The 138,270-nt window shown below is 50.0% G+C and overlaps 6 protein-coding genes across 27 annotated transcripts; 3 read left to right on the top strand and 3 right to left on the bottom strand.

Moving 5' to 3' along the window:
• Positions 1–1,841: 1,841 nt before the first annotated feature.
• DHRS2 (dehydrogenase/reductase 2) lies at positions 1,842–18,583 on the bottom strand. Of its 8 annotated transcripts, none has more exons than XM_070626709.1 (13): positions 18,057–18,583; positions 17,624–17,722; positions 12,887–13,072; positions 12,427–12,551; positions 10,603–10,659; positions 8,320–8,498; positions 7,969–8,146; positions 7,393–7,494; positions 4,413–4,483; positions 3,314–3,365; positions 2,889–3,023; positions 2,578–2,633; positions 1,842–2,329 (listed from the first exon to the last, which is right to left on the bottom strand). In XM_070626709.1, exons 4-13 carry the CDS (start codon positions 12,472–12,474, stop codon positions 2,218–2,220), a joined length of 990 nt encoding a protein of 329 aa, XP_070482810.1. In that variant the 5' UTR covers positions 12,475–12,551; positions 12,887–13,072; positions 17,624–17,722; positions 18,057–18,583; the 3' UTR covers positions 1,842–2,217. The 8 variants fall into 8 exon arrangements, with proteins under 8 accessions (XP_070482810.1, XP_070482808.1, XP_070482817.1 ...); XM_070626707.1 differs by having other exon boundaries at positions 12,427–12,543; XM_070626716.1 differs by lacking the exon at positions 18,057–18,583 and adding an exon at positions 16,329–16,354 and having other exon boundaries at positions 17,624–17,708.
• A 13,494-nt stretch (positions 18,584–32,077) lies between these two features.
• JPH4 (junctophilin 4) lies at positions 32,078–41,061 on the top strand. Its single transcript, XM_070587128.1, has 6 exons — positions 32,078–33,086; positions 33,596–34,145; positions 34,893–35,664; positions 38,768–38,886; positions 39,232–39,764; positions 40,660–41,061. Exons 2-6 carry the CDS (start codon positions 33,767–33,769, stop codon positions 40,741–40,743), a joined length of 1,887 nt encoding a protein of 628 aa, XP_070443229.1. The 5' UTR covers positions 32,078–33,086; positions 33,596–33,766; the 3' UTR covers positions 40,744–41,061.
• A 1,496-nt stretch (positions 41,062–42,557) lies between these two features.
• Positions 42,558–50,345, top strand: AP1G2 (adaptor related protein complex 1 subunit gamma 2). 3 transcript variants are annotated; one of them, XM_070587110.1, is made up of 22 exons: positions 42,558–42,668; positions 43,087–43,291; positions 43,718–43,842; positions 43,983–44,124; positions 44,249–44,345; positions 44,513–44,589; positions 44,708–44,803; positions 45,207–45,287; positions 45,564–45,662; positions 45,835–45,890; positions 46,056–46,169; positions 46,334–46,474; positions 46,557–46,611; positions 46,692–46,814; positions 47,493–47,582; positions 47,671–47,798; positions 48,052–48,156; positions 48,487–48,610; positions 48,694–48,829; positions 49,527–49,690; positions 49,886–49,984; positions 50,071–50,345. In XM_070587110.1, the coding sequence occupies exons 2-22, from the start codon at positions 43,088–43,090 to the stop codon at positions 50,170–50,172; spliced, it is 2,358 nt and encodes a 785-aa protein (XP_070443211.1). In that variant the 5' UTR covers positions 42,558–42,668; position 43,087; the 3' UTR covers positions 50,173–50,345. The 3 variants fall into 3 exon arrangements, with proteins under 3 accessions (XP_070443211.1, XP_070443221.1, XP_070443202.1); XM_070587101.1 differs by lacking the exon at positions 42,558–42,668 and adding an exon at positions 42,860–42,947; XM_070587120.1 differs by lacking the exon at positions 45,835–45,890 and having other exon boundaries at positions 42,574–42,668.
• THTPA (thiamine triphosphatase) lies at positions 50,330–53,636 on the bottom strand. Its single transcript, XM_008538199.2, has 3 exons — positions 53,256–53,636; positions 52,302–52,853; positions 50,330–51,180 (listed from the first exon to the last, which is right to left on the bottom strand). The coding sequence occupies exons 2-3, from the start codon at positions 52,846–52,848 to the stop codon at positions 51,035–51,037; spliced, it is 693 nt and encodes a 230-aa protein (XP_008536421.1). The 5' UTR covers positions 52,849–52,853; positions 53,256–53,636; the 3' UTR covers positions 50,330–51,034.
• Positions 53,637–56,099: 2,463 nt separating this feature from the next.
• ZFHX2 (zinc finger homeobox 2) lies at positions 56,100–84,495 on the top strand. Of its 4 annotated transcripts, none has more exons than XM_070587086.1 (10): positions 56,100–56,236; positions 71,250–73,339; positions 73,637–74,064; positions 74,614–74,854; positions 76,073–76,147; positions 76,572–76,630; positions 78,331–78,531; positions 78,986–79,112; positions 79,307–82,771; positions 83,035–84,495. In XM_070587086.1, exons 2-10 carry the CDS (start codon positions 71,299–71,301, stop codon positions 84,012–84,014), a joined length of 7,617 nt encoding a protein of 2,538 aa, XP_070443187.1. In that variant the 5' UTR covers positions 56,100–56,236; positions 71,250–71,298; the 3' UTR covers positions 84,015–84,495. The 4 variants fall into 4 exon arrangements, with proteins under 4 accessions (XP_070443187.1, XP_070443183.1, XP_070443172.1 ...); XM_070587082.1 differs by having other exon boundaries at positions 73,547–74,064; positions 79,310–82,771; XM_070587071.1 differs by having other exon boundaries at positions 73,547–74,064.
• NGDN (neuroguidin) lies at positions 63,184–126,396 on the bottom strand. Of its 10 annotated transcripts, none has more exons than XR_011530444.1 (20): positions 126,328–126,392; positions 125,903–125,962; positions 125,215–125,286; positions 122,104–122,241; positions 121,772–121,856; positions 121,636–121,688; positions 121,291–121,414; positions 121,034–121,202; positions 120,115–120,271; positions 119,914–119,971; positions 97,879–97,983; positions 96,087–96,212; positions 93,456–93,528; positions 91,892–92,070; positions 90,356–90,448; positions 82,757–82,892; positions 69,900–70,003; positions 69,378–69,436; positions 66,106–66,181; positions 64,410–64,529 (listed from the first exon to the last, which is right to left on the bottom strand). XR_011530444.1 is itself a non-coding variant. In XM_008538205.2 (11 exons), the coding sequence occupies exons 1-11, from the start codon at positions 126,337–126,339 to the stop codon at positions 119,443–119,445; spliced, it is 948 nt and encodes a 315-aa protein (XP_008536427.1). In that variant the 5' UTR covers positions 126,340–126,396; the 3' UTR covers positions 119,296–119,442. The 10 variants fall into 10 exon arrangements, 2 of the variants coding, with proteins under 2 accessions (XP_008536427.1, XP_008536428.1); XR_011530435.1 differs by lacking the exon at positions 64,410–64,529 and adding an exon at positions 65,253–65,480; XR_011530431.1 differs by lacking the exon at positions 64,410–64,529 and adding an exon at positions 65,253–65,480 and having other exon boundaries at positions 66,106–69,436.
• Positions 126,397–138,270: the final 11,874 nt, after the last annotated feature.

Genomic DNA, 138,270 nt, shown 5'->3' with positions numbered 1-138,270 from the left:
CAAATTAACTGAATGCAAGGAGAGGGTCATTGGAACCTCCAAACTTTATTCAGAAGCACAGGTGACAATCTAGATTTGCAATTGGTGTCTGAAGTGTGGTTGGAGGCAGCCTTGTAGAACTGGGCCCTTAACCTTTGGGATCTAACCCTGTCTCCAGTTAGGTAGTGTCAGAAGTGAGTTGAATTGTAGGACACCCAGCTGGTGTTGGAGAACTGCGTGGTGTGGGGAAAGATACACATATCGAAACTGGGTGCCAAATTTTACCCACCTTACTCTTTGTCTTTTTCCTTCTGCACCTATGTACCTACTAGCACACTATATATTTTATTTTTTAAATGTGCTTGTTGTTTATTGTATATCTCCCCCACTAGAATGTAAGCTCTGAATGGCAGTAGTCTTAGTTTTATTCACGGTTACACCCTGAGTTTCTAGAACAGTACCTGACATAGAGTGGTAGTCAATAAATTTATTGAGTGAATGAACACATTCTGCCTCATATATCGATGAGTGTTTTACCCCTGTTTTCCCACCACAATGAAGAAAGTTGAGGGAAGTTGGGTCTTATTTATATTTGTGTCCTCCATGGTGTCCAGCCCAGCGCATGGTTTGTAATAGGGAGCAATAAATGCTTTTGTAATGAGTTATTCTCAAGACAAGGACCTATCCCCAGGAGGTCCAGAGAGGGAGAACTGGTGAGGGGCTTCAGTGAGGTGAAGACCAGTGGTCAAGTCAGACGCCTTGTCTTAGGTCCTCCCTCAGGACCAATTCAGGGCAAGATTTATGGATGGCGACAGAAGAGAGGTGTCCTCAGGGCCACTCTTTCTCCTCGACATTGCTGAGTCTTGCACATGTGCACACAGAAGGATAGTGTCCCTGAATATGACTCAGGACAATAGAAGGGGCTTTTGCCAAGAGGAGCCAACCTCCAGGGGGACCTCAGTACCAACTACTCTCTTCTGTCTAAATTAGAAGCTCTCAACAGGGGGGCCGGCCTGGCAGTGTAGTGGTTAAGTTTGCGCACTCCCCTTTGGTGGCCTAGGTTCTTGGGTTTTGATCCTGGGCGCAGACCTACACCACTCATCAAGCCATGCTGTGGCAGCAACCCACATACAAAAAATAGAGGAAGGGGCCAGCCCTGTGGCCGAGTGGTTAAGTTCGCATGCTCCCCTTCAGTGGCCTGGCTTCATAGGTTCAGATCCTGCGTGCAGACCTAGCACCACTCATCAAGCCATGCTGATGCAGGGTCCCACATAGCAGAACTAGAAGGACTTACAACTAGAATATACAACTAGGTACTGAGGGGCTTTGGGGAGAGGAAGAAAAAAAAAGACTGGCAACATATGTTAGCTTAGGGCCAATCTTTAAAAAAAAAAGAAAAGAAAGAAAACGAAAGAGGAAGATGGGCACAGACATTAGCTCAGGGCCACTCTTCCTCAAGCAAAAAGAGGAAGATTGGCAACAGGTGTTAGCTCAGGGCTAATCTTCTTTACCAAAATAAAACGGAGTTCTCAACCTGGAATTGCCCTCAAAATTTGGTGTGACTTTTTTCTTCTGGTTCTCAAAGGCCTGTGTGGTCTAGAAAACATTAAGAACCACTAGCCCAGAGAACCTGAGGGAGAAGCCCAGAATCCTTCCTCATCCTCCTCCACTCCCTCCAGCCTTGCTCACCTTCCACCTGCCCCAGCTCAGAGAATGCAGCAGACCCTGCCGTGAGCACTCACTCCCCACCACTGTGGATGTGGGTCTGTGACAGACACAGGGAAGCCACAGAGGGCAGGAGAGGGGAGAGGCTGTCCTTAGCCATGTTGCCCTGGCTCCACCCTTACCAGGAGTTTCCAGACTTGAGGATAAATCTGCGTTTATTTCAGGAGAAAAATGTTTGAAGAACAAATGACAGAGAGAAGGAGCCAGGATCGTTCAGGGGCTCGAGTCTCTACTCTTTTCCCTTACAATTCCTCCAAAGCACCAGCCCCATGAACCTCTTCAGCCCCACAGCCCCACACCGAGAACCCACATGTTGGCTGGATCACAGCAGCCAAATCAACAACAGTCAGGCACACAAGAATACTGGGGGTTCTTCCTCAAGCCTGGCATGAGCAAGCCCCCAAATTGCTAGTCCAGCTTTAGACTCTGTCCCCAGGCCTAATGATCTCCTAGCCCACCCACCCACCCTCAGGCTCCTAAGCCCAGACCCGCAGCTTCACGGCCCCCCAAGGGTCAGAGCCGAGGGGAGAAGCCAGCCACCACGATGCTCTCGCCAGTGATATAACTTGCGTCTGGAGAGCACAGGAAGGACACGAGTCCTGCACAGTCCTCAGGCTGCCCAATCCTGGAGGGGAGAAGGACAGAACACAGCATCAGTGATCTCAGACTCTGGCTCTGCTGCTCCAGTGGTACTGGGCTCCACGGAGGGACAGAGTGTACTCAGGAGGGCTACTTGCACCCTCTAAGGCTTTGTGGAGCCCCGTCTTCAGCACAGGGAAGGGCCAGTAGACAAGGAAGGGGCTGCTCTTGAGGAGGACACAGCTGCCCCTCCCCAACCACACCCAGACCATGGAAACTCCAAACTCTACTTGCCTCTTCACCCAGTGGTACTCCTTGAGTTTCTTCCAGATAGCCTCGTTCTCATATAACTGGGCAAAGGAAAGAGATGAAGGAGTCAGTGCTGCTAAACAAGATGGGAGGGCCCCAGGGGTCACCTGGTGGAGCGCCCACGGCAGGTTAACCCTCCTCAGGGTTGATGGACTGGTCACGGCTGAGTTCAAAGGACAGTGAGGACCTCAACTGTAAAGATGCTGATCTGAGACTAGTCACCTGTTTATCCCTTAGTCATTGGGGAGGTTCCACTGAGCCAGGCTAGGAAACAAGGGACACACTCCAGTCCTCACCAGTTTGCTAAAGTCAGTCTTGATTATTCCTGGAACCAGGCAGTTCACCTGGATGTTCTTGGGGGCCAGCTCCAGCGAGAGCGTCTTGGTAAGGCCCAGCAGGGCCGTCTTACTGACGTTGTAGACACCCAGCTCCTGGGAGGGGAATCAAGACAGTGATTAGGATGTGGATGAGTGGAGGAAAGTGTCAGGTGGATTTCTTACCTGCAGAGGATTACACCTGGCCTAAGCCCAGAGCTCAGATCACTCTCCCCAGCCTGGTCTAAGGACAGAAGCTGGATCTGAGAGACTCAGCAGTCACATGGGCAGGAGCTCAGACCAGGGCAGCAAGAGTAAGGAGGGGGTCTTCCCTGGGCACAGTCCCTGTGGGGCCCTGGGAAACCACTCACCCTATCCCAACCAGGAGCACACGAGCAAGTACTCACCACAAGTGGCATATAAGCGGCAAGGGAGGAGACCAGGATGACAGCACCCCTCCTAAGAGGAACCAGACAGACACAAGAAGAGAGAGAAAACCAATAACTTACCCATGACTGAGGTGTTATAATTATTAAAAAGATATAAAATTTTTATTATTATAGTCACTGAATAGTACAATCCTCACAACAGTGATACAGGTCCTAATATTAGTCCCATTTGACAGCTGAGGAAACTGAGGCCCAAAGAGGTTAGTAACATAGACAATAAGTGGCAGAGCTGGAGTTCCAACCCTATCTCTTGGACCCAATGTCCATACTCAGAACCATTATACTCTTCCGCCTCTTCCTGGGGAAGAGATGGGCAGAAAGCCAGGGGCTTGGGAAAGGGGGCAGAGTGAGCTTGGTGAAGAGGCGCCCAGGGCTGATGGTGAATGCCTAGCAGAGGGAGGCCTCTGAGAAGCAGATGGGGCAGGTAGAGATGAGAAAGGAGTCAGGAACTTTTCCTCCTGTCCAAGACAGTCTCCAGCCAGATCTTAAAGCGTGTGTCTGCAAGGAGGAGCCTCAGGAGCAGCTGAGTCCCATAGGAGGTGGTGGCCCAAGTCCCTGACATGAGAGCCCTGGGGACATGTGTGGAGTGCAGTCAGATATGCAGGATCTGGAACAGAGGTAGGGTCCCTGGAGACCGAAAAGCAGGGAAAGAAGAGAGGCCTGGGATGGAGAAATGGGGCAAACCCTGTGACAGGTCATAGACTGGTAAAAAGGCATTGGCGAGCTGTGAGAGAACCAGAGTAGATTTGGGCGAGAACAGCCAGCCCACAAGGTTAAGGAGCTAAAGCACAGCCTCTTCCCAAAGCTGGTGATGTCAGGGCCAAAGAGAGCGTGCCAGAGCCCCTGGCACATCACCCTCGTCCTGAAACCGCTAGAATTAGCAGCTGTAGCTGCACAAAGGATGCGGTAGGAGAGAGGGAGGGGGATGTGGAGATCTCAGGGGGACCTCTTCTGTCCTCCCCCTCTCCCTGCTGTGGCCCTGGGTTCTCCAGACTCCACTCTTGTGCCTCAGTCTCCCTGGAGTCCTCCCGTCCCGCCCCCCACCCTGTAGTCGTACCCCCTCTTCTCCATGTGGGGCAGCAGCTGGCTCAGCAGCAGGACAGGGGACTTCAGATTCACATCCACGATCTGAAATTAAAGCAGGGGCGTGGTGGAGGGCGGAGAAGGACACGGGCGGTCAGACTCTAGAGCAGGATAATTTGCACAGCAAACCCAGATTTGTGCAGATCTGAGAGATTAATCCCCCTTCTGATCAGGACAAGAAGTGTTCCCAGCTTGCTAATGGTTTAATAGACAGGCAGGCTAAGTGACAGGCCTGTGAGCAGAGCCCTGAAAGTGTGACTTGTTCAGGCCTGGGATGAAAGAAGGAAACGGTCAGGCCTTTGAAAGAAATGGTACTACATTCTGGTTGTGCAGATAGAAGCTACACGCAGGGACCACTGGAAGAATATTGAAGGCAGAACAGACGGAGGGAAAGCAGATGCTGGGAGCAAGGGAGATTTCTGGAAGAGTCATCTTCATCTCTCCGTGTTTTTATTTGACTATGCTCTTGGTTTGTCCCAACAGAATTTAAGGCATACTCACAATGCAGTAGCATAAAACAAGCCAAATAGGTATTTTGTGTGAAGAAAGGGAGAATACAGAAAATAAGTGTAGAAAAATCAGAAAAAGCAAGAGCGAGGTTGGTGCCCACAGTTCACAGCACGTGGTAAGAACTGAGCATTATTCTGTTGTTCGTTCACAAAAAGGCATGCCGAGAGGGCCTACATGCACGCAGTTTATTGCAGACATGGCTCTGAGTTTCCCTGCAGCCAACACAGAAAGAGAGACACCAGAAAATTGCCATTCTGGGAGTCAGGCGCCCACACTGACCCTGCCTGCAACTGAAACCGGAGTGTGGCCTTAGGGTCCCTGACTCTCTAACCGGGACCTCTGTCCGGCAGATCTGGGGACAGGGGAGAAGTAAGAGAGGAATTTGCAAGAAAAGATGCAGAGAGTGAGCTGGGGGGTAGGACAGAGTGCCAGCTGGGACTAAAGTGACACAGGGATCCCTCCTGTGAGGCGCTGTCTTCAGTGAGGTCAGCCGTGTGCTGTGTCTTTAAGGAATGAGGCTACATATCTGTCACTGGCCAAGCCTGTCCACTGTTTTTCCCACTGCTTCATCCCACACCCACTCATCTCCTTGGATGTGGGCAGGGAAATGCTTCAACTGAGTGCTGGGAGGCCCATTTGATGACAGGTGACCAGTGTTGAGGATGACCCCCAGGACTGCAAGAAGTGGCTCCGATGCCTGAAGGGGTGACATCATGAGGTCCCCAATAAGAAGGAATTGAGGGTTAGACTAAGGGCTTTCTGGTCACTCTCTGCACAAAACAGAGCCCCACCAGCGCACTGGATGTCGGCCCTAAGCTCCATGTGTGACAGGCCAGGCCATGGTTGAGACGAGGCCCCTCCTAGACTCAGGAGCCAAACGTGTGCCAAGGAAAAGGTAAGAGTCCCTCCCTTGCTGAAGCAAACCGCCCTATCAGAAAAGAAGGAAGAGTAGCTCTGTGTGCCATGAAGTCCTGAGGACAGACCGGTGGGTCTGAGGAGGTGCTGCTGGAGAGTCCTTGGAGAAGCGATGGAGGAGAGGTGGTTGGGGTGGTAGAGGACAGATTTCCCAACCAGCTGGAGAGAAGGGGCATCTGCCTGAGGGAGGTGCTCAAACTGGCCCAAGAGGAAGATGAGCGAGCAGCAGCTCCTCTTACAGGACACCTACTGAAAATTACATCCAGGTAAAAGCAGAGTAACTGGTAAATTCTAAACTTGTTTTGTGACCATTTCACCTCCAAGGTGGTGGCAGGTGTGATCAGGGGCAATTTATGTCCTGTGGTGCAGAATTGCTTGGGGGTTAGCAAGCAAGTCCTTGGAGAAGAGGAGAGCAGCAGAGAAAGTAAGGGGGGCCATGGGCAAGCGGCCCAGGTGCGGGAGGGAAGATTTCAAACAGTTCTGATGAAAAGAGTCATGATCCCGTGAACTGAGACACTAAAAGGGAAAATGACTCAGGAGGGTGAGGAGACTGTCAGCGGTGAAACCCTAGCTACCTAGTCACAGATGCTCCTTCGGAGGCATTAAGGAGGCTGAAGAGCCTGTGGAGGCTGCTGGCAGTGGCTGCAAGGAGCTCCAATTTCAGGTCACCTCTGAGGATGGAGGGAAGGGCACCCGGCCAAGAGCAGATACACAGAGAGGCCGGCCTGAGAATGCTGACGGCAGAGCGGCAGAGCGCAGAGAGCTGGGGAGGGCAGGAGGAGACGCCCTGGCTCAGCACTTGGGGCCAAGGGGGATGCTAACCATGGCAGGAAGAATGTGACTCCGTCCCAGTCCATCTTGTCTGCCAGAGGGACCAGGGAACAGAACACAGGAGCAAATAAGAGTCGAAGGAGAATAACAAAGCCTGAGACGGACCCGAAGGCATTTTGTAAGGTGTCTCCTGGACCCTTGTGGACCAGGATCGTTAAGTGGACTGTAGTGGGTTGGAAGTGGGTCCAAGCCCATGGAAAGCTGATGGATGGGTCCATCCTCTCTCTGACAGGTACAGAGAGGAGCCCTAGTCCAGGAAAGGTGGAGAATCTCAGCAGCAGGTACAGGTCACCCAAGAGGAGCACAGCCACCAGTATATGTCCCCACAAAGGATGTAAAGAATATAACCCGTTGACAGAGAGCAGAGACCTTACTGTTCTTGACTCTTACCAAGAGCAGAGACTTCCTCCCACAGCTCTCTCCCCAGAGCCTGGAAGAGTGCCTGGCACACGGAAAGCCCTCAGTAAATATTTGCTGAATGAATAAATGCAAAAGAGACGGGCAGGAAAAAGAAAGCAGAAAGAGTATAGGAACCAGCTTTAAAAACACACAAACCAGGAAGCAGCTTCACAGCACATTCCAGGGACGAGCGGCCAGTGCCTGTTTTCACAGTAATGTCAGGAGGGGAGAGGAAAGTCTCGGGGTGGGGGTGGGAAGCACTTCGGACCTCTCAGCCTGGTCTGAGAACGGCCTCTTACCTTGTCCCACACCTGCTCACTGGTCCCCAGAGTGCTCCCCACCAGGGGGTTGACCCCTGCCACGCACACCAGGAAGTCAATGCCCCCACAATGCTGCAGGGCCTGGGAGGAAGGGTGACACGAAGAGTGGGGGTGAGTGTGGAGATGACTTGAGGAGGCCTCAGGGTGCTGAGGCGTTGAGGCAAAGCTCGCTAACTATGTACTATCTCAACCAGGAGTGGTCACAAGGCTTCTTGGTGATAGTAAGTGCCCTGGATAGGCCCAGGGGTGGGCTCTCCGGTGCTGAGGACCTCAGGGGAGGACGGTCTTCTCCAGGAAGCCCTCTGGGGGCTTGGGATGGGGAAATCCCTTTAGACCCCTCCTCAATCATAGAGGTACCAGGGTGTGGGGTGTAGGTGGAGGGGAGGGTCCTCTCATGAACAGGCCACTTTCCAGTGTGAACAGCAAGCTCTGCTCAGTTAGGCTGTGAGCAATCATGGTCTCAGGACATGCTTTAGGGCCTCTGAGACTCCATCCTGGTCCCTGACTCTCTAAGGGCCGAGCAGGGAGGGAAAGCATCTTTGTGTGGCCCCTCACCGTGGCCACCAGCCGCTCCCGGTCCTCGGCCTTCCCCACGTGGCACACGGTGCCCATCACACTCAGCCCCTCCTCCTGTAGTGCTGCCACTGCCTGGTCCACGTTCTGCTGCTTCCGGCTGCTGACCACCACGTGGGCCCCGTCCTGGGCCAGACGCCGGGCGATGGCGAAGCCAATCCTGTGGGCAGAGATGGAGGGAACAAGACAGCCTTAGCCCCTCGCCATCATTCTCCTCCTACTCAGCCCTGGAAATCAACAAGTCTGTGTCCTACTCTATAACCCAGAGGTCCTTCTGTGGAAGTGAGTTTCCCTGTGAGGGGACAAGACCCATAGGGCAATCAGGACACTTACCCATTAGTGGACCCCGTAACCACGGCTACCCGATTGGCCAGGATGCCCTTTTGGTCTATACCCCTGCTGATCTTCTGCACAGAGAGCCCAGCAGGGTGACGAAGCTGGCCCCGTTGGACCCAGGCCGCTGCTTGAAGCCTGGTGGCCATGGCCTGGTCTGCTTCTTGCTGAACTTGGCCCTGGAGAAAGAATCAACTTCAGTTATCACTGGCCATCAGTGAGTGTGATGGTCGTCTACTCCCAGCTCCTCTAGACAGACAAAGCCAGCCGCAGAGAGGAGGAGAGAGTCGGGCCAGTCAGGGTGAATTTCAAACGGGTGAGCCCTCAGGTCAGGAAAACTCTCCATGAAAATTCTCTATGAAACAGACGAATTAGAATGTGAGACCCAACATTCACGAGACAGGATGATTTTCTCATTCATTCTATAAGCAAGCACTGGGAACTTGCAATGTGTCAGGCACTGGACAGCAGACTCCAGGTCATCCTGGTGAATGATGCCCCCTGACCTCACTCATGGAGCTTGTCCGTGGAGTGAGGAGGCCAGACACCAAGCAAAGAATTACACCAGTTATTAATTTTAATGAACTGCTTCTAGTTGAAAAAGTAGAAATCAACAGAAACTTTCATTCACTGCTGGGGGAAGTTTAAGCATGACCACTTGGGAAAGCCATGTGGCCCTATCCTGGGAATTTGAACATACAGGCCTCTGACTGCAGTTTCATACCCGCAAGAGGGCAGTCACGTGTGCAAACAAGAGCCTGTGCACAAGCATTCACAACATAATTCTTTGTAACAACCTCAAATTGGAAATGAGCTCAAATGTCCATTAATGGTAGAATGGATAAACAAATCGTGTTGCACTTATAGAATGGAATACTATGCAGTCGTGAAAATTAATGAACTGAAACTACACGGAACATAAATGAATCTTAAAAAGACATCATTGAGGAAAAGAAGCCAGGCACAAAAAAATATGTTATTATGTGATTCCACGTATACAAGTTTCAAAAACAGGCAAAATAACTCTATGTTGTTTAAGAACACAAACAGGTGATAAAACCACACAGAAAAGCAAAGCAGTGGTTATCACAAAAGCCAGGAGATAAGCCTGGGGTAAGAGCAGGGTGATGATTGGGGAGGGGGAAACCAAGGGGCTCTGGGCTGCTGGTGCTGTTCTATTTTATGGCTGAGTGATGGCTACATGGTGTCCACTAAGATGTGTATGTCTTGTGTGTGTGTGTGTGTGCGTGTATACTTTTTAGGTATGTGTTATATTTTACAATAAAAATGTTTTAAAAGTAAAGTTTACCTGCTCATGGTAAATTTTAACATTCAAGCAGTTCAAAACTAGTCCAAAAACTAAATCTCCCAGTTTAACTTAATTAACTAAATTCTCCCACTGGGGGTGGCCTCTAGTTTGCCTCTCTCAGAGGCAAATTCCAGTGTCTCGAATACTTCCTCTGAGATGTTCTGCATAAGGAGCTTTGTTTTAAACAAGCTTTCCATGTATAAACACTCAGTTCACAAAGGCTTTCCTGGGAGTCCCCTGCCAGGTACAGAGGAAGCAGAGGGTCCGTGGGCTCCTTGAGGGCGGCCCCACTTGCTCCCTCCCTGGGGTCCCAGAGCCCCACGGGGCTTGAGACAAGGGGTGCACAGCTCCGTCTGCTTAGTTGGGGAGAATCATCACCAGGGAAGCTGCAGATAAATAGGACCGGGAAGGTGGAGGAGGGTCTGACAGGGAAGCAGCAAGAGAGGTGTTCTAGCCAAGGGGGACAGATTGAGAGGAGAAGGGGACAGGGGTGAACGTCCAGGCTCTTTGGCAGACAGCAGGAGTGCCGAGAACGGAGGGCTCATGACGGAGAAAGCAGACTGTGGTGTACGGCCATGCCACCCTGAATGAGTGCCATCTCTTCCGATCTTGGAAGCAAAGCGGGGTCAGGCCTGGTTGGTACTAGACAGGAGAAAGCAGACTGTGGCTCCGGGAGCCTGCATACTGTCTCCACCAGGTTGTGCTGAAGTAGAGCTATCTGAAGGGAGGCTGTGAGGAGCCTGGACAAGCCTCAGGAAGGGAGGGGGTAGTATGTGCCACTGTAGATACGTGCAGGTGTGAAGGTGAGGTGAGGACCGGCATGGGACACTCAGATGTGAAGACATATCCCCATGAACTGAAAATACATAGAGATGCTTGTCTAGGGGGCCGTCTTTCACTCAAACCCCAAATTTCCCAGCTCCACATCAATGTGAACCCAGAGGCTCCTGCCTCTCCCAGTGCTAGACACCTACTTGCTTGCTCGGGAGGGAGCCCTGCTGGTCCTTGAATCTGGGAATCTGATCAGCTTCCTGCAGAGGGAGGTGGGGAAGGAATGGTTGGAGCAAGCGGTTATCGCGGACAGTCAGGGACTTGCGTGTACTTTTCATGCAGGACAGTGCCAGGGAGCTGAAGAGAGGAGGCTCTGGTAGCTCTGGGCCGAGGGGCAAACAGACATGCCCTTTCAGGACATTCTAGTGTAGGCTGACTGTCCGCAGACCCTTATCAATTCCATACCTGCTCTGGCCACTCTATCACTGAGGGACTCCTGGTTACTAAGCAACCTCTGCCAGTACCTACTGCACTCCCCTCGTTCCTTAGCAACCCTTGCATAACCCAGTTCCCTTGAGTTAGGGGTCGGTATCTCTAAATGATAAGTGAACGGGTGCTGCTCAGGAATTGTGGAGAAATTTCAGACTAAATATCAGTCTGTATCCGTGTCATAATGAAGGTGACTATATGCTCTGCTTTGGCAGGGACCGCCTTGGTTTCCAATGTTTGTCCCTTCTGATACCATATTTTCAAAATGACCCCTTGCAGGTCCTAGACCTCCTCGCTTTTTTATCCTAGCTGCTTTCACTCTGCTGGCTAGCTCACATGCGCCGTCTCCTTTCTGCAAGGTCATGTCTACAGCCTTTCAATTTGAGGGGATTGGGGGTTTCAGCTTCAGATTGTTCTACCTTTCCTAAATGGGACACCAGATTCTAAACACTGTTTTGACCCCTGGGGGACTACCCCCCCGACTCCCTTATCCCCCCACCCCGGGGCTGCCAGCACAGATTAACCCCATCAAGTGTGAGGGGAATCCGTCTCCTTGGCTGGGAGGGCAGCAGGAAAAAGAGGACTTGCATTTTGTCAGGAGAGGGCACCCTCTGCTGGAAGACTGGAGTTGTAGCATCTCAGAGAAGCTGTTCCTATCTCAGCAAGTCTGTGGCTGTCCCCACTCTGGCCTAGAGTAGTTCTTACCAAGCCCTGCGGGTCTAAACTAGCCTTGAGGTGGTCTGCAGGAACGCTGCCCACCTTGTAAGGAAAAGCAGCTCTGGTCTGTTGCAGGTGAAATGTGAAGAGCCCGGTCAGCCCCCATCTCTCTCCCCTGGGTCCCCTTCCCATTCAAGGTCCCTCTTTCCTGGGGCCTGAGACTGGGTGGCTTCCAAGGGCCCAGGCTCTCACTCTCTCCCTTAATTCTCACTTTACTCCAAAGCAGTAGACCCCAGCAGGTCCTGGGAGCTTAGAGTAGCCTCTGAGCCTGGCACTGCCCAGTCCGGGACCCTTCCCATGCTGATCAATTCAGACACCCAAATATGGAAGAGAGGAAGCCAAATGGACATAACCTCAACCTAATCCCATCCTGGAGGTGAATGCCCTTATCGTAGGGTCCAAGGAGAGAAGAGAAGGGAAAAGGAAAGAAAACAAAGATTCAGGCAGAGATTGAGAGATGTGGAAGAGTTAGAAACACTGAAGATCAGGAAAGAGAGACTAGGGAGATGTCAACAGAAGCTGCGTGATCTTGGGCAAGCCAGTTCCCCTCTCTGACTCCGTCTGGACCTTGGTAGCATGAGAAACTGAGTTGGGTGGTCCTAAGGGCTCTGATAGCCCCAAGAGCTTTGTCATGAGAATCAGAGAAGAAATAAAGATTGAGCTGAAGACAGAGCCAGAGAGACAGAAGCATCAGCACAAAAAGTCAAGAGGAGTGAAAAGGTGGGCAGTTCTGGTGTCATGAACCCCAAACTGCACAGCCTCGCCTTGGGCGACACCATCTGTCCCTGCCCTGGGCTGAGGTGGGGCCAGCTCAGCCTTACCTGGCTGTGCTCCTCTCTTTCCTGAGTGCGGGTCAGGAGCTCTTCCATGGGCGGTCTGAAGCCGGGTGTGAGGATGTGAACGGGCAGCAGGCTGCTTTCAGGCACAGCTGATCCTATCTGAAACACTCAAGGATTCCTGGCATTTAAAGTCTTAGAATTGAAAAAGGAGGTGGTGAGAAAAGGCCTCCCCACAGCTGGGGAGGAGGCTTGGGGAGGGTGGGAGCATTGGGGACAGGGCAGGACTTGTTGTCAGAGTAATATGTGGCAGAATGCTGCACGTACCACTTACCAGGCACCCAGACCTGTCAGGCCAGCTGTCCGCGGACCCTCACACAACAGAAACAGACAGACCCATGGGTCCAATCAGGCTCCAGACCCCACATTGCGGAAGTGGGGTGGGCGGGACAGGCAGCCTACAGGCTCAGCTGGCGGGGGAGCAAAGCTGCAGAGACATTCTTACCAGCACCAAAAAGAGACCACAGGCTTCCGTTGCCAAAGCCAGTGAATGAGCCTCTCCCTGCTGGATCAGGCCCCTCTAGAGCTTCAGGTGTGCTTCTGTGTCCAGATGTCCATCCATCACCCAGGCTATCACCTGGGCCCAAAAGTTTGATGAGCACCTACTCCATTCCAGGCACTGTGTTGAGTACTGCAAACAGCGAAATAATGAAGGCACAGTCCTTACCTCGATAAGGTCACAGTCTAATGGAGAGATCAAATAAATCTCGTGCAGAATGCTACCCCTCAAAGTGGTAGGAGGCTTGAGGCTCGGGTAACATCCAAGGAGAGCACAGGAAAAGCCACGTAGAGATGCCCATGGGATATTTCAGAGGAGGTACCTTGGCAGTTGGATAAATCATTCTGGCATGCAGGAGAGCAAGTTAGAGACCAGAAAAATGTTTTGCAAACTATTGGTCTTAGCTAGAAGAAACCTCATAAAACAGATGAGACACCACAAGAAAGTCAATAAAGTGAAGAGAGGAGGACCAAAACTGGACCCGTGGTAGCCAGCCTCTAAGAGGGTCCCGTGATCCCTGTGGGCTGAGTAGTCCCCTCCCTCATCATACCAGGGTTCACAGAAGTAATGGCACGTCACTTCTGAGATTAAGATATACAAAACTGAGTGCTCCGTCTTGGGCCCTGGCTGTCTCTCTCTCTCTAGGATCACCCCAGCTGCCAGGTTGTGAGCATCCCTATGGCGAGACCCATGTGGCGAGGAACTGAGGCCTGCCCACAACCATATGAGTGAGCATGGAAGCAAAAATCTCGGCCTCAGTTAAGTCTGGAGACGGCTGCAGCCCCAGCTGACGGCTTAACCCCGACCTCACGAGGCATCTCGAACCAGAACCCTCCAGCTACACTGCTCGCATGCCTGACTCTCAGAAAGTGTGAGATCATAAATTTTCAAGTTGCTAAGTGTTAGGGTAACTTGTTATGCAACAAAAAATAATTAATACAGCAACCTTGGAGAAAACTAGCTCATTGATGAGATAGAGCAGAAAATCCTAAAATATAAGATTTTTAAAAATAACGTAGCCACAATTGAAAGAGTATTGTATTGATACATGAACAAATAAATCAAAGGAACAGAAAGGAAGGTTCAGAAATAGATACAAACACATCTGAAAATTTAATGTATGATAAAGGTGGCATTTCGAATGAGTGAGAAAAAAGATAGATTCATCAATAAATGATGTTGAGACAACTGGGTAGATCTCTGGGGGAAAAGAAACTAAATTAGATCTATGCCTTTCACCAAAATAAATTTCAGATGGATCAAAGATTTACATGAAAAAAATGAAACCATAAAAACTACAATAATTCTTTTTACTTCTGCACGGAAAAAAAAACCTGCCTAAGCAAAGTCAAAAGAAAAGTACAATTTATATAAAGTTCTAGAATAGACAAAGCTAATATATACATAGTGATAGAAGTCAGATCAATGGTTGTCTGAGTATAGGGGCACGAGGGAATTTTCTAGGGTAAGGGAAATGTTCTATATCTCTATTGGGGTAGTAGATACACAGATATGTACATTTGTCAAAATTCCAAGGACTGTACACTGAAATTGTGTGCATTGTACTCTCTCTACTGTGTACTTCAATAGAGTTCATTTTACAAAGGAAAAAAAAAAGGGCAAAGTGAGGCGAACACCAGTAGGTCTGATGTTTTGAAAAAAGCAAGATTTCTCCATGCAGATGGATAGCCCCAGATCCTGACCCACACCCAACCGCTTTCTTCTCCAGTAGTGATCCTTTCCCAGCCTCTCCTAGGCGTGGATGATTCAAAGCTGATTTCCTACAGAATGAGAGACTATCTTCACAGAATTGAGATCTCCATGAAGCGCAGCATCACTTTGTTTTGGTCTCTATGCCAGGTTGAAGCATCCTCCACTCTTTGTTTCTGGGATGGTGCTATAGACTGAACGTTTGTTTTTCCCCAAAAAAATTCATCTGTTGAAACCTAATCCCCAAGTTGATGGTGTTTGGAGGTGGGGCCTCTGGGAGGTGCTTAGGTCATGAGAGTCTCTTCATGAGTGAGATTAATACCCTTACAAAAGAGAGACCCCTAGCCCCTTCTACCATCTGAGGATGGAGAGAGAAGGAGCTGTCTGTGAACCAGAAGATGGACCCTCACCAGATACCAAATTTACTGACACCTTGATCTTGGACTTCCCAGCCTCCAGAAAGTTGAGAAATGAATGTTTTTTGTTTAAGCTACCCAGTCGATGGTACTTTTGCTATAGCAGCCCTAGCTGGGTAAGACAGACGGGTTAGTCAGTTGGGTTAGTAGTTGGTTGATTAGTTGTTTGGAAGGTTGGTTGGTTCACAAATTGGGGAGATGAAAAAAGCAAGAAAGATTTCTCTATGAGCAAAATCTGAAAGAGGTTTTGTACCTTTGAGGAAAGGTTTGTACATTTGAGGAAGATATTGACCATGGTGAAATTTCCTAGGACAAAAGTGGGGAAAAGAAGAAATGGGGAAAGTGGCATATGTACACTCCCCTGAAGGGGAAGAAAAGATGGTGGAGAAGAAAGTTCTGGCAATGACCTGTTATCACCTCAAGGAAACCGCCTTCATGCCATGGCCTTTGGTAGCCATGGGGTAATGTTGAAAGACAGGGACCTGGCTAGAGCCCAGAAGCACAGGAAATTTTATCAGCCTCTCGGTTGCCACAGGAGAGTTATGCAAGCCTAGCTCCAAAGCCTTCCCCTTGTGGAAGGCCTATAGATGTTTAAAAACAAAAGCAAACTCTCCCAGGGTAAGGTTTTACAACCTCCCTCCAATTCATTCCCTGCTCATCCTCTTCATCAAAACATCTCACAACCTCAACAAGCCTCAGAGGCATTTATCAAGAGAAGGGTCAGCTTGCCAGCATGACTTTGTCCCCAGTACCCTCGTTTCAGAGCTTCTTAGCTCACCCTCTGTGAGCTGTAGCTCACAAAGGTGTCACACAGCGCCCTCCAGTACCATCAGCAAGCTGCCCATGGATCTGGGTTCTGTTCCACATCTTGCCTCCTTAGGGTCCTCCTCCTATCCCCTTTATGGGGTTGACAGACTTAGCAAATCAAAAAAACAGGAAGCCCAGTTAACTTTGAATTTCAGAGAATCATCAATCAATTTTTCAGTACAAGTATGTCCCAAATATTGCATGGGACATACTTAGGTTAAAAAACTTATTCCTGGTTTATGTGAAATTCAAACTTACCTGGGCATCCTGTATTTTATCTAGCAAGCAGATCCCTTTACCCTAGTGATAATGATTCTCCAGAGAACAGTGACAACTGTCAGCTTATTAACTGATCTGAAAAAAAATCAAAATTCTGCAAATTTTACACATCACTCAGGTGAAAGACGAAGACAAACTATTATTTATAAAATATATTTAAATAACACCAGTAATACCTGGACATATGCTCTCCTTGTAACCACTAAAAAGAAAAAAAAAAGATAAAGCAAAAGTTCTCCACTATGAAGCCACTAAATTCCTGTATCCTTCCCAAAAGCAACCAGTTAACAATGTTCTTCTAGACTTTTTCCATGCATTTGCATAAATATATGTAAATAGAGAATACTTAGGTTTGCTTTGTGTGCTTGTGTGTATCCTATTGTAAACACTGTTCCATTGTTCTGTAACTTGTTACATGACAATACAAATAGATCTACTTCATTGTTTTTAAATGCTGCATAATATTCCACAGAATAAAGGTCACCCTAGCTTAGCAGGTTGCAGTGTGGTCTGAGAACACTTGGGGGACCCTTTCAGGGGCTCTATGAGGTCAACATTATTTTCATAATAATAGTAAGACATTATTTGCCTTTTGCATCCTCACTGGTTCACAAATGTACTTTGGAACATTTGGAACACAGTGTACTGTGGAGCTTTCCAGAGGCTCCACAGCAGGAGACGATGTCATTGTTCTGACAGCTGATGAAGCGCATAATTGTATTTCACCTCTAAAGCGTGTGTAAATCCGCCCCTTCTCTCCCTCTCCATTGTCCTCTCCCATCTACACTGTCGCTGTAGTGGCCCCCTGGCTGACCTCCATTCCACTCCCAAACCCCCCTCAACCATTCTCCCACCACCCTGTAGCTGGAATTAACTTTTTAAATGCAAATCTCCTCTGCTTAAAACTCTCCAATGGCTTTCCATTGCCCTTAGAATCAAAGCTTGAATTCTTTCCCCGTCTTGCAAAGCCCTGTGGGATCTGGCCCCCAAGTCCCTCTCAGACTGCCTCATCCGTTCTCCCCTTGACCCACATGCTCCAGCCCTCTGGCTTCTTTGCTCCAGGCTGCCCTCACAGCGTTTGCGTTTGCTGTTCCCTGAAAGCTCTTCCCACAAATATTTCACGGCTACTCAATGTCCCCTCCTCCTAGAGTCTTTCCCTGACCACTTGGTACAAGATAGACCCTCAGGAGCATGCTCTCCCACCATCCTCTTTCATTTTCTTCGTAGCACTAATTTCTGCCTAATATTTCCCTCTTGTTTCTTTGGTTATTACCTCCCCTGTTAGAATGTAAGCTCCATAAGCTAATAATAATAAGTAACACTTATGCAGCTCTTATTCTGTGCCAGGCACTGTCCTAAGCACTTTTACACATGTAAACTCATTTAATCCTCACCATGATCAAAAAAGTTGCACCAGGAGCATCATGTTTCAAAGGATAAAGCTCAGAAACAGTGAGGCAGAGTAACTTACCTAGTGTCACACAGCTTGCAAGCAGTGAAGCTGGGATGCAAGCTTCAGATGCAGGCATCTGACTGTGGAGAGTGTGCTCTTCCTCCTCCTGCTTTATACCTGGCAGAGAGGGGACACTTATAAATATTTATAGAATAAACAAATAGATGTTGCATAACTGGCTTAGAGATAGCCTGCCTCTGAGTCAGGCTGGTCAGACTGCAAACCCATGCTCTCCAGACTATGGGCATTGGAGGATTGTGAGGTTCAAACAAGAAATTTATTGAAACTTGCCCTCTTCTCTATAGATGCTCACAGTCTGGTGGGAAATGCATCTGTAAATAATAACTATAACACAAGATAGGAAAATTTAAGTGCCACAAGTGAGGGGGACACAAAGTGCCATGGGGGAGCCAGCCCTGACAGCCTAGTAGTTAAAATTCGGGGTTCTCACCACTTCAGCAGCTCGGGGTCAGTTCCCGGGCATGGGACCACAGCACTTGGCTGTCAGTGGCCATGCTGTGGCAGTGGCTCACGTAGAAGAACTAGAAGGACTTACGACTAGAATGTACAACTATGTACCACAGCTTCAGGGAGGGGAAAAAAAGAGAGAGGAGGAGGATTGGAAACAGGTGTTAGCTCGGGGTGAATCCTTTCCAGAAAACAAAACAAAACAAAACAAAAGTGCCGTGGGAGTTCTGGTCAGGGACTGATAACTTTTAACTGGGAGGTCAAGGAAGGATTGATGGAGAAAGTGGCATTTGTACAGGGTTTTGAAGAATGTGGACAGGCAGAGATGAGAAGGAGAGCGTAACTGAGACGATCAGTTGTCCCCTAACACCTGTTCCCTCTTCTCCCTCAGAACTCGTAACCCACAACTTTAGCTGTGCAAGTGACCACCCAGAATAAAGGTTACTTTTCCCAGCCTCCTTCGCAAACAGGCATGCCCATATGACCAAATTCTGGATAAAAGGATATAGCAGAAGTGGGATATGCAACTCCCAGAAAGTATTCTTAAATGCAAGGAGCAGCAACCCTCCCCCCGCCCACCACCACCGCTTCTGTTCTCCCTCCTGTTAGCTGGAATGTAAACTTAATGACTGGAGTTGGCACAGCTATCTCTGACCTCAAGAGGAAGCCACATGTTGAGAATGCTGGACTACGATGCTGAAGCAGTCTGGGTCCTTGACGATCATGAAGACACCGTATGAGGCCCACTGCAATTGTGTGTAAGCCGCTGTTACGTTAGTGTCTTAGCTTGGGGTTGCTAGAAGCAGATCCCGAGACAGGCCATCATTTGCAAGAGATTTATTATACAAACGCTCCCAGGAGAAACCAGTAAGGTAACGTGGAAGGCAACACAGAGCAGGGGAAGTGGACACGGATGTGCTCTCAGCAAAGGCCCAGCCGCAGCCTGATCCCGAAGGGGAGCTCTGAGTGCAAATTACACCTCAGCGTTGGTCCTAATTTGAGACAAAGGGACCAGGCTTTCATTCTTCCTCCCCAGTTCGGCTAAAGGTTGCCCCAGACCCTCAGCTTGTGCAGAAGCTGCAGGAAGTGATAAACAGTCAAAGGGGATCCCTGCACTGGGTTTTCCATCACTCGTAGCAGAACCTATGCTTACAAGTAACAGAGCCATTCCTGGCAGAGGGAAGAGCATAAAGTGCACAGAACCTGGGAGAACAGGGTGTATATGAAAGTACAGAAAAGGAAGCAATGGAAACAGAGAAAATGGAAAACAAATTGTGGTTATGTGGACTCTGGAAAGCTTTAAAGGTCTAGCCAACCCATAAAAGGAGAAGCTGGGAGGACCTTTGAACATAGTGGGTCAGAAGGTTGTCTGTTAACTATGTGTGGGACGAGTTGGATTGAGACATGTGTGGGGTACCACCCACTCTAAGGCCAAATCTATAGTCTAGGCAAGAGGTAAAGATGGCTCAATCCAGAGGGTGGTTCTGGAAGAGAACAAAGGAAACAGTAACAAAGTCTTGCAAAGAAGGACTCAGTCTTTCTGGTTGCTTTGATGTAGGAGGCAGGAGATTGGATCCAAACATGGAGTCAGGGCTTGGTTCTAGCCTATTCTATGGGAGAAGGGTGGTGTCAGCAACAGAAATGGGGAACAGAGGAGAAGGAAGGAGTTTGAAAGGAAATATGAATTCCACCTATTGGATACCATGGTTTTGAGAAGAAGGTAAGGCTTCTAATTGGAGTTGCCCAGCTGGCAGCTAGAAATGTCAGTCTGAGAAGTCCACGCATGGGATTTGGGTATTGTCTGTGGAGATGTGACTATTGAAGCCATGGGTGTGGATGGGGTTGCTAAGGGAGAAAATACACAGACAGGAGAGGAAGAGGCCAAGGTAAAATGCTTGGAAATTGTGCTGGTATTCACCTGTTGTCTCTCAGCACTATAGCCACCCTATTCTGGGATGCTGGTCTGCAAATGACCTTTCCAAGACTCTTGCCTGCCAGCTTCCTATTAAATTCTGCCAGTGAGAGCCTGAATAAAGTTGGGTGAAAGAAGGAACTGCCTTCCTGTTTCCAGCTCCTGTCAGGGTCACTTCAGGAGGACTCTAGTCCAGAGATCGGCAAATTCTTTCTGTAAAGGGAGGGATATTAAATAGTCTAGGCTGTGCGGGCTCTCTGGTCTCTCTTACAGCCACTCCACTCTGCCATGGCAGCGTGAAAGCAGCCACAGACAATACACAGGTGAACAAGTGTGACCGTGTTCCAGTAAAACTTTACTTATGGACACTAAAGTTTGGATTTTTTTTAAATATTTTTTATGTGTCATGACAGATTTTTTCTTTTTTCTTTTTTTCAACCATTTAAAAATGTAACACAACATCCTTAGCCCATAGGCCACAGAGAAACAGGTGGCAGCCGATTTGGCTGATGGGCTGTAGTGGGCCCCGCGTTGACCTCCCGATTCTTCAGTCGCCCAGCAGCTGCTGAACCGCACCTCCTGGAGATACCAGCATTGGCCGTGCCGTTCCCACCCCCAGAGGCCCACACACCAGTCACGGTGTGTCCGTCCCCATTTGGAGGTCTGAACAAGAGCCATGGGGGGCTACTCCTCTGAGCTTAGAGGTTCTGGTGACACCACCTGTTCACTCTGTTCCTCCAGCCCTGGGGTAGAAGTGCTTCCTGTAGTTACTATATCTGGTCACTGCGACGCCTCCATTTGGTCTTCCCACCCTCCTACACAGGGGTACCCTCTTCCCTATACACATCCCTCTGTTTGAAATGCCTTGCATAGAATTGTTTTCCTGGCTGGACCCACACTGACACAGAAATCCTTCCATTTTAGGGATGAGAAGAGGAAAAGGAAGCCAAAAAGGAGGAGTCAGAGAGGTAGAAGGCAAACCAGGAGCATCTTGAAACCGAAGGAAAAAGAAGTTCAGGAAGAAGTGAGCAGCTGCCATGGCTGCTGAGAGAGAAGGAAGCTGGAGAAGCTGAGAAAGGAGGAAGACGGAGAAAAGGCCGATGATTAGAGGACTAGGAAGAGCCATGATACCTTCTGCTACCGAAACCAAAGTGGGTTCCCTCCTGGCGAGTTAAATCAGACTCTACACCAGAAGTAGTTGTCTCACAAAGTAAAGTATGTTTGTGGCAAATAGGAGACCATGAGGAATCATTTCCAGAGTCATGGTGTCCCCGAACAAAGGGAAGCAGGGACATTTCTTTCAGATGGGGAGTGAATATTCAAAAGGGAGAGGTGGGTATCGCTTGAGCTGGCTCAGCTGGAAAACATGCTTCCACAGACACTGCAGGTTTCAGTAACAAGGCCTAAGCTCCTCCTGGAGAGATCTTAGCATTAAAAATAAGGCCAAGGTCATGGGCAGAGCTCTCCAGTGGGGCTTGGTCAGGTTCAGGGTGGTTAATGGTTGCATCTCCTTAACATAACAAAAGGAAAAAGAACCATTTGGAAAAACAGTTAAAATATCCAAACCCACCCTTGAGTTCCTTGGAACCAGTCAATGACACCAGCCTTGAGGATTCCCAAGGGATCTGTGGCTCTGCATCCAGTCTCTTGCTCCAGAAGCCCAGGCAGAGTCCTGGGGTCTGGACACAACAGCCAAAGGCTCTGAGAGACCACAGTGGCTGGCGACAAGGCTCTCGGCCCAGAAACTGTGGCAGAGCCGCTTGGTAGCACCACAACCCCCAACTACCTGGAGCTGGAAGAAGGGACGAGGGGAAGCCAGGTCCAAAAGCTACTGGTGGCACACACTCTGCCGGGTACTGTCCCAGGCGGTGCAATTTAAACCTCTTCACAACCTGGGGCCGGCCCCGTGGCCGAGTGGTTAAATTCGCGCTCTCCACTGCAGGCGGCCCAGTGTTTTGTTGGTTCGAATCCTGGGCGCGGACATGGCACTGCTCATCAGACCACGCTGAGGCAGCGTCCCACATGCCGCAACTGGAAGGACCCACAACAAAGAATATACAACTGTGTACTGGAGGGCTTTGGGGAGAAAAAGGAAAAAAATAAAATCTTTAAAAAAAAGTTAAAAATAAATAAATAAATAAATCTCTTCACAACCTGTGATTTATGACTGCACCTGATTCAACAAAAAGGAAAACTGAGTCTCAGAGAGGTTATGCAACTTTTCCAAAGACCCACAAACTACAGACTCCAGAACCTGCTCAGACACCCATGCTAAAGGGCAGAGCCCCCTGCAGCCTCTTCAAGGGCCCTGGTGGCCTGTGCAGAGCCTGTGGTCATGGTCAAGCCTAACACTGAAGTTGTGTCTGTGGTGAGGAGGGGATGGGTTACTAGAAAGTTGAATGTCAAGTGACTTACCTCTGCCTTCAGGGTCCCAGAACACCATCAGATAACGGCATTAATTAGCATGAATGCTTTCCAAGGTGGGATGGCCCGCACTTTCCCTTTTCCTTTTCCCACAACTGCCAGAGGCCCGCCCCAGCCTCTAGTGCTTCCAGGCCTCCTTGTTCCCCTCCCACCACCATCTCCTCTCCTTCCTGCACCTGCACCGGATTCCCATGCCTGAGCCTAGCATAAGGAAGAGTCCCCAGCTCCCACCACAGTTCTGCAGCCCCCACGCCCCATCCCTGCTCTCCCTGCCTGCCTCCTCCTCTCCAGGGTGGTGATTTGCTGGAGCAGCTTGAGTTTTGAATTTCAGAACAAGTCCAGAAATCCAGGCTCTGGTGGCCTAATGGGACCTGGGAAGGAGCTAGCAGCCCACGGGGTCAGGTGACAGCCTTCGCTTCTGATTGCTCCTTGTCAGGCTTTTTGAGCACTGGAAAGGGGCTCCTGTCCTCTAGAGCCTACACGTGGGGGTGGGGGCAGCACAACCACAGATCAGACAGCGTAAGAAATTCCAGAGCTGCTGTAGGAAGTGATTCCTCTGTTCTGCTTGGGAACAGGAATGGGACGATTCCTGTGTTCTGAATGGGACAAAGAGGGGGCTATTCAAGGGTAAGCTCATGGAGACAAAAGCCCAGAAATCAAATCTGAACCAGGGGCAAGGACCAGAGGGACTGGCGTGTCATCAGTCATGGCGAAAACTGTCAGAGTCTTTCCAGAGTTGTTCAGGGGTCTTCTGGGTAGCATTTGCAGCCCATCCCATTGCTACGAACCCTTAGACCATCCTTCTTGTCCACAGCCTGAGGTCACCACTGTCACTGGTGTCTGAAGGCCAGAAATAGAAATGAGTCACTTGGGCTTCTAATGTGCTCAATCTAATGCTCGATTTATTAAAGATGAAACAGAGGCTTTCTGCAGTGGAAGCCTTACTGATACCGGCTCAACACAAGGCTGACGTAAGGGAAGCTGTATTGTAGAAAAGACACCATATTGTCACTTTGAATGACCTCTGCTTAACTAACCCAGCTGGATAAGCACCCGCCAGGAGATCTACCTGCTCTGTAGATTTTACGATGTCTGCTTGTGCGTGTACCTCCCAGCTACCATAAGACGATAACTTCATTCTTTTGAGTTTCTTAGGAATGTGATGACCCCTGAACAGAGAGTCTATGCTGATAGTCATCATCAATGAAAACTGAAAGATCGGGTGTGGCGACTCCCAGTCTGTAACCCTCTGGTGTTACATTCCTAACCCCCTCCCCTATAGCCCACTGGCCTATATAACTGCTTCAAGATTCTGTGCCCACCTTAAGATGGTTCTTTTGGGCATTGGTCAGCCATCTTCCCTCTGGCTAACAAGCTGTAATAAAACATCCTTTCTCTGCCACCAGCTTGCCTCTTGACGATTGGCTTTTGTCTCGCTGTGAGCAGACGATGCCCTTTCTACAGTAACATTACTGGGCACTGGAGCTGCTGGATGTGGTGTCTGGGTCCCAGCATTCACATTCTGCCTGCATGGTGCTCTCTGCTATACAACAAGGTCACACCGCCCCCTCACTCCCGCCCCAAGACTTTGCTCTGGCAGGGCAGGGGTGCTGGGATTAAAAGTTAATTTATTCTCCTTTTCCTGTAGCTTATCCACAAAGGGACACAAGGGTGACTGGAGGTGAAGGGCAGCCCATCTCCAAGGATGGGATTATGACCTTAGCCATACACCCCAGGGGATGAACGTCCAGTCACTCTGACATATTCAGGGTAGCTTGTGCCCTAGCACAAACAGGGTGTTGACCCAAGTAGGAAGGGACACCTGTCCCCAGATCCAATAAGCAGGTGGTCAGCACAAGAGAGGTCTGGGGGTCCCCATCAGGGACCCCATGGCAGGTCCTCGATCACTTTGTGGTCTGGAGCATGAAGCCAAGATCAGACCTGGAGGCATGAAGGAGCCCCAGAGCAACGGGATCACAGTGAGGCCAGGGGCCACATGGCCTGGAAGCCATACCAATGAGACTGTCACTCTTCCCTCTGCTGGGGAGGACAAAGACGGCCCCCAGAGTCAAGGGCAGAGGGGAGGATGGGGTGGAGGTGTTAGGCAGAGCTCCTGACAGGGTGACACGGCCACAAGGAAAAAGAGATGGGAGGCTGGAACAAGTCTTCCCAGACGGGGAGAAAGCCATGGGCGTGATTTGGGTGAGTGAAAAGAGACTGGTTGCCCTCCTCACCCAGTTCATCTCTCTTAAGGGCAGAGTTTGGGGAAATCTCCATGGAAAAGTCTGTAATGAGGCAGTACAAGCAGTGATTAAAAAATACAGGCTTTAGGGGGCCAGCTCCGCAGCCAAGTGGCTAAGATCACGGGCTCTGCTTCAGTGGCCCAGGGTTTCGCCGGTTGGGATCCAGGGCACTGACGTGGCACTGCTCATCAGGCCATGCTGAGGTGGCGTCCCACATAGCACAGCCAGAAGGATTTGCAGCTATAATATGCAAATACGTAGTGGGCGGCTTTGGGGAGAAGAAAAAAAAAACACAGGCTTTAGAGACCCAAGGAATTGCTCTAAAGACAGGATTCTAAACTTGATAGCTGTGTGGCCTCGGACAGTGGTTCTAAAGTGAGGTCCTTGGTCCAGCAGCATCAGCCTTACCTGAGAACTTATTAGAAATGGAAATTCTGGGGGCTGGCCCAGTGGCACAGCAGTTAAGTTCTCACGTTCAGCTTCTCGGTGGCCCGGGGTTCGCGGGTTCGGATCCTGGGTGTGGACATGGCACCGCTTGGCAAAAGCCATGCTGTGGTAGGCGTCCCATATATAAAGTAGAGGAAGATGGGCATGGATGTTAGCTCAGGGCCAGTCTTCCTCAGCAAAAAGAGGAGTATTGGTAATAGTTAGCTCAGGGCTAATCTTCCTCAAAAGAAAAAAGAAAAGAAATGCAGGGGGCTGGCTCCGTGGCCGAGTGGTTAAGTTCGCGCACTCCGCTGCGGCGGCCCAGGGTTTGGATCCTGGGCGCGGACATGGCACCAGTCATCAGGCCACGCTGAGGCAGCATCCCACATCCCACAACTAGAAGGACCTGCAAGTAAGATATACAACTATGTACGGGGGGTTTGGGAAGATAGAGCAGAAAAAAAAAAAAAAAGAAGATTGGCAACAGTTGTTAGCTCAGGTGCCAATCTTTAGAAAAAAAAAAAGAAGTGCAAATTCTTGGGCCCCTCCCCACACTTCTGATTCACACTCTGGGGATGAGGTCCCACACACTATGTGTGATCAAGCTCTCCAGGTGATTCTGCTGCATGCTTAAAGTTTGACAACCACTAACCTAGGACATAGTGACCAACCTTACTAATGCCCTGTGTTCTCATCTGTGAAATGGGGATAATAGTGGCAGTCTTGGCGGGTTATGGCGAGGATGAAATGAGACAGAACTTAGCACAGAGAATGGTACACAGAAAGCCTTCAGTGAAAGTCAGTCATTAGTGCTGTTATCGCCCACCTAAGCTGCAAAACAAAAAGAATCCAGGGCCTCGTGCTGCTCTCTTCCGAGGCTGCCTCATTGTCAAGCACCCCAGGGCTGACAGGAGGACACCTGGTGCACCTCAGTGAGGCAGCTCAGGAGCCACTCGCTGTGGGAAGCTGTCAGGAGTCATAGTTCCCTTTGTATCTCCCACACCACGGGACGGGGGACATGCTGGCTGCTCAGTCCTTGCTGGGGGTGAGATCCACCCGGTCTTCTCCGGGTCTCACATGACGATCGGCCTGCACCACCACCGCCTATTCCAGGGCTGTTGGACAGCTGTCAATCAAATAACAGATTGGACAGGTAAATGTGCTTGTGCAAACAGACTTGGTTGGGAAGTGTGGGGCTGGGGGCTAACCTCATGGTGTGAACGCCCTTGTTCTCCCGCCTAACACTGTGCAAGGACATGTCCTGGTCTCTGTGGTTACCAACAGCAGCCTTGCCCAGGGGGACCTGGAGGGTAGACAGCAGGAACTGAGTCCGTGGTGGCCATGTCTGGAAGGAGGGATCTCACAGGGCAAGGGAGGGAAGGGGTGGGGACCTGCCAGCTCCATGGGGCAGAATGAGAAGCGTCTTTACCTGGAAGGGAATTTCACAGATATGGAAATCTCCCTGCATTTATCCTTGGCACACAGCATGTTGAACAGTCGTTCTCATTTTTCTTTGAAGATGTCACTTTCAAAATATTTTTTCAATTTTTCTGTTTGCATCAGAGAGAAAGAGCCAATTAGATGTTTATCTGTCTTTAACATGTGCTAATTTCCCATTTAATAAGGAGGTTCCGTGAGAAGTTGCAAGTTACAGCCGCACGAGGTGAAATTCCACCCTGGAAAATAAGATGGGTGAACTATTGAGTCCAGAGGCAGCATCAAAAACGAAGAAGCCTAGGGACTGGCCCGGTGGCACAGCGGTTAAGTTCACACGTTCCTCTTTGGCGGCCTGGGGTTCACCGGTTCAGATCCCGGGTGCGGACGTGGCACTGCTTGGCAAGCCATGCTGTGGTAGGTGTCACACATATAAAGTAGAGGAAGATGGGCACGGATGTTAGGTCAGGGCCAGGCTTCATCAGCAAAAAAGAGGAGGACTGGCAGTAGTTACCTCAGGGCCAGTCTTCCTCAAAAGAATAAAAATAAAAATAAATAAAAAATAAAAAAAAGAAACTAAGAAGCCTAAAGCCGAGTGTCCTGTATTCACATACGTGTGATAATTGTAGTTGAATCACTAAGTCTCTGGCTGCCTCCTTCTCTTCATGCAGCTGCCAAACAGGGATGTGGGTACCTATCGCAATTGGCTGTATCTTCAGGTTATCTTTACGTACAAATATAAACCATTGTTAGGAGAGAAACCAGAGGACTAGTAGAGGATTCAGGAATGCTCAGGCTTTTTCCTTCAAATCTGTTGTGCTGGATGCCTCTAGCCTTGACTCTCAGCCTCTGCAAGCCCCCAGCTCCTCTTTCTGCCCTAGGGCCAATCTACACTGCTCTGAGAATCCGGAAATCCTAACCCCACCGCCCAGCCACACGTGCACAGGGGCTACGACTTAGAGCAAACTGTGGTGAAATAAGACTGAGCAGTGCCTGACTAGAAAGTAGACTGGCTGGTGTCTCTCCCTCTTGGGCATCTTACTGCTCCCACCACCCATGGCTCAGAGGTACAGGCACCAAGACCTCCGGCCGGGGATCAGAGTGCCTTCCCCGTCCCCTCTGCTCCCCGAGCCAGTCATTTAAACCACACATATGTGCACCCAAATCTAGTAGCACCCCATTGTCTGTGCAGGTGGTAGAGTACTGCCCACTTCCCCTTCTCCACCCGTCCCACCCAGGGAAGATCCAGGCTCCTTCTCTGAGCATCTTTGGAGGATGCTGAAGGCCCAATCCCTTAGCCTAGCCACCAAGATCGCCCTGTTTCCAACACCAAGCTGCTCCCTTCGCAGCCACCATAGGAAGTAGATGGGCTTAGGAGGGAGGGGGAGGTACCAGAAGATACTGGACTTTGGGAGCGTGGATCCTCCTTTCAGAATCTCACAAAATTTACTGTCTTCTCCCCAGAGGGAAAAATGGATATCCATGCCCCATTTGCCCATTTTCAGAGGATTCACAGTCCCTAAGGCCCGTCCTTGAGTCCCACAGTCCATGGACCTCAGGTTAAAAATCCTGCTACATAGTGAGTCCTGTCCCACGAAGAGGGTAGAGAACCGAGTTCTCCAACACCCGTTCCCTTTTAAGCAAGCCAAACCTGGAAGCAGTGAGAGGCGGGGGTGGTCAGGCAGGGCAGGACAGCAGGACAGAACATTCTGGAATCATGATCTGAGGAGCAAAGGGGAGATGCGTGTCCAGCCGGCAGTGGCCAGACAGAGGAAATGCAGTCTGGCTGCGGCCATTCTTACCCTCACTCCCACCGTTAGGCTCTCTGGCCCCATCCTGCCCCCTGGTGGCTGCCCATGGATGAAGCAGGAGATCTTTCCAAGTTGCTCTCTGCTCTGGCGGCTGTGGGAAGCTAGCTGCTCCCAGCACAGCTGGAAGATGAACTCCCCACCCCACAGGCCCCAAATGGAGTCCCCAGGAGGTATCAGCACATTTCCTAGGGGTTCTTCAGGAGATTCTGCTCCAACGTAGTCACCAGTGCCTTCTCAGTACAAGCCCAGCAATCAGTCAAACAAATGTATATGAAGAAAGCACTTTTCACCTGCCAAGCTGGCAAAAGGGGTGTGTGTGTGTGTGTGTGTGTGTGTGTGTGTGTGTGTGTGCGTGTTACAACTAAAGGTCAATGCAGGTCAGGATGCAATAAGACCAACACTCTCAAGTGCAATTGATGAGTGTATAAGTTTGTACAACCTTTCTGGAAGTGATTCTAGCAAAATAAATCCAAAATCTTACAAAGTGTCTCTGTCCTCTGATCCAGTAATTCTACTGTTAAGAATCCATAGGGGCTGGCCCAGTGGCGTAATGGTTAGGTTCATGCCCTCTGCTTCGGTAGCCCAGGATTCATGGGTTCAGATCCCTGGCATGGACCTACACACCGCTCATCAAGCCATGTTGTGGTGGCATCCCACAGGCATGGTGGAGGAAGACTGGCACAGATATTAGGTCAGTGACAATCTTCTTCTAGCAAAAAGAGAAGGATTGGCAACAGAGGTTAGCTTGGGGCCAATCTTCCTTACCGAAAAAAAAAGAATCCAACTTCAAGAAATCAATAGACTGAAATAACATGATACCTGGAATTTGAAATAAATGGCAGAGGAGAAAACAAAATTAGTCCAAAGTGATCATTGGTGAAGCTGGCTGATGGGTACATGGGCGTTCTTTATTTTATTTTTTGTCTACTTTGGTACATGTTTGAAATTTTCTATGATAAAACATTTTTAAAAGAAAGCATCAGAGATTCAAAGATCTGTATAAAAGATGTTAATTTTTAATAGCAAAAACTGTGCAAACGGCATAAAAGTGCTTTGCGAGAATCGTTAAACAAATTATGCTGCGTCCAAACAGTGGAATATTATGCAGCCATTAAAAATTCAAGAATGTTTTAATGAAATGGAAAAATGCTTACAATATGAGGCAAAGCAAGTAAGGAGGATACAAAATTGTATATGCAGCATTTAACTAATTATGTTAAATAGAAAGTACATAGAAGAGAAGACTATAGGAAAATACACCAAAGTATTCATTATGCAGTGAGAGTATAGGTGATTTTTATTCTTAATATTGTGCTTTATTTTCCTAATTCTACAATGAGCATGTTTTACTTTTATAAATAGGCTCCAAAAATTACATTTATTAAAGTATGCCAACTTGGGAGTCTGATATACATTCAACTCCAAGGACGCCATATATTAGCTCTGCAACATTGAGCAGATTAACTTTGGGTGTCAGATTCCTCACCTATAAAACTGGCATGATGCCGACCTAATTTTCAACCACCATTTACTGGCCATTTACTAGGCATGAGGTGCTTTGCCAAGTGGTTTCCCACCATATATTATCACAAACTATTCATCCATGGTCATTTCAACCCTCACAATAAGTTCTGCAGTAGGTTACGGTATTCCCATCTTAGAGACATGCAAACTGCAGCCCAGAAAAGTTAGCGAATGTGTCAGGTTTACCCAGCGAGAGGGCAGTAGAGTCAGGATTCAGACAGAGGTCTGTCCAGCTTTGAAAGCCCAGCTCTTGGCTTCCAGCCTGGACTGCTCACAGTTTCAGTTCTGTTGTGAGGACTGAATGAAGCAATGCACGTGGAAAGCCAAACACTGCTGGCTCCGAGCGCAGAGCTGCCCCTCGTCATGTTGGTTCCCTTTTCTATGACCGCCAGACATTGGTAACTTGTGGTGAAACAAACCAGTGCACCCTCTTTCCTAAGAGAAGAGATTATAGGACCTGTAGAGACAGACCAGACAGGGGCTGGAAGGCTGCCTCCCCAGGAAGGCCTGGGGGCTGGGGCCGTGTGTCCCACGTGTTCCAGGGCAGTTCCATCAGCGACTTCTTCAGGGCTTCATCTGACCCCACAGCTTGACTTGCAACTTAGAATTCCACGTGGAGTCACTCCACCAACAAGGCATCACTCCCACCTTCCAGTTACCCCTGCCACCCTTCCTCCCTAAAGAACTGGGCACAGGTCTCCCCAGGCCCGTAACTTGGTTTTTCTTTTCTTGTTTTCCTCCTTTCTTGGGGAAAAAGGGGATCTTAGGGACTGAGTAGGACAAGGCACTGTGTCGAGAAGGCAGGCCTGAATATCTAGGGGTGAGCGACCTGATGCAGCTGGGTCTGTCCCAGAACTCCCTTCTGGATTCATCTTAAGTGCCTCTTTCCCTGGGAAGCCAGCCTCAGTTAGATCCCATCCCTATTCCCTGTTTCTATCCCATGAACCTGTCATAGCACTAATGACACTAGAATTGCTTGTTGGTTGTCTGTCTTCTCTACTAGATAGTAAGCTCTGTGAGGGCAGGCACCACAGTGTTCACAGGGTTCATCTCCAGCCCCTGGAAACATGCCTGGTACACAGTAAACTATATAAATGTTGGGTGAATGAAGAAATGGAGGAAGGAAGGAAAGAAGGTCTTCTCTACCACCAGTCTTGTCCCAAGTGGGCCCATAGATGCCCTGTTCCATGCTAAGCACTTAGAAGATGTGGTCCCTGACCAGGAGGCTTAAAATTTACATGTTTCTCCAACCTCACATCCACCTTTAGGAAAACAAAGTGCAAGGGAAATTCCTTTTTATGCCAAACCTCATGCTCTTTATTTCACCACGCTACTCAAAATGGAGCTCCTGAGTCTAAGGGAGGTTCCCAAGTACATGGACTCTTGGGAGGAATTACGAGGCTCAAAACTGAAGTCTAGTGTTCTAATCTGAGCTCTGCCACCTCTGCTGTGTGGCCTCTGGTGAGTGACTTTCCCCTGTGGGCCTCAGTTCTCTTCTTTGTAAAAGGATGGGGTGGACCAGACGTTGTATGAAAATAAAAGCAATTGAGTGCATTTGACTATTCACCCCGTGGTGTGTCATTGGACAGCGACCTCCTTCCCATATGCTTAGCGGCAGTGAGGAGGCAGCATGTAAGTAAGCTGAGGGGCCGGGAAGCCAGTCTGTGCCTACTTCTGTCTGTAAACAGCAAGGCCCAGGATGTGCCGCCCCTCTGGTGAGGGGTTGGGGATGGGTGCAGGCTGAAGGAGGCCTAGGCAATAAGGGTCCACCCAAAGATGCCTATGCGTCTTTGCCTCTAGATTTGCAAAAGAGCTGACTCCAAACCCCAAACCCACAGGATTTTTACGGTCCCTCCAGGCATGACCTTCTGTTCCCCATTCACAAACAATATACTCCTCATGCCACCCCTCCTTCTCAGAGGGACAACCCAGGGAGAAGGAGTTGGTGGGGGGTGGAGGACGGCAAGGCCTGGGAAAGCACTGCTGGGGCCAGACTTCCTGGCTAGGCTGCATTTCAAGCTCCCCCAGAAAGTGCAGGTGGGGGAGCCTCCTGGTTCCCCTGCAGCATTTTCTTAGGGAGGATGGTGGACTCAGTAGACACAAGCATCCACGCCCAAAGGCTCCCTGGCTTCAGTCCAAGCAGCTGGCAGGTTCATCCTCCCCAGAGCCCTATAAATACCCCTTCCGGCCCTCCTGCCTCTGCTAGGGCTCTTCCTGCCGGGATTGTTATGCCCATGCCTGCCCTTCCCTGTGCAGAGCTCTCTCTCTCCCTTCACAGCCCTTACTGTGCTCATTCTCCATATCTATTTCTTCCTCCCTCCTTCTCCTCCCCTGCTTCTCTCCTCCTTGCTATCCCTCACCAACCCCAGAATGGGTCTCCCTCCCTCTCCAGCAGCATCTCCTCCCTCCTTAGCTCTCACCCCTGCACCTCTTTCTTTGTATTCCTCTCGCCCTCTCCGGGCCTCACCAGCATCTCTCCTCCCCCGCCTGGCTTCGGCCTCCCCCAGCCTCCCCATCTTCAGCTCAGTCTCCTCCCCCTGGCTCTGCTCCTCTCCCCTCCCCTCCCCTCGGCCTCACCCCACTCCCTGCCTGCTTCCCAGGGTTTTTCTGCACTCTGGGGGTCCCTGTGCCTCTCATTCTCCTTCCTACCTGCCTCCTCCCTCCCCGTAGGCTCAGCAGGCACCCCTGCTTTTCTGCTTGGGCTCTCCCCCCACCCCCCACCACTATCATCGCCACTGGCTCTTCATCGCCTCCTCCTCTCTCCATCCTCTCCTCTCCTCTCTTCTCCCTGCCCCTTTAAATCTGCCTGGCCCAGCCTCCCCCGTGATGCTGGGATGGAGCAAACATTGATTTGTGCTGGGATGGAATCAGAATTTTGATTTTTTTCTCCTCTCCCAACCATAAGAAGAAAAAAATAATAAAAACACCCCCTCTTGATAGTCCCCTCTCCCTTCCCATCCAGCTCCCAGCTCCTCTTCCCTATCCAAGGCAGATTTTTTTTCCCCTACGCTATTCTCGTCTCCCCCCACCCCTGTCACTACCTCACGCCCCCCCTCCACCGCCTGCTCTCCCAGCTGGGGAGAAAGGGGACTCTCCTGCGGCTCCCCCACCTTAGCTCTCTGGGTTGGAGCAGTCTCTCCGGAAGGGGAGGGGGCTTGGCTTGCCCGGGCGAGGTGGGAGTGGAGCTATCCAGCCATGGATGCTGTGCCTGGGAGGCAGCCTGAGCCCCAGCCCACATGGTGAGTAACCTGCCCCATCCTTTCCGCCTGTCTGCCCATCCTCACCCCTGCCTTTCCCCAGCAGAGCCTCCCCATCCCCATCCTTTCCCCCACCAAACCCTCTGCCCACCTTGCTCCGATCTCCCCCCTACATCTTCACACCCCTCCTTGCCTGGGAACCCAAAGACCCCGGGGCAGAGGGCTCCTCACAGCAGCTAGGGAAGCGGGTGGCCTACGACTCTGCCCAGCCCCCCTCTCAGCAACCCCCAAACTGCCATCCACACTCGACACTTTGGGGTTCCAGATTGGAGAAGTGGGACTCCCGCTTGGGATCGGGACCCCAAGTCCTGGGAGGGGCGCTCTACAAGAAGGGAGGGGTGAGGGAGCCTCCAAAGCTTGGGAGCTGCTGGAAGACGCTGGCGAAGGGTGGGGGGTTGGGGGCGGTTCTGGTGCCCCTGAGCCACTGGGCCAAGGAGCGGCGGGCGAAGAGGAGGGGCCTCGCTCGCCACTTCCCCCCTCTTTCTCCGCAGCCACTCAGGATGAGGGTCCGGCCCTGCCAGCCCGCGCTGGGCCCCCCCCGCCCGGCCCCGGTCTAACTGCCCCCGCCCCCAGGCCTCGCCCGGCTCCCAGGCCCCCAGCCGGCTCTCCAGCCCCAGGATGCGCTGAGCCGCCGGGGGGCTGAGGCCGCGCCAACTACATGCATGTCCCCCGGGGGCAAGTTCGACTTTGACGACGGGGGCTGCTACGTGGGGGGCTGGGAGGCGGGGCGGGCACATGGCTACGGCGTGTGCACGGGGCCCGGCGCCCAGGGCGAGTACAGCGGCTGCTGGGCGCACGGCTTCGAGTCACTGGGCGTCTTCACGGGGCCCGGCGGACACAGCTACCAGGGCCACTGGCAGCACGGCAAGCGCGAAGGGCTGGGCGTGGAGCGCAAGAGCCGCTGGACGTACCGCGGCGAGTGGCTGGGCGGGCTGAAGGGGCGCAGCGGCGTGTGGGAGAGCGTGTCCGGCCTGCGCTACGCCGGGCTCTGGAAGGACGGCTTCCAGGACGGCTACGGCACCGAGACCTACTCCGACGGAGGTGCGGGGCCCGGCCCACTACTGTCTGCTTGTCCGCGTGCGCCTCCCCGTCGGCCTGTCCCGCCTGCGCCTTCCCCAGCCATGGGCCCCCTTGCCCGCTGCTTTCCTAGACGCCTTCCCCAGCGATCTGCAACCCCGGCGCCCATCTTTCTTCCCTCTCCTCCCACCATCACACACGCCTTCCTCATTTGTCTGCCCCCTGCCTGCTTTTCCATCTCCCAATCTGCCTGCCTTCACCCCTCCCCTGTTCACCTGGTCCTCACACCTCCCATCTACCTGACCCTTACACACCCCCTGTCTGCCTGCCCCCCACACCTCCCCTCTCCACCTGCCTGTCCCTAACACCTCTGCTCTACCTGTTAGTCCACATTTCCTCAGTCAGCTTGCCCTTCTTAGTGCTGTTTGCCTGTCACGTGACTATCTCCTACACCCCCGTCAACCTGTCCTTCACACCCTCTGGACTGTCTGTCCTTCACACACACCAGCCTGCCTAGCCCTCCCTCTTCCCCTTGTCTACCTGCACTGCCCAAGTCTACCTATCTCCTGCTACCTGTCTGTCTTCACTCTGCTCTTCCACGCCTTCCCACCCAGCCTGGCCTGTCCCCCGCTCCTAGTGCCCTTCCCCAACCTCCATGCTAACTGCCCCCACCTCTCCAACCCGACACGTAGGCCTCCAGGGGTGCTTGGGGCCTGGGGTGCAAGGAGCAGCGGGTCCTGACTGTCTCTCCCGGTCCTACCCCGCCCGCAGGCACCTACCAGGGCCAGTGGCAGGCCGGGAAGCGCCACGGCTACGGGGTGCGCCAGAGTGTGCCCTACCATCAGGCGGCGCTGCTGCGCTCGCCCCGCCGCACCTCGCTGGACTCGGGCCACAGCGACCCCCCGACGCCGCCCCCGCCCCTGCCCCTGCCAGGTGACGAGGGCGGCAGCCCGGCCTCGGGCTCCCGGGGCGGCTTCGTGCTGGCCGGGCCCGGGGACGCCGACGGCGCGTCCTCCCGAAAGCGCACCCCCGCGGCCGGCGGGTTCTTCCGCCGCTCCCTGCTGCTCAGCGGGCTTCGGGCGGGCGGGCGCCGCAGCTCCTTGGGCAGCAAGCGGGGCTCCCTGCGCAGCGAGGTGAGCAGCGAGGTGGGCAGCACAGGACCCCCGGGCTCCGAGGCCAGCGGGCCCCCGGCCCCAGCGCCGCCCGCCCTCATCGAGGGCTCAGCCACTGAGGTGTATGCGGGCGAATGGTGCGCAGACCGGCGCAGCGGCTACGGGGTGAGCCAGCGCTCCAACGGGCTGCGCTACGAGGGCGAGTGGCTGGGCAACCGGCGGCACGGCTACGGGCGCACCACCCGGCCCGACGGCTCCCGAGAGGAGGGCAAGTACAAGCGCAACCGGCTGGTGCACGGGGGGCGAGTGCGCAGCCTCCTGCCTCTGGCCCTTCGGCGGGGCAAAGTCAAGGAGAAGGTGGACCGGGCTGTCGAGGGCGCCCGTCGAGCTGTGAGCACTGCCCGCCAGCGCCAGGAGATCGCCGCTGCCAGGTGGGCATCCGTGCAGAGGTCAAAGCTGGGCTAAGGGGAGAAGGTATCCTGGGGACAGGGAAGGGAGACAGTGCCTAAAGGAGGACCAAGACCCAAGGCCAAGGCCTAGGGCCTGGTGGGGAAGCACAGGCCTAGGGCCAGGCAGTTGTAGCCTCGGATATTTGGGGTGTTTATATCTGAGGCTACAGGTGGATGTGGGTGGCTGGGTATTTGAGGCAAGCCGTCTTAGACTGTAAGTGTGTCTTTTGTGGGGATGTGTGTCATTGCTATGTGTAGGAGTAACAATGAGCACTGTCTTGTGCAGGCCCAAGAAACCTCTTGGACCTCAGACTTGTCCCTAGTCTTCCTCTTCTTGCAGCTGATCCAGGCTCCAGGCCTCAGGTCTGGAGCAGAAGCTCTGAGCAGAGAGACAGGGAGTGTGCATTCCTAACCACATCTCAGCCTGCCCACAGTCCCGTGACCATTTCGGCCTTGGGCCTTGGGGAGGTCTAATTTGCACAGCTGACCCATCCACCTGAAAAGATAGCCCCTCTCAGCTTGGCCTCCTCTGCTCCCTTTACTCAACTAATAAAAGGTTTGTGGAAAGGAGGCTTGCCAGTAAATGAAATTTCCCTTCTGTAAATCAGATTACATTTCCGTGCATCAGGAACCGTGTTATTTAAAGCAGGAATATCCAGTAGGAATATAATGTAAGTGAGATACATGTTTCAAATCTTCTAGTAGCCATAGGAAAAAATAAAAAGAAACAGATGAAACAAATTTAAATAATATATTTTATTTAAACCAATATATTCAAAATGTTATCATTTCAACCTATAATCAATATAAAATTATTAATGAGATATTTTACATTCCCTTTTTTTTTTCTGTCTTTGAAATCTAATATGTATTTTATACTTACAGCACATCATTTCAATTCAGACCAGCCACATTTTAAGTGCTTAGCATACGGCTTGTGACTACTGGATTAGATAGCAAAGATCTAAAGAAAGCCAAAAATCCATTTTTCATTAGATTCACAGGCCCTGATTTATACAACTCACATATATGAATTTTTATATATTGGATGTTCTTTAAAGGAGAGGGCACAGGATTTTGTTTAAATTTGAGTCTGTTTCAGAGGATCAGAGGTCAAAATACATCCAAATATGCTTCAGTGAGTTTGTATAATGGGTGACAATGTGTGTGTGTGTGTGTGTGAACATGTCATATCCAGAGTAGATGCCTGAGCCAGAGACTGTCTATCTGTAGATATATCTGAGTGTGTGGGTGGTTAAAGTCCAGGGCCTTAAGCCCGGGAAGGGGGAGGGCCAAGCACCAGGGAGCACTTTAGAAAGATGGGGAGCCGGCATGTGCAGGAACAACTGATCTCAGTAGCTGGAGGATCAGGCAGTGGGAGGAGGCTGGTTGGTCTCCCCAGCAACAGGCCTGGCAAATCTGATTGGCTGCTAGCTGCCATGGATACAGCAGAGCCTCAGCAGCAGGTGCCTCTGCCAGGTAGCCTGAGCCTGGCCTGATGCCTGAGCACAGACTGGGTCTACTGCCTAGGACCTGATCATTCATACCATCTAAACTGAAAAAAACAGGCTCTGGGCAGTATTGCAGTAGAACTCAGTGCAACTCAAGACTGTGACCCTCATCCCCTGCCCTAAATCCTGAGACCAGCTCAGTTTCAGGACAGGGCTAGTATATAGACTCTGAAAGCCCTAAGAACAGCATTATCTGAAGTCCCTCCAAACAGGCTCTAAACGTCCTTGACTCACCAAGTTTGAGGGGAGGAGGCTGACCATATCTCCCAAGGTACATAGAGAAGAGGTGGACCAAAGACTATAGTGGACACCACCACCCTTCTCCCTACATGCATACCCAGACTGCCTTCCTAGGCCAGACAAAACCAGGTCTGGGGCCAGAGGGAGTCGTTGGTCTGGATCCATTCAAGCCCGTGACAAGGATGTCTGATTACCTCTATCTCCTTCTCCTTTGTGCCCCACCTTCAGTCAAGATCACAGACCTGAATGAATGATTACAAGGCACCTACGATTAACAGCAGAGGCTGAAAGGGAAGGGAAAATTGAGGAAGCATCTGACATCAGAAGGAGAACTGGGAAACCCCAGTGGGGAAAGGATCGATAATGCTTCCAGGCGACCTGTACCTATGGAGCAGGGCAGGATGGGAGGAGGTTGTGGAAGGGAGACTAAGAGCTTACCCAGAAGGTCTAATCACCATGCTGAGAAAGTATGCGTGTTAGCAGGAGAGGGAATAGATCATAGGAGAAAGGGGGGGACCCACCCTTACTCCAGTTCCAGCACTCAGAAAGGAGGGGGCGGGACAGGGGACAGTGGCAGTGACCAAGCAGGGAGGACAGTGTGATAACAGAAGGGGTGAAGACAATCAAGAGGTGAAATTCTCAGGTCAGGAAATCTGCAGTGGAGGAGGCAGGGACAAATAATAAGAAGGGCTAGCAGCAGTAAGGGAAAGGGAGGCAAAGGCTCCCAGCAGAGGGAGAGGGCAGCCCAGAACAAGGGGCAGGGCCAGGCAAGGCTGCCAGGAGGGCAGGATTAAGGTCCAGGAAAATGCCCTGGACCCCAGAGAGGGCTGTGCACCCCCAGGGAGTGTGAGAGGAGTTGATGACAACAGGAGGTACAGACAGCAGAGAGGGCAGGCAGGCATAACCTGTAAGCACCAAGCAGGTGTGACTGCAGAGGGATGTGCTAAGAGAGTGAAGTCTCATTTGTCACTGAGAAGGGAGCATGACAGGAATGGAATGACAGTGGCGGGCAGCCGGGGAGGGCCTGGCCCCTGCAGCTGGAAGAAGTGTTACTACAGGATGCAGTGGTGGAAGGGTGTGAGAGGAGCCGGGGGGGTGAAGGGGGGGCTGATGACATAGGCTCAGCCCAGCTTTAGAAGAAGCCAAAAGCCAGTGGCCCTGCCCGCCAGGAAGGAGAGCAACTGGCAGAGTGTGAGCAAGGGTGAGCACTCCAGGGGTGAGCTCAGACCCAGGGGATTGTGGTGGGGACATAGGCCAGGGGGCTGGGGTATCTGAGTGGGGCTAATTTGAAGTGGGGGCTGGTCTGCTAAGTCCCTGTCCCTGGAACCCAACAGGGCAGCAGATGCCCTTCTCAAGGCGGTGGCAGCCAGCAGTGTCGCCGAGAAGGCTGTGGAGGCAGCTCGAATGGCCAAACTGATAGCCCAGGACCTGCAACCCATGTTAGAGGCCCCAGGTGAGGCATGGGCAGCCTGGGGCAGGGGTGGGTCCCTGGGGAGCTGGTGGGGGCTCTGGCATGGAAAGGGGAGGGCAATCCCTGCAGGGGACTGGGGATGGGAAAGCCACAGAATGAGGCTCCAAGGGGACGGAGGGTGGGGGTCGGGCCTGGTTGTTTGGAGAATGGACCTGGGAATTTATGAAACAGGGCAAGAATGACTAGGGGGTTGGGGTCTTGCAATGAGAGGCTGTAAGCCTGGGGACATCAAAGTTCTGGGAGGTGCCCAGACAGGGGGATAAAGCTGTAGCTTTTGCAGCTCAAGGCCAGTTAGGCCCCTCTGATTCTTAGCTATCCCTGCCCCAGGCCACAGACCGAGACAGGACTCAGAAGGTTCCGACACAGAGCCCTTGGATGAGGACAGCCCTGGGGTGTACGAGAATGGACTGACCCCTTCAGAGGGCTCCCCTGAACTGCCCAGCAGTCCTGCCTCCTCCCGCCAACCCTGGCGACACCCTGCCTGCCGGAGCCCACTGCCTCCTGGAGGGGACCGGGGTCCCTTCTCCAGCCCCAAAGCTTGGCCTGAGGAGTGGGGGGGCCCAGGTGACCAGGCAGAGGAACTAGCTGGCTATGAGGCCGAGGATGAGGCTGGGATGCAGGGGCCAGGGCCCAGAGACAGTTCCCCACTCCTTGGAGGCCGCAGCGACAGTTCTGGAAGTCTTCGAGAGGAGGAGGGGGAAGATGAAGAGCCCTTGCCCCAGCTGAGGACCCCAGGGGGCTCAGAGCCTGAGCCCAGGGCCACACCAGTCCTGAGGGGCCTGTCTTCAAGGGGTCCTGAAGCCAGGTGCCTGATGGAAGAGCTTGAGGAGCCTGCTGCAACCGAGAGGCCCGCCCAGCCGGTGAGACACCCTCCGTCCCCACTTTGTGCCCTCGGAGTCTCGGCTCCTTTCTGGCTCCTTTCTGGCCCCTCTTCCCAAAGCCTTGCCTCTCATTCTGTCTAGACCTCTGCCTGATCCCCTGAGGAGCTTTGATCTGGACTCAGCTTCCTCTCTGCCTGCCCAATCCTGGCCCATATCCCAAAAGAGACCTTCAGGTCCAACTCCCTCATTTGACAGAGACCCAGAGCACTTGAAGTAACTGGCCCAAGGCTACAAACTAATAATTAACGGTGGAGCTAGAACATGGTTCCCTGTTCTCCTCCCATATCATTTCAGCAACCAGTTTCCTACTCCACCCCCACCCCCACCTCCACACTTTCTCTCTTTGGTGCCCAGAAATAAAAAAGGAAAAGCTTGTCCCTCCCTACCCTGTCTCTCCCTCCCTCTCCTGGGAAGAAGGGAAATAGGAAAGAAGACAGAAACCCAGGAGGGGCGGAGATTCCCCAGAACCCTCTACTCTGATTGGACTTCAGGCCTTCTCCTGTTCCCTAGCAACCACATCCTCACCCCTCATCCCTCTCGCTTTACTGCAGTACCACTGCTGCTGCCAACGCCTGCTACTAAGACCAGGCACCTTCTGCCTGGGCCACGTGACATGCTGGTGGGAGGGGAGTGGAGGGAGGAGAGAGGAAAGGCTGTTCCTGACTTGAGGGAGCCAGAGGGAAGGTGGGGCCCTGCCTGGGAGAAGAGGGGTGTTTTGCAATCCAAAACAAAGGCTAGAGATCCTCCCACGCCTGAGACTGAGGAGAGGTGCTGGGACCCTTCAGCTTTGCCACCTCAGCCTGGGCAGGAAGATGGGAGCTGTCACTGGACCTCTTCCTCAGGGACTGAGACTACATTTCCCCCATCTGCCTAGGGAGCTGCCAATCCCCTGGTGGTGGGAGCCGTGGCCCTCCTGGACCTCAGCCTGGCGTTCCTGTTCTCTCAGCTCCTTACCTGAGGCTCCTGCCCAGCCTAGTCTGGCTTCGGTTGCTGCCTCTTCACTCCTTGGACCTGCCTTTTTCTCCCTTCCTCCTCCTGGTTGTTTCTTCTCCTATCTTTCTTTCTCTTCTCCCTTCCCTTCCTTTCTTTTCTGTTCCCCTTGGTTTTCCTCTCTTGCTCTTCCTTCCCCTCTCCCCTTTCAGACTCTCTCATTTCTTCTGGATCTGTCTCCGTCTTCCTCACTCCCTTCCCCACCCCACCCCTTCTCTCTCTCTAGATTGTTTACATATGAAGGGCTTTTCTCCTCAGAGTTGCTCTCTTCTCTGAGACACACAAATCTAAGTCAGACCATTGCCCCACACCCTCCCCACCTTTTCTTTAGACCTGAACTTCGATGAGGGTGGGGGGTTTGGTGTCCTGAGGAGTCTTCTGGAAGCTGAGTGGAAAGGAGGAAGAGAATGGAGAAGGGGGGACTGTATGCTGGGTGAGGCACTGGCCGAGCTGTGGTAGGAGCCTGACCCAAGGGGCCTGGGGTCCCTCTGAGGCCTAGTGAAAAAGCTGGAGGAGGTGCTGCCTCCATCTCTGACCTTGGAGGACCCTATCTCACCTCCAAGCACCGAGCTAGGTTCTTGCCTAACTCCATCCTTTCCTGAAGCAGATAAGGGAAAGGGAAAGTAGGATGACTCCCTAGCATCTCCTTCTTTCTTTCTTCAACAGCCAGCCCCTCATCCAACCCACTAGGGCGGCGTGCCATGTCAAGAGCAATGTGTAAGGAAAGAAAACGTCCAGTGCAGCCAAGTCCGCCCACTGATCTCTCGCACCCTTCTCTCTTCCCCTAAACATTTATTTGGTTGGTCTGGACTCACTTGTGGCCTTCGATTAAATTTCTAAGGGGCCTGAAGAAGACATTTCTACAGCAGAGGGTTAGAGGCACTTGAGCAAGGACCCCCACTCCCCAACTCTGGCAGTTGTGGCAGTGGGGGTTGGGGCAGTTCTGGGGAACAGAAACAGACGATAACAGGAACTCACAGGGCAGCAGGAGCTGTGACAAGTTTAGTAGTCTCTAAGTCGGTTATGTCCCTTCCCACGTCACACTGGAATGTTGTGAAATGGGAAAACGACAGAAGGAGGGGATCAGAGGAAGCCACCCTCACACATCTTCCAGGCCGGGCAGAGGTGGGCGGCAAAGGGGGCTGAGAGGTGGGTGGAGAGCCCTGTTTGAGGTGGTGGCTGATCCCTGGTTCTAGCTTTTCCCCTGGGGGCAGGAAGCCCAAGGAAGAGGGGACTATAAGGTCCCTGGGGATCTTTCCTCCCTCCCCTGCATGAGGCAGAGGCAAGCTGCCTGCCAACCCCCTCCCTCAAGGAATGGCCTTGCCTGGGAATGCCCACCACACACATCCTCTTCTTTTTTTCTAGTCAAAGTCTGTTTACTCCTTGGCCTGCCTCTCTCCTTCCTCCCCTCTCAACCTCTACTTCTGATTTCTATTTCCTGGAATTTGGGATTGAAGTTAAACTACAACAGTGCCGCCAACACCAAGTCTTGCAGGAAAAAAATACAAAGAAATTTAACAAAAAAAAAAAATATATTAATAAAAAAGTTCAAAAAAGGGGGGGGACTGTTATGTCCTTTGGGGTGCGATGGCTTCAAACCCAAGCTCTCTGAGGCTCTCCGAGTGCTGAGAATGTCCGAGGAGCCTTCTTGGGGATCCCCAGGCCTCAGAGACAGTCTCGCCGCCCCAGTGCGGATCAGAGCTGCTTCTCCTAAACTCCAAAGCCAGAGGACTGAGGTCAGAGGATTCAAAAGGCTCAGCAGGGCAGCAGAGGAGGGGCGGGTTCCCGTGATGGGGGCGGGGAGAGGGAAGGACCAGACGAAGCACCAAGCCCCGCCCGGCCCTGTACCAGGAAGCGCTGGGGGGAGAGGAACGGAGTTGAGCCAGAAGCCAGGTGAGGCTGGCGTCAGGGATGGCGTCCTGGTTCGGGGAAGCAGAGGCCGCCTGACATGTGCACGCAGGAGGAATCCCGCGGAAGAAATAGCACAGGGCCGTGGAAGGAAAAGAATGGCTAAGCAAGGGATGGGAAACCAGGTGGAGGGCTGAGGGGGAATAGGCGGGGTTCCGGCGCATGCTCACTAGCAAACGGCGCAGGGTGGGGCGGGGACGCATGCGTAATGGAGATCTCTGGCGGCGAGGAGGGGGCGGAGTTTGGAGGCCCACGTGGAGAAAGGTAAATGTGGGCTCAGTTTGAGAGCAGGTGTGGGACCCAGGCCCTCAGGATCTTGGCCCAGGGCAAGACTGGGCCGAAAGGCCAGGCACTCCTGGCTTGAGAAAGTTAAAGCCGCCCATTCCCGGGCTCTGCCCCCCAGGATGTTGGTGCCTTCGCTGAAGGTTCAAGATCTAATCGAGGAGATTCGTGGGGCCAAGACCCAGGCCCAGGAGCGAGAGGTGATCCAAAAGGAGTGCGCCCACATCCGGGCCTCCTTCCGCGATGGGGACCCTCTGCACAGGCACCGCCAGCTGGCCAAACTGCTCTACGTCCACATGTTGGGCTACCCCGCCCACTTTGGACAGGTACTGGGCAGGGACGCCTCCCTTCGGAGTTTGATGAGAGAGGCTGGTGGGGCAGCGTCTCGGAGCCCCTCACGTATCTGTGCCCCGATTTTTTTTTATTCTACAAAGTTTCTGAACCCTCCAGCGTACACCGCAGACCCTTCCCCATTACAATCCCTGTTGGTCATCAACTGGACTGAACCCTTCATGCTCTGACCAGCCTCATCCAGGGCACTTCCTCCTCTCCTCTCCCATCCTCCTCCACTCCTATTGTCTTTAAACTACCCACTAACTCTGAATCTCCTAAGCCTCTCCTCTTGTTCAAGGGAGGGGGATGGGATATGGTGCCCCTATAAGTTCATGTGGCATTAAGAAGGAAGATAGAAAGGGATGTTAGTGCCTCCGATTTCACCCCTGCCCCTTCCTGGTCTGACCCCTTCCCTATAGATGGAGTGCCTGAAACTGATCGCCTCCCCCAGATTCACAGACAAGAGGGTGGGCTACCTGGGAGCCATGCTTCTGCTGGATGAGCGGCAGGATGCCCACCTGCTCATTACCAACAGCATCAAGAAGTGAGAGGGCTCTGGGAAGCACTTGGAATCAGGGAGATGGGAGATGGGAGAACTGGGAAATACCAGGGACTGCCTGCTGTAGGTTCTGTGAAAGACTGGATTTCCCCTTGGCTTGATGGACCGTCCTTCCCACTCTGCAGTGACCTGAGCCAGGGGACTCAGGCAGTGCAAGGCCTGGCCTTGTGCACTCTGAGCACCATGGGCTCTGCTGAGATGTGCCGGGATCTGGCCACTGAGGTGGAGAAACTGCTTTTGCAGCCCAGCCCCTATGTGCGCAAGAAGGTGAGATGGTAGGGCTCCAGGCACTTGCCCCTCCAGAAACTGTCCTGTGTTTGCCATGTGGTAGAAGTTGGGGGGATCCATCTTGGGAGCCCTCTGCCCTCTCTGAGCCCCCTGACCTCTGCAGGCTGTCCTGACTGCAGTGCACATGATCCGGAAGGTCCCTGAGCTCTCCACCATCTTCCTCCCACCCTGTGCCCAACTGCTTCATGAACGCCACCATGGTAAGGCCACAGGGCTCCCCATCCCCTGCCTCAGCTCTGTCTACAGACAAGTGAAAAATGGGACGGGAACACCAGCTCATAGGAGAAGGCTAGGACGTGCATACACATGCACACAGTAGACTCTTCTGTGCCCCTGGCCCACCATTCGCTTCCCCCACCTCACCCAGGCATCCTGCTGGGCACCATCACACTGATCATGGAGCTCTGCGAACGAAGCCCTGCAGCCCTCAAGCACTTTCGAAAGGTGGGCTGGTGAAGAGGCAGGCCCTGGTCCAAGAAGAGAGGGGCAGTGGGGTTGGAATGGGGCTGAAGGATGAGAGGATTCAGAAGGACGCCCAGGTAAGGCTGTGCCCTCCCTCTAGGTGGTGCCCCAGCTGGTGCAGATTCTCCGAACTCTGCTGACGACAGGATACTCCACAGAACACAGCATATCTGGAGTCAGTGACCCCTTCCTGCAGGTGGGCTGACCCTTCCCTGCTGCGTTCCTGGAACAGAGAGCTTTGCCAGAAGCCCATGGCCGGTGGTCACCTCCCCGAGAACACTTTGGCTCAGTCAGTGTCTTGGGAAGGAGGATGGCAGGCACAGGACTGCCCAGGTCACCTCAGGACCAGTGTGGGGAGGGAGACGCCTAGAGGTTAGAAAATCTAGCTTGGTAACAATTTAAAAAAAAGCTTGTCCCCAAATCCCCTGGTGTCACACACCTGTAATCCCCTCCCAGGGCCCAAGGGACCTGTGGAGGCGGGGCAGGGCAGGGAGTCTCTAGGGAACCAGCCAGGTCCCTCACAATGCTCTCCTTAATGGATTTCTCTCCTTAGCCCCATGACTCCTTACCTTACTCCTCAACCTTTAACCCAACTTTAGGTCCAGATACTTCGTCTGCTTCGGATTCTGGGCCGGAACCACGAGGAGAGCAGTGAGACCATGAATGACTTGCTGGCCCAGGTTGGGGGCTGGGGAGGAGGCCCTGGTTAGGTCTGTTGCTCTGTATTCCACCAGCCCAGGGCATCCCTCACATGACCACTGACCATGCAGTGGCCGTATAATCACATCTCCATTTCCATTTGGACTACACGTTCTGTCTCAATGTGGTAGCCCCTGCACAGATTGGGGCTCAGGAACTTTGTTAGATGGTTGAGGGATGACATGTTGGAGACCTCTCAAAGACCTGAATAGAGGACAGAGCCCCCTATAGATGCATTTTCTCTCCCATCCACTCAGGTGGCCACTAACACAGACACCAGCCGCAATGCGGGCAACGCAGTCCTGTTTGAGACAGTGCTCACCATCCTGGACATCCGCTCTGCAGCTGGCCTGCGGGTATAATCCCATAGCCTCTCCCCCTGTGGCCTCACCCACCAGCCCAGTCAGGCAGACAGGTCCTGTGCACTGGTTTCTCCTCCCCACCCCATCATCCTGTACCATGCAGTGCCCACTCCTGAATGAACAGGTTGCTCCTTCCCTGACAGTCCCCAACCTCCACCTCCCGTAGGTTCTAGCTGTCAACATTCTTGGCCGCTTTCTGCTCAACAGTGACAAGAACATTAGGTAATAGTCCCAGGTGTCTGGCTGGGCTGTGCCACTGAGCCCCTGGCTCTCTGCCCTCCTCCCAATGTCCCAATACACCTGCCTCTTCTCCCAATACCCAGGGCAGGATTTGTGGGGAGAGGGTTGATGGCCATGGCATGATAGGGCCTCTCCCACTCTGGCAAGGTACGTAGCCCTGACGTCATTGCTGCGGCTGGTGCAGTCTGATCACAGTGCTGTGCAGCGGCACCGGCCCACCGTGGTGGAATGTCTGCAGGAACCTGACACCTCCCTCAGCAGGTGAGCAGGACAGAGGAACGACAGGGCAGGGCAGAGGGCCCGGCACCTGGGGCCAAGACCCAGGCCAGCCCAAAGCAGCTGGAGTCAGGGGCTGAGGCAACAGGTACCTGGGAAAGGGGAAGGCCTGAGGCATGTCGGGAGATGACATGTCTTTGTCCTACCAGGCGGGCCCTGGAGCTGAGCCTGGCTCTGGTGAACAGCTCCAACGTGCGAGCCATGACGCAGGAGCTGCAGGGCTTTCTGCAGTCTTGCCCCACTGATCTGCGGGCCGACTGTGCCTCAGGCATCCTGCTGGCTGCAGAGAGGTGAGGTGACAGGTGCCCAGAAGACAGAGAGGGTGGAATCTGGGAAGGGTCAGCACCAGGACTGATGAGCCGCGTCCCCTAGGTATGCCCCAACCAAGCGGTGGCACATAGACACCATCCTGCGCGTGCTGACAACGGTGAGGCAGGGGCTGGTCTGAGAGCCGGGCGGGAGTGGCGGGGTTCACCACGCTGACCTGGCCCCTTTCACCCCCTCCAGGCAGGCGCCCACGTGCGGGATGACGCAGTGGCCAACCTGACCCAGCTGATTGGCGGGGCCCAGGAGCTACACGCCTACTCTGTGCGCCGCCTCTACTGCGCCCTGGCAGAAGACATCTCCCAGGTACCACTCCTACCACCCAGGCCCAGGGCCACCCAACCCTCCCAGCCCTGACTGGGCCACCTGCTCCCTACACCTGGTTCCCAGCTGTTCTTCCCTGGAGGTCACAACTATCTCCTTAGTGGAGGGACACTCAGAGACAGAGCCCTGGTTTTAGTTAGAACACCCGGGCTTCTGTCCTGGCTCTGGTTCCCATTTAACTTTCTTTATGCTCAGCGTACTCAGCTTTCTACCCTGCCTACCTCCGGGAGCTGTCTTGAGGATCAAATGAGATGGATGAAAGCTCTTTCTGCATGTATGAGGTTTTATTATTACCTGGAATGCTGAGTGAAGTAACACATGCCAGCCAGTGTCTATAGCCTCCTCTCCGTATTACCTCAGTAGGGTGGGCAGAAACCGCCACCCTTTCCTCGGGGGAGAAACCCTCTCACTTCACCCTCCCTGCACCCCTTGTGGTCAGGCCATGTAGTTCTGCCACTTGGCCACCAGAGGGCAGAGGAAGCCCAGGAGCCAGGACAGAGCCTGGGCACAAACTAACATAACTGCTCCTGTGCCAAGGCCCTTCCCTTTCCCTACCCTTGTAAAATCCATCATCTCTGCACCGCCTAAAGGGATATCACAGGGTCTGGAGGTGAGGAGGGGACCCAGACCCTGGTCCAGCATGTTTCTCAACCCCTGCAGCAACCGCTGGTGCAAGTGGCAGCCTGGTGCATCGGGGAATACGGGGACCTCCTGCTGGAAGGGAGCTGTGAGGAGATCGAGCCCCTTCAGGTGAAGCCTGCTTTGGGGTGACACTGAGGAGGGTCTTGGCAGGGGAGGCAGGGCTGGCCCCAGGGTCACTACCTGTGTCCTCCTGAAGGTGGAGGAAGAGGAGGTGTTGGCACTGCTGGAGAGGGTGCTGCAGTCCCATATGTCCCTGCCGGCCACCCGAGGATACGCCCTCACAGCCCTCATGAAGCTCAGCACCCGGCTCCGTGGGGACAACAAGTAAGAAGGGGCCCCGGCCCCTCCCGGAGACCCTCTTCTTGGTGCCTCCAGTGAGAGATGTCCCTATGCTGTGCCCACCAGTTTCTGAGTTTCTCTCCCGGCACACACCCCAACCCCCCAAGCCTCAGGTTCTTCCTTTTGAGCTAAGTATCGTGGGGCCTGTTCCATGGGGCCTCTCCCTTCCCCACCACCTCCTGGTGTTGAAGGGCGGGGCAGACGGCCATTCCCACTCACACACCACCCTGTGGCCCAGCCGAATCCGCCAGGTGGTGTCCATCTACGGGAGCTGCCTGGACGTGGAGCTGCAGCAGCGTGCTGTGGAGTATGACACGCTCTTCCGGAAGTACGACCACATGAGGTGCGATGGGTACTCTACTGCAGCCCAGGACCCAGCCCCCTGCCCTCTCCCCAAAGCCCCTGCCTGGGTACAAGGGTCTCGTCCTCACCTGGGTCCTTCCTCATCTACAGTCAGAGCCTCCCACCCACAATTCACTGAAGCTAAGCTGGCTTCCAACCCTCTTTGCTCATCTGAAAACCAGCAACATTGCACCATCTTAGAAAATCATAGGGTCGCTTCCAACGCACCCTGTACCTAGGGCTCTCCGTGTTCTTACCCCTCCTCCCACATGCCTCTTATGAGAAGCCCAGGGTCCACCCAGAGGGACACACCTGCATTCCATCCTTTCAGGGCTGCCATCCTGGAAAAGATGCCTCTTGTGGAGCGAGGTGGCCCTCAGGTTGATGAGGAAGCAAAGGAAAGCAAAGAAGAAGCCCGGCTTTTGGAAGCAGCCCCTGTCCCCACAGAGCCCCAGGTGGGGAGGCCAGAGGCCCTGGGAGGACGAGGACTTGGTCAGGTCTCTATACCCAGCCCTGACCTTGCCGCCCTCTCCTCCAGGCCTCAAAGCTCTTGGATCTGTTAGATCTCCTGGATGGCCCCTCTGAGGATGCCCAGCATCCACGCCCTCTGGACCCCTCCCCAGGAGGTGCCCTGGTACACCTCCTCGACCTTCCTTGTGCTCCTCCACCAGCCGGTAAACCTCAGCCAAGGGGAGATGGGAGGTGTCTTATTAGAGAAGAGGGGTGGAAATGTGCTGTTTCTCCTTAGCCAGGACTGAGGTCCCTATGGCCTCTTCCCTGCTGTGTGCCCCCCATCACATCCCCGTCTTGGTAGGTAAATGGGTTCATTAGCTGGTGCCAGGCCCCTCCTGGACACCCTTCAAGGTCATCCCTTTGTTCTAGACTTCTTACCTGGCCTGTGGGGCCTGCTTCCTCCCCAGCCCATCTCAGACACTTTCCCACTACCAACCCCACTGCCCCTCTCAGCTCCTAAGACCCCCTTACCTCAAGCCCTTGGCAATCCATGTTCCTTCTACATGGAATGTTATTTCCCAGCACATCAAATGACCAGCTCACTCTCACTCGTCAGGCCTCAGCTGAAATGTCAGGTGCCGGCCCCCACTCCATTCAGTTCACTCCTCCCAGTTCCTCGGGCATAGGTGATTAATTTCATGGCACCCATCACAGTCGGTGGCTATCTTGTTTTTCTTCTTTATTTTTTCTCTCCCCCACTGGACTGTAAGCTCCAGCAGGGACCTCGTCTTGTCCACTTTGTCACTAGCATCTCAGGCAGAGCCCTGCACCCAAATGGGTGCTCACTTCTGTCAAACGAATGGATGAACTCATTGTCTTCAGCCCCTAGGCTGAGTGGCTTCTCTCTCCCTACCCTAGCTCCCATCCCAAATCTCAAAGTGTTTGAGCGTGAAGGACTACAGCTGAGTCTGTCTTTCGTTCGACCCCCTGAAACCCCTGCTTTGCTCTTAATCACTGTCACCGCTACCAACACCTCAGGGGGTGATGTCACCCACTTCATCTGCCAAGCTGCTGTGCCCAAGGTTTGTAAAGGATTCGGAGGTGGCCTGGGCACTCCAGAAGAGGCCACTGAGTAGAGGAGGTGGGTGGGGTAGAGAATGAGGTGAGGAGGGAGCGACATGCAGGGACAAGCACTCGGGGTTACAGGAGAGCGTTTGGAACTCCTGGGTGTGAAGGGTAGCTGCCTCACTGTGTTCTGCCCAACCTCCTGTGTTCAGAGTTTCCAGCTGCAGCTACAGGCCCCCAGTGGGGACACAGTTCCAGCTCAGGGTGGCCTTCCGATGACCCAGCTCCTCAGAATCCTCAATCCTAACAAGGTGAGCTGCAGGAGCCCTGGTGGGTAAGGCCCACGCCTGGGAGAAGTCACCAGTGCTGAGTCTGGTCTCCGCTCTCCTGTTCCTAGGCGCCCCTGCGGCTAAAGCTGCGCCTCACCTACACCCACTTTGGCCAGTCAGTGCAGGAGATCTTCGAGGTGAACAACTTGCCTGTGGAGACGTGGCAGTAACTGAGCCTCCACTCACTGCCTGAAATCCTCCTGTGTCCCAAACCCAGAGGCCCCCAGCGTCGTGGAGCCTACACCCGTGGGCCGCCAGCAGGTGGTGCTCTGGTCCTGTGCTTGCCACACCTGCCCCTTCCCCCAATAAGGAAAGCCCAATAAAGTCTGAGGGGGGAAAGCCATATTTGAGTATATTTGAGGTAGAAAACGTATATGAATAACAGCAAGGCAAGAGCCTTCTTACACAGGAAGTATGTATCCTCCCCTGAGCCTGACGAGCTTGTTTCAACCAAGGGGGGTTTTCTTTCCACCCCTCTCCAGGTAGAGGAGCACATGTGCCCCTAAACTCCACAGGAGGCACTCTGCCCTCTGAGCCAGAGCAGGGCACCGTGGTAAAATCAACCCAGAATTTGTAGATTTCTAACAGGGATTCCCACCCACTTCCCCAACTTGCTGCTCTTCTCCACCCCCCAAGGCAGGGAAATCCCTGCTGCCTTCCTTCATCTCTAACTCAGCTGTAAGGCGGTTTAGGAGCCGCTGGCAGAATCAATGGCATCGACCAAGGGAGGGGGGGTGGCAAGGGATTTTCCTGTGCTTAACTACTGATCACAGCTAAGTGGAAATCCTATAAACACGAGCGGAAATCAATGGAGGCTGCTTAGCGGCCAGGGGAGAGGGGCGGCCCACAGATTGCATGTGACGGATGAGGGAGAGGAGGCAGCAGGAGAGCTCCAGAAGGAAGGAGAGCTGAGGGTAGGGGGATGGAACAGGCAGAGCTGGAGAGGGGAGTCACTGTGGGAAGGGAAGCGGCACAGCCCAGGAATGAGCCTGGTAGGCCCCAAGCTCTCTGCCCCATCAAGGAGGTGACACCCTAGCCCAGGCTACTGTCAGGATCTGTAGTCCCAGGTGGCTTGTCTCCGGAGCTGTTGGCTTTGAGCAGGCGCTGATAGTCCTGAGGCCGGAAGCGCTGTAGGTACACGATCAGCTTGGAAGGTGCCGACTCCTGCGCTGGCACACCTACAGGCAGACAGAGAATGAGGAGAACCAGACAGAGCCACATTGCTTTGACTCTGCTCCTGCCCACCCAGCCAGGACCTGACAGCGGTTTCCAAGGCAGCACTGAGATTCTGAACCGCGCCCATCCAGCTTCTGGAAGCCCCCAGCCCACTCCCTTCCTGGCCTGCGGAAGTGGGGCCTAAAAGGGCCATTTCAGACAGAGGGCGGCTGGGAAGCCAAGCATGAGGCTCTTTTCCAGCAAGGAGAAATGGTGGAGGCACTCAGGCGCCATGAAGACAGAGGGTGCCTCAATATCAACTCATTTCAATTATTGCTCCTGTCCCCCAATCAAGATTAAAGCCCATCTAGGCAGGCCAAAGCTCATTAGCTTGGTAATGAAGCACGTGCAGAGAAGCACGGAGAGAAACCAAGGGAGGAGAGAAGCAGCTACAGTCACGGGGTGGGATTCACGCAAAATGCTAGCCTGTCTGTGGCGTGGAGCACGATAAGCCAGTGTCATCTTGTTCGTGGCAGGGAGCATGCTGGGCATATAGCAGGGTACTCAGAGTATGTTTGCTGAGGAGGCGTGAACAGCATTCCAGGGCTGTAAGGCCCCATGGGATGCACAACACCACACTTGTATAGAGGAACTGTCTACAAGGGAGCTAAGCCTGGAAAGAAATATCTACCAATGTTTGTCCCGCTGTCTGTCACATGAATACGGTGTTCTTGCTTTCTACTCAAAGCCAACAGGACACATTAAATGAGGATCTAGGTAGTTGTAAACATGAGAGGCTGGGAGATGGGGGAAGGAAGGATGGATTGAAAGACTGAAGCAGAGAACTGACAAATGGAAATGAACAGGCCCTGGAGTGACAAAAGGTATGAAAGCTAAATGAGACAGAACAACTGGAATAGATTAGAGACACATGGAAGGATTAAGTCCAGGTTAGACAGCTACTGTGAAAGAGGGAGCTGGATTTGATAGAGCCCTAAGCAAACTGGGTCCTCTAGAAAATTGCTAACAGGACTCCTATTACAGAAATAACCCTACGGCCCGGCCCCACTAATTGGCCCAGCGGGTCCATCCAGAAGAGGAAGGTGGGAAGCAGGGACAGCACAGAAGGGCCTGTCTGCCTCACCGAGCATGCTGCTGAGGCTGTGGATCTTCTCTAGGGCAGCTGGGACTTCAGCCTCCTCGTGCACCAGGGCCTCTACCTCACCCACAGCGTAGCCAAAGTCGGCTGTATCCAGGTCCACCCGGAGCGACGGCTCTTCTTCATCAGCTCCGGACAGCACCAGCTTCCAGGCACTACGCTTAGTCACAAAACTAGCTACTTCCTGCAGCCCCAGTGGGCCCAGCACAGCAGCCACATGTCCAGCCCCCAGGATCTCAGCCCCCAGCACCTCACAGAGCCGGGCCACAACCGCAGGCTCAGCTGTGAGTTCCACATACTCAGTGTGGGGTCCTGAGACATCCGCTGCCCCAGGACACTTGAGTTCCCATCCACTACCCTCTCTCTGTCGTAGCCAGTGGTCTGCCTGCATGAGGCTCAGCTCAGGGGTGTCATAGTAGCTGTCTCGGAAGATGACCCGGTGCTCCAGGGTGCCCCCCAGCTCCTGCAGCCGTTCCTCTGTGCCAGGCCCAGGAACGAACTTCCGCTCCACCTCAATCAAGCCCTGGGCCATTCTACCTGCAATCAGTCAATCAACAAACATTTGCTGAGTTCCCAAAGGTGATCAGCCTTGCAGGGCGACAGCTCAGCAAAGACACCCTTGGAAGAACTTATGAGGCACATGCATTGTCGCAGAGCTCTCTGTTGGGGCTACAGCTCTTTCTCCCTGCCTCCTTGATGGATAGCCCCATCTGTCTCTAATGAAGGCTCTGCCACAGTGACAGGTCTCCAGTTAAATCCCTTCCACTGCTGATGATGTCCTCAATCCAAAGGGCTCCTTATAGAGCAGGCCATGTAGCAGGGTTCCTCCTTTCAATGCTCCCCCTCCACACCTTGCTACCCGGAGGCCAGTGGCTCACTGCCCGGGGTGACCCCGCCCTTCGCCGCCACAGCACGGGCCAGTGGAGCCTCGGGTCTCACCTCAAAGCCCGAGGGTCTCCCTCTCGCGGGACCTGGAGATGGGGGAAGGGAGCCCACGCCACGCCCGCGAGGAATGCCGGGAGCAGTCGCTGGCCCCGACCTCGGTCGGGCTCTCTGCGCACCCGGCCAGTCCCAGCACGAGCGGCCATATTAGGCCCGATGTGGCGGTGCCGAGGGCAGATCGGCCCCGAGAGGCCTGGTAGGTTATAGGGGGCAGCGACCTCCGCGGTAGGCCGGGAGCGAGGCCATCCGCTGTGCTCTGCTCCTCATACCCGACCCCTCCCGACTCCCGGGGTTGGCCCGGGTCTCAGGCCTCAGGCTGAGCCCGGCACCCTGGGGCCCGGGTGCATGATGGGAGATGTAGTTCCAAAGGGAGAATTTGCTTTCTCTCCCCACCTGTCGCTATGGTGACAGGAAAGCTGCGATTAGTGTCTGTGGGACTCTACCTAAAGTTGAAGGGGGTGGCGGGGACAGCCGGGTGGAAGGAGCTAAGGCCCCAGTCCCGTCTCCAGCCCCCTCACTCCGTAGAAAGGTAGGCCTGGAATACAAGCCACTCACTCAGACACTGTCCAGGAGATATTTTAATTGACTGCTATGGCCGCCCACTAAGGGCAGGCCAGTGGCAGTGAGCTGACAAAAAGGGTAACTAAGACGAGTTTAGCTACTCTGGAGTTTTAACGAGGAAAATACATCCTGGTATAAATGTCCAGGATAAGGGTGAGTGGAAACTTTTTGCGGCAGGAGGGAGTAACATTTTGGATGGAACTAAAGACATGATAGGATTTCAGCAGTTGGAAACCCAGATCGAGGCAAACAGCATGAGCAATGGCCTAGAAGCTGGAAAGCACCTGGCCAGTGTGTAAGGAGGAGATGAAGCTAGAAATACAGTTGAGGAGCAGGTTGGAAAAGGCCTTGAGTGCCAGACGGAGGAATCTGTCACTGAGGTTCCAGTGGCCCCTGAGCAGACTTCGTCTGGAGTAGGAAAAATACTCACGTTCATTTAAAATACAGGAAGACATGGGGGTGGCCATGTGGCTGCTCTGGGAGACAAAATAAGGAAGGCTCCTTCTCCTTACTCCCTCTGAGGCCTGTGGTTATCTGGAAATGTCACTTGTAAGTCTGACCCTCCGGATGAGGTAGCTTTGCTGAGGAACAATGACTCTTGTCAACTCCTGGGCCCCCTCCTATGATGGGTGAGAAGGACCAGGTTCTCAACACCTATCCTCTCCCCAGTATGTTTCTGGAAGCACGTGACCCCTGGGAAGTACTGTGGGAGGGCACTGGTTTACAGACATGGCATCTTGAACTTGGGATTTCTTGGATACACCCCTCCCCTCAACCCCATGACGAGCACCAATAGGCAGGGAGGGGCGGGTACTCCAGCCCCTAACTCCTCTGGCCTGCTTTTCATCCATCCTTTGCTTTTTAGCTTTGTTCCCTGGGCAAAGAAAACTCATCTCTTCCCTGAGTTATAAGGTCCAGTCCAGTGGGGTGGAGGCAGCAGCTTGACAGAAAGACCAGACTCAGAAGCCAGACAGACCCAGGCTTGACTCCCAGCTTCACTTTCTAGGTGTTTGGCTTTGGGCAAACTACTCTGCCTCCCTAAACCTGTTTTGTCATTGGTAAAACGTGGACTGCTTCATAGATAGGTGTGAGGATTCAGTGACAAACTGTCACAAAATACAAATTCAACATCTTAGTTTCTTTCTCTTTCCCATGGACTCCAGAGTTCTTTGGGGTTTTGGTTTGGTTTGGTTTGGTAGGCTACAGGAGCTAATCTGGGCTCTGGAGCCAGACCATTGAGGTTTGAATCCTGGCTCTGTCACTTATTGGCTGTGTCCTTCTGCCAGTTAACTTGTTTGTGCGCTGGTTTCCGCAACTGTAAAATGGGATTAGTTGTGAGGATTAAACGTGTTAACATATATAAAACTGCTTGGAACTATCCCTGTGCACTCAAGAAATCTTAGAAATTATTATTAGAATACAGGAGAGCTTATGAGCTGATAAACTGAAGATGAGGACAAGGAGCCAGAACCTCCCCTCCCCCCACCCAGCGCTGGGGACGTGTGACCACGTGGAGGAGATAGAAGCTCTAGGAGACTTCGGAATAATTGCTGGGGAAGAGAAGCTTCTAGTACCCAGTTGGAAGGGAGGGGGACTCATAAGGCAGGAAGAAGGGAGTGAAAAAAGAGAGAGAGGCCTCGGGCAGTTCTGGGAAGCTGGGAGAAGCCAGGGCTTGCTCTAGAGCTGGTTTAAAACAAAACACGTGTAAGCTTTCTGTAGGTAGGAGGAAGAGAAGATGGGAAAGAGTTTAAAGGAGCCTTTCCTCTTCGCAGGCCCCGGCCTGGACCTGGCGCCAGACTCGCGCAGGTGGCCCGGCCCGCTGGCCCGCTGGCCGCTGGCCCCCCTGCCCTCCGGCCCAGGGTCCCGCCCACGGTCCAGCGAGGCGCACAAACACGGTGCTCGCGGGCGGGCGGACTACAACTCCCGGCATCCACCGCGGCGGGCGGGCCGCTGCACCTGCTCAGTGGGGCCGCCCCGGGCGCCTGGGTATTGATTATTCCATTGTGTGGGACGCCTCGGCTCCAGCCAGTGAATGAGGCGGAGGAGTGAGGGCGAGGAGGAGGAGGAGGAGGGCGAGGAGGAGGAGGAGGAGGAGGAGGAGGAGGAGGAGGCAGGGAGCGTGCGAGTGCCCAGGGTGAATCAATGGAAACCCCCTCACGAAGCCGGGAAAACACTTCAGCCGCAGCCAAATAGCATTGATTATTTTCCTTCACTTCCCTCACCGCCGTGAATTTATTTATTTATTTTTTCCATCTCCGTCCCCGACGCCCCGGAGTGAGCGCTGGAGGGAGGGAGGAGGAGGGGAAAAAGGAATCAACACATCGGAGAAGTCCCTTCCAAGAGCCGCCCCCTCCCCTCCCCGCCTCGCGCTGCCTGGCGGCCGCGGTTCGACTCCCGTCCCTGCTTCCAGCTGAGGTGTAAGTGCATCGATTTCCGATGCTGCTGGGTTGTTTTTTTTTTTTTTTCTCCTCTCCCTCTCTCTCTTCTTCCCTTCCTTGCTCTTTGGAAGCTTGAGACCGAGGGGAGAGGAGGCGCTCGGAGACTGCCGCTGGAGGGCATGGAGAGGGACGGGAAGGGACTGGGGGAGGGGACACGGACGGACGGACAGACAGACCGAGAGCCTGAGAAGAAGGAGGGGCAGGGGTGTGGGAGGGAGAGGGCGTGCGAGCGGGGATGGGGGGGGAAGAGGGAGATGCAGGGGTGGAGGGAGAGACGGAGAAGGGAAAGCTATCGAGGCTGAACCGGGAGCCAGCCCGACCGACGGAGGGAAACGAGAGCCTAGTCGGACCGCGCCGAGCTGTGCGGGGAGCGGGGGTCCTGGAGGGAAGGGGAGGCCGGGTGAGTGCGGGAGCTCGGAGCTGTCAGCCCGGAGGGGCCTGGGTCTTGGCGACCCCCTACTGGCCGCGGGATGGGGGAGGAACCGTGGCAGGCGAGCGGGCTGATGGATGGGCTAGCGCGCTGGGGCTGGGACTGGGGGTGAGGGTGGGGGTGGGGTGGGTGGGAGGAGACGTGGATACCCTTAATCTTCGATCTTGCCTGAAGTTGAGCTTTTTTTTTTTTTTTGGAAAGGTACGAGTAGGTGAGGGGAGGCCACTGCTCCATTCAAGGTGAAGTGTCTCTCCTGGCCCCCGACTCTCCATCTGCTCTGTCTGCCCCTCTCTCTGAGTAGCCCTGTCGTTTTTGAGCACTCGACCACGCGTCTCGCAGCGCCTGTAACCCCGCTGATCTCTGTCCATGTGTCCCTGCCTCTTGATTTTGCCATTCTTCACCTCATTCATTCTCCCCACCCATCCATCTTACGGTCTGTCACTGTCTCCACATGTGACTCTTCCTATCCAAGTGGTCCTCTCCCTGTGTGTCCCTGTCACTGTGTCATGCCTTGGCTGCTTGTCTAGGACTCCATGTCCTCTCCTTCAGGGTCTACATGGATATCTCTGGCTTTTCAGCTACTTTGGAGTTTGCTTGGTCATCAGTCATGATTGTGGTAGTCACTGGTTGGGGGCCTGGAAGAGTCCAGGAATGGAGCAGATGTGTCTCCCCTCCCCCCCCCCCCCCCCCCCAGGACTCCAGTGCCCTTTGAGCATGACCAGGACAGCCTCCTCTTCCACCTTCACCTGGGAAGTTTTGGAACTTCCTAGTACTGTGCACTGTCCTCTTTACTGTTTGCCTGTCTTCCCCATCAGGACCTCAGCTCTGGTCCCCTATGTGTCATCTGCCTCTCTAGGAGCTTCCCATCACAAACCTCTTCCTTGCTGACTGGATTTTCCTCCCTTCCCTCACTTTACCATTGTATATTTTTTCATTTCCGCATTTTGTTTCTCCCCTTTTTTTTTTCCATCCCTGTCTCCCATCATCTCCTTTGCCTGTTCTCACCTTTGTTCCCATAATCTGCCCTCTTCCTACCTTTTCTCCTTGGTCACCCTAAGTTCTGTTTATCCTTTATCCTTTCACTCGGCATTTTAACCGCAGCAGCAGAAGGTACCAGAGCAAGGGACTGGGAGAGGTGGGGAAGATGGTTTGTGAAGGCCATAAACAGGCTAAGAAATCAATTTAATGGGCTTCCAGGGGCGTATAACCCCTTCATCAGTCAGGGCCATTATGTCCGTTAACTGTCAACTTTGATTTTGTAAGGGGACATTCTCTAGGACTCTGAGCTCCACCCTGCTTGGTTGCCCCTCATCCTTCAGTTCATTCTGGATATCAGTGGCTTTTCACTCTCTAGTTCATCTTCTTCCTGGGCCCCTGCTATTATCATATTTGGATTCAGCACGATTCTTTACAAGGTAGTTTTCATTAGTGTGACAGAAGCTGTCTATCTTATGCAAGGGGCCAGGTGCATTGAGCCTAAAGAAGGGAAAGATGGATAAAGAGTCGAGAGTTTACCTTGTTTTAAGCCCATCACTGTTTTTTCCACACCTCAGGAGCTTGGAAGGGTTAGAGGAGGAGGGAGACAGGGGCAGAAGATGGAAGATTTCAGAGGTGAACAGAGTTACAGAAAGAAAGGAAGGCCAGGTGCAATAAATGCGTGGGGTAGAGAAATGCATGTCATGAGCAACGTGCAAAGGAAGGGAGGAAAATCCATGTGGAATGGGGGACAGGGGAGGAACCAGGGGTGATTAATGAAAAATTGGGAGAATGAAATGAAACATGGGTTAATAGCGATACAGAAGGAAAGAGAGAGATGATAGATTATTCCTAAAGAGGAGGTCAACAGAAAAAGCAATATGAAATGAATACAATGGTAAAGTGGGGGAAGGGAGGAATTGAAGCCTAAGATGGGGAGGAAAGTGTATGGTACAAAGCAGGTAAATGGAAGGCGCATGGAGGAGTGCTGGAGCAGATCAGAGCAGCATAGAGCTTGGAGGGGGGGAAAGAGGAGAGGACGGGTATCAAAGGAAACAAATGCCTCTGGTGTGAGAAGGACACAGCGTGAGTGATGCAAAGAGAGCGGAGAGCGCCACAGGAGGGGTGATTTGGAAAAAAGCCATCGAAGAAAGCAGAAATTCCACTGGGCGAAGCCCCAAAAGGGAGAGATGCTGAAGGAGAGGGAGAGAGTGCAGAGATATCTGGAGAAGGGAGAGGGAGAGGCTCACAAGCATTCATTCCATTGGCCAAATCACTCTCTACCCCACCAAAGGTGTTTGCACTTCATTCCCAAGCCAGGGAGACTTGAGCAAAGAGATGAAAAAGTAGAATTCCCATTTACTTCAGCTGTCAGGAACTTGAATCTTTCTAGCCCCGAGAACCAAAAACCTCAAGCCTCTGATGTCATAAATTGCTGGTGTTGCCTTGGCAACCTGACAGAGTTCCTCCCTCCATGATGTCAGAGCAGCTGGTGTTACCTTGAGACCCATAGAGGAACAATTTGCTGCTCTGCTGGGGAGCCGACACTTAGGGGGCCAGGGCCTGGGTCACATCTAGGATTCCTGGGTCTGGTAGCTTGACCTTGCCTCCCTGGAGCTGTTCTTAGCTCAGAATGAGGCCTCATTTGTGAGTGCCCGAGGATCACTAGGGCCTGCAGGAGCAAGAGGAAGGGACCTCGGGAGACAGGGAGGCACTGAGGATGGGATGGTAGGACTGAAAGGCAGGCAAAGAAGGAAGAGAACTGCAGAAGAAAGAGAATGGCAGTTAGAGAATGTGAAAGGAGAAGGGCTTTGTGAGCAGGGAGGAGAGTTATGGGAAATGTAAGATGAACCTGGCTCTGGGTTTAGGAGTGGAGACTGAAGCTGAGAAGGCAGAAGAGAGGGGATCAGAGCTGTGGGAGAGTGTAAGCTGATGCAGGGATAGAGAAAAGAGAAGGGTTCTGAAATGCCAGAGGGCACAGTGCAATTGGCTGTAGAGGAAGGGAAACAGGTACTCTGAGCTGGAGAGAGGAAGCTGTCGGGTGGGAGACCTGGGGTTAGTCACAATGGCCATATGAGCACAGGCTGCGTCCATCTAGCTTCTGATCGTTTTCCAGCACATAGCGTGGTGTCACGTAGAAGATGCTTAGTAAATATCTATTGATCAAATGTTGAGTTAACAGGGAGAGGCTAAGGAAAAGAGTTGCCCACCTTCGTCTCAGCCTAGCCCTCAGGCTGAAGTCTGCTTAAATGGGCAAGCTGGGAAATCAGAAACTGGAGCAAAGGGCTGGAGGGGGGCTAACAGCAACCATGAGATCTGAGGGAAGAGAGGAGAGGCTGGGTGGGGGCACACTTGGTGGTAGCCAGCGCTGACTCTAGGGGCTGATCTGGGGAGTCTCTGTAGAGATAATGGGAGGAAAACATGAATGAACAGTCTTAGGAGCCCAACAGGAAGATGCGGAGGAGGGTAGAGAAAGGAGGTGGTTTCCAGAAAAGGTTGAGAGTTGTTTCTAAAGACAGAATCAGCAGATCTGAATTGGAAGTAGCATCCCCACCTCACCCCATTCCCAGTCATGAAACCACAGGTGAATCAGTCATACCCATATATATACACACTGATCACAAATAAAGAGTTCACAAATCAATACCAGGCCCATCCTAAACACCCTGCCCCAATCCAGGCAATTACAAGGAAGTCAGCGTTGGCCAAGCAGGCCCAAAGGCAGAAGGAGGCACAGACCTGGATGAAGGAACCCTGTGAGGGATGGCCTTGACGTCTACTGCCTGTTGTTGACTGAGTCCAGAGGTATCTAGGAGAAGAGGGGGAAGCAAGAGATGCAGAGCTCACCACAACTCTGAGTGAAATCTGCAGAGAGAGAGAGAGAAAGGTCTAAATACACAGACGCCATAGAGGAGAAAGATGCACCCAGCATGGGTTGAGGACTCGAGGAAAGCTCTGGAAAATAGTGAGCGAGCTGGGAGCCCTAGGGGAGAGTCTGGCTGTAATAAGAAAGGCCAGGGCAGCTGGAGAAAGGGCTGGTGGGCGGGGACCTGAGGGGAGGACAGTAGCGGCTGGATGCACTGTCAGCCGCCGCCATGGACTTGGGCAGCTCATATTTTGCAGCAGGCGACAGGCTGTCGACACGGCGGTCCTTTACCTCACCGTTAGAAACTCATTTCATTGATTTTTCCATCTTTCTTCTCTGGCTTCTCAGTCATCCCCCCACTCACTTTCCCAGCGCCCCTTGCCTCTCTGGGAAAGCCCCAGGGGACCGCCTGCCCACCCTCCTCTACCCCAGGCTGGTGAGAGAGGGGTGAGAGATTTAGAGGTGCCTTCCAGCACCCTGAGGTACTCCCATTGGCTCTCAGTGTCTCCCTCATGTAGGAACTAGTCCAGAGACCAGGGCCTCTGTGTACAGTTGTTCAGAGTGCCCAATTAAGGGGTGACAGAGCTGAGATCCATCTGCTCTCCGGTCACCAAGCTGTACCACTGGCGTGCAAGCCAGGTATACCTGGAGGAAGACATCTTTTTCTAATTCCTCCTGAGACAGGTCAACAACCCTCAGAAAATTTCTTTTCAAAGTCAAGTGAGAGAACAGGAGCCACCTCTGTATTTGGGCAGGAATATGGGATTACATTAAAGCTGAGGTTCCAGCCCTTGGAATCAACAGCAGGCCCATCCGCCGGAAACAAGGGCTTGTGCAATTAGGAGGACCTAAGTAGCAAGAGCCCTGTGCAGAGAGGCTGTATGTACACAGCGTCTGGTCCTGGGAGGCATGTTGACATGAAGTCAGTGGGGCAGGATGGGTGTGGGTCAGAAATTTTTGCCTCATGTGTGGACATTTCCCTAGTGCCCCAATCACAGCCAGCTACCATCAGCCTCTCCCTCTGGGGCTGGGATTGGGCAAAAGGTCAAGAGTCAATTGCCAGTCATTTGGCTTCTCGGTGAAGGAGGGCAGAGGGTGGGACAAGAGTGTCAGATCGTGTTGCCCTGAGGAACTGATGGGGTAAACACCATCTCCATCCTTAAATTTTTCATTCCTTGTTTCGTTGGTGACTGCCCCGCACCTCAGTCTCAAGCCCAAGGCCTCTGGCTCTGCCCTTTTTCTCTGGTCTCGGGGAAGCTGTTGCTTCAGGGCCCTGTGTGTCTGAGTCTCATTCTGTTGCTTCCCTTCACTGGGGCCTGGCACCTCCATTGCAGTTGACTTCCTTTCTCTCCAGCCATTTCCACCTTCTGTCTCACTGGCCTGCAGGCCACAGATGCCTTTTCCCCCCATCTCCAGCTTCTTCAGGCTATGCACTTTCCAAAACCTAGAGCTACATCCTAGTGCTCTAGGGAAACGAGCGTGCTTGACGTTAGGAAGAGAAGACAAGGGAAGGCCAAGAAAGGAGTTCAAGATGGATGGGGCAGGGAGGTGAGGGAGAAGGGGGACAAGCGGAGGATGACAGAGAGGGAGTCGAAGGTAGAAACCACGTGACTTCCAGCGGGGAGAGAACCCGAGAGAAGGCCACAATTTAAATGAAAAGGGAAGGAGGGCGGTAGGCTGCGAGGACCGAGAGAGAAATGGAGGAGCCCCGGGCGCCTGCCCCCCTGCCGGGAAAGGGAGGCGGTGAGGAGGAGGCAGGGAGAGTGACCGCGGGGAGGCTTAAAGCGGCCCCGGCAGGCCGCCGCTGAGCCGCCCTGTCAGTCCTGAGTTCAAGCCGTGCTGGCTTTGACCCTTGTGGGAGGAACTGAAGTGGCAAATTAACGACGATAATGAAGTCACTGCTCCTTGTTTGTCTTTGCTGGTTTCCCCTTGAGATTTGTCCTTTGGCCAGACGGGACAACGTGGGGGAGGGGAGGGACAGCCGCAGTGAAGGGCGGGGGAGGGGCGCGGGGCAGAGACGGGGAAGTGAGGATGTGCAGGACAGACAGACCTGAGGGCGGAAGGGGGAGGCAGAGTGGAAGGAAGGGGAGCCCGGGAAGGCAGGAGAGGAGCGAGGAGGGACACGCGGGGAGAGAGCGGAGCGGAAAGACGGGAAGGGAAAAGAACAATGGGGACAGGAGAGGGAAGCCTGGAAGGAGGAGCAGAAGACCAGGAGGGAGAAGGAGACGGAATGGGGAAATGGCGAGCCGGAGGGGAAGAACGGAGCCGCGGCTGCGAGAGCTGCAGCTGGTGGGCCGTGGGCGGGGCCTCATCTCCGTCTCTAATGGCTGTGAAATGAGGTTAGCTCCATTAGAGGCGGCGAGAGTGTAACGAGATCACACTCATTAGGGCTGGGCCATCCCAGTAATTACCACCACCCCAAACACGCCCGCGCCCGCCGGGCCGCCCAGCACAGACGGGCACGCGGCATCACACCCACCCGGGACGCCTGCCGACGAACGGGCAGCCCAGGGCCCACGCGGGGATAACCAGGGCCTGGGGCGGCCAAGCACCTTCACTAACCGCGGAGAGGTGTGGGGACAGGGCTGCACCCAGGCAGGCCCTCAGCCACACGCAGTAAACATACACCCCAAGTCAGGAAATAAGGCACGTGGATGAATAATTATCTTTTGCATTTATTGATCACATACAAAGTGCAGGTCTCCATCATCTCAATGGACACAGCTCCATGAGGAACTATTCTGCATTCTATATATACATATGAAGAAACTGAGGCTTTAAGCAACCCACCCGAGGTCATCTACATAATAAGGAACAGAACTGGAATTTGATTCCAGGTCTGTCTGACTCTATAGGGTGTTTTAAAAAAAAAAAAAAAAACCCCACTTGTCTGATGAAGTTCATATGTGTAGACTTTCCATTTTAAGAGACATTATGAAAAATGAGTACACATATCAGTCAAATAACTCAACCGTGGATATCTATCTCCACCCCCCCACCCCCACCCCGTCCCACCCCACACCACCCCACCCCGCAACACACACAAAAACAATGGCCAGGGCCCCTGCATAGTCTGCAGTGTGAATGGCGCCCCCTGGAGTTGCACAAAGCAGTGGTCCTGTTCTGGCCCATGTTATACTAAGAAACTAACTGGGAGACAGCCATCTCACACCTTCACGCTCAAAGAAGAGCACAACAGCACATATGCTCAAGGCCACACAACGAGCAGAGTAACACACTCAAACTCAAAGACCTCATTCTAAATGCATACCAGTCAGAGTTTAGAAGCTCTCAAATTAACCCAAGAGAAGAGCTCTGGGGTCAGGCTACCTGAGTCCAGTCTCCACTCTACTTCTTTTCAAATGTGAGACCATAAAAATCACTTAACCCATGTAAGTCTGTTTCCACGTTTGTAAAATGGGACTGCATAGCTGTATCTACTTCATCAGGTTGTATTGGAGGATTAAATGATGTGATGCTTGCAGAGGGCTCAGCAGTGCCTAGCACGTGGGAAACATTCAAAGATGTTATTTTTATTATTATTAGTTGTTGCTGTATTGGTATCTAAATGGAGTCACTACTATCACAAGGGTTCATGGTGAATCAAAGAACCAGAAGGATTATTTATATACACAGTCCCTTACAGTGGTGTCCTTCCAAATAATTCTAGAAGAATTGCATGTTATTCCTTTCGAGTTCAGGGAGATCAAAGGTCTTCTCCAGAGGTCCCCCTCGCATGCCAGGATCAGACAGGAGCCTGAATCTGAAGTCAAGGGCACAACTCCCTGTCCCTTCAAGTTCTCACAGCAGGGTTCAGAGCTGGCCTCGTGTGGTTGTCTAAGCCTGAGTCTCTCTGTGCACTATGAGACCACACAGCTCCACACTGCCATCCTGACACTTGTGGCCTCACTGAGGGAGATACACGGGCAAGAGGCTCCTTTCCCCTTGGGGTCACCTGCCCCTCCAGCAGCAGTCACCCGGCAGCACACCTCAAGAAAGCCCTGCAAATGTGGGTGGATGTTCAACACACTGGTTGTGGTTTTAGTCCACAGCTTCCCTTTATCCCTGTCTCCTCCCTACCCACCCCCATCTTCTTCCTCTCAGCCTCTCCTTTCTCCTCATCTCACCCAGTTCCCTCATGCCCACCTTAAGCATCTTGTAAGGTGGAAGACACAGCCTCCTCCATTCTTCTCACTGGGGACAGGCCCCTTGCCCAATCTGATGCCAAAGCTGGGAGGCCTCAGTGTGATTCACTATTTACATATGCAGATCAGGACCCAGTATCCCCTCCCCCACTTCCCTACCTCTCCCTCTCCCTCCTTTTCTCTGCCTTAGCCTTCTCTTTCTTTACCCTCTATGACACTCCTTTTCCTGCCTGTCTATCTCATTCCCTGCCATTCTCATTTGCTCTCTTTTGGACAAAACTTACCTTGCACAAAGTAAGCACTCCCTAAATACTTGGGTGGGGGGAGGTCTAGGAGAGCTATGTAGAATTAAAATGGAGGAATAGGGGGCTGTCCCCATGGCCAAGTGGTTAAGTTCCCGCACTCCAATTTGGCAGCTGGGGGTTTCACTAGTTTGGATCCTGGGCGCGGACGTGGCACCGCTCATCAGGCCACGCTGAGGTGGTGTCCCACATGCCACAACCAGAGGCACTCACAACTAGAATGTATAACTATGTACTGGGGGGCTTTGGGGAGAAGAAAAAATAAAAATAAATTTAGTTTTTATTTATTTTTTTAAAAATTTTATTTTTTTCCTTTTTTCTCCCCAAAGCCCCCCAGTACATAGTTGTATATTCTTCGTTGTGGGTCCTTCTAGTTGTCGCATGTGGGACGCCGCCTCAGCGTGGCTCAACGAGCCATGTCCGCACCCAAGATTCGAACCAACGAAACACTGGGCCACCTGCAGTGGAGTGTGTGAACTTAACCACTCAGCCATGGGGCCGGCCCCTATATCAAAATAAATTTAAAAAAAAGATTTGCAACAGATGTTAGCTCAGGTGCCAATCTTTAAAATAAATAAATAAATAAATAAAAATGGAGGAATAGGAGTACCTTTTTGCTTTCTTTTTAAACATAGAAGGTAAGATTTAGAGACAGAGACAATGATAGTTTTAAATGCAGAAAGAGGCCATCCTAGTTTTGATGTGGTTATTAGCTGCTTCTGCACGCAGGCCAAGTGTGAGCCCCGGCAAAGCTTTCAATCTTTGCTGTGGGATAGTGGGGAGTCTCTAGGCCCAGCAACCAAGAGGGCCAAGTGTGAAATGAGCTCTGAGGCTGGGTAGACTAGATTTAACTCCTGCCCACAAAGAATCTGCCCTCAGTTGAAAAGGCAGAGACTGGAGGATGAGTCCTGGTTAAGAAGGGGCAAGGCAGAAGGAAGTTGTCAGCCTACCTGCAAACACCCTGCTCTGTGGCAAGAGATGCCAAGAGAGAAGGAAAATAACCAACTTGACTGAACGGCCAGTAGCACTTCTGACGTTTCCTCGGCCAGACTTCCCAACAGCCGGGGAAGAAAGGTCTCATTATTCCCATTTTCCCAGATAAGGAAACAGAGACTCCAGGGGTGACTCACCAAGGTGGCACAGCTGGTGAGCGGGGAGCCAGGACTGCAGCTGGGTCTGCATGAATCCAAAGCCCATGTTCTTCCACTGCCGTAAAGAATAAACCTCATCTAGTTAGAGTTTATTGGCTGTTTATACCAAACAACCCCCCTTACAAAGGGCACACACACTCCATCCTTCCTGTGTCTCTCCCCTCCTCTCCATGGCTGCCTCCTCTTGAAAGCAACGGGTAGAGACGGAAAGGGGAGAAAGATGAGGGCAAAATGAGTGTGGCAGAGAGCAGTGCCGTGGGCAAGAACTTTAGAGAGGGAAGAGAAAAGGAAAGGTTCAGAAAATCAGCTCTCAGTGAGGGAGAGGATAGACGGAACAATTGGAAAAGTAAAAGGCAAAAACGTATGGAAGGCTCTGATCTGGAAATCATTGTATGCAAACTTTAAGGAGACGTGTTGGTGCCCTCTGGCAGACTCAGCCGGGAAAGGAGCCTTGCTGTGTCGTTGGGTTTGGAGAAAAGAAGACAGAGGGGTTTCTGTTTTTTGTTTTAAGGAGCAGAGCCGGGAGGAGAAAGCCAATCTGTGTCCGGTCAGGCCTGTCCCCTCCTTGGCGATGTTCCCTCTGTAAGCACTAGGGAGCAGTGGTGTTGCTTCTCTCCTGGTCGCCAGACGTGGGAGGGGGCTCTACCCAAGGGGACTCCTGGCCTGCTGGGGGCTTCCGAGGCAGCATCCCTGCCGGGTCTTGCCTCCAGTCCTGCCCGGTAACCCAACCCACGCCCTGGCTCCTCCAAGGCATGGGACAGTCTCTCCTTCCTCAGGCCTGTTTCTTTGATCTTTCCTTGCCCTGCCCCTTGACTCCTGTAATTCTCTGCTTCTTCAGTCTCCCTGTGCCCTCCCTGTCTCTGTGGTCACAGAGCCCGCCTTGCAGCTTTCCACAACTTCAAGTCCAAGCCTCTCCGTCTGTCTCATAACATCTTTCTCCGTAGCTTTCTGGGTCCTACTGTCTGTCTGGGAGCCTCCTGGTTCCGTAGTTCTTCCTGTCCTAAATACTGTGCATCTACCCCCGGAACAGGGAGCACATATTGAGAAGTCAGAGTTCCTGTCCAGCTGTTTACGGGGTGCCTTTCTTCTCACCACCCATGGAAGAACATTTACAGCTCAGTGATTATGTTTGCTTGTTGGGGAACAGCTCCCTAGCTGAGCTTTGAAAGTAGCACTTCCGTCCTTCCCCTCCCATCCTGAGGATAACCAGAGAGCCGATCTGGAAGGAGGAAAAGGGCAATACCAAAAAAACACCCCTGTTTTTCCATTGCTTTCTCTCCATCTTCCCCTTTCTCCTCTCCTCACCCTTGTCAGGGAAGGAAGCATTACGCAGGGAGGAGGGAGTGAAGGGGCAGCAAGGGAGCTCTGGAGACTGAGGGCCATTTTGGAACTGGAAGATTCATCTCCGGGGATGACGACACCCTCGGAACTCTCCGCCCTCCCTTGGCTCCAGGCCTGCCTCCTGCCCTCCCCCTCGGTGGCAGCAGCCTTGTAATTTAAAGCTCTCTCTGTCGCCTCTAATGTGATCCTCTCGTTTTATTGACTCTCTCTGCCGTCTGTGGCGCCCCTTCACATCAATCTTCACTCTAATCACCCCGCCGCCACTGCCTGCTGTCTCCCCTAACCCCTCTGCTTGTGGGCCCCAGCCCTGCCTCTACCCAGGCCCTTGCTTTTAACTGTCCCCCCACCTCCAGCCTACAGCCAATCCGCCCCCTTCCTCCTTCCCTCCTCCAAAGGGGGAAATGCCAGGGCCTTTGAGGGGTCACCTTCCTTTTCTCACAGCTAAGATGTGCCTTGAGGGAGAGGGGATGCCCTTAAGGACAGCCCGGAATAAAGGAGGAATGGCCGTGGTCAGAACAAGACTGGCCTGGGGGTGTAGGCGGGGGATGGCTTAGGCTGTCGTCTGGTTCTACATCATCTCCAGAAAGATGGAATTCAAGCTAGGAAGGGCAAAGAAAGGGGCACAGAGATTCAAAGAGGGAAGAAAGGAAAGACTGAGGAGAGGGGAAATGGAGGGAGGGAAAAAAATTTGCTGCAGTTAAAGGTTTGTAATAAATAGTGGGTGATGGGAGAAGCACAGAGAAAGGGGCAGGGCATTGGGGGGATGCACTGAGGCAGAGATAAATTTGCAATTGAAATTCTTCCCTGAAGAGGAGGAGGAGTAGGTTGGAAGGTGGGGAAGAGATTTGCAATTTTAAAGGGCTGCTGACCCCACCTCGGTGATCTAGGTCTCACCCATGTGCTAGCCCAAAGCTAAGCCCCTTGGGTTTCTAGCCAGGAATCCGCTGTCTGGTTCCCGTCCTGGGAAGCAGATGCTCTGGAGAGAGGATCTGGAGCTTAGGTCTTCCCCCCGCGCCGCCCAGCCCTCAGCGACAGGGCCCAAAAAGACCCCTCTGGCCCAACCTCGACTCTTCCCACCAGGTGGGGCAGTAAAAGGGCGGTGGGCCCCCAGTGGGGGGGGTGACTGAATGTCAGACCCTCACAAACCTGCACACTTATCCTCCACCCCAAGGACGCCATGGGAGGAATACCATTCTCTCCCAACTTCAGGGCTTCTGCTTTCTGCTTATCTAGGGTAACCCCCCACTCCATCCAATTCCTTTACTCCCCTTTTGGTTCTCCCAGTGCCCCCATCCCCTCCACCCCTAGACCAGGTACTGATTTGCATTTTCATTAGCATGCTGATCCAGCCCCACGTGGAGCTCCTTAATGGCTTTACTTCACGCCTGGCTAGCCCCCCAGTAGGAGGAGGGAAGTAGAGATGGGGGCCTGCAGGCTGGGTGGAGCCAGACCAAGGTCCCCTTCCAAATCCAGGAATCTGAAGGTGAGGGTTAGAGGTGGCCCAAGGAAGGAGAGGCCACACCCCTCAGCCGTTCTGGAAGCACTCTGGCCTGAGGGCAAAAGGTTTAGTCATTAGAGATCTGCTGATATGGAGAACTGGAGAGGATGAAGGCCACTTGGGACATTGGGAGAGGCAGGGGATGGGGAGGCATGGGCAGTGGTGAGTTGAAGGGGAGGATCAAGATCAAAAAGTTGGAAGCAGCGTAGGAGGCTTGGGGCTTCTGTCAGCTGGAGGCAGCCCAGGAATACTGATTCCTAGACCTTCACCTGTACTGTCTTTTTCCCCCTGTACTGTGTTTTTTTTTTGCCTGTACTTGTGTTTGAGGGACAGTCCAGCTGGATAGAGGAGCCCATGCCACAGCTTTGGGGTATAGCTCTGTGCCCTGCCAGTCGTTTTCTAGTTTTACCACCTTGGAGCTGTGTGACAATCAGCCGCCCACTCAACGTCTCTGTTTCTTGGCTGCCTCATCTGTAAAATAAGGTGGTTGTGAGATCAGATTAGATAATTGATTCAAGCATTTAGCACAGTGCCAGGACCATGGTATATGTGCCTTAATAGCTATCAGTAATATTATTACTGTTACTTATTTTTTTATCTCTTTGGGGAGGAGGAGGCTAATCACATACAAGCTACTGTCTTTCAATTGGCCAGGGAAATTCCCACCCATTCCACATGCTTGTGACCAGAGATGGCTCTGGAAGACGGCTGAGAGCAGCCGGTGCCTGCAAGCCAGTGGAAATTCACTGTGGCCTCTCTGGCAAGAGGACCTTGACTTAGGGAAATTACCTCTTCAGGTCGTGGAAAATCTGAGGGTCTTTCCCCGAGTTCATTCATTCAACAGACATGTATTGACAGTGGCAGGCATCTTCCTCGGTGCTGATGATGGAGTGATAAATAAAGCAGACAGAGTTCCTGCTCTCATGGAACTTACCTTCTAGAAGGGAGAGATAAGTAAACCAGGAAATAGCTGGTCGTGATAAATCTCTGAAGAAAGTAACCCCTGGGGCTGTGTTAGCTTCTGTAGAGAGCAAAGGCCTGTTGGAAGAGGTGATATTTAAGCAGAGACCTGAATGGCAAGAAGCCACCATGCAGAGGTCTGAGGGAAGAGCATTCCAGGCAGAGGACACAGTCAGGCAAGGCCCTAAGGTGGGAATGAGCTTGGGGTATCTGAGGAACAGAAAGAGGGCCTGCGGGCTGCAGCTAGCCAGCCAGGGGGTGGAGAATAGGTGGGCAGGCGTCAGATCCGATAGGCCCTTCTGTAGATGATGGAAAGGAGTTTGGGTTTTATTCACAGTGCGGACTTTTTTTTTTTTTTGAGGAAGATTAGCCCTGAGCTAACCTCTGCCACCAATCTTCCTCTTTTTCTTTTTTTGCTGAGGAAGATTGGCCCTGAGCTAACATCCATGCCCATCTTCCTCTACTTTATATGTGGGACACCTGCCACAGCATGGCTTGATAAGTGGTGTGTAGGTCAACACCCGGGATCCAAACCAGCAAACCCTGGGCTGCTGATACAGAGTGTGCAAACTTAACTGCTGCGCCACTAGGCTGGCCCCTCACTGATGGATTTTAAGCAGAAGGTAGTGTGATTTACATTTTAAAAGATGATTCTTTATGATGCCTGAAATTTACTTTAAAACAATACAGGAAAAGGAGGAAGTGGGTGAGGATATAGATAAACAAGATTGGCTGTGATGGTGACTGTTGAAGCTGGGTGATGAGTACAAAGGGGGTCCTTACATTATTTGATCTACTTTTATATATGTTTGGCATTTTTCATTATTGAGAATTAAATGAAAGATCCTTCAGGTTGCTGGTGGAAGGAGACTGGATTGTGGGGCAGTGGTGGAAACAGAGGCCAATGTGGAATCCATTGCATTAGTTCAGGAAAGAGGTGATAATGGCTTAGGCCAGGACGGTGCTAGCGGAGATGAAGATAAACAGAGGGATGTGACACATGTTTGAGAGGTTGCTGTCAAACTGCACATGGGTAGGGGCAAGAGAAAACTTTCAGATTTTTAGCCTAAGCAACCAGATAAATGGTGTACCAATTTTTGAGATAGGAAAGATGGGGAAGAACCAATTCAGGGGAGAAATAGAGTTCTGATTTTGGGCGTGTTAAGTTTGAAGCCTGATGACACTAAGTGAAGCTTCAAGTTGGCACACGGGTCCGAGTCTGGTGCTCAGGGAAGAGGGTGGGGCTGGGGTGTCTGGAGATCACCTGCCTGGCTGGGTGTCTCCCCTGCCACCTCACAGCACCACTCTCGTGTTCCCCCCGCAGGGTCCTGGCTGTCACGCTGAAATGAACCCCCAGCAGTCCTCCGTCTGCCATGGCCACCCTTAACTCATCCTCTGCTGCTGGCACCACCCCCTCCCCTGGGCACAATGCCCCTTCCCCACCTCCGGACACCTCCCCCGGGACCCCCTCTGATCCTGTCACCAAAGATCCCCCTGCTGCCCCCTCCACCTCTGAGAGCATGAGGCCCTCAGAGCCAGGGGGACAGCCCCTGGAGTCGGGCTGTGGCCTCATCCCACCAAAGGAGACTGGGGAGCCCCAAGAAGAGCCTGGCTGTGGTGGCTTCCCACCAAAGGACCTGGGGGTGGAAGAGGACAAGCAGGAGGAAGAAGGAGGAGGGCTCCCTCCCGTGGACCTAAGCAACCACTTATTCTTCACAGCTGGCGGTGAGGCCTGCCTAGTGGCCAAGCTGTCCCTGCCAGGTGGCAGTGAACTCCTGTTACCAAAGGGCTTCCCCTGGGGTGAGGCGGGCATCAAGGAAGAGCCCAGCCTGCCCCTCCTTGCCCACCCGCCCCCTACACACCTCACTGCCCTTCACATCCAACATGGCTTTGACCCAATCCAAGGCTTTAGCTCTTCTGACCAAATTCTGTCCCATGATACCTCAGCGCCATCTCCGGCCGCCTGTGAGGGAAGGGATGGAGCCTTCTGGAGCTACCAGCTGGCTCCAAACCCACCTGGAGATCCCAAAGATGGCACCATGGAGAACAGAGGGGGAGACCACAGGGCACTCTTCTGGCTCTGCCTCCTGTGCCGCCTGGGTTTCAGCAGGCCCCAGGCCTTTAAGGGTCATACACAGTCTCATGGGGTGAAGCTAACCCACGCTCAACACCAGGGCCTGCCAGGCAACCCAGCTGTGCTCCAGGAGGGGGACGAAGGCTGCATGGCCCTTCTAAGCTTTCTGGAACCAAAACCGCCTGCTCACCCCCGCTTAGAAATTCCCCTTGACAACAGCAGCACAGTGAACATGGAGGTGAATGTAGGCCAGACCGAGGATGGCCCTCCTGAGGCAGAAGCCCAGGCCTTTGTCCCGCCTGTGGAAGAAGTCATGGCCCTCAGCTCACCCTCCCCACCCACAGCCCCAGCCACCTGGGATCCCAGCCCAACCCAAGCCAAAGAATCACCAACAGTGGCAGGTGAGGCAGGGCCAGATTGGTTCCCTGAGGGGCAAGAAGAGGATGGAGGGCTCTGCCCCCAACTCAACCAAAGCTCACCCACCCCCAAGGAGGGGGGCACTCTCCCCGCCCCAGTGGGCTCCCCTGAAGACCCCAGCGACCCACCCCAGCCCTACCGCCTAGCTGACGACTACACCCCAGCCCCTGCAGCCTTCCAGGGCCTCAGCCTGTCCAGCCACATGTCTCTGCTACACTCGCGCAACTCCTGCAAGACACTCAAGTGTCCCAAGTGCAACTGGCACTACAAGTACCAACAGACCCTGGACGTGCACATGCGGGAGAAGCACCCAGAGAGCAACAGTCAGTGCAGCTACTGCAGCGCCGGTGGTGCCCACCCCCGCCTCGCCCGCGGAGAGAGCTACAACTGCGGCTACAAGCCCTACCGCTGCGACGTCTGCAACTACTCCACCACCACCAAGGGCAACCTCAGCATCCACATGCAGTCTGACAAGCACCTGGCCAACCTGCAGGGCTTCCAGGGGGGGCCTGGAGGACAGGGAAGTCCCCCAGAGGCAGCACTCCCACCCTCCACGGGGGACAAGGAGCCCAAGACCAAATCATCCTGGCAGTGCAAGGTGTGCAGCTATGAGACCAACATCTCTCGCAACCTGCGCATCCACATGACCTCCGAGAAGCACATGCAGAATGTCCTCATGCTGCACCAGGGGCTGCCACTGGGCCTGCCACCTGGGCTGGTGGGGCCAGGTCCCCCTCCCCCAGCAGGGGCTGCCCCCACCACGCCCCCTGAACTCTTCCAGTACTTCCCACCGCAGGCCCTCGGGCAGCCTCAGGCTCCCTTGCCTGGCCCCGGGCTGAGGCCAGACAAGCCCTTGGAAGCCCAGCTGCTTCTCAACGGCTTCCACCACCTTGGAGCGCCTACCCGGAAGTTCCCCACATCTGGTAAGCTCCCTGGGTTCTGTTCTTCTTTCCCCTTCCCTTCCCCTCCTCAGGGCCAAACTCAATTCCCTCCTTTTTCCCCAGGGCCAGCCCCCACACCTAGGTAACCCCCGCTCCCTCGGCACTATCCTCATTTACCCACATTCCCACAGAGCAAACCGACCCTGCCCCGTTCCTTCCTTGGGCCACTAATCCATCTCTGTCCCCTAGCCCCTGGCAGCCTCTCCCCGGATGCCCACCTGCCTCAAAGTCAGCTTCTGGGCTCCTTGTCCGACGGCCTGCCCACCTCCCCGCCCCCAGATGACAGCCCATCCCCGAAGGTGTTCCGCTGCCTCGTGTGCCAGGCCTTCAGCACGGACAACCTGGAGCTGCTGCTCTACCACTGCAGCGTGGGCCGCAGCCTCCCGGAGGCCGAGTGGAAGGAGGTGGCCGGCGACACCCACCGCTGCAAGCTCTGCTGCTACGGCACCCAGCTCAAGGCCAACTTCCAACTCCACCTCAAGACCGACAAACATGCTCAGAAGTACCAGCTGGCAGCCCACCTGAGGGAGGGGGGCGGGACCGTGGGCACCCCCTCCCCAGTGCCCCTGGGAGACGGGGCTCCTTATGGGTCTGTTCCCCCCCTGCACCTGCGATGCAACATCTGTGACTTTGAGTCCAACAGCAAGGAGAAGATGCAGCTGCACGCCCGGGGTGCAGCCCATGAAGAAAACGGTCAGATCTATAAGGTGAGAGTGGGGCAGCAAGGGTCTGGAGTGGAAGGGCATAGCACAGAGCCTTTGTGGAGAGAGAAGAGAGGGATGAGGATGGAGTGAGGAGATACAAAGTGGGGAAGTGATGGAAAACCCAAGGGGGCAGAATGGGGGACAAAGGCAAGTATGCACCAGGGTAATAAACTATTTGGAGACAGGCGTGGAGAAAGAGACTAAAGTGTGGACTCTAAAGAAGTGAATCCAATACTTTATTCAGCTTTTCTGTTGTTTGGGGCTGGAGGGAAGGGTCCGTGTCTGCTTAGTCCATCCTGTCACCAGAAGTTCAAGAGAATGGAACCAGATTCCATTCACAAACTAGGAGAGAGTCCAGGATTGGCAGGAGGAAGAGAAGGAGATTGGGGAGAAAAAGCAATAATACCCAGCTGGCCAAGGAGGAAAAAGGGGGGCTCAAGAGGGTGGAAGGGATGGGGAGGGTGCTACTGGTCAGGCTTTCTTGGGAAGGCCCCTGAGATCTGGAGGCATCCATCCCTTCTGGACCTGAACAGCCTCTTTCCATGCTTCCAGTTTCTGCTGGAGATGGAGGGGGCAGCAGCTGGGGCAGACCTGGGGCTGTTCCGCTGCCTGCTGTGTGCGTGGGAGACGCCCTCCCGCCTAGCTGTGCTGCAGCACCTGCGTGCCCCTGCCCACCGGGATGCCCAGGCCCAGCGGCGTCTGCAGCTGCTACAGAGTGGCCCAGCAGCCGAGGAAGGGCTCTCAGCTCTTCAGAGCATCCTGAGCTTCAGCCATGGGCAGCTCCGGACTTCTGGTGAGGAAGAGGGGACTAGAGAGGAAGGGCTGGGCAGGGAGGGCGGCTGGTTTGGGAGCTGAGGGCTCATGAGAACCTGATACAAGGCGGGAGAAATGAGGCCTGTGAGCAATCGATAGCAACTGGAAAGGAGCTGCGAAGGGGTGAGAAAGCTGGGTTTCAGAACTGTGGGGCTGCTGAGTGAAGGCTGCTGTTAGAGAGAAGTGAGGAGTCATCCAGTGATCCTGAATAGTGACCAGTGTCCTAGCAACGCTAGGTAGGGTGGTGGCAAGAGCTGGTCAGAAAGGAGAAAGTAGAAAAACAAAACAGAATGGAATCTGCTTCGAGCTGGGCCAGGCAGTGTGGGAAGGAGTTGGGAGCTGTGGGCATGGCCCGAAGGCAGCAGGGATGGGAAGCCCTTGACAGCTCCCCAGCCTCTTCCTGTCTCCTAGGAGGTCTTCAGCCCAAAGGCTGGGCTTAGGGTCCCCCTTAGGCAGCTGAGGTTATACCAGCAGAGACAGGGAATAGTCTGCCAGGTGCCATTGATCCAGGGGGTACAGGAGAAGAGCCTGGAAGGGGCTGTCAGAGGTGGGCACAGGCATCGAGGCTTTGTAGAGGCCAGCAGTGGGCGAGGATGAGGGCAGGGCAGCAGGAACCAGGAACAGGCAGCATTGACTGGTGCTAATTGAATTGCCAATATGCTGGCTGGAGTTAAGTGCCGGAGGGGCCCAGATCAATAGCTAACGATCCTGGTGCAGGGCTGAACAGAGTTAAGGAACTTTAACACTTTAATTAGGCTGCCACCGAAAATAAATTCCTACACATCTGTCAATTCTTACTTGAGTGGTAATCTCCTCTCCTAGCCACTTCCATTCAGCCTCACCTCCCTTCCCCAGTGCCCCTCCCTCTACATTTCTGGGCTCCCTGCTTCCAGGATCAGTCAAGACAGGGAGCCAAGTTTGGTCCTGTATCTGCCACCTACTGCTGGACTTGTCTCCTCATCTTTAAATGATGGAGGCTGGACTAGCAGAGATGATCTCTTAGGCCCAACGAGTTCTAACACTGTCATTTTCCCCCTCATCTTTTGTATTTCTTTCTGGCAGCTTTTTGTCCTCCCCCGCCTGTTGATTCATCCATCCGTTTTCCCCTCCTGGCTGCTTGTCCTGCTTCCTCTGCCCTATGTCCTCCCTTTCCTGATACTTCATCCGTTTAAGCTGACTCTCCCTTCATCCTACACAGGGAAAGCTCCTGTCACCGCCTCAGCTGAGCCACCCACCCCTGAGAAAGATGCCCAGAACAAGACAGAACAGTTGGGTAAGTTGCTCATCTGGTCCATTTTCCCACATCCCTTGCCCTCCCCGCCCCCCAATACTCATACATTCTGATGCACATGGGACCTTGCAGTCATCCAGATGCCCAGGAAGGCCTCCTGTGCTCAAGGAGCCAAACTGATGGACGAAAGGGCTCATCAGAGGGAAGGGAGGTGGGTGCTCCTGCCCTCTTTGAGGACCAGACCTGGCCGTCCCACTAACCCAGGGTCAGCCCTGCTGCGCCCAGCCAGCCTCTCTGTATGGAGTACAGCTCTGGGCTTTCCTGCCCTTTCTCCCTTTCCCCAGAGCCCAACCCCCTACCCTGGAAGCTCTCTGCTACAAATCAGGTCATCTTAAGGGCTGGGGGTCTGTGAAAGGAGGAGGGAGGGCTGCTGGAGTTTCTTAATCTCCTCTCCTTTCATCTTCAGCTTCTGAAGAGGCAGAGAACAAGATTGGCCCTCCTGGAGACAGTGCCACCCAGACCACGGTCAGAACTGGGCTCACTGGGAAGAGCGGAGGGGGGTCTAGTTTGACTGAGATCTGCTCGTATTCTAAAGGCTGAAATTGTAATCAGTAGAGCTTTACAGACAGAGATTTCAGACTAAAGGTAGACCTGATTTTGTCATGCTGTGACTTATTTCACTCCGAGTTCAACATTAAGAAATGCCACCTAGGTCCAGTACATATGGTCAGCACCATCCAGGGGGCAGAGCTGGCCCCAAGGGGTGAGCACAGAGGGGGATGACAGGAAGGGAGGGCAGAAATTAGAGGAAAAGGGGAAGAGAGAAACAGTGTTGAGGGTAGCAAAGATTGGAAGTAGGTGGAGGGAGGAGGGGAGAAGAAGAAGTGAAGCAACAAAAAGAGAAAGGGAAAAACAAAAAACTAGCTGCCGCCCAGCTCTTCATTCCTGTTAGGAGCAGAGAGACCACTAGACATGGTGTTCATCTCCTGCAGAAAGCCTTAGCCTGGATGGAACTGTCCTGGCACCTCCCTCCGGAGGGTATCTACCCCAGATGATTCTCCCAGACAGCAAGCCCTGCAAATCTCGAGGTCTCCAGGACTCAGGCCTCTGCCTGATCCAGGCAGGACCCAGGGGTAGTTTTGCTCTGGCCTGAAAGTGTTGATTCTGAGGGGATTCCCAGCCTTTGGTCTAGAGGTGCCACCCCATGCCTCAGAGCTCTCCAAACTGGGCTGCAATCTGCAGTCTTACTGCATTCCTGCACACTCCTACAGGAACAGTGGTGTCCTCAGTCCCTTCTGCCTAACTCCTGTCCCTCCTACAGACCTCTGCCAGCTGTCTGCTCCTAGGGCTAGGTGCATTAAGATGAGCAACTGGGTACCTTTCCCTTATGGCTATCCCTGCCTCAGCCCGCCGCCCTGAACCAATGGCACAGGGGGCAGAAGAGGAAGTGAGCCGGGGAGACAAGAAATGCCGGCTGGAGGTCAGGCAGTCAGGTGACAAGGCAGAACTGGGCCTCTTGCGGCTGCAGCTCCCCAGCCCCACCCCTCTGGAGGTGTGGGTGGGAATGAGCCAAGAGCCAGGCCAGAGTTTTCCTGGGCCACTGGGGGAGCTGTGGCTTTTGTTTACATTAAGAAGGGAAGGGGAAAAAAAAGGAAGGAAGGAAGGAAAAGAAAGTGGGAGCTGCTGAGCCTCTGAGGGAGAATGAGCTGGCTTCTGAGCAGACAGGTAGGGAGGGCCCTCTTCAGGAGACACTCAGTTCAGGGACGTTGAGAGGCAGAGCGGGCAGGGATGAGGGAGCCTCTGGGTCCAGGAAGTGCCAGAGGGAAAGGGAGCCATTTCACAGAGAAGAGACTAGCGGTGGGTAAGAAAACTAAATCCGGGGAGGTAGGTACAGGGCCATACTGTCAGCTGGAGAACTGAGGAGGCAACAGAGACAGGAAAAGACAGACCAAGGAAAGACAGAGAGGCCAGGATGGAGGGAGATGGCCAGACAAAGAAGGCAGGCAGGGTGGCGGCCTAGCCTAGGCCTTTGTCCCAGTCGGAGGGAAAGAGGGGAGGAGCCAGCTTTCAGGACTCTCGCTGGGTCCTGGTGATGCCTTCCTCTGGTGCTCACCCCTAAACTGCGAGTAGGGGATTGTGCTGTGTCCAGGAACTCAAAGGGCTGAGTGATGGTGGGTCCAACCCTTCTCTGACACCTCCTCCCTCCACTGCCCATGTGCCCCCAGGTATTCTGCTGTCCATACTGCAGCTTCCTGAGCCCAGAGTCCGACCAGGTGAGGGCTCACACACTCTCCCAGCATGCAGTGCAGCCCAAGTACAGGTGCCCACTGTGCCAGGAGCAGTTGGTGGGCCGGCCTGCCCTGCACTTCCACCTTAGCCACCTGCACAACGTGGTGCCTGAGTGTGTTGAGAAGCTGCTGCTTGTGGTGAGTACAGGCTGGGTAAGGACCCGTCCAGGAGGCCCTGCCAGGGCAGGGCAGGAGGGGAGGAAGGGGCAGGGGGGTCTAGCAAGTGTGTGTGTTGAGGAGGACGTGTTGGTGAGGGAAACAGCATTTGACAGATTTTAAGGTGGACTTTAGAGTTGGAGGGAACCTCAGAACTGAGCTTGTCTAGCTGCCTCTACTCGCCAGCGAGGAAGCTAAGCATTTCTTCCACCTCCATTAGGTCCTGAGAAGAGCTGTCCAACAGCAGGCCCGGGCTGCCAGGCAGGCGAGGTGGCAGCCTAGGCCCTCTCCTCTGCGGGAAAAGCGGAAGTTAGGTGGCAGGTTTGTCCAGAGAGGAGGCTGGAGCCCTGGAAAGAGGCTGGGCACAGGTGCAGAGCAGGGGGTCAGGAGTAGCGGGGGTGCTGGTGGGGAAGTCACTGGGTCTCTTCCCTTACAGGCCACAACTGTAGAGATGACCTTCACAACCAAAGTGCTGCCTGGGCCCACTCTAAGCCCTCTGGGGGATGACCCAGAGCCCCCCACTCCCGGGCCAGAGTTTGCACCCAGCAGAGACCAGGCATTAGGTAAGGAAAGGGACTGGAAACCTCACAAGGTGGCAGGAAAGGGGACCTAGGCTCTGGACAAGAAGGTCTGAAGACACTGAGGCAAGGATCGGTTGCCCTAGACATTGGGCAGGGGCGGCGGCGGGGGCAGGGGCAGGGGCAGGGTCTGCCTTAGACGAAGTTTCGTTCTCACTACACCCTCCTCTCTCCCCTAGAAGGCCCTCACCTGACCCCGGAAGCCAGTCCTGATCCTCTTTCTGAGCCTCCCCTGCCCTCAGCCGAGACCCCAGACAAGCCCCCGGGAAGCCCTGACCAACCCCCTTCTCCAGCCCCATCTCCAGCCCCTCAACCTGATGCCCAAGCTGAAGAAATGGCTCCTCCACCCGCCATGGCTGAGGAGGAAGAGGGGACTGTCGGGGAGCCCCGCCCCGCAGAGCCAGCCCCAGTTGACTCTCGCCACCCTCTGACCTATCGGAAGACCACCAACTTTGCCCTGGACAAGTTTCTCGACCCTGCCCGGCCCTATAAGTGCACAGTGTGTAAGGAGTCCTTCACACAGAAGAATATCCTCCTGGTCCACTATAACTCTGTCTCCCACCTGCACAAGATGAAGAAGGCTGCCATTGACCCCTCTGGCCCTGCCCGGGGAGAGGCTGGCACCACGCCTACCACAGCTGCTGCCACAGACAAGCCCTTTAAGTGCACAGTCTGCCGAGTCTCCTACAACCAGAGCTCCACCCTGGAGATCCACATGCGCTCGGTTCTGCACCAGACTCGCTCTCGGGGAGCCAAGACTGACGCCAAGGCTGAGGGGCCAGAGCGTGGCCAAGAAGAGCCCAAGGAAGGCGAGACTGAGGGGGAGGTGGGCACTGAGAAGAAGGGCCCCGATCCCGGTGGCTTCATATCTGGATTGCCCTTCCTGTCCCCGCCCCCACCTCCTTTGGACCTGCATCGATTCCCAGCCCCCCTCTTCACTCCACCGGTCCTTCCCCCCTTCCCTCTGGTGCCCGAATCACTGCTTAAGCTCCAGCAGCAGCAGCTTCTCCTGCCCTTCTACCTCCATGACCTCAAGGTGGGGCCCAAGCTGGCACTGGCTGGGCCTGCGCCCCTGCTGTCCCTGCCAGCTGCCACCCCTCCTCCCCCGCCTCCACCCCCTAAGGCCGACCTAGCTGAACGAGAGTGGGAACGGCCCCCCACGGCCGAAGAGGGGAATGAAGCAGGGCCCACCTCACCGCCCCACTCAACACCCAATGAAGCAGCCCGCACTGCAGCCAAAGCCCTCCTAGAAAACTTCGGCTTTGAGCTGGTGATCCAGTACAATGAAGGGAAACAGGCTGTGCCCCCTCCCCCAACCCCACCCCCACCAGAGGCCCTGGGCAGTGGGGATAAGCTGGCCTGCAGGGCCTGTGGGAAACTCTTCTCCAATATGCTTATCCTCAAGACACACGAGGAGCATGTCCACCGCCGCTTTCTGCCCTTTGAAGCCCTGAGCCGTTATGCTGCTCAGTTTCGAAAGAGTTATGACAGCCTATACCCACCCCCTGCAGAGCCCTCGAAACCTCCTGATGGGTCTCTGGATTCACCTGCTCCCCAACTGGGCCCTCCCTTCCTGGTCCCAGAGCCTGAGGCAGCAGGGGGCTATCCCCCGGAGGAGCCAAGCCGGGCAGGAGGACGCTGGCCCCCAGAGGAGGAAGAAAGCTCCAGAGGGAATCTTCCTCCCCTAGTGCCTGCAGGCCGCCGGTTCTCCAGAACCAAGTTCACCGAGTTCCAAACCCAAGCCCTGCAGTCTTTCTTTGAGACCAGTGCCTACCCCAAGGACGGAGAGGTAGAGCGGCTCGCAAGTCTCTTAGGCCTGGCTAGCCGTGTGGTAGTAGTATGGTTCCAGAATGCCCGCCAGAAAGCACGCAAAAATGCCATCGAGGGTGGGCCCATGCCAACGGTAGGAGGCACTGGGGGAGCCTCAGGCTGCAGGCGCTGCTATGCCACCTTTTCCTGTGTTTTTGAGTTGGTGCGGCACCTCAAGAAATGCTATGATGACCAGCCCCCTGAAGAGGAGGAAGAAGAGACAGAGAGAGGGGAAGAGGAGGAAGAAGGAGAGGAGGAAGACGCAGAGGAGGAACAAGGCCTGGAACCCCGGGCAGGGCCTGAGGGCCCATCACCAGAACCCCCAGACAAGACAGAGCTGAGCCAAGCAGAGGCAACGAAGCCAGGAGGCAAAGAGCCTGAAGAGAGGGGCCCTCCCTCACCTTGCCCAGCCCACACCTGTGACCAGTGCACCATGTCTTTCCCCAGCCAGGACCTCCTGACCAGTCACCGCCGGCTACATTTCCTGCCATCTGTGCAGCCGAGCCCTGCCTCCCACCTCCTAGATCTGCCCTTGCTGGTGTTTGGGGAGCGAAACCCCATGACGGCAGGCACTCCGCCAGTGCCAGGGCCACCCATCAAACGGAAGCATGAGGACGGCAGCTTGTCCCCAACGGGTAGTGAAGCAGGGGGTGGAGGGGAGGGTGAACCCCCCAGGGACAAGCGCCTGCGCACCACTATCCTGCCTGAACAGCTGGAGATCCTGTACCGTTGGTATATGCAGGACTCCAACCCAACACGCAAGATGCTGGACTGCATCTCTGAGGAGGTGGGGCTCAAAAAGCGAGTAGTACAGGTCTGGTTCCAGAATACCAGGGCCCGGGAGAGGAAAGGCCAGTTTCGGAGCACCCCTGGGGGAGTACCCAATCCAGCAGTCAAGCCCCCCATCACGCCTACCCCTGCACCCTTCCCCAAGTTCAACCTCTTGTTGGGCAAGGTGGATGATGGGCCTGGAAGGGAAGCCCCAAAGAAGGAAGCACCTGCTTTTCCCTACCCCACAGTAACCCCTGCTGCTGGGCCCCTGCCTTTCCTACCACCTGGGAAAGAGGCCACCACCTCAATACCAGAGCCACCTCTACCTCTCCCACCACCCCCTCCTCCCAGTGAGGATGAGGGCCCAGAGGAACCATCTAAGGCTTCTCCAGAGAGTGAGGCTTGCAGTCCATCTGCAGGGGATCTAAGTGATTCGTCTGCTTCCAGCCTGGCCGAACCAGAATCCCCTGGGGCTGGAGGGACCAGTGGGGGACCAGGAGGTGGGGCTGGGGTTCCAGACGGAATGGGGCAGCGACGCTACAGGACCCAGATGAGCAGCCTGCAGCTGAAAATCATGAAAGCCTGCTACGAAGCCTACCGCACCCCCACCATGCAAGAGTGTGAGGTGCTTGGGGAGGAGATTGGGCTGCCCAAGAGAGTCATCCAGGTCTGGTTTCAGAATGCTCGTGCCAAGGAAAAAAAGGCCAAACTGCAGGGGGCAGCAGTTGGCGGGGCTGCGGGCAGCAGTGAGGGCCACTTGGGAGCCCAGCGCACAGACTGCCCCTACTGTGATGTCAAGTATGATTTCTATGTCTCCTGCCGAGGCCATCTCTTTTCCCGCCAGCACCTGGCCAAGCTCAAGGAGGCGGTCCGAGCCCAGCTGAAGAGTGAAAGCAAGTGCTACGACTTGGCCCCGGCACCCGAGGCACCCCCTGTTCCCAAGGCCCCACCTGCCACCACACCTGCCTCTATGCCACCGGCCCTGCCTCGCCTGGCCCCGGTCCTGTTGTCTGGCCCAGCTCTGGCCCAGCCCCCACTGGGCAGCTTACCTCCTTTCAATTCAGGTGAGTGGGAGGTTGGGAGGAGTTGGACTTGAAAGAACATCTCCCTCTAATCCCCCTCCTTCTTTTTCCTTGATTCTTCCCATCTCCAGTCTCCTCCTGTGGACTTCCTTTGTTTCAGGCTCTTGAGGGAGAGAAGGGAGGGAAGGGAGCATGGAGGCTAGGTGGTAGGAATGGGTGAGTGTGTGGCTGGAGGTGGCCTATAGTAGAAAGGATGATGGGGCCAGGAGGTGGCTAATCCCTCATCACTCCTTTCATCTTCCTAGGTCCTGCAGCGTCCTCAGGCCTCCTCGGCCTCGCCACTTCAGTCCTGCCTGCTACTACAGTGGTCCAGACTGCTGGCCCAAGCTGCCCCTTACCTCAGAGACCTGTGCCCAACCAATCCAACCCCTCCACAGCAGGCACCACTGACCCTGCCCCGGGCCCACCTACTGAACCCTCTGGGGACAAGGTCTCTGGTGAGCGAAAACCAGTTGTGGCCCCCGCCAACTCCTCCACTGATGCCCTCAAGAACCTCAAAGCATTGAAGGCCACTGTCCCAGCCCTGTTGGGGGGCCAATTCCTGCCCTTCCCATTGCCCCCTGCAGGGGGCACCACACCACCAACTGTCTTTGGCCCCCAGTTACAGGGGACCTACTTCCAACAGCTCTATGGCATGAAGAAGGGGCTATTTCCCGTGAACCCTGTGATACCTCAGACCCTCATCGGACTGCTCCCTAATGCCCTCCTCCAGCCACCATCCCAGCCCCCCGAGCCCACAGCCACAGCGCCTCCAAAGCCTCCTGAACTGCCCGCTGCAGGGGAGGGGGAGGCCGGAGAGGCCGATGAGCTGCTGACAGGCAGCACTGGCATCTCCACCGTGGATGTGACCCACCGCTACCTGTGCCGCCAGTGCAAGATGGCATTTGACGGGGAGGCCCTGGCCACTGCTCACCAGAGATCCTTCTGCTTCTTTGGGCGGGGCTCTGGGGGTTCCATGCCCCCCCCACTGCGGGTGCCCATCTGTACCTACCACTGCCTGGCATGTGAGGTGCTGCTGAGTGGGCGTGAAGCCCTGGCCTCCCACCTGCGCTCCTCGGCCCACAGGCGCAAGGCGGCCCCGCCCCCAGGGGGCCCACCCATCACCGTCACCAACGCCGCCACTGCTGCCACGGCTGCTGTGGCTTTTGCCAAAGAGGAAGCAAGATTACCTCACACGGACTCCAACCCAAAAACTACTACTACCTCTACACTTCTAGCTTTATAAACAGATAAACCAAGATGGGGGAGGGGAGGGCCTCAGGGCTCCCTCTCTTTCCCCAAGGGGTGTTTGGTGGGAGCTCAAATCCCTCACCCCAGCCCTCGGCTCCGCCCACCTCATGGGAATCTTTCAATTCCCACCCTCAGTGGGCTTCACACACCCCACCTCCAGCAGAGTCCTGCCTCCTCCCCACCCCCACAGACACGCTGATCCGCCTCTGCAACTCCTTGCCCCTAGTCTTCATAGACACGCCCATCTTGTCATCCTGATTATTCATGTCTGCCCTGCCCACCATATACAAAATCTATCCTTGGTTCCATCTTCCTACAACCTTTTCCCTACTGAATTCCTAGTCACCCCCAACTCCTATAAACACACAAATACATGTTATCCCAAGCTGTTCCACTGACTGAGAAAACACCAAAAAAAAAAGAAAAAAAAGAAGAAGAAGAAGAAGAAAGGAAAAAGAAAACCCAAGACAAAGAAGGAGGAAGGAAAAGAAACTTTGCCACTCCCCTTCTCCTTCCTACCCCCTTGTCTAGAGCGCCATACCGCTCACAAACTTTCCAAATACCCAGTTGGCTCCCAAGGTTGGAGCCAGGGATGGGCAGGGAGCCCACAAAACTCTAACCAAACTGGAGGTTGGCAGGGGAGAAGGGCTCCCGGCTCTCTCCCCACACCCCTTCCTCCTAACCCTCTCCTCGCCTGACAGGGGAGCCCCTGTGGCCTGGACTCTAGGGGAAGCCGCCGCCAGGAATCCCTCTGCCAATCCCCACCCTGCACCCTGGGAACTGCAGTAACTTATTTTCAAAGGCTTTAAACACAGAGATCCTCTCAGCAGCCATGGGCCTGCCCCTTGTCCCAGCCCTGCCACATGGGGGTCCAGCCTCCAGGATGGCACTGCCCACCAATGGCAAATCCAAAGTTCTTTAATAAAAAAAACTGAAACACACACACAACCAAAAAAACGAGAGAGAGAAAGAGAGAGAGCACGTGCACACATGTGCACGTAAGAGAAAGATGGAGAGACCAGAGGAATGAACTAAAGAAAAAAGAAAAGCATAAACTTGGAAAATACAGAAAAAAAAAAAAACCCTGAAAACTCTCCCATCAAACAAGTGGTTTTTTCCTGTTTGTGTCACTTTCCCCTCCATGTTAAGGGTTTCTTTAAACCATCTCATCTTTGGAAGATCAAGTGGCTTTAAGTCCTTGCATGGGTGTGGTGACCCTCGAGACTGAAAACAGAGCAGCCCTACCCTGGCCATGCCCGGCCTCAGAGGCAGGAATGGGGAGAAGAGCCTGGAGACTGGGGAGAGACACATCCTTGCCCCCTGAATTGAGTATTTATCAGGACAGGTAACATCCCTTCATTCCCAGCTGTGAGTCAGAAAAGTCACTGTTACCAAAAGTATCTCGGTCCTAAGAGGAAAGGGGTAGACATGGCATGTGGTTCTGAATCTTGGGTATGCTTCCCTTTCAGTAGCTAATCACGTCCTCTCATGCGCTCCGTTCACAACCTACTCCTGTCTCGCTTCCTAGAGGCCCCTTCACATTTTCGGTCACTTCTGGAACCTCCTTGCCTTTGCAGGGACCCCTGTTCCTATCTGTGTTCTCCCCCACATCCTCTGCCCCAGCCCAGCTCCTCCAGTAAGTAGCAGCTGCTGGGGGCACCCCTGAAGGAGTCAGGACTTGTCCATGAGGTTCATGGGGGTCTGGAGCTGATGTTGGCTGAGGGGATGGGTGGGCAAGATGACTGAAGCACATGGTGAATCTTTGATAGGGTGACATCACCAAGGAACCAACAGAAGACAAATGAGCTAGAAGAAGGTTCCCTACTTTAACCTAATTGTTTCTGTAACATCAAGTCATTGTGGCACTCCCAAACCCCAGCTAATGTGGCACAGGGTGGAGGAGCATCTCTTTTATTTTGGCAAAGAAAAGCCTGCAAAAATCTCCTAGTCCTCCAGATAGTTTCTCCAACTACCCTTGACCCTAAGACCTCCCCTTTCAAGGAAGTCTCTTTCCAAACTTTCTCCCTTCGGGCTTCTTCTACCACCATTATTCACTTCATATGCACACACAAATTCAGCCAGCCCTGGGATTTAGATTTCCTGGTCTTTGTGTCACTCCACTCTGACTGTGTTCATACTGAAGCAGTGGCTCATGTGCAGAGAAGATGGGCAGGCAGAGAGGGGGAGGGAAAGCTCAGCTCAGCCCCCAGTCCCCATATGTTCTGTGAATCTCACTTCCAGTCCCATTCATTTCTAAAATTAAAAGCTCCAACTCTAGCAAACTGGGGTGGGGTGGAATTAGTTATACTGATGATGCCAAAAATGCCAGTGATGAATGCAGACAAGAGGAGGGAACCTGCCCTCCGTGGGCTTGCTCTTGCTGCCACCTCTCCTGGCCTCTCAACATCTCTCTTGCGCCCCACCCTCCCTATCCTTTTCTCTCTCCCGTTGAAATTCTGTGTATAAAGCTATTTTCTTAGCAGCATGTGTACGAGGAAAGATGCTTTTTCCTCTCTGCTCTGGGAATGTGACTTGTATATAAAAGGTGAAAACAAAAAAAATAGAAGAAAAACATACGAGAAAAAGAGGAAACGTTTTCAAGAAAACTTTGGCAAACATCCGGCATGGGATGATTAGAGGTGTGGTGTCATGCATTTTAGGGATTTACAGCCAGGGTAGGTTGGCTTTAGTGCAAACTATGAATATTTTCACCAGGAGTTAATATAGCCAGAAATACCGCCGCCTCTCGCCTTCCAACATACTCTTTTACACCCAGATACCCTGGCCTGGAGACAGCATGTACATTCACTGTAGTAGACAGGAGCTGACTCTAAGCAACTGTCCTTACCGGGAACCCTGTAATTTAGGGGACAAAAGAGCCTGGCTGACTCTGCTGACTTAGGTCAATCAACATGCTGCTGGAGGGTGCACCATTCCACGGTGCCAGCGGCTGGAAGCCTTCCTTCCCAACCCCTTTCTCAGACCAGAATTCCTCAGCAGCAGCACTCCCGCTCGAGATGCACAATGGGCCATTCTGGTGGACAGGGCTGAGTCAGCATGGCCCTACACCGAACGCTAGAGGTGAACACCAGGTCACCCAGGGTACATCATGCCGCTTCTCCCGGGGAATAGTAGACCCAACTCAAGTGCCTGGCACATCAACACCTATCTTGCAGTACACCCCCAACCCCTTGACAACTCTGAAGTGAGCCCAAATCAGTGGCTCTTAAGATTGGTCTTTCATGGCTTGGGGCAAAGGCCTAGGGTTTCTGACGTACATGGGTCCTAAAGCATCCAAATTCTGGTCCACCTACTTACTGCCAGGGTCAGTACCAGGAGGCAGGAGGTAAATGAGCTGGGCTGTCTCTGCTCTAAAGCAGCATCTGTGTGAGGATGGCTTAAGGTAGCCAATTCTCAACTAGGAACAAAAATCAAAGTCTGCTGGAACAACATGAGAAAATCTGAAGACTTAGTGGCCAAACAGGGCAGAGTCTGCAATAGGACCACAAAAAGAAACCTGTTCTGGGGCCGGCCCTGTGACTGAGTGGTTAAGTTCGCGTGCTCCACTTTGGTGGCCCAGGGTTTCACCGTTTCGGATCCTGGATGCCAACCTAGCACTGCTCATCAGGCCATGCTGAGGCAGTGTCCCACATAGCACAACCAGAAGGACCTACAACTAGAATGTACAACTAGGTACTGGGGGGCTTTGGGGAGGAGAAGGAAAAAAAACCCTGTTCTTCCCCCAATCCTCTAGCCCCTGGAATGTACTTACTTACTTGTACAAGAAGCTTGCGCAAGAACCAAGAAAGCCAATTATTCCAGGCACAATAGCATCCACCTGCTTAATTCCTTCTATTTGTTCCTTAACCACTTTCAGGGCTTATAGTCCAGATCACTGATTCCCCAAATCTCTACCACCCTGATCTGTTTTAAGACACATTCGCTCATCCAATTATTCATTCCTGTATAGATACTCACACCTGAACTACGAGCTCTCTGTATATAACCACACCAACGAAACAAACAAGCAGACTATCAGAAACAGCAGCAGAACCATGTAGAGAGAGCTACAGGGACACACAAACGTGAGCAAGGATGGGCCCATGGCCATATAGGCATAAGGGACATGCTCCCAGACCCATCACCCACACTCCCATAAGTAGAAACACTCTCCAATACATACTAATTTTCTTCACACAACAGTAGATAGGAAAAGCTTATAAACAGATAAAGTCAGGGGAAATGTAACCAGTGTCAGGAAAGGGGACCAAATGTTGAATATTAATCCACGGGGAAAGGACCTTAAATTATTCTGGAGTGTGACGCTAGGGAAGGAAGAGAGGTAGAAGAGAAAACAGGAGGAACTTTGGGGAAAACTCTTATGAAACATAGGGGTAAACTGAGCTGGGACTCTGTGTTATAGGAAGGGCCAGGTACTGGGGAGCATTTCTCTCCAGGCTGCAGTGGGAAGCTCAAACCACCAGTTGTAGCAACTATAGTCATGCACCACATAACGACATTTCAGTCAACAACTGAGTGCATATACGACCGTGGTCCCATAAGATTAGTACCATGTAGCGTAGGTGTGTAGTAGGCTATACCATCTAGGTTTGTGTAAGCACACTCTATGATGTTTGCACAATGATGAAATCATGCAGTGACGCATTTCTAAGAACATGTCCCTGTCGTTAAGCGACACGTGACTGTAGTGAGAAACTTGTAAGCCACAAGGATGTCATTTCTAGAGGATTGAGTAAGGAAGAAATGCTCCAATACCAAGGAAGTTCTTGCTACAACAAGAAAAGCTATAGACTCAGCCTCAGGGTCTACAGGATTACAGCTTGGAGACACTGTGAAAGGGCAGATAAAAGAAAAGTGAGAGAGAGGACATTTGTAGAAAGACCTAGACCATGGCTTGTCAAGTTTGGGGAAAGATGAGAAGTGATCCCCAGGGAAAGCCTCCCAGGGAGAGACTACACTTTATGGAAAGAACATAAAATTGGGTGAGGAGCCACGCCATCATTCTCCTTCAGATGGAGGACCCAGACAGCCTTCCACACAGAGGACAGACAAGGGGTGAATGGCATTATTCCCTGTCAGTATTCTGAGCCTGGTGTTTCTTGCAGCTTCCTAGCATGGAGAGGGGTCTGGCTAGAAGCTAGTAGGGAAGCAGGTTGATTATCGCTGGACCAGAAAGAAGGTGATAGGGAAAGGTGAGCCAGGACTGACTCGTAATCTTATCCAACTATACACACACTCTTACACAAACGGTGGCTAAAACACCGAAACAAGTAATCAGCAGGACACAGCACTGTTCCACATCCACAGTCCCTCCTTGATATCCAACCCTGCGCCATGTCTTCTCAGCTAGACTTGAAGAATGGCCTATGCTGTGCTCACTCCTGGATAGCCCCCCAGTGCTCAAACCACAGCATCATCTGCAGCTTGCTAAGTGCTGGCAGTAGGCTAGGCCATGTACTCTGCTGACCCCTACTTCCTCTACCCAGTACCCAGACCTGTGTCCTTGAAGAAGTCACCGAGACCCAACCTGTACCAAGCCACAGAATCCACACAAATCTGACCCAACCACAGAGAGCAATCTCCTGGCAATGCTCCTAATCTAGTGGTTCTCAGTGGTGAGTTTTCAGAAACATAGGGCAGCCAACCATCAGAATCCGGGGGTGAAAGGAAGAGTGAATTTTGAAAGTGATCCCTAAAGGATTCTTCTGTGATAACTATTGCCAATGAGAAGCACTGTTCTAACAAGATAAATCTGCCTGATTGGACCTCACGATCTCTCCTTTTCCTCCTGCTGCCCCCACCCAGAACACACATACAGAGAGATCACATGCATGACAGCATAAAGACATGAGTATGGTTGGGGAGGAAGAAGAATGATGCAAAAGGCATGGGAAATCCAGACTAGATCAACTATCCCACAAGGTGACTGCCATCTCTTAGAACAGTGTTTCTTAAAGTTTTGTCCACCTGTATCACAGTCACCTGAGTGCTTGTTTAAAATGCACATTCCTGGACCACACCTCAGACCAACTGAGTCGGAAACCCCTGAAATGATTCTGTGCTTTCTGGAGTTTGAGAACCACTGATCTAGACTGCTCAGCCCTTATACATCTGTGACTGGCCCCAACTCTCCAGCACCCAGCACCCCACCCTGCTACACCAGGGGCTGCCACACAGGAGCCTGGCATCACCTCAGATTTTCTTCTTCATTACGCTGACATCACCCCCACCTCCAACATTCTGGAAATCTGACTGTGTCTTCTGCTTATGCTAGCTGATCTTGAATAGGAGAAGATACAAACTTTATCCACTCACCCTTTGGCTGCGTGCCCCCTGCTTCCTCTGCTGCGGAAACCACCCTGCTTCTGCTGAAGCTGCCATCCACTTCCAGAGATGCTGAAATCAGAACTGCCCCAGCCCCAAGCAGCTCAGCTCAGCATGGCACTGGCTTTGCTTCCCTGTAGGCAGGTCCTATCCCCATTCAAAGCCACCCAGCCTCCCCCGACATCACCCAGAGCCAAATCTTCTATCCCAAGATCTTCCTAGTCACTGACCCACAGCCTCTGGCTACCTAGGAAGCAAGGAGAGCCCAACCTGCTAGAAGTCCTTCCAGATGGAGGCTGAAGGTCCAGTTTTATGGGACTGCCAATGGCAGTGCCTCTGGAAACATAGGGCTGGTCACCACAGATGCTGAGGACTCTCCTCCTAGGGGCCTTCCTCTCTACCAAGGCTCCCTGCTGATCCATGGTCTCCCTTCCGGGGGTGGATTTCAAAGATAGGGAAATTTATCCAGCTCTAATTGGGGTGCCATTGAGAAATTTCCAAACACAAAATCTCCTTGAATAGTCTTTCTGGAAGGACAAGTCCCAGGTGCCTTTGTCTTCCTAACACCTGCTCACCTCTCTAGGCCTAGAGCACCTCTCCATCTTTCTAGGATTGTTATTGAACATAGGCCTTTTAACAAGGGAGAAAGAATTGGTTTGTCTCAACCACAGCTCAGTTAATCACAAGGCACAGGGCAGAACAAAATACATACAAGCACAAACCATCCCACCACCCAACAGCAGGACCTGAAGATCTCTCTTTCCTATATTTTCCCTCCCAATCTCTTCTGCCACCATCTTTGTGACAACACAACTGGCTGGCCTCTCTCCAGGCTCTCATTTCTCCCTCCCAAGATTTTCTCTGTCCCTGCTGCCTAAAGAGGTGTATAGTCCACTGGCCTGGAGACTTGGGTGTGACTCTCACCTGTGCCCTTGTCCCTCTGTGCTCCAGCTTCCCTTGGACTAGCTGCTCAAACACTGAGTGTGGTACCATCTAAATCCCTTTCTTGGGGGCAGTGAGGGTGGGAGGGAGGTGGGCATCTAGTTGGGAGGAAGGCAGAGTTGGGGTTGGCTAGAGAGCAATGATGCAGCCCAGCTGTTGAGGGCATCCTCCCATGCCACTCCCAGCATGGAGCACCGCCCAGTGCCTGGCACACTTATAGGCGCCACCCCTCTCTCTCTCTGCCACCAAGTGGCGGTCGTGAGCATGTTTGGCGGCTTTGGGTTTGCCGCAGTACCAGGATCTGAGACACTGTTCACGTGCCAGTGCAGCACTGCCAAGTGTGGCGGCATCTAGTTGGTTGGGTGCCAAGCAGTAGGACCCAGGTGGTGATAGAGAGATGAAAGAGGGGTGGAGTGGAGGGAGCGGGAGGAGAGGAAGGCACCAGGGAGAAAATCAGACACCTCACTTGTTAGAGTGAAGAGTCCGAATGGGATCCCCAGAAAGGTGCCCTTCCCATTCTAGATCCCAGCTCAGCAAGCAAGCCCTTCCCTCCCATACCACGCCCGCATAGTGACATATACAGACCAGGAAGAGGACTTGGCCATCTTCAGCAGGAAACTGGCTGGGGGCCAGGCAGGACTGCCAGCACTCTCCATCCTTCTTCCTTGGGGTCTTGGCAATGGCGCGCATCCTCCTTTGTGTCCTCACGCCTCTCTCCGTCTGTCGCTCCACTCCCATGCCTAAGAGGGAACGGGTAGGAGGTCCTGGCAGAAAAAAGTCTGTTCTCCCAAACAACTCACACATACACAAACCCCACCCCACCCCCAATATCTCGCTCCCTCCCTTCTCAGTCCTGGCACAACAACCCTCTCAAGCAGATTGGCAAGAGACACTGCCACCCTCCCCCATTCCACACAATGCCAGAGCCTGTGCCAGGCTCCTTGGGCAGTGCCAGCACCACACACCTCACACCCAGGCCCCTTCCTCTCCTTCAGTGCTCTGACAAAGGGCCAGACTGCCAGCCCACGCGCTCTCCTGGGGAGCAGTGGCAAGACCCCTCCTCCTTGCTCTTCGGCGCTTGCTTGGCACTTCCCTGGCTACTCTTTCCACCACTTTACTTTCCCCAACTGGAAGAGGACTAACTACTCATAGTCCAACCAGTTCTCAAAGCTGTGCCCTAGGAGGACAACAATATCAGCAACACATCCCTGCCCCTCCTCTCTGTCTGCTGGGGCCCCTGTTGCCACGGCCCCAGCTCAGGGCACCAGCCTGGCGATGTGATGCCAATGGCTCCCGGGTACTGAGCCTTCCTCCCAGAGCACCAGGACTCCTGCCGCCGCCCTCTCCCCGTTCACCTCCTCCCACCTCCGCGGGCACGAGGATGGCAGCTGCAATGCCAACGCCTCTAAGCAGGCAGCGTGGAGCAACTCATGCACCCTTCTGCCCTCCCAGGCCCTCAACATCTCCCTTCCTTCTTCCATTTCATCCCTCTGTCCTTCTGGTTGGACACTAGATTGGCAACCGCAGTGCCAACCCCCACCCATGCCCAGGAGGCTCACATACAGCACGCACTTATGCGTACATGTACATGCGCGCACACACACATACACACACACACACACACGGCCCCATGAGTGCCAGGCAGCGGTGGCAGACACACAGCAATGCATAGTGACTGGTCTACCCGAGGAGGCAGCCAGGTTCGGCACCTGATCCAGCACCCATTTGGGATTGGGTGGGTAGGCGGGCGGGCAGGCGGGCGGAGGGGTGATGGAGGCAGACGATGGCCCTAGGTTGGCAGCGGATGGAGCTGGGAGAATGGAGGGAACAGATGCTCTTTGCCCAGCCTCCCTCCCTCTCTCTCCGAGATCAGTGCCAAGCTGGGGGGATGGGGAGAGGGGAGGATGGGGGAAGGGTGGCATTTGGAAAGCTGGCAGGCGGGGGGAGCTGGGTCCGCCCAAGCTGGGCAGTGCCGGCACTGGCTGCCGCCTCTCCCCTCTGCCATCTGTCTCACTTCTCTCCCCACCCCCTTTCTCTCTCTTTCACTCTCTCTCCTTCATCCACAGCAAAACGAAAAGAGGAAAACAGGGTCCTCATTCCACCCACCCCCAACCTCTGCCCGACCCCTCTCCTCCTCCCCACAACTCACCACACCATACCACCACCAAGCCATCTGTGCTCTCTCCTCCTGGCTCGGTCACCTTCTTTTACTCGCCTTCGCCCTCACACCAAAACGGGTGCAATGTTTTAAAAAAATATATACATATATATTTTAAAAAGCAACTTAAAAGGAAAACTATTTTCTTTGGGAATGTCCTGTCCTTCTGAGACTGAGTCCTCTGTGCCAATATTTATGGCAGGAAGAGGGAGGGGCCCCTGTCCTCAGCTGGTGCCCATGAATCCCATGCCAGAGAGGAGGGGTGCCTGGGGTGGGGGGTGGGGGGGTATCGGGAGAGCTCTCTTCTCTCTGCGCCTGTGGTGGTTTCTTTTTTTCTCTTCTTCCACTTCCGGAGCAGGTTCAAACAGATCTAGAGCCTTCCCCACCCCCAGTTCCCAGGGCCCCTGTGCCCTTCTCTCCCTGCTTTTATTTTATTCCTCGATCACCCTTTCCTTTTTTTTGTGTGTGTGTGTGTGTGTGTGTACGTGTGCGTGCGCGTGAGTGTTTGCATCCATGGCGGTGGGCACCGTGCCAGCCACCGCACAGCCATCTGCGATGCCTTCTGCAGCCTCCGCTACTTCTCCCTGCCACCTCCAGCCCCCATCTCCCTTGCACCCCAGCTCCCCACCCCCCAGTCCCCAATCATTAATTAGCTACTGAATTAATTAAATCGTGAATGCTAATTAACATTCCTACAGGGCTGGCTGCCAGGCTGGGGGGCAGAGGGGGTGTGAAGAAGAGATTGGGAGATTGGGATGGGGGAGGAGGAAGGAGAGTCTGTCTGCTTAGAAGAACTGGGGGGAGATGGTAAGAACCAGAAGAAGGACAAAGGAGAAAGAGGGCAGAACGACAAGACTGGGGCATGGGAAATGGGGTGTAAAAAGTGTGCGAGTCCAAATGAGTACAACTCAGCCTTTCCTGCCCAAATAAGATAGCGAATTCCTCATTCCTAAGCTCACCTTCCAGCCTGGCCCAGCCTTGAGAAGTATATATGCCTAGGCTGGGGGACTGTGGCAACTTTTTTCCTGTCTCTTATAGACAAGCAACCACAAACCAGAGAGTCAACAGCTACTCCCTGTTAGTCCAGCCACAGTGACCCCCAGACCAGGTCACCAAGAGAAGGCTCTAGGCTCAGAGGAGCCCCTGTTGACTTGCCCTTCTCCATCTCTCTGTCAAGGTGAGCATGTGCTGCAGGGAGACGTAGGGGTTTGATCTGGGGACCCAGGAGGGGTGTCAACTCAATGGGAATTCAACAGCAAGTAGCACAAAATCACTGGCACTGCCTACAAGGCTGCCCTAGAAAGACTGTGACAAGACTGCCAGCCTCTAGGATTCAAGTAGAAAAAGTGGACATTCCTACCCTTTTTGAAGGTCAAGAATTTGGGAAAAAGTGAGTAAGGGCCATCTAACTTTCTGTTGTTGTTTTTAAAGAAAGAGAGGTGAAACTTCTTTCTGGAGGTGCTCTATGAAACACTAATCTGATGAGATGCTCCTCAGAAAAATGGATCCCACAATCAAATTAGTTTGGGAAATACTGTGTATTCCCCCCTCTTAAGAGATTCAAAACGCATATTGGGGTGAGAGATGCTCTGAGAAGTCCTGGAAAAAAAAGCTGTTGAATGTGTCTAACTCACTGATACTCAAACTCAATGGGCCACAGAACTCTCATTTCTAAATTTTCTAACTTAATTAACATTATTCCCACAGAAGCAGTGTTCCGCTTTGGGGAAAATTCTACCAAGTGATCAGAGGTGGTTCTGGCCTGGAAGCTGGCAAATGGATTAGCTGGCCCCAGGTCAGCTGAGTCCCAATACTCCATAAACAAGGGGCGGCACCAGGCTCTGGTCCTCCAAACATAATGCACCAGCTAAAGCTGGCAAAACCATATCACTCTTTAGAGTCACAGACCCAGACTTTCAGAGCTGGAAAGAGACCCTAGCAACCAATAAGTCTAATTCCTGAATTTTACAGATCAAGCAACTGAGACTCAGAGAGGTGAAGTGATTTGTCCAAGGTCACAGAGCCACTAAATGACAGCACTGACATTAGGACCAACATTTCCTGACCTTTAGCCTAGCTCCATTTCTCTATTTTCTGTTGCTAAAACTCCAGGACAAGGCCAGCATGGGGTGTATCGGTTACATATGCCCTTAAAGAGCTTCACGCAGACCCCTTTCCCTCTGTTGACTAAGGCCTGGGCCTGGTCTTTTCCACTGCTGCTTTTTGCCTTTATTTCCACCTTTGGAACCCTGCAGCCTCTACGTGCCTCTGGAGAGCTGATTCTGTCTTCCTGTAGGAGTGGGGATGGGGGCAGAATTTATGTTTTACAAAATCTCCTAGGTGTTCCTGATGACCTGGATTCAGAACTTCTCTTCTAGGATGCCCCCTACCCCCCACTATATACCACTGCTATCAGCCCAAAACTTCTACTCCATTGCCTCAATCCCATTCTGGTCAGGAAACCCCAAATGTCTCTGGGGATATCTCCTACTGTCTTCCTAACAACTTTCCCTTTTCCTGTCCTTCTCACTTTGGCATCTGGAGTCCCTGAAGTCACTTAACCTCTCCGTCAGAGGTCTAAGAGGACAGACTGTCTTCAACATGCAGGCACACATGACTCACTAGTATGAGGAGATCCCAGAGCCAGCCTCGGAGACCTGCCGGGGCCCAGAGCCTCCCTGAGCTTCTGAACATTCAGCCTCCTGCCACAGAGTGAGCCCACCTTTTCTTGCATGGCCCTTTGGGGAGCTGGAGAACAAAGGAGAAAGGTAGAGTCTAGCTCATTTCAAAAGTTGAAGAACATTATTGAATTGTTTTTGCTTTCTGGGTCCTATTGTGTGAGCCTGCCCCACTTCACACCCATCCTCCCAGGATACAGACCCCCCCACAACTTCACAAAAGTGATGACTCTCTTCACAAGATAACTCACCACACTATTTTAAAGAAAGAATAGCTTTGAAATACAATTTTGATTTGCCAAAGAGATCTACATCCAAACATCCAGGAACGATGAAGTCCTTTGGAGCTCTGGAAGTCTATGAGTGCACTGGCTGACTCCATCTCCTCCTTCCCTCCCATGCTCCTGACAGGATAGTCCTTTGGCACTGAGCTGTTGGAGCCACTTCAGAGTGTGACCCACTGTCTACCAGCTGACTACCCCTCTAGCTGAGAAACCACCTTATAAAAGGGGACAAAGTGGAGTTAAGAGAGAGAGCAGCCAGAGGGAGCAAGAGGTAAACCTAAATGTTCTCATAGGATGCATTTTTTAAAGAAAGCAGTTGAAGGCTGCTTTTATCCCTGGGGCACATCTTTGCTAAATTACTCCCCCTCAGTGGTCAGTGAGAGAGGCCAATGTCCAGCTTTCCAGGATCATGGATTCCTACCCAGTTCACTCTCCCTTCGAGAGCCTGTTTTCTCTCTCTAACACCCAGGCACTGAGCCCTTGTCAGTAGCAGAGGTACTCAGAGCTGCGATATAAATGATGATTATTCTACTATCAAATAACATTGCCAAGCCTGGCCGGCTCCCTACAACGGTGGCGGCAGAGGCGAGCTACAAAATTCAATATTGATAAACTGTATATTGTCTTCCAGAACCATCACTCTGCCTGACAGCCACTCTCCAAGCCTCCCACCATTAGCAACAAAGAAGGGGGAGATACTGGTTGGTGATGGCTCCTGGGGGGCAGGGAGAGTAGGCAGAGGGAAAACCAAAGGTGGCCAGGGAACCCTGGGGAAGATGAGAAGTCCTCAGTGCCCACCACTTCTATAGCCCCCTACACAAACCAGCCTACTTCAACCCTTCAGACTGCCCTGACCCTGTCCTTCTGGAGGGTTAATCTCAAACAAAACTGCCCAGAAAAATCTAATACTAGTGAGGAGGAAGGGGCCTAGTCTGGTCCCATCTCTGCCACACCTTCAGTGTGGCACTTCACTTCCTTGCATTTCTGCTAAAAAGAAGGGAATGTGCCTAAGGTACCTTCCAGTGCTCACCTTCTCTAATTCTGCAGTTTAGCACATGTCTGCTAAGGCTACTGTCAGATTTTTTTAGGTCCTAAGCACTAAAGAAGTAGGGTTATGATAGTAAGTTTTCTAGGAAAATGTTTAGGACTGTGAGCCCCAGACTGAAGGGCACACCAGACCTGCTCCCACTCCAAGACCTCTGCACTCTGTTCTCTGGGCCACTGGGCACTTCCCCGGACAACGGCACGGCCAGCTCCCTGTGCTCCTGCTCTTTGCTCAGTGCTCAGGTAGGAGGCCTACCCAACCACCCTGTTTAATACTGACACTTGCCCCCACCCCCCGCCCCCTTCCCCTGTTCTACTTTTCCTTTTTTCCACTGCATTTATTACCTTCTAGCATACTATACAACTGAACTTATTTATTACGTCTGTTGTTTATTTTCCATTTCTTACCTCTGGCATGTAAGCTCCACAAGGGCAGGGATCCCTGCTTTGCTCGTGAATGTATCCCAAGCACCAATAACAGCGCCTGACACATAGGAGGTGCTCAAAAAATATCTGCTGAATGAATGAAGCTAAGGTGAGGATGGTACACGTTTGGGTCAGACCCACCTGACTAATTCCATCACTTGCGGCTGGGGGCAGGAAGACGGGTCATTACTTCTGTGCTCTCTACCTTCCGGCAGGATGGCTGCTGGATGCCCCACATCCTCCTCCATCTCCAGCACAGTCTCGAGAACACGCTACTTATGAAAACCTGGATGTTTAAGTGGGATGTTGTGGGCTGAACCCCAACCACCTTCCCAAGTTGCACTCAGTAAGGTTGCTCAGCCCTCCGCCAGACTGCAGTCCCTAATCCAGGCCATCTCAATCTGAAACCCAACCTCTAAGGCCATGATTCTCAACTTCAGTCAGCATAAGAGTCACCCAATAAGCTTGTTCACAACACTTAATCTCAGGCCCCTGGTTCTATAGGATAAGGGAAGGACGCAGGAATATGCATTTCAGCAACTCTCCTACCCCCAAGGGAACTATAATAAGAGGTATTGCTTGGGTCACACCTTGAGGAACTTTGGTGCAGACAGATAGCTAAGTGACTTATTAAGTGAGCCTTATTGCTGTCTCTTCTCTGAATCTACCTAATTTCAGGACATAAGTGGCTCTGCCCAGGATTAGGACCAGAGGAAATGGACCTGTGCGGTGGGCTTGCCATTTTCTTTTCCACCAGAGTTGCAAAAAATTAAAATACCACTTGGAGAAACACGGAAAGAAACTGAGGAAGGGAAGGAGGGCAGCAGTGTGGCACTAGGGTAAAGCACATCTCATGGGTAAGGTCATGTCCCAGAGTGTCTTGACTCTGCACCTTCTATTTTTGACAGCCTCTTTAGCACTTAGGCGCTAACTTTAATACGTCATCTTGGAAAGTAAGCAGATAAAAATGAGCATGTCTAGAATGATGGAAGTATCTACCTCTGTCCATTTTATATGGGGAAATCCAGCATAAATCAGGGGAGTGGCCTGGGCCTGGGCTCAGCTGGAGTGCTTCCAAGGGCTGGGCCCAAAAGACTTTTGCCCAGACAGGCTCTAACAGACAGAACTGAAAGAGACTCAACATTACAACTACCAAGGGCACAACTTCTTGGGGCAACTCTGCCTGTCCAGGAAGGGTGACAGTTAAGCAGATGTTCCCAAGAGATGACACAATGATCATCAATCAGACCTCAGCACAGACCTGGATTCTCAAAGATAGAGGTCTGGGAGAATGGAAACAAGCCAGGAGCAAGAAGGGATATTATGGCTGTCCAGGAGTTCTAGGAGCAAGATGAGGGCTCTGGGAGCCTAGGGGCAGAGGAATCTAGGCAGTTCACCACTTCCTCTGTATGAGGCACTATGTTAACTGATCTAATTTAACAGTTCTGTGAGACAGGGACTATTATTACACTCATTGTACAGACAGAGAAACTGAGACAAGGAGAGGTTAACTACTGAGAGGAGCAGCTAGAATTCCAACCCGGCAGCCTGGCTCCTGAGCCCATTCTCTTAACTGCCTTGCTCACCCACTGGTTCTTGGCCTAAAGATGGGCTGGGAGTTGCCCCAAGTGACAGATCGAAGACTAGTCTAAGTCTCCTGAACCCGAGGACAGCGCTGCAGTTCAAGTCCCTCACCAAAAAGCCAAGAGCAGAAAAGAATTTTATAATGTCAGTGAGGTTCACACACCCCCTCAGTTAAGGGAACTTCTAGGTTCTCTAATTAAGTTGGTTCTCTAGTATCCTATTCTAGAAGCTCTGAACCTGGGATACTTCTAGTCCAGTGGGTCTAGATACATTTCACCATCGTTCAACTAATGAGCACCTATTCCATGCCAGGTACTGTGCTATGCCTGCAAAAGAGCAACGGTGAGAACAAGGAACTACGAGGAGATTGCTGCTGTGCAGTATGAAGCATAAGGCAGAGACACACAGGAGGCAGATCGAAGGGCCTTCCGTGTATACCACATTAAGGAATGTAAACGTTACTCTGAAAGCTATCAAGAGCAACTGAAGGATTTTTAAGCAAGGGAATGATGGTAATATTTGTGCTTCAGAGAGATTACTTTGGTGGCTAGATTTGAATGTGGACAAAATGAGAGGCAGGGGTGATAACAGGAGGTTGTGGTTGGTTGAGGTTAGAAAGGATTAGGAACTGAACAAAAACAGTGGTAACAGGAAAGGGAAGTAATATCAGCTTTCCTTAACTGATGGTAAATAGGTGTGAGTGAAGAGAAAAATCCAGGTTCTGTGCTTGAGTGATCAGGAAGATAATGGAACCACCAACTGGGAGAGTAAACAAAAGAAGTAGATTTGATGGGAAAATAATGGAGTTGGCTTTAGAAATGTTAAGCTAAAGTTTATTTAGATCATCCAGGTGGAAGTACCCATCATGCAGCTGAATATAGGAGTCGGAAGCTCAAGGAAGAAATCTGAGCTGAAGATACAGATTTTGGAATTATTAGGAAATCGGTGGAGTCGAAACCTTGGGAATGAATGACATCAACCAGGGAGAAAATGCTGAGTCAGAAGTGAAGAAGACCACAGGCTCTTAAGATTTCTTAACATTAAAGGGGTAGAGAAGGTGCTTGAGCCAAAAGAGACCAAGAAGGAACATAGAGATACAAATGGGAGAGTGTGTCCCAGAAGCTAAGGGAGAAGAGTTTGAAAAAGAAGAGGTCAACAGGTCAAATGCTGAGGTCCACTGGGTGTGGGCAAAGCTCAAGACCTTGGGACCACTCTAAGCTAACCCACCCAGGCTGCTGACCCAGAACACTGCCTAGGACTGCTACGTTTCATGATCCCCATTTTAATGTCACTGAACAACAGAAACTACTTCTTTATTCATCTTGAAGTTCAGTAGAGAATCACGCCAGGACAAACAGCAGTGTTCCACAGAGCCACCACGGCAGGGTCACTTGGAAGTCTCTTGAGGGCAAAGACCCACACCTGAGGAAGAAGCTCATGCCGTGGACCCAAAACCCTGAAAAAGTTACTGACTCTCTGAAGACAGTCCCCGCTGAGCCTCAGTTCCCTCATCTGCAAAATGGTTACCAAATAGTCCAAGTGGTTGTGAGGATTAACTAAGCTAATTTTCCTGATGAAAAAACATCTTAGGGGCTGGCCCTGTGGCCGAGTGGTTAAGTTCATGTGCTCCGCTGCAGGCGGCCCAGTGTTTCGTTGGTTCGGATCCTGGGCGCGGACATGGCACTGCTCGTCAAGCCACGCTGAGGCGGTGTCCCACACGCCACAACTAGAAGGACCCACAACAAAGAATATACAGCTATGTACTGGGGGGCTTTGGGGAGAAAAAAAGGAAAAAAATTTAAAAATCTTAAAAAAAAAAATCTTACACTATGGCTGGCTCTTAAGAGTCACCTAATAAATGCTAATATTCATTTCCTTCCTTCTTTTATGGGCTTTAAAGACTTTTAAACCTATGATCTCACACAATTCTTACAACCTAGAGAGAAAAAGGGAAAGCTAGGCTTAGAGAAGTTAAGTACCTTACCAAAGGACACCCAGAAAATTAGCTGCAAAGCCAAGACTGGAACCCAGGGCTGCTAAGTCGCAGCCCAGGGTTTTGTCACCTGTAGCACATCAATGCCCAGAACCCTTTTATAAGTAAATAATCCTTCTATCATTAATCATTATATCTTGCATAAACCTGAAGTTTTAATATAGTAGCCTTATTCCTAACTGGACAAACCTATAGGAGAATTTGCTCTAGGGAACCTGAGCCCTCAGAACCCTCTTAGCCTCCCCAGCATGACAGAACCCAGGACCAAGCACAAGAGCAAAGGAACCTGACTCCTAGCTCTCAGATCTCTTCTTCCAAACATTATCTACTACTAATTTTATCCTTGACTTAGAAGCTGAACCCAGCTAAGCAGATTTCCAAGATCCTTCTACTTGGCAGAATTCCTTCTCAGCCAGAAGACAAGACCCAAGACCCACAATGTCCAGGGCTCACTCTAATCGCTACACTTCATTCCTTTGCTTCTGAAATGCCAGCCTACAACATACCACAAGGCAATGTTCAGTAGGTAAGCCACCTCTAAGTATATATAATATGTTAAATGGTGATAATGCTGTGGAGAAAAACAAAGCAGGGAAGGGGGATAGGGGTGTGTACAGAGGGAGTGGCAAGGGGCAATTTTAAATAGGGTGGTCACAGAGAAGGTGACATTTGAGTAAAGACGTTTCTCTGAAACAAAGATAAAATCAGCTCAAAACATCATCTGCAAGTTATTTGGCCTTTCTAGGCCTCAGTTACGTCATCTGTAGAATAGTGATACTTCAGGACCTGCCTGAAGGTTGGAGGTTGAATGCCTCTGAGCAAAGTGTTTTTGTGGATATAAGCACATTACACTTTAAGCTTTGCTTTGGAAATTTCCTGTTCTATATACAATGTGGGGTAGATATTATTCCCTCCTTACAGATGAGGTGACTGAAAGACAGGCTGATTCCCCCAAATTCAGCCAGCTGGTAAGTGGAAGAAGAGGGAGTAGAACCCAGGTCTTCTGACTCATGGTCCAGAGTACTTTTCTCTACCCTACATGGCCTGGACCGAAGCCGTGGGCAGCTCATATCTCATAACGGGATAAGGATTTCCCAACGGCATGAGCCAGACTAAGGATGGCATTTTGCATTTAGTTCACCATCTCCCTCCAAGGATTCTAGAGCACTATGGACACATTTAAGAGCTGAGGGAGTTTTGTTTCTTTAAGTGATAAAACATCACTTCACCAAGGTCCTCAGAAACGGCTTTCCTTTCACTGACAAATCCTAGTCAATCAAGTAATATTTATCAAGGGCTTTGCTAAGTACCTCACTCCAAGGAAGGAGCTACAGAGTATCTATTAAAAAAAAAAGATGTAATTATAGATAATTCAATTCTTGCCATTAAGTTGTTTTAACAATAATTACTAAATCGCTTTTCCTTCCTCCTTTTTAGGCCATGCAAGCTTTGCCCTGAACCTTGACCATGGGCTTTTGGGGTCAGGAAAGGAGTCTATATGCCTGATTCCCACACTCTCCCCTTGCACATGGTAGGTACTCAACAAAGCTATGGATTAACTGATCCAGCTCTAGGTAAGAAAATTAGGACTTGACTTATTATTCCCCTGTGAGAGTTCTTGCCACTTCACCACGCCAGATGTGGATGAAAGCAGATAAAGACTGTCCGTACACCTAGGTGTGACTGAACAATGCTATCAAGGCTTCTGCTCCACCAAGAAAATTCCTTAGACATAAGGCTGTGCTTGTTCCAGTATTAACTCCCCTGAAGAGTTGTGCCTCCACCATAGTATCAGCTTTCCACGTGATACTGAGTCCACAGACAATGAAAGTGCAGGCCCTGTACCACTACCACTCAGGCCCAGACTGAGGCCCCGAAATCTCCCTGACATGTCTAACGGATCCACTCATTGATCCTACATAGGACCTTACACAAACGGCCTGCTCCAGAGCACACCCTATATCATGACTATTTGAACACGCCCGACTGCCTTCCAAACTGCGAACTCCTCCATAAGAGGGCTCGTGTCTTATCCCAGCACCTAGCACTGTGCCTAATACAGAAAGCAGTGCTTGGAAAGAGTTAGTGCATGCCTAGCACATGCTACCTGTTCCAGACACCATACTGCCCAAATTACCCAGGTCTGGAATCATTCCCTCAGGGCCTTCTGCAGACAGATGTGCTTCTCTTACCCATGTTAAGTCATTATGTCACCTGGGAAGGACACCATGAGAAATCAAGCTAATTAGCAGTGATTAGCTGATTTCATTTATTCACTGTCTCCTGACAGAAATAAGGTCTTTTAGGAATGGGGGTAGGAAAAAATAAAATATGATCAAGAATGGCAGGTAAAGGTCCAGAGCACAGGGTGCCACGATGAAGAGGGATCTGGCAGCCATGCTAGTCAGCACAAGATACAACAGTCCCTGATGGAAGCTCAGGAAGCAGAGCGGGGAAGTGTTACTAACGGCACCTATCCAGGGCAATCTCTGCACGGAATTCAGCAATAAGGGAGCCAAGGATTCCAGATACTTGCATCTTTTTGCTGAGGCTGGACTCTCAGCCTTGGACCTTCCAGTTTCACCTCCTCCTCCCTTCTTCCCTCTGCAGATTACAGAAAAATCCCAAAGGCCAACCAGCCATTTTCCTCTCTCAGCAGCTCCTGGTTAGGAGGAAACAAAAGTTGGCCAACAGGATACTGGCCAACCAGAGTCTGCAAGCACAATAGGAAATAAGGGGGAGGCAATGGAGGAGCTCAAAGTACATTCCTCAGTGCTTACAGCCAGAGCTAGATCCAGGATCACTGGTTTACTGCCAGCTTGGCAACAAGTTTTGATAAGCTGGTCAATTAAGTCTCTCCAACTGAATACTTCTTCCTATCCTGTATCTCTGTAGGGTTCCTGTCCCAATTATCTCTTTATACACAAAGAAGGACAAAGAAGAATGTGTATTGGGGGGGGGGGGGTGGTGCCATGTTTTTTTCTTTTTTAAATAAAGAATGAATGACAAAAGACTGCATTGTAGAGTGGTAGAAAGGAAACTGGGCTAAAAGTCAAGAAATCTAAATCCAAGGCCTGGCTCTGCTACTCACAAGCTCTGCCACCTTGGGCTGTCCACTTTACTTCCCTGAGCTGGTTTCCTGATGCAGCTGAGGGTGCTGGTCCATGTGATAACCACATGCACTAAGTACTTTCCACATGCTAGGCACTATAAGAAATCCTTCATACTTATTTCTATATCTCATAAAAATCCTATGAAGTAGTTGTTAACTTCATTCTGCAAATGAAGCAACTGAGGCTCAGAAAGAACAGGTGACTTGCCAAAAGCTATGCAGCTGGGAAGTGGTTGAGTTTCAAGGTCGGTTTTCTCCAGCCTCCAAAACTCACTAAGCCATATGCCTTGTTAAATAACCTCCAAACTCCCTTTCAGCTCTAATGCTCTGTAATTTGTTGAATGATCCCTCATCGTCAGTTTTTATTTCATTCATCAGTTCATGGCATCAAGATCAAAATCTGGAAGCTAAATTGCCCAACTTGTACTTTCTATGGCCACAGAGGCAAACACTCCAAATTGATCAAGGATCCTAGATCCCCAGGGCTGGAAGAAGCCTCTTACCCGCTCCACATATTTCTTCTTCCATTACTCACACAGGAGAAAAATCAAGGAAGGCCTTAAGGAACAGCTTCCTGAATTCGCCTATCTCCTTTATTTTTTCTCTAATAACTATTAAGGCAACTGAATTGCTAACGCAGCAATGTTTATTTCTTCTCCTTTAATTTTAGTATTGTTTGTTTGTTTTTCTTTGTTGTTTATTTATCCTGTGTATGTGACCCAAAAGTCAGTTGGGCTTGAAGTTGCCTGTGCCCCTATCATTAGGGCAAGCCCATTCTCACTCTGGGTGCTAGCCAATGCGGCCCTATAATCAAGAGGGCTCTTGGGCCAGCCCACGGCGCAGCAGTTAAGTTCACACGTTCCGCTTCAGCAGCCTGGGGTTTGCCAGTTTGGATCCCAGGTGTGGACATGGCACCGTGTGTCAAGCCATGTGTGGTAGGCGTCCCACATATAAAGTAGAGGAAGATGGGCACAGATGTTAGCTCAGGGCCAGTCTTCCTCAGCAAAAAGAGGAGTATTGGAGGCAGATGTTAGCTCAGGGCTAATCTTCCTCAAAAAAAAAAAAAAAAAAAAAAAGAGGGCTCTTGACGAACTACCCTTCGGGGCTACCACTCAAGGTAGCCTGACTCACATTCTAAAACAAACAACAAATAGGGAAAAATAATAGCTACTAAGCAAAGAAAGTGTTCAAACAGAAAATAAGCAATTTGTTAAAACAAAGTATTGTGTAATTCTTCAACTTGCCTCTCCCTGTGCCATGGCTGTACGCAGGGTTATGCCTAAATCATTTCAGACATATTAGTGACTGCAAAAGGGAGATACAGACAGGTATGAGGATACTCCAGAAGAGACACAAGATTTAGACAATTAGACTCTTAAAAAAAAGTCTATGTATCTCAGAGAACAGGCCCAGGACAGAGGTCAGAAATAATAGGGGAAAAGTTACCCTAGAGTTTAATCTAAAGAGATCTGTCAATATTTGGCTTGTTCTGCAAGAGACCATCCAGGAGAAGCAATTAACATAAAGCAAATTCAGGGGAAGAGCTGCAGTGTGTCTGTTGCTGGCAGGGGAAATGGTCCTCTCATCACTGACGGTGAATGTATCAACTGAGTTAGTCTTTTTGGAGGGCAACTTCAGCCTCCATTAACATTTAAAAATTCTATCCAGCAATTCTACTTCTAGGAATTGATGAGAAAAATAATTCAATATTCTGTACAATAGCAGTGTTTATAATAATTCCCATCATTAGGGAAATACCTACATAAACTATAGACATTATAGTTAAATTTTAACAGCAGTAAAAAAAATTGAGGAAGATCTTTAGGTAGAGACATGGAAAGATTTCCAAGATATATTATTAAGATAAAAAAGCAAGTCACAGGGGTTGCATAGTGGTTAAGTTCAGCGCACTCGGCTTCGGCAGTCCCAGTTCATGGGTTCAGATCCCAGGCACAGACCTACACCACTCATCAAGCCATGCTGTGACAGCAACCCACATACAAAAATAGAGGAAGACTCACACAGATGTTAGCTCAGGGCCAGCCTTCCTCACAAAAAAAAAGCAAGCAAGTTATGAAAACCTATGTATAGTATGCTCCCATTTATGTAAAAATAAAATAACTATAAAACACTCCCAAACCACATCTTTTTGTATATACATAAATATAGAGAAGAGGGCCCAAATACACACAAATTTGATAACAGTGGTTACAAGAATTTGGGGAGTGAGGATCAAGGATACAGATCCCTTATCTGTATTGTTTGAAATGTGTTTTAGAAATGTATTCACAGGTAATGAATGATAACTCAAAAAAAGCCTAAAAATGAACTAAAATATAAAGATCACCTTTATATACGAAACAAAAGATGTTCAAGGTATGTTTTTATTGAAAAAAGCAAGTTACCAAACACTAGGCCTAGTATAATCTCATGATGGAGGTGGGCGGTGGGGGGCAATGAACATCAGCCTGGAGTAAGAGGCCTGAGTTCAAATCTTCACTCTGCCACTTAATGGCCCCTTGATCACGCAAGCTGCTTAATCTTTCCAAAGACTTGGTTTAAGAATTACCTAGCTCATGGGTGCTATGAGGTCTAAGTGAGAATGTCTAAAGTATCTTCCACAGAGCCTGGCACAGATCAGCACTCAATAAATGGAAGCCATTATTTGTATTAAAATAATAAATTCAGTATCAAAACTTGGATCCCTGAGATCATTTCAAAGAGAATCTTTATGACACTTGATTATGATTTAGTCTTAACATTTATCATTATTATTTTTTAAATTACTAATTCTGTGAGTTTCAGTCATTAAATTTTAGAGCTGGAAAGGATCCCAAGAGTTCATCTAACTTGGTGGTTCCCAAATCTAGCTGCACAGTAGAATTAGCTAGAGAGCTTGAGGAGGAAAAGAGGCATTCCAAGGTTCCACTTCAGACTGGATGAGAATTCTGGGAGGTGGGATCGAATGATCTCTATTTGTTACAAACCTCCTATACTTTATAAGCGCTTGCTTACACATGCAGAGAACACCTCTGGGGAGGGAAATGAGGGACAAAGGTGGATGGAAATGTCACTGTATTCCCTTTGTAGTGTATGAATTTTTTACCTACTCAAAAAATAAATCCTTTTTAAAAACTAAATAATAATAATAAGTGGGGCCAGCCCGGTGACGCAGTGGTTAATTTCACACATTCTGCTTCGGTGGCCCAGGGTTCACCTGTTTGGGTCCTGGGTGCAGACCTAGGCACTGCTTATCAAGCCATGCTGTGACAGGCATCCCACATACAAAATAGAGGAAGATGGGCACAGACGTTAGCTCAGGGCCAATCTTCCTCAACAAAAAGAGGGGAATTGGCAGCAGATGTTAGCTCAGGGTTAATCTTCCTCAAAATAAATAAATAAATAAGCTCCCCCAGGTGAATCTAATGCATTCTGGATCCACAGACTAGAATGGATGTCTTTATCCTTTGCCCTAGAAATTCCATTTCAGAAAACTGCAAGATTTATATATAAAGACGTGAGTGTCCATCATAGAAGGAAACAACAATAACAACAAATGTGGAAACATCCTAAATGTCTAACAATAAGAAATGGTTTTACAAATTAAGGTATATCCACAATGGGATAATACATATTTGTTAAGTATTTTTTAATCTGATTTTTTAATAGCATAGGAAAATCTGGCATAATATTAAGTGAACAAAACAGGGTACACATGTGTACAATGGCCTAATCATAATTTTGGAGTGGGAAGATGATGGGAAATGTCCATAAAAAAGTTAAACGAAATACAATACATATAAAAACAAGCCTGTGCCCTTTTCTCTGCACTCCATTGCCTCTCCTCAGCCCTGTGCCTCTTTAGGAACCAGCTTCAAATCCTACTGAGGAGTCTAAGCACTGCTGTCCTGTTGAGTGACCTACCTTACTCATCACATAATTATCTTACTCACTGTCATATTTTTGTAACTTTAAAAAATAAGAGCTCCCTTCAGAGGACAGATATTTGCCACAGCTAGGAAGGTCACAGACTCTAAAGCAACTGTTACGCCCTGATATACGGCTGTATGTTAATCAACACGTTTGCTGAATAGTGAACATGTGAGGCTTTAGGCTACTGCTGTGAGTCCTGCACTCTGCAGCCCTGGGCTCCTGCCTTCAAGGAGCTCCATCTCTGTGGACAAATGAGACACATACATAACAAAGAATAAGTAACAAGAGAAGATGACACAAAAGTAGCACAGGCAATAAGTGCTAGAGGAGTTCACACGCATTTGTACACATACAGAGTGAGTTACTGCACTTCATTGTATACATCTTTTTTTTTCCTGAACCAAAATATAAACCCCTCAGATGTAGCAGTTCTATCTCATTTCTTACCGTTGTATCTAACCAAATGCCTAGTGTGTCTAGCAGATAGTAGGTGCTTAATAAATATGTCTGAAATTAATGATACTCTATGCTTTGCACAGTTAATACGCAAATTTTTTTTTTAAGAATTTATTTTTTTCCTTTTTCTCCCCAAAGCCCCCCAGTACATAGTTGTATATTCTTCATTGTGGATCCTTCTAGTTGTGGCATGCGGGACGCTGCCTCAGCGTGGTTTGATGAGCAGTGCCATGTCCGTGCCCAGGATTCGAACCAAGGAAACACTGGGCCGCCTGCAGCGGAGCGCGTGAACTTAACCACTCGGCCACAGGGCCAGCCCCAATACGCAAATATCTTTGAGTGAATTAATCATTACAGTACGAGTAAAGGCAAGGAATGCCATCTAAGTGCATGGTGGCTAGGGGTGTAGACAAGACAGTACTTGCTCCTGGTCTATTCCAGACTGAAAGGTTGGGAAACACTGGGGTAGCTGCCAATCAGGAGGCTCTGCTAACCCACTGGACTCCTTCCAGACTTCAGTTCTTGGTGGGGAGCGTGATAGGGGGTTTAGACCCATACTGAATATAGTTTTCATTACTTTTCAGAGGAGAAAAGCAATGACAAGTAAGCTGGCCCCACTTTTTCCAGGCTGAGCCACAGTAGTGACCTTAATGGAATCCTTGGTGCCAGCCATACCTTTGTCAGTTCACACCCAACGTCCCTTCTTCTGCTCCGTACGTAACTCCAGCTGTTCTTCTGTCCCTCCACCCCTTGGTCAAGGACAGAAGCCATGCTAGCCATCAGGCAGTCATCTTTCTGAAGTCCTCACTAGGAATCAGTGCTCTAAACCTCCCAGGGAAGTAATTATCTGATTTGAAGAGAAGGCTCATCCCTGAAAAGTTGACACGACCACAGAGAGCAAACTCAAAGTTCACCCTGAATGCAATGAAGAAAGGGAACAGAAGGAATCCTGATTTTCCCATCCTGGATTTTCTTGGTTCTTCAGGACACAGTATACACTTAAGGATTATTATTTGTCTATCTAGAGAAAACTTTCAAAGTTCATTACCTCCCCTGGCTTTGGGCAAACTTTAACCATTCTAGACAGGTAAGAATTTATCTCCCAAAGAGTTCCTTCAGGAGAGCATGCCACTGCCTTGCAAGGAGGAAGTTCTCCTTCATTTTTAACCTAAAGCACTCCTATTAAAATAGAGATTTATTTCTTTAGAAGACATTCAAGGCAGTAAATTAGCATCTTCTGTATCATTATTTCTCAGGTTATTCATGCATGCTAATGTTTGAGACCCAGAGCTCTACCTTTAGCCTTTAGAGGCTTCAAGACACTTTCATTTCCCCAATGTTAATAATTCTAATTATTTTCCTGTTTAATAGGTTCTACTCTCCATGATTTCCCTTCTCTATCTCTTCCTCCCTCTCTCAGGTTTCTTTCCACTCTTGGATTGTTCATTCCTCATCAACCCTCTGTCCCCTCCCCCACCTTCCCATCCCTAAGTCTCCTAACTGGACACAAGCCTTGCTTTACCATCCCCTCTTTCCTGACCTGGCCTCCTTCCCTGTAGGAATGTTAATTAGCATGTGGGATTTAATTAATTCAGCAGCTAATTAAAAATGGGAGAGGAAGAAAGGGAGAGGAGGGTGAGAGAGACAGAGCCCGCCTCAGTACAGAAGGCACCGCAGATGGTTCTGGGTTGGCTGGCACCATGCCACCGCCCTCCACCCCCCCTCCCCCAACAGCACGCACGGCGAGGGGGGAGGGGCAAAAGTGAAGGGCATAGACTGGCAGAGCCTCTAGACAGGCTCATTCAGTCCTGCCGCTGCTTTGTGCTGAGGAGAGACAGAAAGAGGGAGAAAACGAGAGAAAGGGAGGGAGAAACACAGACAGATCCACCCTCAGGAAGAGCAAAACAAGGGGGCATCACAACGAATGACTCCTCTTCTCTTCAACATGGGAAGAAGCGAAGAGGAGAGCTTGTTCATCCCAAAAGAGAGCCAGCATCTTGGGGTTCCCTGGCTCCTAAGGACCACTGAAGACAAGATGGGAAAAGATAGCCACTGATCCTTCTGAAGAAAAAGGGATAGCTTATTCCGACAACCAGGGACCCACTCTGCAGCCACTCTTCCCATACCACGCTTTTCCTCAGCATGAGCAGCCAATGAGGAAGACAGCTGTTGAAAAAGATGGGGGGCGGAGGGAGTGGGTACAGATGGGCGACGGTGAGCAAATGGACAAGAAGGAGATTTAAAGGAAGAGGAATGAAGGGTGTACGTGAGAAGGGAAGGGAAAAGTGGGAGAAGCAAAGAAGAAGAAATAAATAAAGGAGAAGGAAGAGAAGGAGGTGAGGGGCAGAGCCATGCTTTGTGTCCCAAGATGGATAAAGAGGGCCGGAGTGTCTGTGCAGAGGACTTCCACGTGTTGACCCCGCCCAGCCTAGGCCAGGCAGAGAGGGATGGCAGCACTGTAGGGAGGGGGCAGGAGCAGATCCTTCGGAGGGTCAACTAAGGTGCCGGAGACAGGGAACTCGTCCCACAGGACCTTCCTAAATACTGGACATTTCTGCCAAACCAGGAATTTATCAGAAGCAATGGAGAAAAGCTTCCAAATGAACAGAAAAGGAGGCTAGGATGACAGGAGGCTGCAGAATCCGATTCCAGGAGCTCCAGCGGGGAGATGGGTGAGGAATGGGATTTTTAGCAGCACCCAGCTGGCTCTCTAAGGGTGTCATCTGATACTCTGAGGGAAATACATTAGGGGACTGACTTGAGGATCTGAGGGATGAGAAAGAGAGGAAAGGCTGGGTTTCAGAAAGTACCCGTTTAGCGGGAGGCATCTAGGAAGCTGTGGAGCTTAAAGCCTTAGGAGGGAATAAAGGAGGGCAAGAAGAAGTCTGCCATCAGTGACAGATTACATAAGACTTGACTGAAAGAAATGGAGGAGGAGGGTGTGAAACCAGATGAAGCTTTTCTGGTGTTAACTGCCATAGAGCTGAACGCAATGGCAGACAAGGGTCATTGTAGCTAAGAGACAGGGTTTTCCTGGCTGGGAATTCTGATTTGATCTCTTTACCACCTAGAGCTTCCTATAAGAGCTAGCAGTGAGTGAATCAAAATTGGGAGAGAGGAAGTAGAAACTCAGGGGCTTTTTATTCTCCAGAGCTCAGCTGTGGGGCTAAAGCCAAGGCTGGCAGATGAGATAAAGCAGTTCTCAGAATAAGTTGCTACAGGCTCAAAGTGGAAATACACGAATGCTTTCAGAGCCTGTTTTCTAGTCTAGGTTTTAGTTAACAGGTAAGAACTATAAGAACATTTTAATATAGCCACAATGAGGGTTTTACACTAGATTTAGGACTATCAGTGCTGGTAGGAGGAATCAGGTGGTGATGGAGGCTTTTGTTATTCTAGCGGTCTTGGGACTGAAGAGTTAGTTGCAAATGAGCAGCAAGGTGAGAACGGAGACTCCAGAGGTTCCAGCATCCACCACCATGTACTATCCAGCCCCAAAATATTTTTGAGGGGGTAAAGGCTTTGGGGGTCTATTAGTTAGCAGGAAGGTCAAATTAAATCTGGAATGGGAAATAGAAAACAGGGCTTTGGATATTCCCTACCTTGGCACTGCCGAGGCCCCTCTGAGAGGCTGGACTGTGGAACCCCAAGGGGAATGCGAGTCCCTCCCCGGGGAGCCAGGCACCTCACCAGGCCAGCACACCCCAGCTCTCCCACTGCTGATGCTCTCCCTCAGCAGGCAAACCAAGGCTGGCTTAGACACAAAAGCTAACTGTGCTGCTGGCTTCAAGGCTGTCAGTGACTCTGGGATGAAATGGGAACACTGGCTTCCAAGGAGTAGTCACCCAAAAAGTCAGACTCAGATGTCTGAGAGGATATAGATCCTAATGCCAGCTCTGCTAATGATTTACCTGTACAGTTCAGGACAGTTCACTTCCCCCTATAGGCCCTGAGAGGAAGAAAACAAAAGTCAACCAATTTTAGCTACAGCACCGTAAGCACCTTGAGAAGAAATAGTTAAAACTTCATGACTCTTCTAAAAGGATACTAAAGCTGAAAAGTCCCTACCAGTCACTGCAACGAGTATTTATTGAGCCTTGCTTTTAAGAGAGAGACCTTAACAGGGATCATCATGTATGTTACATGAGTCCACGATTCCATCTAGAGTCCCTTGAATAGGACAAAGAGGCCTCTGAAAAGGGCAGCAGGAAACTCAGCTGAGGCCACTGGCCCATCGCCTCCAACCAACGTACACACCTTAGGAGGGCAGAAGAGCAGGCAAGAGGTTTCCACAGGCACCTCCAAGGCTCAGACAATAAAATGAAGGGTGTGGCCTTCTAGCCCATTTTTCACTGTGGCTCTTTTCAGGGCTCTTCTGTGCAGACAAATCTGCCTCTGTCCCTAGTCCAGGAGTCAGCTTTGACTCACACAGGCTAGGGAAATGGAAGCCAGTCATTCTGGGGCTGGACTTAAGCTAAGGAAGACCTCCTCCCACCAAGGAACAAAGGAAAGAGGCCAACTGTCCATCTTGTGGACAATTCAATTCCTAGGGCATACACAAGGCAAAGACTCAGCACTGTTATCCAAGGAGTTACTAGGATGCTATTAATCCATAAAAATAACTCAATAAGACGAAAACTAGCCATCCTAGAAATTGGATAACTTTACAATCAACAACACTGCTGAGGTAGCCCAGGGGTTATACTGGTCACACAATGAGCAGGCTCCAGATAAAGTTAAGAAGCAAAGTAGAGCAAAAGCTAGGGTAATGGTCTGATGAGTTTGGACTACATTCTGGAAAGACTAAACAATAAAGGGAGCTATGGCTGAATGGGGCAACCACGTGAACTCAGCTGAGATAAAGGACAGACATGGAATGACAGAAGCAGGAAGCAGCCTACAACAGTGAACTGGGGTCCTACAGCCGGAATAGTGCTCAGCAGCTACCTGACAGCCAGGGTGCCCATCAAACAGGTGTCACAGCTGCCCTGGCAAGGACCTTCTTAGGACTCAAAAGATCAATAACAGGACATCACCTGAGGGACCAGAGAACAGGTTTTAAAGCATGGTTTTCCTTCAGAGTCTTCAAAATACAGAATAACAAAAGCACAGCTATCCTTAGTGATCTACACCAAAACTTTTTGGATGAAGCCCATATTATCTGAATTCTTGTGACTCCGTATCTCCCATTTTCCCAGCATGTGGAACCAAATTCTGCAGATTCAGATAACATGGTATCCCTTGCCAGCTGAACTCTCACTATCCAAATCCAGAAACTGAGTAGATTTGGCAGCAAAGGATACCTTTGCTTTCCCATCTCCATTCATTTCCCTCACAGAGCCTCGTCATGCTCCTGACCTAGCCCTCCACACTGACCCCTCAGTTCCCCTCACCCTGTTCTCCTCTAACCCCCTCTCACCCACAGCCTCTTTCATTAGGAGAGTCATCTGTAAAATGCCAATGGTAGAAGAAATAAAGAAAAACAAAGGGAGTAAGGAAGAGGGTAGATTTTAGATAGGGGAGTGAGATGGAAACCCTGCAGACAGACAGAGAGAGAAATAGAGAAAGCAAGAAAGCTGGAGCAGGGGGGAGGGGACGATGGCACTGCGGAAAAAAAGAGCGCCACAAAATTAATTTGAGGAAGGGAACAGTAGAGGAGACGTCGATGGAATAACAATCAGGCAGTGGAGGGCTGGGGAAAGGGGGAGGCTGCCAGGGGGTGGGGAGGAATGGGGTTGGGGAGGAGGGCCGTGCTCACAGAGCAACAGCAGCACCACCTATGGGCATGGGGAAGGGTTACAGACAGCAACAAAAGAGGCCCCCACCTGGGCACGGGGGTCTGGGGTGTAGGTGGGGAGGGAGAAGCCACAGCTTCTGCCCTTCAAACCTCTCCGTAACATAACATGCAGGCCAGAAGAATAAATTCTATATGGCTCTCCTGGGAAGAGAGGGACTTAACAAGGTAAGGGAGGGAGGACAGAGAACTCCTGGCTTTTTCCATTCCAAGGGGGTTTCCCCTTCAGAATCCAGGCAGTAGAAAAGGTATGAAAGGGGAGGAATGCTGGGACTGAAATGAGCATGTGCACCTGCTTCTGCTTTCATTAGCTGGAGAAAGGATTTTATCTTTATTTCCAAGTGATTTCCTCTCCCCACTGGATGGTGGAGTACAGCTCCCTCCCTGGGGCAACGGATGCCCCTCACTCAGCTGCTTCCTCTCAGCATTGCCATGAAACTCCCAACTATCATTAGAAAGCCCCAGGGAGCCACCAAGCTCTGAGAAGGAAAGGGAAGGGTCCCCCCACCAGTCAAAGAGACCTGGGGGGAGGGTGGAAAGAATGAAAGAGAGAATGCAAAATCTCTGCAGAGGGAGGGGAGAGAGAAATGTGCTCAGTGGTATTTGTTGTGCTTCCAGGGAGGAAGGATCCGTCACATTTTTAATAATAATAAATACATGAAGACAGATTTGCCAGCACTGCTCTGGCTCCTTGGGAAGTGTGGGGGAGGGGAGCCAATGCAGCTGCAGCAAAGACCAGTATCTCCCCTCCCCTCCCCCATTAGACAGGCTCAGTATTGCAGCAGCCTCCTCCTCCCCCTCTAACTGCAGTCCTCCCCATCACAGCCCACCCTTCCCATGGTCCCTTTACACAGCTCTGGCCTCCACCTCTCTCCCTCTCTCCATTATCCCCAACCCTAGACTCTATCCTTTCAGCACTGGTCCTCATTTAACAGTCTCACTCTACCTCTCAGAAGCCCTAGTACCCACACGGCACTCCCCCAAATCTTGAGGCCCCACTCTCTCCTACCAGTGCCCTTTGCAGCTGACAGTAATCTTCCCCATCCAACACCCCCACAGTAGTCCAGCACATTTCAGCATCTCCTGGATTCCACCAAAAAAGATTACTTTTTTTCCCCATTTTTATTTCAATGTGACCTCCTTTCTCACAGCCTTAAATATAATGGCCATCAAATGTGCTTGTGTTCAGGGGGTGTCAGGGCCTCGGGACTAGGTGACTACCGCCACCTATTGACCCAAATTTGTTCAAGACAGACCTTTAATACACTTCTTACACAGCGATGCTCTGTTATTTCAAAAGCATCAATAGCTTAAACATGCAAAGGCATGGCTCTTGGGGCTTCTCTGCGACCCTCTGAACAATGAGATCAAAGAAATACAAAAGCAAGACTGGGCAGAGAGCCAAAGAAATGATGCCTTTCTCCATGGCACAGGCAGAAAAAGAGGCTGAGCTCAAAGAATGGAAAAGCAACTTTAAGTCTCCTCAAGGGTCTGTAAGCAATGAGTACGGGACAGACTGAGTCTTTCTCAAGGGCTGTTAAAAATCTTGTGCATCACAATATGAATGTTGTTACCAATAGAGCAGAAGTCAGATTTCACTCATATGACTCCATCAAGTTGGCCAAATCTCTGGATAAGTCTAAACATCAACCTGAGGTTTGCACACCTAAAAGATCCCAGGGAAGACAGGGACACCCAGGACTGTTGCTCTGACTGAATCCACACCAGTCAGAACTGGAGACTGGACAGATAAACTGGGCTCTGTAAAGGGGCAGGTCTACAGCACACAGCTCTATGTACCTTCCACCAACCCAACATAAGGAAAGAGATGGGGCAACTTGAACTCTCCGTGGTGCTGAAAACAGACACAATCAAGTCATCGTTTCCTCATAAATGAAACATTTTTCTAATAAGGTATCCATGAAGACTGCTGTGAACTCCTGACAAACATTTCCCCAAGCTTTCAGAAAATTCCAATAAAACAAAGCTTTAGAGGCAAAAACAGCCTTGGTCAAACCCTATTCTCCACTCCCTCAGATGAAAAAACTAAGGTAGAGATGCTAAATTATTTGTCCAGAACAAAGGCAAGACTCCTCTTACCACTACATGATAAAACTAAACAGGTGCTGATGTGCACTAATGACAGATATTACTTAGTGAACATTGAAAATGATCTGTTGTTAGAAATGCACTGAGGAAATCTGACATTCATGTGATCCAAATGATCAGAGAACTGAATCTGTGCCTAAAAATAGGAGAAAGAAATGCAAACACCACCAGCTATAAAAAAACCCTGAAATTCTTAAGTTCCCTTGCTCTACTACTGTTAACAGTGGTTTTCAAACTATATTCTATAAAGATCCCTCGCACTTCTCAGAAATCTTGGAGAAGGTGGGCCATAAGATGGAGCTCCAGAACCCTCCATCCCCACTCAACCAAAGTAACCTCACTCACGCCTCTATGTCTGTTTCAAACATCGAGAATCCATGTAAAACTTTGTCAATAGTGCACTCTAAACATTGTTTGATGACTCTGGTGCAAATATTCTCAGAAATTATTCCTCTTTTTGTTGGAAAATTCTTTCAAATAATGCCTGTCACCTAGAAGGCTAGGGGTAACAAGATGTCCTGGGATAAAAGACTGGATTGAATGATTATATGATCCACAATGGCAGGGATTTTTTGTCCGTTCAGTTCACTGCTATACCAAGAGGCCAAAATAGTATCTGGAACTTGGGGTTTCTCAAATAGAAAGGGGGAAGTGGGGAGTGGGGAGCTAAGGGTTATAATCTACCTACCAATGTTTTTTTTTTTCTTTTCTTAAAGAAAAACCTTGAAGATTTTCATAAACCTCAGGCCACCTGAGGTCCTCCATCTTCTGTGTTCCCCAAGTACTGGTTCTCTAACTTAACAGCCATGTCACCTTGGGCAAACAACCCAAGTCTTTAGTTTCCTCACTAGTAAAATAAAGATGGCATATATTTTACAAGGACCAAGTGTAAAGCACTTAGGTCAGTACATAACACAAAATAAGATCTTAAAAAAAAAGGCACTTCCTTTCCCTTGGCAGGTCCCATAATCCAAAAATCTTAATAAATTAGAAGCAAATGCAATAGTTACTATTCCTAAATAAGAAGTTAATGTGGAAGACCTAACTAATTAAAGCACCTTTGAACTGAACCTCTTGTCCAGTTAATTCAGCCAGAAAGGGAAAGGAATCTCTAAATCTGTTCTCGTGGCTCTTTGCTTAGGTTCACTTGAGGAAACAGAAGTATGAAGGCCCTAGGCACATCAGGCTCCCTCAGATCTGCCAGGGACAAAAGTTAGGGGCCCCAGACACCTATTTTGATGTCATCCATGAAAAACAGCTCTAGGCTCTTTGGTTTGGAGGGAATCTCAGTGCTTCAGTCGAACACATTTATTTTTCAGCTGAGAAAAATTAAAGGCCAGAGTTAACAGAAGACAGTACTAAGTTGTCTCCTAACTACTTTCTATCAGGCTGCAGCTGACTGAAAAGACCCCTGCCCCAAGTGGGAAGACCAGTATAAATCCAGATCCATAGGATTCGGAATCAATAGGTTTTAGTGATGTAATGACCCAAATCATATCCCTCTCCATGACAATGATCAGGAATGCCAGACACTAAATTAGGTGTTCCTGAGACCCCACGCCCTTAAAAACACTCCAATGAATTAAGTCAGACTCCTCAACTTCTCGTTCCGTTCCTTTTTCACTTCCTGTATTATCTAAGGCCTGAGAGATCTCTCACCAACAGAGAAGGTCATTCTCCGGAAAATACAGGATCTCAGATTCGTAATTCCCACCAGTCTCCTGACTTGGGCTGGTATTTCTGCAGAATTTTCATTCTTTTGGTCTTCAAGCTAAGAATCTTCTGTCTGCCTATTTTCTGGCATTCTTTTGCAAGCTCTTTGTAAAAGGGCTGGCATTACTGACTGATAAACTGAGGTTTTAGTTGAAAGAAGGTCAAAGAGGCTGAAAAACACAAAACTATACCTAGTCTTCTCATTTGCTGTACTATTCTCTCCAGATACACTCTACTGACCAAAGATCAGCACTACGTTCACGCTATTTTAGAAAGAAAAACATTCAGAGAAGTGGAGACAAGAATAACTCTTGCTGATGAGGAACGGCTCTATCTCGCTTTTAATTATAGTCAAGCGCCAAAGGTTTCCTGAACCACTAATGCCACCTGGTGGCCAGAAAGATACATTAATAAAACTTAACATCCATGTATTTGAGATACCTGTATTATAACAAATCATACAGAAGTTCAGAGGAATGTGGGGTCAAAGAGATTACCATACTTTTCTAATCTCACAATAATTTTTTTGGTTAAATAACCAATTTCTAGTTTCTGGGGAAAATCTATTACCAAAGAAAACTATATAAAGCCAAACTTCACTCACTCCCCAAAAATCTCATCTTTCCCTTTTCATGACCCTCTCACCAAAAATACCCCATACCCAGTGATTCCAGTCATACAATACATGTGCAAAAAGGCCTTCAATTCGTAAGTACAATCACTTTTATTAATAAAGAACTTTCCACATGTCCAGGGCAAACAATTAATGAATTCCAAGGAAAAAACCTACATACAGTGAAATTAGAAGCATCCCAGGATGACAAAAATATATATAAATATGTACACCCATAATCACCGCCGCCTCCGAAAACCTGAAAGGAAGGGAAACCAAGAATGAGGCAAAAGAGAGCTGGAAAAGCTGAAGGGACAGAAAAAAAGGATATCTACACAGAAAGGCTCAATAGGGGCAGGTCCCCTAGTCAGTACTCTCTCTGTTCTCCCAGGACAAAAGACTAGACGTAGGAATGAAAGTGAAATGGGACAACAGTTCCTTCAAGCGATCCTTCTATAGCTGTACTTAAGGAAGCCCAAATGGGTGGTGGGACCTGAGAGATGGAATCCAGAAATCTCTTTTGTAAATGATGCTGATTTTCAGCTTCAGAAAGAAGAAAAATAAAAGCCCATCTAAAGAGATTAATGCCCAGTACGGAAGAGATAACCACTGGAATTGGTAGGACCCAGAATGGCAAATCCAGAGAGTTGGCATCCTAGTTCATTCTCCCCACCCTGCATTTGACCACCTAAGTCCTACCATTCACTGACCTTTTTTCTTCTGACCTTTCTTAGGTATCTTCTTCCGCTTCTTAACAGGATTCTGATCCTGGAGACAGACGGAAAAGTGAAGGAATGGCAATGTGCTTCCAAGTGTTAGTGTCTCTCCCCAAGTTCCTCATGGTAACAAGCCCCTAATACACTTGGCCGAAAGCACGAACGTCACCTTCCACCACTGTATCACAATCTCACCTCATCAAGATGAGGCGTTCCTCCTGTCAAAGCACTGATGTCACTGAAGTGCGTGAGGGAATGAAGCTGTGAGCTCATGACATTTGCTCGTTTTCGCCGTCCTTTCTCTCGCTTACTGACACTTAAACGCACCATCATGCTCTCCTCATAGTTAATCCTGCCAGAGAAATACAGACACTGTTTCCAGCACACTCAGTCCACAGAGACAGAAAGCTGCAGCCAAGAACCTGAGCCCAGGTATTTACTCATCCCTTGTTCAGACAGTTCTCAAGAAATTTCATAGCACATCAATATGGTATTTAGTAAGGACATACTGAATGCTCAATGCTGAGCTTCCTCAATGAAACGTTCTTTGTGCCAGAACTTCCTTCCTCCCTAGAAACGAACTCACAGCCTATCCAAAGGAATATTTAAACTATTATATCATAAAATTCTCATATTTCAGCTCCATAAACAGGACTCCCTACATACGCCCTTTCACTCACATCTATCAACTGCTGAGACTGCCACCTGAGCAAAGCTGACTAATCTGTACTCAAGTCACAATTGCTTCTCTACTTTTCTTCCCTGAACTTACCTAGCACTGTTGATGCCATCACAAAAACCTGCCTTTATTGCCCTCTGCACAAAAGTGAAAGCTGTGATAATACAGAATTTTAAAGCCCTACTGGGTGGAACTGCGCATGTTCTTCTTCATATAGCAGTTGCTCAACTTAAACAATTAGGAAAAAAAGGTTTTTTTCCTAGTTCCTATTCTATACCTCAAACCCCTAATTCTTAGAAACTGTCACTCCAAGTTTTTCACTCCACTTTCTATATACTGTGAGTTCTCTTGGTACCATACTTAATTAAATTCAACCAAAGCACAAGGGTAGGTCTCTACAGCGGAGAAACAATTTCTAATTGGAAGGGCTCAAACCTGTGTTGATCCTCCTGACTCTGGCGAGTAACATGAGGATGCCGAGCATCACGGATTTCCTCTGGAGCATCTGAGTACTGTTCCTTAAGCTCACGAATGACAGAGCTGCTCAGTGCCCGTCTCTTGGCTCGTTCCAGGCGCTTCTTCTCCCGCTCAGCTTCCGTTTCATCTATGTGATAAAAATCAGCAAGAGTTATCCCAGAACAGAGAAGAGAAACACAATTCATGCTGAGGAGGCAGCTGCTCACAGTTCATACCATAATGTACCGGAACCAAGCGTGGTGGAACATATTTCTTAGCTGTTCCTTTTACAGATTTCTTTCCTGAAGACTCAGACTGGCCTTCCTCTGCTTCATCTTCCTCCTCATCCTCAGAGCTCAACTACAAAGGGAACATAATGTCCACAAACTAAGGAAGTGTTAGTCACACAAGTGATAAGAAAAACCAAAGCTGGAGTAACCTGGGGAGGTGGGAATACTCAATGTCTTAAGGCACAAGCTGGGCATCAATAGTAATAAGAAAATCCCAGGAGACCCAGGATCACCAGGAGGCTCGTTCAGGCTTAGCTTCCTCAGGAAAACCAGGATAATGCAACCCCTTACCTTGCTCATCATATTGCTGGGACGAGGCTTAAAACGGAGGGGGTCGTTCTCACCTGAAACAAAAAACCCAAGTGATTTTCTAAGGTTTGGATCTTTATGATGGTCTCCACATAACCTTATAGCTTCCCCCACTTACTGAGGCTGCCTGTTGCTGCAGTCTTGACCAGTTTGTCAATTTGATACTTCAGTTTTTGGTCCAAGGGACGAAGCTTTTCTAAAACCTACAACATGGTTAAAAAGGATTACATTCCCTTCCCAAAATTAAGCACACACCAGAGTTCCTATATTAAGTTGACAGATAAAGCACCTAAAATATGCAAAGTGCAGCAAATGAAGAGAAAAATACTTTTTCCATTTGGTTTCCTCACTTAAACATAAGAACACCCACTTAAATAAGAGCTATTGTGTGACAGTCCTGGAGTTCAGGATTTGGAAACCTAGAACTCTAAAATGCCAAATGCTTCATACTGTGCGAATCTCCACCAGTCTCAAAACTGCAGCATGTCCCTGAAGAGACCCTCCTGAGGCTTTGTCCAGGATGAGATGGCTCAAATCCATAAGGTACATGAGCAGCAGCTGGTCTTTCACTTCCAAGAGGCTGAGACCCTGAGTTGAATAAAACCGTAAGAGATGCAAATTCAGTTTGAGCCAGAGAATCACGAGGCGAGCCTAGGAGAAACAGGATAATTTTTTCCAAGTTCCAGTTTTTCCCAATCAGTTCATATAAGGCATTTAGAGTAGTCTCAAGGACGTGGCTGTACCTAAAATGGCCAGAGAGAAAATTATGCTAACACGAGAGAAGCAAAGTTGAGAGGATTACTGGAAGAGAGTAAGAGTAGGAAAATCAAAGTATCCCCCAAAATGACTACTGCAGGGTTTCTCAACCTCAGAGCTACTGACATTTGGGGACAGATAATTAATTCCTTGTTGTGGTGCACAGTCCAGGAACTGGAGGATGTTCAGCAGCATCCTGGGCCTCTACCCACTGATGCCCCCCAAATTGTGACAATCAAAACAGTCCCCACACATTGTTGAATTTTGAATTAAATTAATCAAAACAATTAATGATTTTATCCCCATACAATGGAACCACATGATACAGGTAAAACAATGATCTATACATGCAGACATGCAATTCAGTCCATGTCAACACAAGGTTTTTTTAAAAGTGTGCTTAATATGGTTCCAATTAAGCGGGAAGGAAGTATGACACACAATTAACAACTGCTACCCTTGGGGATCAAGATGAGGAAAAGGAAGAAATGGAGTGCTTGTACTGTGAAAGTGTTTTTCCATCAAACACATATAATTTCTATAATCTCCAAAACATGTACCCCAGTAGTTATCTCAGAATGGTGATTATATTAGTTCTTAATTTTCTTTTTTGTGCTTTCTTGTATCTTCCAAACTTTCTAAAATTAAAAGTGTATTATATTTACAGGCAGAAAAATCCAGCAAATGTCATAGTTTATCCTTTTAAATAAAACAAAGTAACATGTGTGAGCATTGACTTAAGTTACAGATATTAAATAAAGAAAAGAAGAAAAGAGTCACTGTGACTGTATAAAACTGAAAAAGTCCACAGCCCTGGGAAGACCTATTTCAGACCAGTTAAATATTCTGCCCAAGATTACAGAGTAATAGGAGTAGAGCTGGGATTCAAACTCAGTCTGACTCCAACATCTAAGCCCTGGATATCTTTAAACCAACATGTTAAGCCTTGAGATCAGCACTAGTGTGCTACAGAAGGATGAGCAAAGGATTTAAAAACAGACAAATTGAGTTTAAGTTCTGAATTAGGCATCTGGTAGTCAAATGTTGGGAAGTCACTTAACCTTATGATCTCAGTCTTCACATCTGTAATATGTACAGTACTTCTTTCCTGCCCCAAAGAGTAATTATGAGGCTCAAATAAGATAACGTGACTCTTTGTTAAAAATTTATTTAGTAACTACAACTTAAGTCAGTGCTCACAGATTACTTCCTTTTATTTAAAAGAATATACTATATAATATTTGCTTGAGCAACGTGTAACCTGTAAAACACTTTGTAAAAGTCTTGGTCATGAAAGATAAGTTAATAAACATCTGTTCAATGAATAAACACACAGTGATCTAAGATACTGGAAGCCCATCTCAAAAAGGCATTAAAGGGGCCGGCCCCGTGGCCGAGTGGTTAAGTTCGCGCACTCTGCTGCAGGCAGCCCAGTGTTTCGTTGGTTTGAATCCTGCACGCGAACATGGCACTGCTCATCAAACCACGCTGAGGCGGCGTCCCACATGCCACAACTAGAAGGACCCACAACGAAGAATATACAACTATGTACCGGGGGGCTTTGGGGAGAAAAAGGAAAAAAATAAAATCTTTAAAAAAAAAAAAAGGCATTAAAAATAGGCCAAACCATGGCACCCAGACTAAAGACAGCCAAGAATTTGAGAAGTAGGCTCTTCAGACACGCTTGGGCACTGTCAAGTTGAAACTAGGTTACAAGCATATGAAAGAAAAACAAAGCAGCAAGAAAAAGCAAAGATTAAAAAAAGTCAGAAAAAGTAAAAAGACAATAAAATTTAATGATGAGAAAGAAAAGGCAAAAAGAGAAGATATTAAAGTGCTGTTTGCTATCTCTCTAAAGCACAAATCTGCTGTAAATTCCATGCTTAAAAATCCTTCAATGATTCTTATTAAGCTACTACAATGATTTTCACACTTTTGCTAATTTTCACACACACGCTGATGGCATGTTTTGCTTAAATAGTATCTTAGGACTAAAGCTCAATAAATAAAATGAGTAACACCAGAGTGTTCCAGTTCAAACAGATATGAGGGATCCAGAGTCCTCCTCCTATACTGCCCCACACCCAATGATCCCTAGAAGGTTTTCTAAGACCTTAATTTGAAAACTACCATATTTCAATTTTAAGATGCACATCATTTTCATATTTTAATATCTCTGAAGTCAGGATGCATCTTTTAATCAACAGTACCTTAGCATTATATAATAGATCAACAGGTTGCATTTTTTTCCTAGTATATAAAACAACTGGTATGTCTCTAATTACCAGCATCTTAGGTTAGATGAAATACAATATTAACTCCTCAGTTGGCCTACAAGGCCCTTCACAGAGTGACTACTTTTCCAGCCTTATTTCCTACTCCTAAAACACACACACACACACAAAATTTACATCTGACTACACTAAATGACTTACCTCCTTCCCCAGAACATGACCATGCTTCCAAGTATTTGTGTCACGCATGCGCTGTTTCTTTCTGTCCCTCTGACTCCTATTTATTCTTCACAATCCTGTTACCTCCTCTGAGAAGCCTTCCCTGACTTCCTCTGCTAATTATTTAATCTCTCTCCTTGGCTTGCACAGCACTCAACATGTCTCTGTAACATGACTGTTACTGCTTATACCTATTGCTTTGTTCTGTCTTCACTAGACTTAAGCACAGCAACTGGATCTTATTCATCTATGAAGCTCCAGCACTTAGGACACACAAGATACTCAAATCTATGATGAAAGAATGGCTGAGAACATCAAGTCAAGGAATGCTTACTCTTCAAGTAGGACTTACCTTCTCTGTAGGAAAGGCTCTAGCTTGAACTTTTTTCGTCAGAGCTTGCACTTGTGCAGTTACAGCCGTCACCTGAAATCAGTCCAAATAAAACAGCTTACCAAAATATATCAAGTCATCTCTGTGAGCTATGAAGGGCAAAAGCTAAACAATGCCGCCTAAAAGTTATCTGAAACACTGCCTAAAGTACAGTACTATCTTCTTTCTAGTTTTGGGAAAGTATAGAAGAGATGGTTTCTGATACTTCTCCAAAAGGTAAAAAAACCCTTCCATCTCTTCTTAAACTAAAGAAACCATGGGGAGGGGCTAAGGACTGGGACAGTGGTGATGGGGGGACTGTAACTTTATCTATATGGGTTGAACTTACAAGGCATCGAATTATATAAATGTATACTTTCCAGCACCCAAAGAGCAAATCCTATCACCTTTTTCTCTATCGGTGTCCTTAGCTATTAAGAATGAAGGAAACGGATTCAGTTTTCTTTTCGGAGTTGTCTCTATTCCTTTGGATGCAGAAATCAAATACTTTGCATTCTAACCTAAAAACGTTTTCCTTAAATCATTTTCCTCTTATGCTATTTGGTAGCATTCAAATATATGCCCCCAAGTCACCAAAGTCTGAAGGCGAGGCACACAAAGTCAAAGCCCATCCGTGACTGATCCATTCCAAAGGAGTAACATTACTCACCTGCTCCTGAAGGTTCTTCAGAAGTGTCACGGCACTTTGCAGGTCTGACTCTACCACCCCCTATAGAAGGGAGAAGGAGAGTAAAGAAAACCCATTCTTTCCCCCAGGATAATGAAAAGACGGGGCGACTGACGTGGAAATCCCTCTCTCTCCTTCAGACACACCAGACTTCCCGGCCTTCCCACTCCGGGTGGGGCACATGCAGCCTCGCCTCACAGCCGGCCAGGCCTCCTGGTTACTGTAGAGGAGCGTTAACTTCAGTTCCGTCTCCCTACTACTGCTTTTGCCCAGCTAGGCCAGGGAAGTCGCCTTCCTAAAGCTACTTTCATCACTACCCTTCCCTCGCGCCAATAATATGCCTCTAGCAGCAGAGAGAAAAGGAAACGTCCACAATAGCAACGCGAGAAATAAAACGCGACACTCACCGACGCCGCCATCTTGGCATGAGCCCGCCCCTTCCGGGGCTGTACTTCCTGACAGCGAAGTTATCTTGATAGACAACAGCCGTCTGCAAATTTAAGCCAATAGGAATAGGGACTCCCTCACTTCCGCCCCGAACAGGATGTTCGAGAGGAGGGGCCGGGTCCAGCCAATGGAATAGGAGAACTGGCTAAATTCGTCAGACTTAGGAGGCGATCTAATGACGTAAAGATGCTCTTGGAAAGAGGCAAGTGATTAGTAGGTTGAGTAGAATGATTGAAGCTAAACCAATGAAAACGGGGCAGGTGGTTGATTGACAGTTAAAGGGGCCCAATGGAAGAAAAGAGTTAGCTGAGTGAACTGAGCGTATTGGCTCCTGGATGCCGCAGTACCCAGAGCCTTTTTCACGACTTTTCCCTTCTGTGGCCAGAACCGGCCGCTAGGTGACAGGCTTTGGCTTCGTTCTGAGGGGACCGCGTTGCGGAGTCGCCATTGCTGGCTGCTGCTCCATCGCGGGCTGCGCGAGATTTCTCGTAGACCTCAGTGCTCTTAGGTCAATTTTGTGACAGTAGTCATATGTGACTACTCGGTCTCTGAGGCTTTTTCATCTGCAAATAGGAGAGTTAGACCAGAGAAGCCCAGAGCCAGGGTTTAGAAACGGAAAAACCAGGGCACTGGCCATCATCGTGTGCACCGGGAGGCACCGCGGAAACACCCCCAGATGCCGCCCCGACACTCCTACCAGTGTGTGAACGTCAAAGGGAGTGCGTTTTACAAAGGAGGAAGCCAGTTCAGATTTACGTGACTTGACCCCAGTCACGGGTCTGCAGCAGACCTTGGTTCAAACCCAGCCTGTGCATATTTCATGATACCCGCCTCATATTTTCTCGTACTTTCAAATGTGTCAGCTCACTCTGTTTCTCACAGGCTGGTGAATAAGTTGGATGGGTATTAAGTGTTCCATCATCTCCCTTAGAAGGTAAGCGCTGTAAGGGCAGATGATGGTCTTGAATTTGCCCTGCAACTGCCCAGCCGACCCAGGGCTAGAAATCTGACCTGTCTTGGAGCGGGCTTCTGGAATAAATGGAGCCAGAGTGGGGGAAAAACTGGTTTCTCAATCTTTTGCTGAGCTGAGGAAGAAGAAGGAAGGGGATATCCAGTCCCCAGGCCTCTAACATTGATTTGCTGCTTCAGGCTGAGCATGTAAGCTCAGGGTGCCTGGACAACCTACTCAGTCAATTAACCAGTAGCTTTTGTGCCATTTATCAAGATTTGTATTATGAAAAGCTTCCGTTTCAACATGAATTCTCAAAGTGGTCTAGTTAGGTCACAAATAAGCTTTTCCTTTCCTTGAAACTTGAAATTTAGTCTTTTCATATGCATAGTCTTTTCGTACCAGTATCATAATATACTGATGAGAAAACAAATTACACTGCCTTGTTTTGTTTTGATTAGTAAATGCTTGTCAGCTATTCCTTTCCTTACAAGAAAATGTTGTAGTTTACAGTACAGTAAATCTTTGTAAAACTCTACCAGGGGTGAACTAAGAAGTATTGGCAAAGAACACAAAATCATTAAATTTGTTGTTTTCTATTTCTTTCAACGGTTCTATAAACTGGTGATCATTCATGACATTTGCACTTATAAACTGAGCAAAATTTTTAACCTCTTCATTGAGATTTAATACACATACCATGCAATTCACCTATTTAAAGACTATAATTCAATGATTTTTAGTATATTCACTGAGTTGTGCAATTATCACTACAATCAATTTTAGAACATTTTTATCAGTCCGTAAAAAAATTTACCCATTAGCAGTTACTCACCCTTTTCTCTTCACCCCGACCCCCAGCCCTAGGCAACCACTAATCTTTGTGTTCCTATAGATTTATCTATTCTGGACATTTCATAAGAGTGGAATCATACAATACATGGTCTTTTGTGACTGGCTGCTTTCACTTAGCGTAACGTTTTCAAGGTTCACCTATCTTGTAGCATGTATCAGTACTTTATTCCCTTTTATTGATGTATAGTACTTCATCCTATGGATATACCACATTTTATTTATGCATTCATTGCTTGATGGACATTTGGGTTGTTTCCACTTTGTGGCTGTTACGAATAGTGTGCCATGAACATTTGTATACAAGTGTTTGTAGAGAAATATGTTTTCATTTGTCTTGGGTATATACCTAGGAGTGGGGTTGCCAGATCATATGGAGACTCTATGTTTAACCATTTGAGGAACTGCCAGACTGTTTTCCCAAGAGGATGCACCATTTTACATTCCCACCAGCAATGAACGAAGGTTCCAATTTCTCCACATCTTTGCCAGCATTTCTTATGATTTGTCTTCCTAATTATAGCCACCTTAGTGAGTATGAAGTAGTATCTCATTGTGATTTTGATTTGCATTTCCCTAATGGCTAATGATATGGAACATCTTTTCATGTGCTTATGGATCATTTGTATATCTTCTTTGAAGACATTTCTGGTCAGATCATTTACCCATTTTTTAATTGGCTTGTCTTTTTGTCATTGGTTGTAAGAGTTATTTAAATATTCTGGATACAAGTCGTTTATCAGATATATGATTCGCAAATATTTTCTCCCATTCTATGGGTTGTCTTTTAACTTGCTTGATGTGTATTATTTGTATCATTTGAAGCACAAAAGTTTTTAATTTTGATGAAGTCCAATTTATCTAATTTGTCTTTGGTTGCTTGTGCCTTAGGTGCCTTAGCTAAGAAACCATTGCCTAAGACAAGAGCATGAAGATTTATGCTTATGTTTTCTACTGAGTTTTGCTGCTGCTTGTAGGTCTTTGATCCCTGTTGGGTTAATTTTTGTGTGTGGTATGATGTAGGGGTCCACCTTAATTCTTCTGCTTATTAATGTCCAGTTGTCCCTGCACCATTTGTTGAAAAAACTATTCTTTCCTCATTGAATTGTTTTGGCACCCTTTTCGAAAATCAAGTGACCATAAATATACAGGTTTATTTCTGGACTCTCAATTCTATTCCATTGATCTATATGTCTGTCCTTATACCAGTACCATACTACCTTCATTATTATAGCTTTGTAATAAGTTTTGAAATTGGGAAGTGTGAGCCCTTCAATTTTGTTCTTTATCAAAATTGTTTGGCTATTTTGGGCCCCTTGCATTTCTATATGAATTTTAGGATCAGTTTGTCAATTTCTGCAAAAAAGCCAGCTGGAATTTTGATAGGGGTTGTGTTGAATCTGTAGATCAGTTTGGAGAGTATTGCCATGTTAACAATATTAAGCCTTCTGATCCATGAGCATGAGATGTCTTTCTGTTTGTTTAGGTCTTTTAAAATTTCTTTCAACAGTATTTTCTAGTTTTCAGAGTATAAGTTTTGCAGTTCTTTTATAAATTCATTCTTAAGATTTTTATCTTTTTCAAGTTGTGTTAGTTTGCTGTGGCTGCTTTTACAAATTATCACAAACTTCGTGGCTTAAAACAAGAGAAATGGGGGCCAGCCCAATGGCGCAGCGGTTAACTGTGCACATTCGGCTTCGGCGGCCCAGGGTTCGCCGGTTCGGATCCCGGGTGTGGACATGGCACTGCTTGGCAAGCCATGCTGTGGTAGACGTCCCACATATAAGGTAGAGGAAGATGGACATAGATGTTAGCTCAGGGCCAGTCTTCCTCAGCAAAAAGGGGAGGATTGGCAGCAATGTTGGCTCAGGGCTAATCTTCCTCAAGAAAAATAAATAAAATAAAATAAAACAAAACAAGAGAAATGTTTTCTCTCACTGTTCAGGGAACCAGAAGTTTGAAATCAGTTTCACTGGTCTGAATCAAGGTGTTGATTTCACTCCCTCTGGAGGCTCTAGGGGGTTCCTTGCCTCTTCAAAGCTGGTAGCTCCAGCCTCCTTGGTCACATTGCCTCCTCTTCCATGTGTCAAATCTTCTCTGCCTCTATTTTACAAGGACACTTGTAACTGGATTTCAGGCCCACCTGGATACCCGGAATAACTTCTCTACCTCCAGGTCGTTAGTTAAATTACATCTGCAAAGACCCTTAGTCCTTACAAGGTGACTTTTACAGGTTCCAGGGCTTAGGACCTGGTATCTTTGGATGGCCATTAGTCAGCCTACTGCAGGCCCTATTGTAAATGGAATTTCATTCTTGATTTCATTTTTAGGTTGTTCATTGCTAGTATATGCAAATACAATTGATTTTTATATATTAATCGTATACCCAGCAACTTTGCTGAACTCATTTATTAGTTCAAAGTATTTTTTAGTGGATTCCTTAGAATTTTCTCCATGTAAGATCATGTCCATGATCCCTATAAGATCACGTCTACCAAGGCAGTTTTACTTCTTCCTTTCCAATCTAGACATCTTTGATTTCATTTTTGTGCCTACTGGCCGCGTTCAGTACAGTGTTGAATAGAAGTAGCCAGAGCAGACATCCTGTTCCTGATCTTAGGGTGAAAGCATTAAGTCTTTCACCAGTATCATGTTAGCTGTGGGGTTTCTATAAATGCCCTTTGTCAGGCTGAAGAGGTTCTCCTCTATCTAGTTTGTTGCATGTTTTTAGCATGAAGGAGTGTTGGATTTTGTCAGAAGCTTTTTCTGCGTCTATTGAGGTGATCATGTGATTTTTGTCCTTGATTCTGTTGATATGGTGCATTACATTGATTTTCAGATGTTAAACCAGCCTTGTATTCCTGGAATAAGTCCCTCTTGGTCATGGCATATAATCCTTTTTATATGTTGCTGGATTCAGTTTGCAGGTGTTTTGTTGAGGATCTTTAAAGCTATTTTCATAAGAAATATTGCTCTTTATTTTCCTTTTCCTGTGATGTCTTTGACTAGTTTTGGTTTACTGGCCTCATAGAATCAGTTGGAAAATGCTGAACAATTTCTAACAACTATATCCATGACATTTTTCATAGAGTCTGCTTCAGAAAAGTGAGCACAAATATTTTAAATATGTGTCATATGGTGAAATAAAACTATAACGGAAACATTAGTTTCTTGTTTTAAAATTCCAATAAATTCAGGCTGTTAACCTAACACGGCAAGGGCACCTTCCCTCTTGATAGAAACTAAGTTTTTCATATCTAGCAGAAATTCATCTATGCCATGAGCTTGATTGGGGGGGAGCACAAATTGACAACATTTCTTTATAAATTTAGCAGTCTTTGAGACACAAATACTCAAAAAAAGCCAAAAGTATTTATTGGGCAGTGTCTTTTATATTGCATGACTCATCTAAAGCTAGAGAAAGGTCCTTGCAACTTTTGACATTTTGAATTAGTTGAATTCTGATAATGTTAGAAATGTTTTGAATTCTATGGGTAACTGTTTGGTGGCTTAAACTGACTATCTTTCAGGGGTTTTTAAAAATATCTTATTTTTTTTAGCCTTTCCTCATAATTTTCTGACAAAACTTCCATAACTGAAATAATAGATTCTTTTACCATATCTCCATCTAAAAATGATTTTCTTTTTTGTGTGAGAATCTAAGCCATTTTATAGCTGGATAAAGTGACAAGCTCAGATCTTGTTAAAGAATTTTTTTAAAATTTTAGACATTTAATTTTGATTTCAAAAGACCAATTTCATAAATTCTTTTTTGACTGTTAAGGGGAAACTTCGTATCAAATTCACTATGTATTTGTTGAAAATGTCTCTCAGTATTGTCCATTTTATTATTTTAAAATGTTTCCTGCACGACAGCTTTTTTTTCTTTGCTGTTGCAAATTGCTATTGCTGTTCATGGTGAGATTTGCAACATACTTTTTTCTTTACTGTTTCTGTGATCATACTAACTTCTGAAAATCCACTAGAGTCTACATACCACAAATCTTGATAGGGTGTATTTTCATTTAATTCAAAATATTTTTTAACTGTTTCTTGAGACTTACTCTTTAATCCATCTGTTATTCTGAAGTGTGTTGCTTAATCTCCCACTATATATATATAGTTTTTTGAGGAAGATTAGCCCTGAGTTAACATCTGCTGCCAATCCTCCTCTTTTTGCTGAGGAAGACTGGCCCTGAGCTAACATCCGTGCCCATCTTCCTCTACTTTATATGTGGGACGCCTACCACAGCATGGCTTGACATGCGGTGCCATGTTCACACCCAGGATCCGAACCGGTGAACTCTGGGCTGCTGAAGTGGAACGTGCAAACTTAACCGCTGCTCCACCAGGCCGGCCCCTCTGAATATTTTGATTTTCCCGTTATCTCTCTGTTTCTTATTCCTAGTTTAATTCCACTGTGGCCTAAGAACGTGTTTCATATAATGCCTATTCTTTTTCATTTGAATACATATGTTTTATGGCCCAGAATGTGGTCTGTCTTGGTGAATGTTCCATACACAAGCTTGAGAAGAATGTGTATTCTGCCGTTCTTAGATGAAATAGTCTATGGGTGTCAAGTAGGTCTAGATGGTTGATGGTACTATTCAGTTCAACTATATCCTTAGATTTTCTGCCTGCTGGATCCGTTATTTACTAATAGAAGGATATTGAAGTCTTTGGCTATAACAGTGTATTCATCTATTTCTCCTTGCAGCTCTATCAGTTTTTGCCTTATATATTTTGATGCTCTGTTGTTAGATGTATACACATTAAGGATTGTTATATCTTCTTGGAGAACTGACCCCTTTATTATTATGTAATTCCTCTCTTTATCCCTGATAATTTTCCTTGCTTTGAAGTCTTCTTTGTCTGAAATTAATATAGCTACTCCAGTTTTCTTTCCTTTTCTTTTTTTTAAGGAAGATTAGACCTGAGCTAACATCCACTGCCAATCCTCCTCTTTTTGCTGAGGAAGATTGGCCCTGAGCCAACATCCATGCCCATCCTCCTCTATTTTATATGTGGGATGCCTGCCACAGCATGGCTTGATAAGCAGTGCTGGTGTCTGCACCTGGGATCTGAACCCACAAACTCTAGGCTGCCAAAGCAGAGTGTGTGAACTTAACTGCTGTCCTACCGGACTGGCCCCACTCCAGTTTTCTTTTGATTGGTATTAGTATGGTATATCTTTCTCTATCTTTTTCCTTTTAATATATCTGTATCTTTATATTTAAAGTATGTTTCTTGTAGATAACATATAGTGGGGTCTTGTTTTTTATCCACTCTGAAGTCTCTGTCTTTTAATTGGTGTGTTTAGAATATTCACATTTAAAGTGATTATTGGTATTTTTGAATTAATATCTAACATGTTTGTAACCATTTTGAATTCATTGCACTTGTTTTCTATTTCTTTTTTTTTAATTCTTCCTACCTCTTTATCTTCCTTCTCTGATTTTAATTGAGCATTTTATATGATTCTATTTCCTCTCTTCTCTTAGCATGCCAATTATACTTCTTAAAAGAAATATTTTTTAATTGTTGCCCTAGAGTTTGCAGTATACATTTAGAACTAATCTAAGCCCACTTTCAAATAACACTGCTGCTTCTCAGGTAGTGGGGGTACCTTGTAACAGAGTGTTTCCAGTTCCTTCCTTGCATTCCTTATAATATTGCTGCCATTCTTTTCACCACTTATCCATATGCTAAAATCACCCAATACATTGTTGCTATTATTATTTTGAACAGTTATCTATTAGATCAAATAGGAATAAGAAAAATAAAGATTTTATTTTAACTTGACTTATTCTTTCTCTGATGCTCTTGCTTCCTTTGCAAAAATCCAAGTTTCTGACTTATATCATTTTCTTTCTCTCTGAAGAACTTCTTTTAACTTTCTTGCAAGACAGGTTTCCTGGTGACAGATTCTCTTAGTTTTGTTTGTCTGAGAAAGTCTTTATTTTTTCTTCACTTTTGAAGGATAATTTCATTAGATTAAAAAATCTCAGTCACTGTTGTTTTTCTTTCAATGCTTTAAATACTTCACTCTCTTCTTGCTTGTGTGGTTTCTAACAAGAAGTTCAATGTAATTCCTATCCATTCCTCTGTTAAGTAAGATTTTTTTCTCTAACTTCTTTCGGAATTTTCTCTTTGTCTTTGGTTTTTGCAGTTTGAATATTATATGTCTAAGTGTAGCTTTTTTTGTATTTATTCTGCTTGGTGTTCTCTGATCTTCCTGGGTTTCTGGTTTGGTTTCTTTTTTTTTTTTTGTCTTATAGATTGGCCCTGAGCTAGCATCTGTTGCCAATCTTTTCTTCTTCTTCTTCTTCTCCTCAAAGCCCCCCAGTACGTAGTTTTATATTCTAGTTGTAGGTCCTTCTGACTCTGCTATGTGGGATGCCGCCTCAGTGTGGCTTGATCAGTGGTGCTAGGTCTGTGCCCAGGATCCAAACTAGCAATGGGTGAAACCCTGGGCCACAGAAGCAGAGTGCACAAATTTAACCACTCAGCCATGGGGCTGGCCTCTGGTTTGGTTTGGTTTCTGTCATTAATTTTGGAAAATTCTCAGCCATTGTTACTTCAAATATTTATTCTGTTCCTTTCTCTTTCTGGTATTCCCATTATATATTTATGCATATGTTACAACTTTTGTAATTGTCCTAAAGTTCTTGGATATTCTGTCCCATTTTGGTTTTCCCATTCTTTTTACTCTCTGCATTTCACTTTGGGAAGTTTCTATTAACAAATCTTTAAGCTCACTGATTCTTTCCTTAGCTGTGTCTAGTCTACTGATAAGACCATCAAAGACATTCTTCATTTTTGTTACTGTGTTTTTGACTTCTAACATTTCCTTTTGACTTTTCTCTAGAGTTTCCATCTCTCTGCTTACATTACCCATCTGTTTTGCATATCGTCCACTTTTTCCATTAGAGCCCTCAGCATATTAATCATGGTTATTTTAAATTCCGAGTTCAATAATATATTAATCATGCTTTTTGTTATCTGTATTTTATGATGCTTTCACTTCTTAAGGTCCTTGCTAATCCTGGAGAGACTGCCCCTCCCAGGGCTAGCTAAATTCTAGAGATAGCAAACAACTTTCTGTGAGCACACCTTTCATATGTAAACCAACCAATACCAAGCCCATGTCTCCAACCACCTCCCACCTCCTTTTTCTCCCCACAGCCCCCGCCCCCCCCCCAGTACATAGTTGTATATTCTTCGTTGTGGGTCCTTCTAGTTGTGGCATGTGGGACGCTGCCTCAGCTTGGTTTGATGAGCAGTGCCATGTCCACGCCCAGGATTCGAACCAACGAAACACTGGGCCGCCTGCAGCGGAGCGCGCGAACTTAACCACTCCAGCCACAGGGCCAGCCCCTCCAACCACCTCCTTTATGTAACTCTCAGCATCAAGCCAATATTTCTTCTGCCCTAAGTGATCCCAGGGCCAGATCCCAAACAATGAGACCACCTATAGCCAAGAGCCTGCTAAAATTATTCAAACTAACCAATCCTAAAATGTTTATCCTGCCCTGCCTTGCCTTTCCTGCAGAAGACACAATAAAGGTTGGTGCCCAGGCTTTCTCCTCTCCTTCTGCCCCCTGAGTGACTCTGGTGCTTCCCCATGTGGCCCTGTGTGGTATGGTGTGCCCCCTCCTCTTGGGAACTGTGAGTAATAAACTCTTCTTTCAAGGCAGCTGTGTCTGTGTCTGTCATCTTACCACACCTGATTAAAACAAAATCCGTGGGTAAACTTGAAGACTAATAATTCCAAAATCCCTGCCATATCAGAATCTCGTTGTGATGCTGCTTTGTCTCCTCAAATTGTGTTCCTTCTTCCCTCTTAGCATGACTTGTAATTTTTTGTTGAAAGCAGACCTGATGTATTGGATAATAGGAACTGAGGTAGATAGGTCTTTCATGTGAAATTTTATGCTTATCTGGCTGGGAGTTAGACTGTGTTTACTGTTTGCTGTAGCTGCAGGTGTTCGAGATTTCAGTTTCCTCTGACATCCTTGTTTTTGTCTTTCGTGTTGTCTTTGGATTTACCCAGAAACTTCTTAAGTAGAATCCAAACCTTGCAGTTCTTTCAGCTATAAGCCACTGTGATTACACAGGAGCTCTATTGATGTGGTAGTGAGCCGTGGGGAGAGAGGAAGCATTCTATCATTCTTCAATTAGGTCTCAGTATTTTAGTGGACTTGTGTCCCTGGGCTGTGACCTTAATGAGTGCTTCTCAGTTTTTTTACTCCTTCTGTGAGACAGGAAGCCTAGAGGGGACTGGAATTGGGTAATTTCTCTTCCCCCAAGTCAGATATGGCTTTGATGAAGGTTTTTCCCTTGCTGGGCAGGCTTTTGTTATGGAGAAAGCTCTGGGTTTTTTTCAAAATGGTTCTGTTACCTTGTGCCCCGCCCCCCCACCCTCCTCACCCCCCGCCCCCAACGGCTTAAACATGAGGGAATTTTTCTCCAGTCTTCACCATGAGAACCTGGTGGGGCTCCTGGAGGTAAAACCCACAAAAGTGGTGTGGGAGCTTCCAGGAGTTTTTAATTCTCAGGCTAGGCCACACTCAGCCTCCAGTGGTTTGTCAAAGTCACCATTTAAGTGTTCCTATCAGTTACTGGCTCCAGCAGCTCCTGCTTCAGGTAAGCTGATCTGTGTTCTCTGTAGTCACCTGTCTGTCCGCTTTTCAGAATGGTGGTTTGTCATGTGACCTCAGTTCTCTAGGGGATCTAAGAAAACCTGTTGATTTTCAGTTCAACTTTTTTCTTGTTGAGAGGACAGGAGAGACAACTTACAAGCCCTACGTTTTGCAAGATTTACTAGATTCCACATCAGTAATATGCCTTCATTTTAAACTAAAAATGTTGTCTATATGTATTTTTAGCTAGAAAAATTATTTGTATTATAATTAAAATAATATTTCAATTCAATTACCATTTATGATTTACATAGATATCACTGTAACTTGCGCTATCTGCGTAAAATATTCAAATAAATACATTGTAATATTACATCAGTATGAGAAAAAAGCGTTGAACAAATCAGTCTTTTGACACCAGCTGGATTGGTGATGTGTTTATGTGTAATACTGGAAACAACACATACTCTTGATATGTTTGCCAAACTACAACAATATCTTATTTGATTGGTTAAAGTAAAACATAATCTTACCAAAATAATAAAGCTGTATTTTATAGAAAAGTGTTTTACACTGCTTTAGTTTTTTTAAAAGAGCGTTATTGAGGTATAATTTACATACCATAAAATTTACCTGTTTTAAGTGTACAATTCAATGATTTTTAAAGAAAATTTACAAGGTTGTGTGGCCATCACCAAAATCCAGTTTAGAGCATTTCCTTCATCTCAAAAGAATCTCTCACACCCATTTGCAGTTTATCACTGTCCCTACTCTCAGCCTTAGGCAACCATTACTTTCTGTCTTTATGGATTTTTCCTTTCTAGACACTTCATGTAAATGGAATCATACAGGATGTAGTCTTTTTCATCTAGCTTCTTCCAGTCAACGTAATGATTTTGAGTTTCATCTATGTTGTAGCAGGTATCAGTACTTTGTTTCTTTTTATTGCTGAATAATATTCAATTGTATGGATATACTACATTTTGTTTGTGCACTCATGAAATAATGAACATTTAGATTTTTTCTACTGTTTGGCTACTATGAATAATGCTGCCATGAACATATTCATACAAGTCTTTGTGTGGATATATGCTTTCTTTTCCATTGGGACAATATCTAGAAGTAGATGCCTAGAGCATTTGGTACATGTATGTTTAACTTTTTTTTTTAAAAGATTTTATTTTTCCTTTTTCTCTCCAAACTCCCCTGGTACATAGTTGTGTATTTTTAGTTGTGGGTCCTTCTAGTTGTGGCATGTGGGATGCTTCCTCAGCATGGCTTGACGAGCAGTGCCATGTCTGCGCCCAGAATTCAAACCCGCGAAACCCTGGGCCGCCAAAGCAGAGCATGCAAATTTAACCACTTGGCCACAGGGCCAGCCCCTATGTTTAATTTTTTAAGCTACCAAAGTAGCTATGCCATTTTACATTCCCACCAGCAATGTTTGAAGGTTCTGCTTT

Source organism: Equus przewalskii, chromosome 1 (assembly GCF_037783145.1).
Source record: "Equus przewalskii isolate Varuska chromosome 1, EquPr2, whole genome shotgun sequence".
Classification (NCBI taxonomy): Eukaryota; Metazoa; Chordata; class Mammalia; order Perissodactyla; family Equidae; genus Equus; species Equus przewalskii.
The sequence above is the reverse complement of the archived record's forward strand: the minus strand, read 5'-3'. Positions and strand labels throughout refer to the sequence as shown.

What these genes read in the sequence shown, in the direction of transcription:
- ZFHX2 (XM_070587071.1), top strand. Translation starts at nt 71,299, where the DNA reads ATGGCCACCCTTAACTCATCCTCTGCTGCTGGCACCACCCCCTCCCCT. An exon ending in ACAGTGCCACCCAGACCACG is followed by an intron (nt 76,631 to 78,330) that starts GTCAGAACTGGG and finishes ATGTGCCCCCAG; the next exon opens with GTATTCTGCTGTCCATACTG. An exon ending in CAGCAGAGACCAGGCATTAG is followed by an intron (nt 79,113 to 79,306) that starts GTAAGGAAAGGG and finishes TCTCTCCCCTAG; the next exon opens with AAGGCCCTCACCTGACCCCG.
- DHRS2 (XM_070626709.1), bottom strand. Translation starts at nt 12,474, where the DNA reads ATGGAAGAGCTCCTGACCCGCACTCAGGAAAGAGAGGAGCACAGCCAG. An exon ending in GTTACGGGGTCCACTAATGG is followed by an intron (nt 8,147 to 8,319) that starts GTAAGTGTCCTG and finishes CTCTGCCCACAG; the next exon opens with GATTGGCTTCGCCATCGCCC. An exon ending in CCCCACATGGAGAAGAGGGG is followed by an intron (nt 3,366 to 4,412) that starts GTACGACTACAG and finishes GGTTCCTCTTAG; the next exon opens with GAGGGGTGCTGTCATCCTGG.
- AP1G2 (XM_070587101.1), top strand. Translation starts at nt 42,892, where the DNA reads ATGGAGATCTCTGGCGGCGAGGAGGGGGCGGAGTTTGGAGGCCCACGT. An exon ending in TCAGTGACCCCTTCCTGCAG is followed by an intron (nt 44,804 to 45,206) that starts GTGGGCTGACCC and finishes ACCCAACTTTAG; the next exon opens with GTCCAGATACTTCGTCTGCT. An exon ending in AGGAGATCGAGCCCCTTCAG is followed by an intron (nt 47,583 to 47,670) that starts GTGAAGCCTGCT and finishes GTCCTCCTGAAG; the next exon opens with GTGGAGGAAGAGGAGGTGTT.
- NGDN (XM_008538205.2), bottom strand. An exon ending in TGAAGAACCTTCAGGAGCAG is followed by an intron (nt 125,287 to 125,902) that starts GTGAGTAATGTT and finishes GACTGATTTCAG; the next exon opens with GTGACGGCTGTAACTGCACA. An exon ending in GAAAGGTCAGAAGAAAAAAG is followed by an intron (nt 119,463 to 119,913) that starts GTCAGTGAATGG and finishes CCTTCCTTTCAG; the next exon opens with GTTTTCGGAGGCGGCGGTGA.
- THTPA (XM_008538199.2), bottom strand. Translation starts at nt 52,848, where the DNA reads ATGGCCCAGGGCTTGATTGAGGTGGAGCGGAAGTTCGTTCCTGGGCCT. An exon ending in CAGCCTCAGCAGCATGCTCG is followed by an intron (nt 51,181 to 52,301) that starts GTGAGGCAGACA and finishes GTCTGCCTGTAG; the next exon opens with GTGTGCCAGCGCAGGAGTCG.
- JPH4 (XM_070587128.1), top strand. Translation starts at nt 33,767, where the DNA reads ATGTCCCCCGGGGGCAAGTTCGACTTTGACGACGGGGGCTGCTACGTG. An exon ending in CAGGAGATCGCCGCTGCCAG is followed by an intron (nt 35,665 to 38,767) that starts GTGGGCATCCGT and finishes GGAACCCAACAG; the next exon opens with GGCAGCAGATGCCCTTCTCA. An exon ending in ACCCATGTTAGAGGCCCCAG is followed by an intron (nt 38,887 to 39,231) that starts GTGAGGCATGGG and finishes TCCCTGCCCCAG; the next exon opens with GCCACAGACCGAGACAGGAC.